Source organism: Kogia breviceps, chromosome 6 (assembly GCF_026419965.1).
Source record: "Kogia breviceps isolate mKogBre1 chromosome 6, mKogBre1 haplotype 1, whole genome shotgun sequence".
NCBI classification, from domain to species: domain Eukaryota; kingdom Metazoa; phylum Chordata; class Mammalia; order Artiodactyla; family Physeteridae; genus Kogia; species Kogia breviceps.
The window spans coordinates 35047372-35177438 of NC_081315.1; the positions used below are offsets into that span (position 1 = coordinate 35047372).

General features: G+C 37.1%; 1 protein-coding gene and 1 pseudogene across 4 annotated transcripts; one reads left to right on the forward strand and one right to left on the reverse strand.

Annotated features, from left to right (window-relative positions):
- Positions 1-18300: 18300 nt before the first annotated feature.
- Positions 18301-55068, reverse strand: YTHDC1 (YTH N6-methyladenosine RNA binding protein C1). Of its 4 annotated transcripts, none has more exons than XM_059066185.2 (17): positions 54321-55068; positions 44465-44566; positions 43773-44101; positions 43221-43653; positions 38522-38611; positions 38003-38056; positions 37349-37443; positions 35717-35825; positions 35518-35635; positions 29522-29606; positions 28315-28481; positions 25724-25806; positions 24456-24492; positions 24320-24359; positions 24150-24212; positions 22489-22623; positions 18301-19304 (listed from the first exon to the last, which is right to left on the reverse strand). In XM_059066185.2, the coding sequence occupies exons 1-17, from the start codon at positions 54346-54348 to the stop codon at positions 19080-19082; spliced, it is 2193 nt and encodes a 730-aa protein (XP_058922168.1). In that variant the 5' UTR covers positions 54349-55068; the 3' UTR covers positions 18301-19079. The 4 variants fall into 4 exon arrangements, with proteins under 4 accessions (XP_058922168.1, XP_058922167.1, XP_058922169.1 ...); XM_059066184.2 differs by having other exon boundaries at positions 24320-24383; XM_059066186.2 differs by lacking the exon at positions 38003-38056.
- A 40008-nt stretch (positions 55069-95076) lies between these two features.
- Positions 95077-95175, forward strand: LOC131759010 (U6 spliceosomal RNA; annotated as a pseudogene).
- Positions 95176-130067: the final 34892 nt, after the last annotated feature.

The following is a 130067-nucleotide window of genomic DNA, read 5'->3' on the forward strand; positions in this document are numbered from 1 at the left end:
CTGAGCCCGTGAGTCATGGCCGCTGAGCCTGCGCATCAGAGCCTGTGCTCTGCAACGGGAGAGGCCACAACAGTGAGAGGCCCGCATACCAAAAAAAAAAAAAAAAAAATGTAACAGAAAAGAGTCTCTTCAACAGGTGGTGCTGGGAAAACTGGACAGCCACATTAAAAACAATGAGATTAGACCATTCCTTTACAACATTATACAAAAATAAACTCAAACTGGTTTAAAGATTTAAATATAAGACCTGAAACTATAAAACTCCTAGAAGGGAACATAGGCAGAACACTCTTTGACATAAATCACAGCAATATTTTCTTGGATCAGTCTCCTAAGGCAAAAGAAATAAAAGCAGCAATAAACAAATGAGACCTAATTAACATAAAACCTTTTGCACAGGAAAGGAAACCATCGGCAGAACAAAAATACAATCTACAGAATGGGAGAAAATATTTGTAAATTATCTGACTAACAAGGGGTTAATATCCAAAATACACAAACAGCTCATACAATTCATTATCAAACAACACAATCAAAGAATGGGCACAAGTCTCAAATAGACATGTTTTCCAAAGAAGATGTACAGATGGCTAACAGGCATTCAAAAATATACTCAACATTGCTGACTATTAGAGAAATGCAAATCAAAACTACAGTGAGGTATCACCTCACACCTGCCAGAATAGCTAGCATCAAAAAGTCTACGAATAACAAATGTTGGAGAGGGTGTGGAGAAAAGGGAACACTTGTACATTGTTGGTGGGAATGTAAATTGGTGCAGCCACTATGGAAAACAGTATGGAGGTTCCTCAAAAAAATGAAAATATGATCCAGCAATTTCTCTCCTGGTTATATACCTGAAAAAAATAAGAACACTAATTTGAAAAGATACATGCACCCCAATGTTCATAACAGCACTATTTACAATAGCCAAGACATGGAAGCAACCTTAGTGCCCATTAACAGATGATTGGATTAAGAAGATGTGGTATATATATAAAGTACAATGGAATATAACTCAACCATAAAAAATATGAAATACTGCCATTTGCAGCAATGTGGATGGACTTTTAGAGAATATTATGTTTAGTGAAATAAATCAAAGATAAACACCATATGATATCATATATGTGGAATATAAAAAATAATACAAATGAAGGTATATGCAAAATGGAAATAGACTCATAGACACAGAAAACAATTTTGTGGTTACCAAAAGGGAGAGGGATGGGAGAAAGGACAAATTAGGGATATGGGATTAACAGATATAAACTACTATGTAGATACACAACAAGGATATACTATATAGCATAGGGAAGTATACATAATATCTTGTAATAACCTATATGGAGTATAATCTGCAAATATACTGAATCACTATGCTGTACACCTGAAACTAACACAATATTGTAAATCAGCTATACTTCAATTAAAAGATAAATAAAATTTCAAAATTAAAAAATAATTTTTAAAAAGTTCATTGATCCCATATCACCATAACAAACATCATAATAATGAAAAAGTTAGAAATAGTGCAAGAATTACCAAAATGTGACAGACATAGAGACACAAAGCGAGCCAATGCTGTCAGGAAAATGGCGTTGATTGACCAACAGGGTTGCCACAAACCTTCAATTTGTAAAAAAATAAAAAGCAATACCCGTGAAGTATAATAAAGCAAAGCACAATAAAGTGAGATATGTCTGTATCACAAAGCTGTATTTGTAGTTGAGACACAATAAATTGAAAACTGGTCTAGCAGACAATAACAGTATTTAAAATTTCTCATTTGTTAGCATCCCAAATGTTTTTGCATCCTTGGGCACTGCATCATAGTAAAATTCAGGTGAATCAGAGGCATGGCTTTCCTTTAAAATGAAGTTTGTACGAGTGGCAGTATATAGAGCTCCTGACAAAGGTGAACGAAAGAGTAGGCCTCTTTGGGTCTGCAGCCCCGCTGGTGGTCACTTCCCTGATGTGCAAATGTAATAGTAGAATAGACATACTAGCAGACTAGATTCTTGACTTAGTAATAGCTAGCTCAGTCTCGGTTACAGGGAATCCATTATGTTGGGCCTGAAGGGGAACAGAATATGCCACCCCAAAATATATCACTTTGGCATATTACTTTAAATTAAAGTTATCCTCTCCTACAGGCCCACATGTAGCATTCATCTCTGAACCCAATCTGTTCAAACAATCTGTTCAAACATTCATCAAACCAGCACTAGAGTGACCAGGTATTTGGTGCCTCCTCTATAATGAATATTAAGTCTAACAATCCAAAATATATGGAAATGTAGTATTTCATTGATTTAACTGGCAAATCTCTAATTATTAATATGATTAGCCATCTTTGTGTGTGTGTGTGTGTGTGTGTGTGTGTGTGTATTTGTGTGTGCATCCATTCCAGGCCCTTTTTTGCATATATTGCACACTTTTTCCATTGTGCTTTTTCTACTGACTCTTGTTTGGTTTAGAGAAGGTACAAAATGTCAATTTGTCATTTGCAAAAAATGGCTGAGAGTGACTGGCACAGAAACAAGATTCATGAAAGACAGATAAACTGGTAAAAATTAATCCGAAATTCAAGGTCAGAGAAGATGAACTTTAGAGCTGGGTTGATCAATCATAATGACGACATGCAGGTTGCAAGAGTCAGGATGGAATGAAATAAAAAGGGAGGCAAACATACTGAATCAGATCACAAATACTGCAATGTAGCACAGGATGGGTAAGTAAGGCCAGGAAAGCAATTAGAAACAAGAGAGCTTTAAAAGCACAGCAGATAATCAGGAGGGCTCTGATGCAATGTATTAGCAAATAACACATATTCTAATCAGTTTACTGAAAATTCATAGAGCCTTTAGGTCTAGGGGGCTCTATCAGTCAAGGTTCAGTCAGGAAAACAGAAAATTCAGTAATTCTCTCTACAGCTGATCATGTTCATTCTTCTGTTCGTCCATTCATTTCCATTTATTTCATATAATCAATGAATGTATTTCTGATTTCTAGAATTTCTAAATGGTTCTTTATATATTCAACCTTCCCACCCCAACCCATTCTTAACTGCTTTCATCTCTGAACAGTCGAAACATCCTTTTTTTAAAATAAGTTTTTATTGAATGTATAGTTGATTTACAATGTTTCGTTTCTGGTGTACAGCAAAGTGATTCAGTTATATGTATATATATATTCTTTTTCATATTATTTTCCATTATAGTTTATTATGAGATATTGAATATCATCCCCTGTGCCATACAGTAGGACCTTGTTGTTTATCTATTTTATATGTAATAGTTTGTATCTGCTAATCCCAAACTCCTGATTTATTCCTCCCCCCTCTTCCCCTTTGGTAACCATAAGTTTGTTTTCTATGTGAGTCTGTTTCTGTTTTGTAAATAAAATTGTATCACTTTTTAGATTCCACATATAAGTGATATCACATGACATTTGTTTTTGTCTGACTTACTTCACTTAGAATGATTATCTCTAGATCCATCCATGTTGCCGCAAATGGCATTATTTCATTCTTTTTATGGTTCAGTAATATTCCATTGTATAAATATACCACAACTTCTTTATCCATTTATCTGCCAATGGAAATTTATGTTGCTTCCTTGCCTTTGCTAAACAGTGCCGCTGTGACCAACATTGGGGTGCCTGTATCTTTTCGAATTAGAGTTTTTGTCTTTTCCAGATATATGCCCAGGATTGGGATTGTTGGATCATATGGTAGCTCTATTTTTGGTTTTTTAAGGAACCTCCATACTGTTTTCCATAGTGGCTGCACACCAGTTTACATTCCCACCAACAGTGTAGGAAGTTTCCCTTTTCTCCACACCCTCTCCAGCATCTATTATAGACTTTTTAATGATGGTCATTCTGACCAGTGTGAGGTGATACCTCATTATAGTTTTGATTTGCATTTCTCTAATAATTAGCAATGCTGGGAATCCTTTCATGTGCCTATTGGCCATCTGTATGTCTACTTTGGAGATATGTCTATTTAGGTCTTCTGCCCATTTTTTGATTGGGTTTTTTTTGTTATAAAGTTTTATGAGCTGTTTGTATATTTTGAAAATGAAGCCCTTGTCTATCACGTTAGTAAATATTTTCTCCCAGTTCATAGGTTGTCTTTTCATTTTGTTTATGGTTTTCTCTCCTGTGCAAAATCTTATAAGTTTGATTGGTCTCATTTATTTTTGCTTTCATTTCTATTGTCTTGGGAGACTGACCTAAGAAAACATTGCTAGGATTTATGTCATAGAATGTTTTGCCTGTAAGCATGCTTACTTCAAAATCTCAAAATGATTTTTTCCTCTATCTATAATCCTTGGGTGCAAATTATCCTATTTTGTATGGCTGGTTATTTCCTCATGTGGTTTTCATGAATTTATCTTCAACAGGTGTTTATTTCTGCAAACATTCCACATGTCCTGTATTGTAAAAGCATCCCTTCAGAATGGTTTTTTGATTGCCTCTGCTGCAGCCTAAGGGGCTGACCAGTTCCATTACAATTTTTTTTTTTTTTTTTAGCCTGAAGTCACTGCATTCTATAGGCAGAGTAAATTTTGATCCCTATTGTTAAAGTCTTTACCTTTTTAAAATTCCTCCCCAAGGCCACTGTTTTATGGCTCCTGTAAGCATGTATTCATGGGATTTCCTCTTATGCTAACAATTCGTGGATATCCTTTCTTGGTTTCATACTTCGCTGTGTATGTTGTTCTATGTTGTCTTTTCTCCAGTATGTATATGCAACTGAAGCAGAAGAAGTACAAAAGGCTTGAGTCATTTATGATCAGTTCCATACACAGAATGGAACTCTTAAATGTGTATGTTTGAGGATACGGCATTCCCTTTTAATTATTTTTTTAATTTTATTGTAGTCAGAGATGTCTCATATAAATACTTTAGAATTTGTTGAGATTTCATTTGTGACTTTGCATAAGGTCAATTTTGTAAAGTGTTTCATGTGTGTGCTCTTGAAAAGAATGGATATACTCTATATGTAACCATGGAATTCAATAGATGAATCTTGTTAATTTTGTTCCCAAAACAATCAAATTTCATACTAATTTTTGTTTGCTTGATCAATCAGTTTCCAAGGGTACATTAAAATCTCACAAATTTTTCTTACGTTTTAATTCTTAGTCAATTACTTCTATCCATAGAAATGTTTATCACATTTTATACTTTCCATCTTTCATCCTACTTGTTTGATATTAATAGTATTAAATCAATTTTCATTTAGTTAGTATTAGAGTGTGTGTGTGTATATAACAATTCTAGGTAATTTGTATTATTTATTTCATTTTAAATTTAAAAAAATGTAACTTTACAGTACAGAACCTGTAGACATCATCTTAACCAAGTGATCAAAGATAGTATCACCATTAATGAGACACATTAATATCATGTCTCCTGAAAATGATGTACTGAGAAGAGTACATCACTTCTGCAGTATTATTGCCAAAAATGCTTAATTTGAATTGAATCATAAGTAAATATCAAGCAAACCTAAACTGAGGGTCATCCTATAAAATAACTGGCTAATAATTTATCAAAAGTGTCAAAATTAAGAAAGACCAAAAAAAAAAAAAAAACCAAGGGACTATCCAAGATTAAAAGAGACTAAGGAGATATGACCAACTAAGTGCAACATATGAACCTGGACTGGATCCTGGTGCAGAAAAAGTTACTGAAAGAATAGAAAAACCTGAAGCTAGATCCTTACACTGTGGTTCCTACACCCTACCTACTCTCATTCCTCAGCCCCACCCCCAGAAACTTAGGGTCCTTTTTTTAAAGAAATTGTCCAGAGTGAAAAAAATTAACTAAAATCGACGTAACACATCAAAGTAAAGCCTTTCTCATTCTGCCGTGTATGGGCCCCTTACGTAATGTGTAGTAATACACACTCAGCATAAAAGTCAAAGCCAGGCAGTTAACAAATCTTTCACAAGTACAAAGAAATCTCAGTGATCTCTTTGATCAGTTGTCTCATTCTTTAATATGAACAAAGATCAGCAAACATTTAGGGATAGCTAATAAAATGGCAGATTAAGGCCAACATAAATACACACACACACACACACACACACACACACACACACAGTGAACAAATGAGAATTTTTTAAAAGTTTAACCTTATTTAGTAACCACAGATGTAGTCAAAAATATTTCACTCATGAAGAATAATATACTACAAAATGAAATGAGAAAAAAGGGAAAGCTCTTGTATATTTCACACCTCTTATGCCCTCATACCTTTTTAACCTATTTTGTTCACTAGTTTTTGCTGTACCAAGAAGCTTCTGCACAGTTATAATTTGATAGCACAGGTCTCTCACTTTCTACATTAGGGCTTCTTTGACACCACTGCATGGAACTGCTGAAGGAACTCACCTAACATTCACACATGCATAATCTAGCAGTATGTTGAATAGGAGCCCTCTCCCACCCTTCAGGTGGTCATTTGTGATTATATTCTACATGGCTTTTTACTGGGTCCCAGTGGGCTTAAGTTCCAGTTGCTCACAGTGATGATTAGCTTGGTAATATACTTGTACAAACTTTTCCTCCCTTCCTGTTTCACCCTTCCTTGTCCCTTACTCCTGCATCCTAGGAATTCTCAAAATAAACTATTACTTTGTGATCTTTATCTCAGGCTCTGTTTTCTGAAAATAGACTGAGACAGTTTATACAAGAACTGGCTCTAAAAAGCAGACCTGCACGATGAAACTTGGAAATTGGCTAATTCACTAATAACTGGCAACAACAATCTCACTGCTGATGACATGTGCAACAGTGATAGCTCCTAGCATTTGATAAAATCACAATTTATAAGATTCACACAACAGGGGAGCAAGAATTGGGGTGAAGTTCATGGGGAAGATAAAGTATTGACTTATGGACAGTACGGGGACAATGGTAATTATACAGTTTAGAGTGAAATGGATTTTTTAACCGTGTTAGAAACCTTGTAAAAAGTAAATGACAAGCTAAGTTTAAGTAAATATCAAATCAAAATACACTGTGAAAGTCAGAAGTTCTCCTTGGCAGTGTTTAGAAACTCTTTCTTCTGCAACAGCAGCAAAACAGGCTTAGAATTTAATTGCAAAGAGAGCAGAGATAAAACAGAGACTCAACTCACAATGTGAAGAGTTTTCCTATACCAAAGTCAGGGCCTAGATAGAAAAAGAATGGGACTCTTGAGAACTGGGGTGGGGGAGCGAGCCTGAAAATGCTCAATCCCCAGATTCTTTTGGGTTCTGCTTCTGGGGGTAGGGTAGTGAAGACAGTTCAATCAGGGGTTACAGTAAAGTTATCACTGAACTTAAAGCTATGACTATCACATTTTGGACTCCTCATATCAGTGACACAGTGGGCAAAGAAAATAGTAACTATTAGTGGGGACAACTGACCCTGATTCTAGTCAGGAGATAGGATCACAGTTCCATGATAGGGAAGGAAGGGATTTATCAGAAACTCTGGATGCAGAGGGGTACCTAAAGTTTAGAGGAATGGAACTCATTTGTTCACTGTGTTTATTCTGGTGTGTGTGTGTTTAGTTAACTAATATGTTTAGTTAACTAATTTAGTTAACTACTGATAACTCTAAGAGTGTACTTGCAGCAACCATGACCCAACAAGGGTAAGGTAGTTTGAGGATGAAAGCTCATGTCATCCCATCAGACTAGCAATTTAGAGCACCCTAACTGCTGGCCCAGAGAGGGAAACATAAGAATTTGTAGTAGAGGAGGAAGATGAAGAAAAAAGTGAAACTTTCTCTAAACAAAAAGATAGTGGTCGCAGTGCCTCAGTGGAGGAATTGAAATTAAAATGTTCAATTTTTAATTGAAATTTAAAATGTTCAATTTTTAATTGAAATTTAAAATTTCAATTTTTTTTTTTTTTTTTTTTTTTTTTGCGGTATGCGGGCCTCTCACTGTTGTGGCCTCTCCCGTTGTGGAGCACAGGCTCCGGACGCGCAGGCCCAGCGGCCATGGCTCATGGGCTCAGTTGCTCCGCGGCATGTGGGATCTTCCCGGACCAGGGCACGAACCCGTGTCTCCTGCATCGGCAGGCGGATTCTCAACCACTGCGCCACCAGGGAAGCCCTAAAATTTCAATTTTTAATTGAAATTTGGCTGGTTTGAAAAGAGGCAAAAAATTGTATGAGGGTTGGATAAATGAATTAAATACACATTTTCTAAACTTGATAAACCTAGAAACAGCTACATAGTATTTAGCGATATGATAACCATGAGAAGAAACCAAAACTTAAGTAAAGTAGGATGATGGTCAGGAGATACTTCTTTTATAATATAAACCCGTGTACACTATTTGATCTACTTAACCACATATATGAATTCTTCGGTTTTTGCTAAGCTTTTTTTTCCTTTCCCAAATGAAGTACTATCATGAAAATCAAGAACCAGACAAGAACGTTCAGTTGTTAATCTTTAACTATTCAGTACTGTACTGGAAGTCCTGGACAATTCAATAAGGAAAATATGTAAAAGTAATAAAATTTGGAACACAGGAGGAGAATTGGACATCATTTGTAGGTAATATGGTGTGTTGAGAAAAATCACACAATTGAAAAATTATCAACAGTTACGACAAGTTCTGTAAGATGGCCAAAAATAAGACTAATATTTAAAAAAAAAAGTAGACTTCCTAAGTTCAGAAAAAAAATCAAATATAAAATATTGTAGAATTTACCACAATAGCAACAGAAAGCTTAAATAAAAATAATCCTAACAAGAAATATGTAATACATATTGGAAGAAAAATATCAAGATCTATTTAAGAATATGAAAAAACTGCAAAGAACTACCGTGTACCCAGACGGGTAACCTCAGCAGTTAAATTATTCTCTCCAAATTGTTGTATGACATCAATGCATTTATTTCAAAATCCTGAAAATATTTTTAAAAGGCCCAGAAATGTTACACTGTTACTATGGAATATTAAATGCACAAAAATAAGAAAAAACTTGAAAGTGACCAATACACACTAGAGTGGATGATAGTTATTAAAACACTGTGGCCCTGCTGCAAGCAGAGAGAGATAAGTAGATCAATGAACAGTCTAGAGTCCAAAGCAGACACACATGTATGTAGAAATTCAGTGTATAATAATGGGGGCTTTGAAAATCATTCAGACATGATTACTCAATTATAAATCGTGTTGGGACAACTGGACAATGAGACCCCCCCCATGCCATATTCTCACACTCTGCAGATTGAATTAAAGATTTAAATATTTAAAAACTTCTAAATTTTAAAATACATAGAACCCTTTTCAGAAACTTGGAATGAAAACAGCATAAGCTGAAGAATCCATAAATAATTTACATATTTAACTGCATAAAAGATTTAAACTTTTATATGGAGCAAGACACCATCAACAAAATAAAAAGACAACCTATCATTAGCTGATAACACTGATAATACATATCACATTAATATTTGTATGTATATTATTAATATGTATAAAGTATAATAAAAAGGTAAACTCATATATAGAGAATAGGAAAAGGCAATTTCTAGAAAAAGAAATATAAATGTTCAACAAATTTATGAAAAGATGCTCAAATTTATAAATAATTAAGGAAATGCTAGTCAGCATAAAAATGAAATAGTGTTTTTCTCCTGTCAGACTGCAGGAATTTAAGGGTTTTATAGTTTTCAGTGCTGATAAGAGTATATAGTAAATGGGCAAGTTTCATAAACTGTTTTAAGTAAACTGTACAACTACTTGGAGAATGATTTGACAATACCTATCAAAATGTAAAATGACTAAACCATATCATTTCAAGATCCCTCCTTATCTTACAAAAAAGAGTATAAGTGTTAAGGTATATGTACGAGAATACTCAATACAGCAGTTGTAATAGCAACATTTAGGAGTTCTCTAATTGTCTAAGAGTAGGTTAATGGATAAAGACATTTTGGTACATCCATACATTAGAAAAGATGGAGCCACTGAAAAGAAAAAGGCAGTCAATATGCTCAAAGTCAGAAGTATGTTCATGATACATTGTTAAGTGGAAAAAAGCAATTTGCAGAAATATTTTCTAAAATAATTTTAAACAATGCATGCAAAGAATTACATAAATAGAAACATAGAAAAAAGTGTAGAATAAACATCAAACTGATAACATGCTATCCATGCTTCCTGGGATAATCTCCAGGGAGAGGCTGGCAGGCACTATTTTCGCCATCTTTTTTCTTTCCTCTTTTCTCGACAGGAGCCATCTTCATGCTCTCCCTCTGCCGGTGTCCCAATTTTTGTGGTTTCCATGCAGGGGACACCCCTAATCGCTTGTCTCTGAAGGCCAGAAGGGCTTACAGGGCTTGCTCCCATGGCACTGTAACAATCAGAGAGAAGTTCTTGGCAGACTACCACCCCCAGGGTGCTGCACAGACAGTAGACAGAAACACACCTCCAATCTTCCTGAGAAAGAGGCCTGTTTGTCCAGAAGCTTTGGCCTGAGGGGCAGGCTTCTGGTCTGGCACACTTCCAAAGGCATACAGAGATGCTCTCAGGGAGCTGTTAGAACTAATAAATTCAGTAAAAGTGTAGGATATCAAATTAATATACAAAAATCTGTTGCATTTCAATACTCTAACAACAAACTATCAGAATGAGAAATTAAAACAATCCATTTATAATCGCATCAAAAAGAAAATATCTAACAATAAATTTAACCAAGGTAAAAGATCTGTACACTGAACACTGTGAAACATTGATGAAAGAAATTGAAGAAGACACAAAGAAATGAGAAGATATCCCGTGATCACGGATTGGAAGAAATAATACTGTTAAAATGTCCATACTAACCATAGTGATCTACAGATTTAATGCAGTTCCTATCAAAATTCCAATGGCATTTTTCACAAAAATGTAACAAATGATCCTAAAGTTTGTATGGAACCACAGAAGACCCCCAAATAGCCAAAGCAATCTTGAGAAAAAAGAACAAAGCTGGAGGCATCACACACCCTGATTTCAAATTGTCCTACAAATCTATAGTAATCAAAACCAGTATGGTACTGGCATAAAAACATATATAGATCAATGGGACAGAATAGAGTCGAGAAATAAACAACACATATATGGTCAACTAATTTACAACAAAAGAGACAAGAATATACAATGGGAGTAGGGCAGTCTCTTCAATAAATGATGCTGGGAAAACGAGACAGCCACGTGCAAAAGAATGAAAGCGGGTGTCTTACACCATATGCAAAAGTTAACTCAAAATAGGTTAAAGACTTAAACTTAAGACCTGAAACATAAAACTCCTAGAGGAAAAAAATAGGCAGTAAGCTCCCTGACATCCGTCTTGGTGATGGTTTTTTGACTTTGATTCCAAAAGCAAAGGCAATAAAAGTAAAACAAACAAGTGAGACTACAAGCAAACTTGTTTTATTGCACTACCCTTTAATGTGCTTTACTAATACTGCATTTTTTTTTTTTAACAAATTGAAGGTTTGTGGCAACCTTGCATTGCTAGATGATGGTTACCATTGTTTAGCAATAAAGTGTTTTTTTTTGTTGTTGTTTTTTGTTTTTTTTGTGATATGCGGGCCTCTCACTGTTGTGGCCTCTCCCGTTGCGAAGCACAGGCTCCGGACACGCAGGCTCAGCGGCCATGGCTCACGGGCCCAGCCGCTCCACGGCACGCGGGATCTTCCCGGACCGGGGCACGAACCCGCGTCCCCTGCATCGGCAGGCGGGCCCCCAACCACTGCGCCACCAGGGAAGCCCAATAAAGTGTTTTTTAACTAAGGTACATACATTGTTTCTTTGGACGTATTGCTATTGCACACTTAATAGACTGTAATAAAGTGTAAACATAACTTAAATGCACCAGGAAACCAAAAAATTCATGTGACTAGTTTTACTGAGATATTTACTTTATTACAGTGGTCTGGAATTGAACCTGCAATTATCTCCATAGTATGCCTGTATATCAAACTAAAATGCCTCAGCACAGCAAAGAAAATCATTAACAAAATGAAAAGACAGCCTACCGAATGGGAGAAAATATTTGCAAATCATATATATGATAAGCTGTTAATATCCAACATATATTTTAAAAACTCATACAACTCAATAGCAAAAAAACAAAACCCAAAAAAAGTCCAATTAAAAAATGGTAGAAGATCTGAATAGCTATTTTCCAAAGAAGAGAAACAGATGGCCACCAGGTTCATGAAAATGTGCTCATGATCACTAATCATCAGGAAAATGCAAATCAAAATATCACCTCACACCTGTTAGAATGGCTATCATCAAAAAGACAAGAAATAACAAGTGTCGGTGAGGATATGAAGAAAAGGGAACCCTCCTGTACCGCTGGTGAGATTGTAAACTGGTGCAACCACTATGCAGAACAGTATGTAGGTTCCTCAAAAAACTAAAAATAGAACTACCATACAATCCAGCAATTTCACTTCTGGGTACTTACCCAAAGAAAACGAAATCACTAATTCAAGAAGATATATGCACATCCATGTTCACTGCAAATTTACAATAGCCAAGATGCAGACATAATAACCTGAGTGTCCACTGATGTCTGAATAAAGAAAGTGTGGCATACACATTATGGAATATTATTCAGCCATAAAAAAAGAATGAAATCTTGCTATTTCTGGTAACACAGATGGACCTTGAGGGCATTATGCCAAGTGAAACAAGTCAAAGACAAATACTGTACAATCTCACTTAAATATGGATGGAATCTAAAAGAAAAATTTTTAAAGTAAAAATTTTATAAAGCTCAAAAATTTTATACAGAAAATGGGTTGGTGGTTACCAAAGGTGGCGGCAGGTGGTGGTGGTGAGCAAAATGGCTGAAAGGGGTAAAAAGGTACAAACATCTCGTTACAAAATAAGCAAGTCATGGAGATGTAATTTTAACAGCATGGTGACTATAGCTAACATCATATTGCATATGCAAAAACTGCTGAGAGTAAATATTAAAAGTCCTCATCACAAGAAAAAAAATTACACGTGGTGATGGATGTTAACTAAATTTACTGTGGTGATAATTTCACAATACATAAATACCAAATCATGTTGTACACCTCCAACTAATATAATGTTACATTTCAATTATGCTTCAATTAAAGAACAAATTAAAATAAATTTAAAATTTTTAAATGTTTTAAAAAATATTTTATTTTTTTCTTTCATTCCTAATCAACATCATATCTCGACTCTTTTTGTTTTTTGAGGTACGCGGGCCTCTCACTATGTGGCCTCTCCCGTTGCGGAGAACAGGCTCCGGACACGCAGGCTCAGCGGCCATGGCTCACGGGCCCAGCCGCTCCGCAGTATGTGGGATCTTCCCAGACCGGGGCACGAACCCATGTCCCCTGCATTGGCAGGCGGACTCTCAACCACTGCGCCACCAGGGAAGCCCCATATCTCGTCTCTTTTGCCAGATTGCACCAGGAAACGTATTCCCAAACCGAGGAGAAATAAGCTCTTCCTTCCAAGACTGTGGGCTACTGAGTTAAAACAATGTGGCTCAAAGCCTGACTTTATTGCATACTAGCAATAACGTCTGAAGCGCCTACTGGAGAGAGATGATGTAAAGATTAAATGTAACATCATTAAATTTCTCCCTTCCCTTTTCTCCCTTTACCAGATTTTTACTATAAACTCCAATGTGCTCTGAGCACCTTTTCCCCACATCAGCACTTGCATCGGATGAGTTCAAGTGCAAAGCATAACGCTGTATCACTTTTTCATGAGCCGAAATGTACTTTTATCAAGATCTGTTTGTCCATATTGATCCTGAACCCTCACTCACCCTCTTCTTTACTCAGAACTATGACCTCTCCCCAATGATTTCTCCCTATTTCTGTAAATCCTTGACTGTACTTAAAAGCATCTTTTGTTCAAGGCCCAGCGAAGTAGAAAAGTTCCTCAAAGATTACAGAAATTTCTACCCTATTCTATGATGCAAGACAGAATGGGCTGTCCTATTGTTTGTTGATCTATCCTTAAACCGGTTCCCTGAAGCTGGCAAAATAGTTAAAACATTTCCACACTTCACATTCACAGAATTTAGTCCTGTGAGATGAAAAAGTTATCTATTTCAGTGACTCTCTCCGAAGAGCAGGCAAACCTTTCCCAGAAATTCTCAGAAAAACTCCCATGGCATTTCATTGGCCTAAGTATGGTAAACTGCCTAATTTTAAGCCAAGTCCTGGCAAAAGGAATGCCATGCCCTGATTCATGAGTTCCTAAAGGAATGGGATAACCCTAGCCAATCAAGTCCACTGAGGATGGGGCCAACTAATCCTGAATCACATGGGTTCTATCTAGCAGGGTGGGATACTTGAGTGATAACTGAAGAACTGTTAGGATGATAAAACAATAAATGGAGGCTATAAAAGAAATCAGTAACATTCACTATAACTATTATTTAGAATTTATTAATGAGTCAATGGATCTGTTCTCAAATTCTCTCAAGCTATATGACCTCATTGCAGTGATGAAAAACAGTGGGCTTCCCTGGTGGCGCAGTGGTTGAGAATCCGCCTGCCGATGCAGGGGACACGGGTTCGTGCCCTGGTCCGGGAAGATCCCACATGCCGCGGAGCGGCTGGGCCCGTGAGCCATGGCCGCTGAGCCTGTGCGTCCGGAGCCTGTGCTCCGCAATGGAAGAGGCCACAACAGTGAGAGGCCCGCGTACCACAAAAAAAAAAAAAAAAAAAAAAAACAGCTGCTATAGTACAGATAAAGTACGTTTCTAAAGAGGTCTGCTTACAAAGCAGTTCTTGTACAAGTTTTTCTACAACAGAATATGATTTTGAAACATGACACAAATGGAGATTTAACCTTTCCAAAATCCCAAAAGGAAGTTTATATACAGTAAATATTTTATGTGCATTTAGTTTTGAAAACAAAAATTAAAAACAAATTGAGTATTTTGAGCTTAAAATTAATCCCAATAATATTCTATCTCCATAGACTTCAGTTAAAAACTCTCAGAAGTTACAGAGGAAAAATAAGATTATCCCCATAGTAAAAGAAATACTTTTAATCTAAATAGTATGTTCCCATAAAAACCACTTACATTTCCTAATTTTGTATCAAAATTCTCATCCACTTCTGAAAACCACTACAGATGAAGTGGGTAGTAGGAATTTTTGCATTCTTATAAGCCGATTTGCCAATTGATTATTTCCAACCAAAAGTACTGAGCTCACATTCCAAAATCATTGTCCTTTGAAAACTATCTGAGGCTAACTGCAGCCTCCTGTCTTTTGCCACGTAATTTAAAAACAAAGTTCCTTTGAGTGAGTTCACTGGACGCCAAGATCTGGAACAGTTTTCTAACCTGTTATACTCTGAATATCATTTGTAGGATTGAATAGTCTTTCAGATGTCACAGACAAGTTTAGGACAGAGAAGAAACTTAAAGGGAAACACAAAGTATAAGACTTAAAAGCATGAAAAGGAGAAAAAACTTAGATGACCCATAATACAGAGGATAGAATACTATTAATTGTTTAAGTTCTAAAGATACCTATTCCTACTACAAGGAACTTGAAGTCTAAAGGTTTGGATGAATAGTGTCACATGTGCCTCAATTTTTAATATGTACATCAAATTACATTTGGAATGTTTTCTACCCAAATCAAACAAAATTTTAAAAGTTGAGATAAAATGACCCATGTGTGAACAGTCACCCTTACCTTGCGGTCAGGGAACTCTAGTATAGTCAGTGAAATGCTGGCAACAACTCATATTTCCTTATTATTATATACATCGATGCCGTAAGATCATAATTTTAGCGATATGAAAGCAGGATCTATGTCTTTCAGGTGAGTGACCAAGGCATTCTACAGCAGGATGAAAAGAGACATCCAGGAACAGAAGGAAGCTATGCCTACAATGACAAAATATTCTGAGTGAAAAATCAGACAGAGATGTTAGTTCTATGAGAGAACATGCATTTAACAGCTATCTACTTGTCCATGTCATTTGGGAACTGTCCCTCCTGATGTAATTCCAGTGGCACTGACATAATAACACCAGCTTCTCTTGCCTCCAATGCTGGCTAGTCAAAGAACACCATTTCCCTGGACACACACATTGGATCAGAGCTGGCTCCATGAAACCAGCATGGCAATTCAGGGTTCTTTTGTGGAACTGATATGGAAACTTGTTGGAAAAAAGGTCTCTCCCCTTCTGACACTGAGAACTATATGGATAATAGAAGCCTGGAGATGGTAATTGCCTTTTGGAATACTTAAGACTATGCCTGAGAATAAAGTCATCATAGAGAAAAGCAAAGCCAAAAGAGAAGTGACATACCTGAATTAAATATCCCTCCCTTGAATTTTTACTCCACCTAATAAAAACCCTGAATTTCTAAACTCTGAATAGGGACTTCCCTGGTGTCCAGTGGTTAAGATTTGGTGTTTTCACTGCGGTGGCCGGGTTCAATCCCTGGTAAGGGAACTAAGATCCCATGTTGCCAAAACAAACCAACCAACAAGAAAACAAGAAGAAAACCACGCTGAATAACTGAATTTTGACTTGAACATGCTGCTGATGTATAGATTTTTACAGTCAATATTGTAGAATACATGGCTTCTCACAATAAGGAAGGCTGTCATAAATGCCTTCAAATAGCTCATCAAAATTTCCACTTTACATTTCTATTATTTTGATTTCTTTGCATAGGAAAAAAATTATCACTCTTTCACAAGTTCCTGTCAGTTTTTTCATTCAAAAAAATCAGGAAAAAACCAGTTATTGTGAGGATTAAATCAGCTAACATTAAGGATACAGAATACGTGATAACATAGTAAGAAATCAATAAATGTTAGCTTTTTAGAATAGATTAACTGGATACTAAGCATCTTAACACCTAAAATACAAAGCACACGTTAACATGTGATTGGACACTTCTTTTAATAAGGAAGCTTGAAATATGTTTAATAGTAGAACCCAGCACCATCATTTAAAATATTATTTTTCTACTTTTTCCAAATGATGAGATGGCTTCTTCATAAACACCAAACTGGATGAAACATAGGTGGAATCTTGGTTCCATCAATTACCACCTTTATAATCTTGAGCAAATTATTAACCTCTTTGGGCCTGTCTCTGCATGTATAAAAATAGAGTGAGATGCTACATGGAGATGAAGTCAGTACATGAAAGCACAAAGTGACTTTAAATACGAAGTGCTCAACATGATGTATATTTTATTATTATGATTATTTCAGAAAGATGACTTTAATATTACCTACTTATCTCATAAAGTAACATTTTTGGTGATTCCTCTACATTTTAGAAATTCTTCAGAGTTTAAGAACTTGAAAAGAAAACCTTAGATATCAACTTGTAAAACATACTGATGAATACAAACAAAATGTCAGTGAAATGACTTACCATATATTACCAACTGGTTTAATCAAAGGCAATGCTGAAACTAGAACCCAGGTTTCCTAATACAGTTAAATGTTCTTTCGTCTCTACCACACTGCACAGATTTAAAATAAATCCTTATGCTTTATTTTTGAAATAGGTAAATATACCTACTAATTATAAGTGAATGGAAAAATATTCTAAATATCAGTGAGCATATGAAAGCAGTAAACTGATAGTTTTAAATTCAACAGTGAAGTTCCTGTGTTGAGACTAATATAAAACTGTAATCATGATCTGGTACAGAACACAATTATGACAATGTATGAAAACAAAAAAATGTGGTCAAATATTCAAATATCCCAAATATTTAAATATTCAACATAACAAAGGCCAAAACTATAGGTATAACTCAAAATAAAGTATAAAAAAAAACTCTCATAAAATGTATTTTATACAGCTTGTTACTACTGAGAGGGATTGATGATTAACTTAACTTAAAATAAGTAACTATAAGAGGGTTAAATTTTAAAAGTGTATTCTAAAAGTAAAATAGAAAATATCTAAAGTAGCTAACTTATCAAAGTTACACACAAACCAACACAAAACCTGAAAAAATGAAATCCTATAACCAGAGTAGATCCAAAAATGTTATCAGATGAATACTTAACCAAAATACTAATGAAACTCCATCGTGTACCATTAGTTCTTATATCAGAAATAGAAGCTTCTAATATAATTGACCTAGGTTAATCATTTCTGATAAAATATGCAAAAAAAGACAAATGGGGTTCCCACAATTCCTGAACACAAAGCATTCTTTTATGTCCACTAATATATAAGGAAACAAACTTGCATCCAGACAAGAAATAAATACACGACGTGTCAATCTTTACCAATTTATTTTATACAAAACAGTAGCAATGTAGAATATGGGAATTATCTTCCGCTGCCACACACGCAAGTTGTGAACATTCCAAGCCAATGTATACAGTTTGGAGGGGAAGGCTAAACAATAGCATCAACCATGCTACTGAACATAGGAATTTTTTATCTAAAAAGACTAAAAATTAGATAGCAATGTCTTCTTAATATTGCTCTCATCATTGAAGACGGAAGAAACATAAAAAGTGACTTTTTTTTAAGATTAAAAAAAAGAAGGAAAAGGAGAAACCAAGAGGCTGCTATAACACTGCCATACAGTCAAACCATCATATTTCAATATTTGCATACTTGATAGCAGCATTATTTTTACTGAACCGTGTGCACCTACATTTAGAAATACATCAAAGCAAAATATTGTGGCAGTCATCAATCAAGATCCAAAAGAAAGAAAACAAACAAAAAATAACTCTAGGATGAACATACTATATGTAGATGAACATTTATGGAGACTGAATCAATATCTACATTCTTGGACTGTTCCATTCTGCCCCAATAAAAGTCTCAACTCAAACTGTCAACTGTGTATTTTTTGGAGGATTTGAGTTTTTCCAGTTCTTATTATACTGCATGCTTGGAACAAAGAGGGTCATAATAAATCCTTCTACACCATGAACTTTAAGTAGACAGTTGAAAATAAATTTACTACTTGTAAACACACACAAAAAGAAAAATGCAAGATTCGTTTTAATCTTTAAACAATCAGTGCTTCCAAAAGCACATTATCTTCTATATCGACCTCTCTCCCCTCGGTCTCTGTCCCGATCACATAATCGCTCTCTTTCTCTTTCTCTATCACGTCCTCTATCTCGTTCTCTGTCTCTTCTGTTATCTCTAGGGCGGTCTCGCTCTCGCTCCCGATCTCTTTCACGAGGTCTACTTCTCCGACCACTGACAACAGCTTGTGTTCGACGAAGGAAATCATCCACCCTCATATCATAATCATGCTAGAAAAGGTAAGAAATGGGTAAGGTATGTCAAAAATCAAATGGAATTTATGTGTCCCTTTATTGTAGAGAAAGATCTAAAGAAATGCCCTATTCATTAATTCACACAGAATGTAATTCTAACATTGTTTAGAAAAAGGTTTTTGATGTCTAATTAGACACCTACAACAGAGGATTATTCAAATCTCATTAAAAAATCACTTCATTCAGTCAGTTTTCTATTTAACTTTGATTTCTCCATCCAATCCCTTTAGTAAGATTTATGCCAAAATAATCACCTAATGATGACCATCAACCACATGATCAATCGATACATGCTGTCAACTACACTAAATGTCATCAGTGTTTTTCTGCAGCAGGTGAGCTCTACTTATTTTTCCTCCTTTGAGTCTACAAACTAAACCAAACCAACTCTGCCCTCTAAAGGTGAAATTAAGAATTCTTCCATTCCTGATTTTTTTTACAAACTAAATCATTGTTAATGACAATTTATGGAATTTGACAGAATTTTAAGAAAATATGTACTGCAGTAAGATTGTACAGTCTATTCCACACAGAGCTAATAATACACAGAAGGTTGAGGAGGACAACAAAGGGTAAGATAAGCAACTGAGTTTCAAGGTTGTTACCATGAATATTTCTAAACTTGTCCCCTGCTCTAGATTTCTACTCTTAGTTCTCAATTCTTCTTTACTTACTGAACTTGGTCTCTTCAAAAGTCAGCTTAAATATATAGAATATAAGATTCAAAAACAATTCCACACTACCTTTCACATATAATAAATATGTGAATATTACCTAAGTATGAAACATATACAGATAAACTAACAAAAAACTACAACAGAAATAGAACTTCCAAAGCAATATTGAGAACGAAAAATGGAGCTGGAGGAATCAGGCTCCCTGACTTCAGACTATACTACAAGGCTACAGTAATCAAGACAGTATGGTACTGGCACAAAAACAGAAATATAGATCAATGGAACAGGATAGAAAGCCCAGAGATGAACCCACACACATATGGTCACCTTATCTTTGATAAAGGAGGGAAGGATATACAGTGGAGAAAAGACAGCCTCTTCAATAAGTGGTGCTGGGAAAACTGGACAGCTACCTGTAAAGGTATGAAATTAGAACACTCCCTAACACCACACACAAAAATAAACTCAAAATGGGTTAAAGACCTAAATGTAAGGCCAGACACTATCAAACTCTTAGAGGAAAACATAGGCAGAACACTCTATGACATATATCACAGCAAGATCCTTTTTGACCCATCTCCTAGAGAAATGGAAATAAAAACAAAAATAAACAAATGGGACCTAATGAAACTTAAAAGCTTTTGCACAGCAAAGGATACCATAAACAAGACCAAAAGACAACCCTCAGAATGGGAGAAAATATTTGCAAATGAAGCAACCGACAAAGGATTAATCTCCAAAATTTATAAGCAACTCAGGCAGCTCAAGAAATAAAAAACAACCCAATCCAAAAATGGGCAGAAGAACTAGATAGACATTTCTCCAAAGAAGATATACAGATTGCCAACAAACACATTAAAGAATGCTCAATATCATTAATCATTAGAGAAATGCAAATCAAAACTACAGTGAGATATCATCTCACACCGGTCAGATTGGCCATCATCAAAAACTCTAGAAACAATAAATTCTGGAGAGGGTGTGGAGAAAAGGGAACACTCTTGCACTGCTGGTGGGAATGTAAATTGATACAGCCTCTATGGAGAACAGTATGGAGGTTCCTTTAAAAACTACAAATAGAACTACGATATGACCCCACAATCCCACTACTAGGCATATACCCTGAGAAAACCATAATTCAAAAAGATTCATGTACCACAATGTTTATTGCAGCTCTATTTATGATAGCCAGGACATGGAAGCAACCTAAATGTCCATCAACAGGTGAATGGATAAAGAAGATGTGGCACATATATACAATGGAATATTACTCAGCCATAAAAATAAATGAAACTGAGTTATTTGTGATGAGGTGGATAGACCTGGAGTCTGTCATACAGAGTGAAGTAAGTCAAGAAGGAGAAAAACAAATACCGTATGCTAACACATATATATGGAATCTAAGAAAAAAAAGGTCATGAAGAGATTAGTGGTAGGATGGGAATAAAACACAGACCTACTAGAGCATGGACTTGAGGATATGGGGAGGGGGAAGGGTAAGCGGTGACGATGTGAGAGAGTGGCAGGGACATATACACACTACCAAATGTAAATTAGATAGCTAGTGCGAAGCTGCCGCATAGCACAGGGAGTTCACCTCTGTGCTTTGTGACCACCTTAGAGGGGTGGGATAGGGAGGGTGGGAGGGAGGGTGATGCAAGAGGGAAGAGATATGGGAACATATGTATATGTATAACTGATTCACTTTGTTATAAAGGAGAAACTAACACACTATTGTAAAACAGTTATACTCAAATAAAGATGTTAAAAAAAAAAAAAAAGAAATAGAACTTGCTTAAAAGTACATTTTGATAAAAGAATCTCAGAAAAACTTCTGAAAATGTGATCATTTACAAAAGGCATTTTAAAAAACACAACCCAGCTAGTCAACTAAGATTTCATCATACATAAGCTGATATTTCTTCTTCTGTGACTGAAAAAACAAATTTAAAAAACCACTACTAAATTAAAGTCTATTATAGGATTCTCAATTTGTTTAACTGAACATTAAAGATCCTAGTATGACTTTATTTTGAAGGATTAGTATCTTTATGAAGATAAGGAAATAAATGCCAGATGAAAGTATCTCAAAGATAGGCTAGGAAACTACTGCTCTGACTGGTCCTCTCAGATATGCATGCTCTTCATCATGTGGGAAGATAAAATGATGTTTATGTGGCCCAGCACAGAGTCATCGTGTGTGTGTGTGTGTGTGTGTGTGTGTGTGTGTGTGTAACATTTAATAAACTCAGCCCAACTACTATACTGAAGACCCAGAAATCTCAAACTCAAATATAGTCTGCTTAAATAATCAAAGGGACTAGCCATTTTTAATAAAAACAAGTTGTGAATTACTTCAAAAATAGCCTTCAATAAGAATATGAAACCGTCTACCACTCAACATAATCTGGTACCCCTCATATTCAAATTATCTACAGAATTCTAAGTAGTTCCCTCATACTTTTGTCTTCTCATTCACTTACTACTCGTTTATCTCTGTATCTTGCTTCATGTGGTACTGGGTGATGTCCTGAGTAGGGGGGATGAGCTTGAGGAGGTGGAGCATGGTGTTGATAGTAAGGATGGTGTGGAGGTTGTTCCATTCCAGGATAAGGAGTCTAAAAAAAGAAAACCACTTCCATAAGCATCTACCAAACATCCTTGTAAACAAACCATTCTTAGAATTCCCCTATCCAAACCACCCATCCCAAACAAATAATTTACTCTGTACAAGCCATTTACTTTGATGGCATTAGGATTCTTCAAAATACCCTCTTTATTTGCTTGTTGAAAATGTGTGTAATAAACTCTCTAATTACATATCTTCCAAAATTTAACATTTATACTTTTATACATACCATTTACATACTAATAAAAATAGCGAGCCCTCACTACATAGTGATTACTATGGACCAGGCACTGTCCTAAGCACTTTACATGGCTCATTTAATTCTCACAGCAACCCTACAGATAGGTACTATTACATAATCCTAGTTTACAAAAGGGAAACTGAGGCACCAAATGGTTAAGTAACCTGCTTAAGATCACACTGCTAGTAAAGGGGTGGAAGTTAGACACAACATCAGGCATTCTGGCTCTAGAATCAGTCATCTTAATCACTATGCACAGATGTATTCTTTAAAAAAGAAAAACCAAAAACTCAGGGGCTAATGAACTTTTAAATGCCATTATAAAATAATAGAAAATCAAAGGTACTTCTCCCCCTAATTAGTGCCAGTATAATATTATTAAATATTTTCTTTAATTTCATAGAATCTAAAGGAAAGAAATCTCATAATTCATCTATGTACAGAGTAACTAAGTGAAACAAAAGTCGGATGGAAATGCCAAATTACAGGCAGCATTTAAGATAAAAAAGGTAAGAAACAATCAGAACTACTTAAACTTCCAAGTTTTTTATTTTTTAGGGATTAATGCTTCAGCTATCCTCAATACCTTAAGATATATTCTAAGAAGAATATCCAGTTTTCTTAAAGAAAGGAAAAAAAATTAAAGTTTAGGAACAGGGTTTAATTAACCTTATTTAATATAGAGAATTTACTGAATATTAGGGTCAGGCACTATGCTACACTTAAGTTGTATTTTGTATATTTAGCTTCTTGACAATCCTCAGGTTGACATTAAATGACATTAATGACTATTCCATTAAATTTTAAACCATAAAAGGATAGACATAATGTCCAATTTATTCACCAACATATATACCCAGAGCAAGCACAGTGCCTGCAAAGAGTAAGTACTAAATATTAGTTTGATGAGCCAAAGAATGAATGGATGCTTATCGAGTTTTACAGATAAGGAAAACTGTAAGAAAAAAATATATTATGAAACTTGTCCAAGGTCAGAGTTGAGAAGGGAAGGTATTTGAACCCTGAAGAGTTTGCACTACTAGCCACTACAATAATAAATCATAATACTCATCAATTAAGCCGGTACTATTAATATAAATCAAATCATTCATTAGCCTTTAGTTTTAAAAACAGCATGCAAGTATATATCACCAAAGATACGTATTTTAAGTCTCCTAATGGGTAACTGTAATAATCATATTCCAAGTAAGCACTCAAAATGTATGGAACTGCAAATGAAGTTAAATAACTTGCAAAAACAGAATAATACAAACCATTCCTTGCCAAGGTGGTGGTGGTCCCATGTTATGAAATTCCCTCACATAATCATTGTAGGACTAAAATGAAAGATGATAATGTTAATAAATAAATAAAAAGCCCAGAAGTTACAAAATAATCAGATACAGATTTCATGTACATTAAATTTTAAAAGTGAGATGCTTACCCCATTTAAAAACACATCTCGGCGAACTCCTGAAAACCGTCTGTTGGGAATAAGATTTGTGAAACTAAATTCAGGTAATTCATAAACTAGTTCCAAGAATGTAATTCAAAACTAAGCAAGAGTGAACCCAACTTACCTATCTACTTCCTGGTATCGTGGATCCTTTAAATACCCTGTTTAAACATCAAGCATTTTAGTATATCAAATATATGTTTTTTATTATGGCATTATAATTAAACCTTCCTTACCACTCAATTCAATTCTTCCCATGAAATAATAGTGATGCTATTATTGTATTATTCCATTTTCAGATTTTCTTCTCAGATTACATGATAAAACTAAATAACTTACTGATATCACAGAATTATAAACTGCTAGAGAGATTTTCATATGATCTTCTAAATTCACACCCCAATTCTTGCTAGACAGAAATTTCTTCATGCTGCACCGTAAGGAAGGTAAGGGCAGAGGAATTATCTTGAGGACACCGTAACAGGTCTTCCTTAAAACAAATGTTTACCTCTACCTTGAGTATACACAAGCCTTGCTAAGTCAACCATAGTTTTAAAAGATGCAAATGTACAGGGAGAAAAGCAAAATTAACAAAAGTTGCAAAAATGAAGATATATACATTTTATCAATAAGTGAAAGAACCATGGAAATAAGAGAAATATTCTCCCTCCTTCTTTTCATAAGTACTCAGGAAATTTAAAAAATCTGAGCGGCCAAGTTACTGGGGAAAAATTTAATTTTACTTTCTGAAATATCCCGTTTTGGAGAAGAATGAGGCTTATCAAGCCACTTGTCACATACAGTGCTGTAATGCTAACACCAACTTCCAAACTGCTTAATTTTCATATGTGTATCACTGACTGTTTTAAATATCTTCTCTTAAATACACTTTGCCTTTTTCAATTCCAGTAAGGGAAAGACTAACTGAAAAGCTGCTTTTAGATTAAACCAAGCATTCCCCATTCCTCTCTAAAAAAATAATGTCAAAGGTATTTTTATTTAGAAAAATACAGCATAACTTCCGTTTCCATTTAAAGCTGTATACACATGAAATACTAAGTATCAAAGGGAATAAAAAGCTTAATAGAGTGTAAGATCACTGCTTTCCCTAACTACATTTAATCTTAAAAGCACAAGTGCAGTTTCCATTTGTGCAATAATGATAAATTAGTAATTTCAGGTAATTAACAGATTATGATAATGAGTCACACTAGAATAAACAACCTTAACAAAGTAGAGGAATTACTACGTGATTAATAATTTCCTAAGGTTTAAGTAGTCGCGTCCTGAAGTTTTCTCACTTTTAAAACTATAGGGTCACGACAGAAGTTTGTGTTGTTGTTGTTTTTAAAAATTTCAAGTCAAATATCTGCAGGATTATAAAATATTAACCTGGTCTCTGATGAAACTCAGGGGCATAGTCAATCCTTGGTTTCTTTCTGCTGTTATGAATATCATAATCTTCTGGTCGACGCCTACACAAATTAGACACATTAGAAATTAAACCAAAAACTGCTGGGAGAACAAACAGCAAAGCAAGTGTTTCTGACAGAAATAAGCACACAAAAAAGCTCATTACTTCCTTTAAAATAACACCCTAACTTTGGTGAGCAAATATCTTAAAATTTCTAAATTTTAATTCCTCAAAGTAATTACTATACCCCAATCCTTAGATGTATCGCTGGAATAGATATTCTCTGTAATCCTCATGCTATGACGAGACACTTGCAAAGAGTAATCTGCTCAAAATACGTAAATCACATTTCAGTAATCTAAACAAAAGTAAATGAGCTTCCCTCAAACTAATATAAATATCCAGTTTAACAATTAAAACACTTTCGCAAATAAAGTCTCCATTCAGGTAAAAGAAAGGGGAAAAAAAACTATCATTACACAACAGGTAACTCTAAAATCTACATATTTAAACGTATTAATGTCATTTTAGGCTAAGTCTAAAGAAAATTAAGAATTTCTTAAATATTTTTCTTCTGCTTTGCACAAAATTACAGTTTTCACATGATCATACAGAAAATTTGATACTTATTAAAAGTGACTTTACAGAAAAGTTTTGAAAATCTTAATACTTTGAAAAACCAATTTCTAAAGTTAATAACATTTAGGAATTATGGGTATTTTTTCCAGAGACAATGCCTTAAAATAAAACTGGCATGTAATGGGGCAGAGTTTTAACAGAGTTCATAAAACAAGTTCAATGTGTATTCTTTAGAAGGTGACAACTTTACTATCTGCAGAGGGCTGCTCTTCACTATCTTCCATAAATCTCAATGGTTTATGTAAACACATCATTAAATACACTTCATTTTACTTAGCATTTAATAAAGAGCTACACAGAAGAAAAATTAAAATCCAAGTTTTTAAGGTAATAATAAATACCTTTTTACCCTTAAGGTAAAAAACTCCATAATAACCCGGTATCACTCGTTTTCCAGCTATTTCTCTGAATATCAACTGCTTTCATTTGCAACACAAGTTCACTCAAACTACGAAGCTGCAATAAACCCAAGCCCCCCAACAGAATAAAAACAGTTGCATCTACAATAAATAAGACTAAGAAAATTAAAAGCTGGTTTAAAAAAATAAACATACCGCTTTCTTGTAGTTTGGGGAGTGCATTTACGACCGGTATAAAACATGATAGTAACAGTTCATAAAGTAGTCCAACTACTGACTTTAAGCTGTAAGCCACATACAAATATGGAGGCCCTGGCAGGCTTGAGAGAAGGTGTAGTGTTAAGTATAGTTTACAGTCCATTGCAAAACTGAGGTAAAAACTTCACTTGTATGTACTGTATTGCACTGGAAACCTCTTAGCTTAAAACTTCAAAAGACATCTTGGTGCTCAGTCCTTTTAGGCCAAAAATAAGGGGGCTCTGCCAGGTTTCCTCCTACCTACTTGACAGTGTCCTTCTTAAGCTCAAAGAAATGGGGACTCTTGTTGGATTATCTGTACCTACCACAGGATGTTTCCACCAAAAGGAAACTTAACCAAAGGTTTCATCCCATCAACCACACATCCAACAGTCTTTAGCAGAATATTTTAGATTTAGCTGTATGCAAATCTATACAGGGGAAGGTGTTGGGTAGAAGGGCATAAATCAGTCCTTTGCAAAGACTTCTCCAATTCTGTAACAAGTTAAACCCCCTTTTCCTGGAAAATGCTGTTTAGTTCATAAGTAGTGATCAATAACCATGGCGATCCTCTAAAAAACACTTTAAGTCCACAGGTACTGCCAGCATCTGGAAAAGCTGTAAACAGACACAGCAACAGCCCTTCTTTTTGGTTTGTTGCCGGGTCTCCCAGGGCCACTTGATCCCCTTTGGAAAGAACCTATTGTTTTCAGAAGCTCAGCAAGATGTGTGAATTCACTGGGTACAAGTTAGACAATATTTGACAATGGGGTTAACACATCACGATGGTAAAATCTGAAATAGTCCCAATAATGCTCCTCTTGAATATCAAAATAACTTAAAATATTTTATCCTCTAAATGAGGCGTCATCTTCTGAAAAAATATTAGTGATCCTTTATAAAAGTCTCATATCTGATAAGGCTTATCCAGAGACACACCTGAAAGAAAAGGCTTTTTAAAAAATATTAACAATTTTTGCAAATAAAGACTTCCTCCTCTTCCTCCTTTCTAGCCTGTTCTTAGCAACAAAGGCCTACCTCATTTCAATGGTATACATTGTATTATCAGATTATTATCTAATCTAAACTGGTTATCACTCTTTAGCAGATAATTTTTTCTGCATAAGGAAAGATCCCCATTTTCCTCTTGAAAAATGACTGAGACCAAGGTGACCATGTGAAATCCTCAATGAAGCCACAAACTAGTCCATGCAGCTTGATTTGAGGATTTTCTCTTTCTTCTTTACCGCAGGACAAACTTTTGACGAATCACATTCCTCCATCATGTTATTCTGATACATGTGCCTATTATCAGTCCAAAGAACGTTTCTAACCTTCCCACATCCCGGACTGGTTCTCGACGGGATGGACGTCCTCTTGACCGGGGCTGAGAATGCATTCTTCTCTTGTGACGCATTTTATGAATGACCTGATACAAGTCAATACTTTCATCAGGGGGAAATAGAAGACAAAGCTGGGTTCCACATTCAAGTTCAATTTCCTAGAATAGGAAAGTAGTAATTTACAAGATGAAAAAAAAGGAGAAACTTTCAATAGACTTGTATTTTCCTGATGTACAAGAACAAAAACAGATTGACTTGGAGGCTTCCTTCCCAAGGCTGATGATCTTATGAGATTCCAATAAATTTCCTTGAAAGGGTTTTTTAAAACCTTTTAAAAGTGTTTCACATATTTATATAAGGGGAAAAAGTTAAAAGTGTAGAATCTCCAAAGTTAACTACACAAAAAACTCTGTGACAATCACCCTCTGCAACGAAGGAATATTTCTTTGTGCAAAATACAGAAGTATCAGGATAAAGTCATCCATCTCAATACAGTGGAGGAAAAACATGTTTGTGTGTCAACCATTTTCATAATCATAAATTGCTAAATGCACTTAAATACATTATATTAACTAGAAAAACTAATCTACAGACTTTTAAAAATTAAGTTTTATTTTCAATTACCAGTATTTTCACTTATGAGCAATGAAAACCTGGTTCAAAATTACATGTAGAAACCATAAGGTTCACAGGTTTGGGTTTAAGTCACGGCACACTTTAAATTTCATTTGCAGACTTGAAAACCTGACTACACATACTTATCTCCTTTTCATAAAGCTTCCTTCTAACTCAGAAAACTTCAGCAAAGACATTAAATGGCATTTCTAAAATATATTATACAAAGTTCAGAATCTGTTAAACAGTAATAACATAATGAAAAAGCATGTAAAAATCATGTCAATTCTCTGAAAACTTTTCCTTCAATTGTATTAATGAAGTACCATATAAAGCTACCTATCTTTCAACATTAACGGAGGTCAGATTAATCAAACCATATAAAGTTACCTATCTTTCAACATTAACGGAGGTCAGATTAATCAATCAAAATCACAGTAATCACAAACTCCAAATAAGAATATTTTCCCTTAATCTTTCCCACAAATTCAATCAAAAATGGTTTTTAAATATCCTTCAATAAAGATCTCTAAAAGGGTTGATTAAATACATGTTTTTTAAAGAATCAATTAAAACAACAAACCTGTCCATCACGTCCGATCTTTACTGGCTTATGTTCATTCCAAGGATTGGTGAGATGAGCCGACTTAGTGAAGGGTAATTCACGCCTAAATACAAAGTAATATTAATTATATTACTTTGCAAAATCCTTATACTACTTTAGTAGCGAATTCCTATGTTAATCATGATTTAAATATGACTAAAATTTAAGACTGATAGAGCTCATTCTCCAGAAAGGGAGTCCCCTTCAGAGACACACTCCACATTCTCACGTGTTCTCAAAATTTTAAAAAGCTAAATAATACGCTTAAGATAATGAGCCTGAAACCAAGACAGTCTGGGGTTTAATCCAAGCTCTCTCTCAGCTTCTCTGAGCCTGAGTGTCTTCACCTTATAAACAAGGATATCACCACCTTCTTCATACTTTTTTAAGCAGTTTGCATATGAAATAACATATTAAATGTTTAGCATATTTCTTGCTTCTGTGTACTAAAAATCTTGTACTTTTTAAAAAATAAACTTATTTATTTATTTTTGGCTTCATTGGGTCTTCGTTGGTACGCGTGGGCTTTTCTCTAGTTGTGGTGAGTGGGGGCTACTGTTCGTTAACGTGAGCAGGCTTCTCATTGCGGTGGCCTCTTGTGGAGCACAGGCTCTAGGCATGCGGGCTTCAGTAGTTGTGGCGTACAGGCTTAGTTGCTCCGCGGCACATGGGATCTTCCCGGTCCAGGGCTCGAACCCATGTCCCCTGCATCGGCAGGTGGATTCTCAACCACTGCGCCACCAGGGAAGCCCCTAAAAATCTTGTATTTTTAAATAACTGATCAACAAAGAGATGAAGCTTAACCAGGCAGTTAATGCCAAATGAAAATACATGCCCCCTATCCTTGGTTCAGGGCTGCTTTCCCAGATTCAAACATCCTCCCTCCTTTCGATAAGGCAATACTCCCCACCACACATGGAATAGCTCTTGACAATACAAATGTTTTTGTTCAAGAATTCCTATATTTGCATGTATTAATTATGTCCTCCACTTACACTACAGTGCTATATCTAAATAATTTAAACAAACTCTGGCTCTAAGCTGAGCCATAGGGCAAAATGGTCTCACCAAGTTAAAAAGATACCCTGTATTTTTATAGTTCTTTATCAACCCAGCACAACACTGAACACAAACATGACACATAAGTACTTGTAAAAAAAAATAATCGAAAATTAACATCATTCAGTAAGGTTTCATCTATTTGTGCATAAAGTAATGCCAAATTAAAGAAATGCTTTAATTAAAGATCTATTATATATACATACAATACAAATGAAACTGCTCAAAGGACATACAAAGATGAATAAAGAGCTTTCATTCCTAACCTTTCTTCCACAGCTTTTATCAGAGAGTAAACAAGCACACACAATTATTTTGTAAAAAAAATGGGTACCATAAATAGAGTATAGACGTTTTGTTTTTAATGTGCACGGTTATAAGAAGAAGAACGAAATAACAATCAGAAAATGCTTCCTGGAAAAGGTGGCATATGGGATAAGCCTGAAAGAAAAGTGACTCAGGAAAAGCCATACGTGGAGAGGTAAGGCAGGGTTACATGTGAAGAAATGAAAAAGACCTGAGCAAAGACATAATGGAGAAGAAAACATACAAGCAAATAACCTGGTCCAGTGGACAAGCTATATAACCATTTATTCTAACCGTACGTGAATTTTCTTAAAGATGAATATTAAACGCCCAAATTTTACACAACTATTTTTAAACCTCATAAAATATTTCGACATTTACAGGAGAAGTATATCTAAAATTAAAGTATCAAGGTGGCATGATCTGTGGTGTATGATCTGTGGTGAATGTATGGGAGAAGTGGGCAGAGTGTGACAGAAATGCCTACTAGGTACTACTACTGGATTCCTCATCTAAAAGACATCTTACCTCACACATCTAGAGTGGTTCAAGAGTGTATATACATAAAAATATGTGTGTATGTATATATATCTACACACACACACACACACACACACACACACACACACACACACCCTTTACAGGGAAGGCAGGGGGAAAAGAGACTATCATTAAGCTAGAATAAGTCCATACCAAAAGCTTAGACTATCCAGATGCAGATCTATAGTTAAAACTTTACTTTAATAGCTTCCCAGATTTTTCCTCTCACTTGCCAGTTAAAAAAAGGTTACAGAAAGGAATAAATAACCTACAACTATGAAAGTGCAGGACGGTTACAAATTATTATTGCACAGAGTTACCACTGTTATTTAAACATTAGCAATGGAATACCCTAGGTCCAAAAAAAAAGGCATATGTTGAGCTGTTTGAGTCACTTAGGGTTAAAATTCTTTGGTGACACTGGTTCTAACTAGATTCTAGAGACTTCTGCCCACTGTTTCGACAAATTAGTTAATCCCAGACTGAAAAGCACAGAGAACTATGAGGCTTTAGGAAAAACAGGGCTTAGATTAAGACTAAGAGAAACTGCACATCTGTGGTCACCACAATTACAGAGCAGGCATCCTAAAAATCAGCTTTTGAGCAGACATATAGTGAAAAAGCCTACAGATGATTATCTTTACTGTGAGTACCCTAGGTAACATGACAGTGATTCTCTGACTTAAGAAGCTTAGAAAATGGGGCATATTTAACAAAAGAATATGAAACTGTATAGAGGCTCTTATGTACTGATAGCTGTTTGGGTCATTAAAACTAAAAGGAATAATATCAAGAAACCATGAAAGAAGAGAGAAATGGGTTATCTGGAATGGACATGAAAGGGGTGAGCTTAAGATACAATATAGTCAATAGATTTAATTCTGGTTGAATGACATTCTATAGATTTTAGCCTTATTTTGATCTAACTCCCAGAAGCAACTTAAGTCACTTTTTAATGCCTCCTTTCCTATCTGCTACCATGCACCATCTAGTTTTAAACTCCAGTGTGCCTACAGGTTTGAGGTGCATGTAAGGATTCTGCATTTTAATAATGAGATACTACTGATGCAGGTGATCCAGGGACCACACCTCAAAAAACTTAAGGCTAGTTATTATTAAATCCAAAAGGTGCTTAAATAAAACTCTAATAACTATCATATCTGAAAAGAAAATATATTAATAGCAGTTACTATTAGTGATAGCAAAGCCTTCAGGGTTTATATTTATTAAAGTTTAATCCTTTTAACACTGAAGGTCAAATGTAATTCTCATTTCACACAGAAAACTTAAGAGTTCAAGTGAGTTACTCAAAGAAATGTCAATGTCATCAGAACACATGCTCCCCTCAGAACTCAAGTATTTTAATATTACTCTTTAACGTACTTATGAGTATTTTTTTAAAAGTTCTTTTTTAATTAAGAATATTCTTTCCAGGTAAACCTAAAACTTACTTAAAAGTAATAAAAAACACTACTACCCAAAATTTTACACAAAATCTTAGCAGAATGGAATATTTGGGTTTGTACCTCTTCTGATGCTAGCTATATATATTTCAAATGAGTTAGTAAAAGAGCCAGTAAGTCAATGAAGAAGAAAATGAAGATGATAATCTGTGAATAAATTAAACTCATCTAAAATTAAGAAACAAATTTCCTTATCAATAATCTGAAAATGAAGGTTCATAAAACAAGTAACATTCAAAATAAAATTTGCTACCACCAATCTAAAACTGGGTAATTATTTTTCTCCTAAGAAAGCATCATCTCCAAATGTTTTCCAGTGGTACCAATAATGTTTCTAGTCATAAAACCATAGACTTAACAAATCTCTCCTTTGGCCTTTACAGTTATCCATCCAAAAAAATAAGTAAAAATGTCTATCTCTGCTAAGAAATAACTGGCACCTTGTCTTCCCTATAAACTGCCACCAGATTTTTAAATTTTATAATTTTGATTATGATTTAACTTTAGAAATTAAGAACTATAAATCTATATTTAAAAACCCTGGGCACAATGGAGTATGGGAATATCATCTATAATTTCACCACCCTGACAATGCATTCCAACATTATAATTATGTATCCTTTCATTTGTTGTATCTTTCCATGTTATTACATGGACAATTATTTTTGTGTATTACATTTAAGTGACAAACCGTAATTTACTTAACCAATTTCCTATGAGAGAATTTAGATTGCTTCTAATTTTTCCCTATAGAAAGTAATGACAGGGGGCTTCCCTAGTGGCGCAGTGGTTGAGAGACCACCTGCCAATGCAGGGGACATGGGTTCGAACCCTGGTCTGGGAAGATCCCACATGCCGCAGAGAAACTGAGCCCATGCGCCACAACTACTAAGCCTGTGCTCTAGATCCTGCCTGAGCCCACGTGCCACATCTACTGAAGTCTGCGCGCCTAGAGCCTGTGCTCCGCAACAAGAGGAACCACCGCAATGAGGAGCCCGCGCACCGCAACGAAGAGTAGCCCCTGCTTGCTGCAACTAGAGAAAGCCCATGAGCAGCAACGAAGACCCAACACAGCCAAAAATAAAAATAAATTTATATTTTAAAAAAAGTAATGACGGGATGAATAATGGTGATATATTTATATGTGCATATAGCTTTTTGCTACTCTATTAAACATCAACCAAATACGCTATCTCTGCTGTATCACTGCCCATTTTCATAGTTCCTCACTGTCCCACAGCAAAGGTTTATTAATTCCTTAGGCTGGCCCACATTACTACCCATCTTTGCCTTTTGTTCTCTTTACTGACTATCTGCTTTATTAAAAAGGTGGTTCCCTATCCCATCCACACACCCCACTCACATCCCCACCCCATGGTTTCTGATTTCATGTCTCTTCTTTGTGCTACTTTGCCTTCCTGAATATGAACAGCATTTTTCTTTCTTATCCAATTCTTCTATCCTCATCAAAAATCCACCTAAGCCAACTTACTGATACAAAAATATCCATATGGTCCCTTTCAGGTAATTCTTATTTAGCTAAAGTTAATTTTACAGGAAGATTTGTGCATGCCATATAAAGTTCACTTAAATAATTAGCTTTTCATAATGTTGAAATCGCTTTCTAAGCCCAAGATGGAGCCACTCCTGCCCAAGGTGCTAAGTCAGCAAACTGAAACTTAGATAACTTTCATGTCCCTGTAAATGCTCCACTTGACCAGAAATGCAATATATCCAGTCAATCAATCCCCAAATGCCAAGCCAACTCTGGGCTTCCTCATACCAAACAAGGCTGACTGTGTGGCCCCATCCAAACAGATATTTTATTTGTCTGTTTCTTATTCTTTACTATTTATCCTATAAAAGCTTTCTGCCTTCTGCCCCATTTTGCAGTTCTCGACAAGAGACTATCCATTTGCTGAAGTGTTAAGTCTCTCTATATCATCTAAATTGACTTCTTTAATCATTTTTTTAAAACAATGTACAATCGTTCAGTAAGGACAAAAAAAGTGGTAAATAACTCAGATTTCAAAGTAAGTCTACTTCTCTAACGCTTAAATCTTAACTACTGCAGTTTCAAAAGGTCACAATGCCAACTAACATGATTTGCTAACTTCCTTAAAAAACACTACTTGTTCACAATTAAATTAGTCACCTCCAAAATGTTATATTAGCCAAGTCAAAGGATGACTATTTTCCCACTCCACAGTAATAAAACGGCATGTTAAATCACTAAACATAAACATGTGCTAAATAACATAAGCAACTGTCTGATTTGTAAATTTACTGCCATAATACTAATGCAGAGAACAAATGAAATACATAAAACTCTTGACTAAATAAATCTTTGCCCTATGCATTCTATATTAGATGATAAAGGTGGTGAACAATACAATCTAAGCATATTAATGTTATTTTTACTTTTAACATTGTTAAATAAACTCTATAGATCCCAATCAGCCTAGGAATCACACCAAAAAAGGGGGGACAATAATTAGAATAATAAATTAAAACTAAATAACTGTGGAGTTTTAACATTATTCTCAACTGGTAGCCCATTCAAAACAAGAGCAACTTTAATTATCTACACTGAAGTGTGTAATTTACCTGCAAATCCAGTCAATTTTAAAGACACCTCCCAGCATTTTAGCATTCATTCCTGCTGGAAGTACCCAATGTATAGGAGATCCTCCATGGTGTGATTCTGAAGAAAGTCTTGCAAATCCTAGGGGAATAAATCACAACATAATATATAGATGCAAATATAATTAATGTTTTTATATATCCAAATTATTTTTACTCTTACCTTGAAATTTTCCACTCTCTCTCACAGAAAATATTAAGATAACACTCCTTGCAGATCTGAATGCAGCATTTAATTTCTTCTCATTTACTGGCAGTGTAGACCATACACCCTATATAAATGATGTAAAGATCAAAGATTGAAATTAATGTAAATCTTTTATGTTTCCAATTACATCTGCAGAAGACCAAGGTTACCAGTAAGCTATAATGAATAAATGTCCTATTTCATCATAGGACATTTATGAATAATGTCGTATGTCAAAATAATGGAATAATCTATTAAAAACTTGGGAAAAATACGGAGAAAATTACCAACCTTAACAAAATCATTAAAACAACTAGTAAACACATGGGGATAGGGGGCAATCAAATCATATGGGCTAGAATTTTAGATAATAAAAACAATCACCTACAATTTAAAATCAGAACCATTTACTGTGGTAAAAACATTTTGTTTGAAGGTGAATCACAATGTGTACATTTTTTTCTTTAAAAACTGTACCTAACCAAATAATTAAAAATGATCATGTTAGTAAATCCATAGGTGACGAATTTCTGTCAAGTTTCTAGCATTTCTCTCTTCTTTCTATTTAAGTTCAAATTTTCATGTATCAATAGTTTGACTGAAGAGATCTGTGTTTTATGTAGCGCTGGAACATAGTTATTATTTCCAAAGCATTTTAATCAATTCTTTGATCAGGAAAGATTAAGAGGCAGGAATGGAAATGTAAACCAGAACCTCTAATTCAGTTTAATCTGCTGATACATACTAGAACTCATTCTCACTAGGTGCTTAATTACTTCTGCCTAAATCCACTCCAACTAAAGAACAGAATAAACTTCCACTATTTAGTGTACTATTCCTTCCATCTGTAAAATTTAGTGGGTAACCCTCAACTTAAGTTAGAAATATAGGATTATTAATATTGACAGAAATACAGTTTAAAAAATGTTTAACTTTAGTTTTAACTTTCTCAAAGTCAGTAGAAACTCTCTTAAAACAAAAATACAAAAATATTAGAATAGTTGGTATAAAAAGTAGATTCATTTTTGTAACAAAAACATTTTTTAAAAAATTAACCTTACAACATCCTACAGCAACTGGGCATATCCCTTTTGTAAAGCCCAGGGTGGGGCTTTTAACTAAAACTAACTCTTCCCTTTTCTTCTAAATCCAGGTGATCTTACTTCTAAAAGTAAAAGAAACTCTCCATAAAAGAATGATTTCTTTTCAAGAAAATCTCAAGGTGTAAAACAAGCAGCAATATAAAACAAAACTGGTTTACTAAAAAAACTTTATAAAATGTATCAGTATATAATAAACTAGCAATTGAGTATAGAAACACAAAAATCCAAAGAAATACGGCTTTTGCAGTACAACGTATAATTATATATTCTTCAAATATTGAACATTTTTACTTCTAAACTCATCTTCAAAAGATTTAAAAGAAAACTCAAATTACTACTAGGTTGCTTAACCAGTCAAAAAAGCAGACCCTACTTGGCAACTGGACTATGGATCTCTAAAGCGTTAATGAAAATTACAGTATGTCATGTACTCAAGTGATACTCAAGTCCACCTTCACATTTAAATTTTCAAGATTAGGATATTTCAACAGAACTGATGTAATACCTTAGCTTTGGCAAGGGAAACATTCTCATGGTTGTTACTCTTTATGAGAAAAAATCTCGCATCCTGTAGGACGTATTTGAGTTTACTGGTTTGATCTGAAAAAAAGAAATCCAAATTGATTAAACAGAGGCCATTATCACACAGAGGGATATAAGTTGTACTAACAGAAATTAGCCCTCCAAAACCCAGCTAAACTTTTAAAATTCATAATCACCCATTCAACCTAGAAAGCTAAGCCACAACACATAATAAAGCAAAGCTAAGAAAGACACCAGCATTTTGCAAGAAGGCAAACCTAATATAGTAATGTTCTAATATATCAGATCCATATTCTTAAGCGTGAAAATGGCTATAAATTTTATCACATTAATCATTTAAAATTTGCTAATAGACCATTATACTACTAAAATATATATACCATCCACTCTGTCCAAAAACTGTTAAGATATCCTAAAATGTCTGCTACTATTCTAAAAGATACCCAGTAAGAAGTGAACATGGAGCTCTGTGTAAGGCTAAATTATTTTTTTCCCCTTAATGTAATATATCAGAACATTACTACATTAAAACCAACTATTAATGGAGAACCAATAAGGCAAAATAATGACTTTTAAGGAAGCATGCAATGAAAACAATTTCAAATTTAAATGATACCTTTTCGGACAGCACGAACGGAAGATGATAATTTCTCATGCTTCTTTTCTGAACCTGTATTTAGCCAAAGTACATTTGTTCAGATTGAGCTTTAATAGAGATAAGACAAAATTTCTACAGTCTTGTCACATAAAGTTCTCATTCAAGACAAATTATTCTTCCTGGCGCACCCACACACACAAAAAAAATACTTCTCAATGTGTACGAGTGTTTTGCTTTTTGGGTTGTTTGGATGTTTTTAAAAATATTTGAACAGTTTCTCACTCAGAAAACTAGTCACTGAATCATCATCTTCCAAGAAAAAAAAAAGTGAAATTCCACTTAAGCAGTAACAGAACAGGATTAAAATAATAAGAAAAAGCTTAGTTTCCTCTAGATTTATTACACTGAACATGCCAGAAATCAATACTAATGAATATTAACAAGTTCACGCTAAACTACAGCCTCCACAAACTTTTTACAGCAGATTACATTAGAATCAGTCAGATATGATCACAAATAAAAGTAAAATGAGAATACCTGCATATGACTCTGATGCAGAGCTTCCACTTCTATCAAAAACAATAGGAGATATGCCTCTAGCTCTCTTCCTTTCCTTCTTTTTCTCATCTAAAAAAGAATTCAGACAAGATTTTTAAAAACATTGCAATACAGGTACAGTTAATCAAATAAGAATGTTATCATCATGCGTCTGGATTTTGCATAGTCCCTAAGTATTATTCACTACTAATCCTTCCTGACCCCCTCAATTTCCTAAGATGTTCCAATTCGTTCCAATTCAGACACTGTTCAAAAACTAAGGACATTTTGTTATTTCTCCCACCAATTTTAATCAAATAAAAATACACAGCTATAATTAAAAATTACTTATCCTATATATAAAAGATCTTTAAGTTTTCAAAGGGAAAAAAATTCTGCAAAGCAAACACAACTTTTCTTTCAATTAAACTTACAGTGCTCCCTTCTATGAACCAAGTACCATTGTTTTAAGTCCTCTTTTTAAAAAGTATACTATCATTCTTCATCACAATTCCAACTGATTCTATCTTAGATGTCTGATGAACCCCAGAACCCAAAGCTTTTCAAATGTTTGTTTTTTTTAAATTACACTATAGTAAATTAGCGACTCCCTTCTGGTTGCCACTGCTTGCTTTTGTATCTTCAATTCCATTCTTCCTGACCACTTCATTCCTGAATTACTGCTTATTTTCAAATTCAATTTAAAATTTATCTCTAAAATCTCAGCAATAGTCTATTTCTATTAAAAAGCTGGGAATCTTCAGTAGACAGAAGAGGTTTGCATTACCTATAAGAACCATTTCAGGATTAATTTGGACGTATATAAATGAGGGCCTAAAATGGAATTAAACTCTCCTGTCTCTGTTGGTATTTTAATTACACCACTATAAGCACCTTTTCTTTTCAGCTAGAAGGAATATGATGGGAAAAATGCATATACTTATTTTTATAAAAGTTAACAGAATGTTGAGAAATAATAATCAATGATCTTTCATACAAACTCCTATTTTAAAAGCTTTAAATTATTTCCCTTAATCCTCATAACAAACTCATGAGATACATAATACCCATTATTCTCATTTACAGAAAAGGAAACCTCAACTTAGTGGTGTGGTTAGGCAACTTGGCTAGGGTCCCAGTTACTGAGTGGCAGAACCTAGTTTCTAACTTGAAAGTACAAGCCATGAGGAAGAGAATAGAATAGATATTTTACTTCTATTCTTGAAAGAGGATTCTAGGTTTAAACTAGCTTAAAGATAGAAAACTCCAAGGACAAAAGTTCCTTTTCTTTTAGTTTAAGCATTTTTCCCTTTGTAATTTACTACTAATTCCTTCTCCAAACAGATGTTAACAAGAAGCTTGTAAATGATGCTGATTTTCCTAACTTAAGGCAAAAAGGAAAGGCAAAGCAGTACATACTGGCACAACTACAAAGCCAGGCCCATTTAAAGCTAGCAACTTGGGAACATAATGAAATTTATATAACTAGCTATAGAGAAAAGCATTTATTTACAGGTTTGTTGGCTTTGAATGTTAACCTGACCTTTAAGTTTTAAAATCCTCTCCCTCAGGGTAACCTATAAGACTTCAAGAGAATAGACTGAAGCCTTTTAGTATAAAATGACTGAGAATCTCGCCCAAACAGATGAGAAACAGGAGTTTTTGTCATATCCCAAAACTCTTTCTCATCTATGTCTGTTTTGTTCACTGACTACACGTTCTTATATAGTGTTTGGCACACAGAAGGAACTGAATTCATTGAATCAATGAGTATGACATGTACATGAAAGAGATTAGAAAAAGAAAACTGTTTAAAAAATTTTTTAATTATTTCTTTCAAAAATTTTAGCATGTTTCTTTTATTCTTTTCCTCTTTGAACAGTTAGGAATCTAAGCATTATAAATTGATCACAAAGGTAATATATCTCTTGCTGCTGTTTAAAAATAATACTTTATGGTTCTAAGTACTAAAAGAATCTCTCACCAAGACGATGCAGGGACTTCCCCGGTGGCGGCGTGGTTAATAATCCACCTGCCAGTGCAGGGGACACGGGTTCGAACCCTGGTCTGGGAAGATCCCACATGCCGCGGAGCAACTAAGCTCATGCACCACAACTGCTGAGCCTGCGCTCTAGATTCCGTGCGCCACAACTACCGAGCCCACTCGCCTAGAGCCCGTGCCCCACAAAAGGAGAAGCCACCACAACGGGAAGCCTGTGCACCGCAACAAAGAGCAGTCCCTACTCGCAGCAACTAGAGAAAGCCCGCGCGCAGCAATGAAGACCCAACGCAGCCAAAAATAAATAATTTATTTTTTTAAAAAAAATGATGCAGGAAATATAATAGAAGCAGAAGTAAGATCTCACCCAACAATTTTTATGTAATGTTAAATATAGCATTACCATGAAAAATCTCCAAGGATTTTTTATCTTTTTTTATATAAATAACTTTCACTGCTCTGAAGTTTATGATCTCCTCTCCCGACTATTATTCTCAGGTCAAAAAAACAATTGAAAGTCATCTAACAAATAAACCTTTAACAACCACCAAGTGTGTCACTTTTATAAGGAAATTACTGAAATTTTGAGAAAAAATAAGGTAAAATAAACTGGAATCTAGAAAATTCATGACACAAAAACTAAACTGTGTGGGGCTTCCCTGGTGGTGCAGTGATTGAGAGTCCACCTGCCGATGCAGGGGACACGGGTTCGTGCCCCGGTCCGGGGAAGATCCCCCATGCCGCGGAGCAGCTGGGCCCATGAGCCATGGCCACTGAGCCTGCGTGTCCGGAGTCTGTGCTCCGCAACAGGAGAGGCCACAACAGTGAGAGGCCCACATAACCACAATAAAATAAAATAAAATAAACCACTAAACTGTGATCCCTTGTATTTAAAAATCTTTAAGAACATTTTTTACCTCTGGTGGAGTTCCAGATCCACCATTTTTCTCTCACACATTATAAAGAGAAACCACTCCAAAATAAAAATAATAATGTCCTGCATACTAAATAGTCTTTAAAAAATGTTCCACATAAGAGCTCTTCCAAAGAAAAGCCACAAATTTTCCTTTAATATGGAAAGTAAGAGTTCCAGGCAGGTATCTCTTTTATAACAGTAAGTCTCTTAACAGTTTTAATATCCAGGTTTTATAAAACTATTGGCTACCATTCAATCTGAAATGTCTAACCCACAAAAAACAAAGTATGAATCAGTATCTTGCTAAGTATCAGCATCTAGGAACTTATTAAAAATACACATTATTTCAGGCCCTATGTATTTATATAAGTCTCCCTCGTTTGACTTAAACAGTATAAACATTCAAGTCTAAGAAATATCGTTCTTAACATGGACACCAAAAAGAAGATTCCCATAATAAAATGTTCCCTACTTTTACAGGTTTCACACATTCTCCACAATAAATGAACATTCATTCATATTGCCAATGCAATTTTTGTTCTCTATCCATTATCATGAATTATAAAACGTATATCCCATCAGTCTGCAAAAAATATGATGGGATAGTAGAACTAAACATTCCACAAGTTGTTTTTTTTTATATCAAACCCAACTACTCATCTATTCAGTTTAACTCTTTAGCACCCTTCAAAACCTGTCTAAACTCCCAAACCTAGAACTCTAGTGAGCAAAAGGCTAGAAGCACTTCAGCTGCCAATTAGAAAATACCTGGTCATTTGCTCTTATCATTTACACTATATCAAAAATATGATTTACTAACAATGTACTACACTAAAATGATAAAATTCTATAATAATGACATTTAATTATCATATATATCAAAAGAATAGAATTTTTCTTGTATTCCAATATTTAGTACATTTGGCCTATGTAGGAGACCTGGCTGCATCTTTACATAAGACAGCCATGAGAGTATAATCATAACAGAGTGACCAGCTGTCTCTTAAGTACCCTGGCCTCTCATTGCTCTACCCTCTGAATTTCCCCCCAAAAGAGGGCTCCCTCAGCCTAATGACTGCAACTATCTACCATTCTCATATTTAAGTCTCATGGGTCAGATAAAGTGGCAGGGCATGTAGTATTGAAGGAATGACCCAAGATGCCTCTTACTCAGTCTCTCCACAATAATTTTATACTCCTATTTTCCATCTGGTACCTAAATTACACCCAGCCCTCTGGAGACCCTGCCCCAGTCAGTCAACCCACAGGTACAAAACTGAAAGAAAAGTTTGTGCTCCCAAGAGAAAAAGAAAGTTATTTTGGTTTCTGTTGCCACATGATGGAAACCTAGAGGCATTTAACATGAAAATATTTTAATACCTAGCAGACAGGTGCCATATGAATATACTTCAAGTACATCAGTGTTCAAATAAGCTGTTGTTGACTAGTATGGAAATCTAATAATTTATAACATTAAAACCTCAAATACATTTCCTTATAAAGAAACAATCAGACTAGTGTATTTATAATACAATCAATTTGTAGCTGGGAAATGCCTTTACTAACATATGTAAATCTTATTCAGGTGCATTTATAATACTCAAAAGCACACTATAAAACAAACAAAAAAAATCACAGGACAGTCTTACTAACATCCCCCCCATTGCCTCAAAAATTTTATAATTCAATTTAAACATGTTCAAGAAAAAAAAACAAGCAGGTCAATTTAAAAAAAAAAAAAAAAAAAAAAAAAAAGACAAACCTTTACATATAAAAATTAGTACCTGATCCATCTGTTCCTGAACCAGATCTGACAGACCCATCCGTGAAGGAAACAGATTCAGAATCAGAGTCGCTAGCCTCACTTCGGGTGTCATAATCATTTCCCTCTTCCTTCTGGTCTCTCTCATCCTGTTCATATTCTTCTTCCTCCTCCTCCTCCTCTTCCTCCTCCTCCTCCTCTTCCTCTTCTTCTTCCTCCTCTTCCTCCTCTCCATCATCATCCACCTCTTCATCTTCCTCTGCATCTTCCTCTACTTCTTCATCTTCCTCCACATCTTCCACCCCTTCCTCCTCATTCTCAGTGTTGTTGCCTTGCTCATCAGAAGAACCACTGCTGCCAGTCTCATGGTCAGAGCCATATTCTTCAGAGTTCACTTCCTCCTTAGAAGACTGGCTGGATCTGCTTGCACGTCTATCCACTTCAAGCCCAATTCTCTGATGTTTAAAGAAAAAGGGAATCAGCAGTCATATAACAGACAAGGTCAGAGTGAATAAATAGTTCTAGCCTCAAAAAGAACTGCTTTCTGTATTATATCTGCAATAATATTTACTACCTCAGAACCATCTGGTGTAGGGGATTTGACCCTCCTTTCAGGATCCCTTTTCCGCAGACATGTTTTCTCAGGTTGACTCTTATAAGGTTCTCTGGAGGCACTACTTGACAAACGAATCTTCCGATCAGCTTCTAGACGTTTGTTTCTTTCAGATCTTTGATATTCCTCATTTTTATACTCGGTGACTGACTTTCCTTTTGTGCTAACCATTCTTTTGTTATTGCTAACTGATGAGCTCAGTGGCTTAGAAATCAATTGTCTTGAATGAACAGAAGGCTTTTGTCGCTTTGTGTCAGTAGATTCCATTCGGTCACTTTTTCTTTTTGAACCTTAAAAATACAATGAAAAAAATATATATAAGAATTTGGGTATTACACTTATTTCACCGAAGTTTAACAGTAAATATATCAGAGAAAAGAAACCTCATTTCTTTAAATGTCTTCTGAAATACCTTTACTCCAAAGTTAATCATAAAAAAACACAGCTTTCAAACACTGGAATAAATACATGAGACATTTCACACATTTGGAAAAAATATATTACTCTCTTTCATATGGAATTGGGTACCACTGCTTCTTATGATTGTGCTTTTGGTGGTAAGTGCCTCAAGGAACAAGTACAAAAGCAAAGACTCTTTCTTAAGAAATTGATCTCTACTTTGCTATTTTAACAAAAATAGAAATCTTACATACCCTTTTTCTCATTTTTATCTTGTTCACTCTCTGGATTATAGAGTTCATCATCCTGTTCTGGTACTTCAGTCAAAATATCATCTAGAACATTAAGTTCTCCATCTGGAAGCAAAAGATTAAAAGGTAACAGGGAAAAATCATTAACATTAAGCATTTATTTTTGAGTACTTACTGTGTTGAGGCTACGGAAGTATGAGAACATAACCTTCAAGGAGCTTTTATTTCAGGATCAAGACACAAGAATAATTCCTATAAAATGATATAAAGTAAAGGATATGATGCACAGCTCTGGTCTACAAAGCTAGGCGTATATATCCCATAGGGTATGAAAGGATATACTGGGGTACAGAAAGAAAAATTGAGACCTTCTGCATTTGTAGCTCATCCTTTAATGTCTAATTTTTGTAACTGCTTTAGAATATGCACAATAAAAATATGTGTATAATTTTAAAATAAACATACATTTATCAAAGATTGTGTACTCCGGGCAGAATACTTATTACCATTTTACAGTCAAGAAATTTGGCAGATTCCAGCTTAACCAAGTAATCAAGGTTAACATCACCAGCAGTGGGGTCAAATCAACAACAGGGACCCCCTGGAATGATGCACTATGAATAGAAAAATTCTGTGATATTCCTATGCAAAACCTAAACCTATACATGAGTAAACAAACATCCAACCAACCCAAATTTAGAGGCATCCAAAAATGTCACAGTTCATTCATGAAATACAAACACTAAGGAAATACTTCAGATTAAAGGAGACTAAAAGATACAATAACTGACACAGCACATGATCTGAGACAACTGAAAAACTAGTGAAATCTAAACAAGGTCTGTAGATTACAAGTATCAATGTCAATTTCCTGATTTTGATAGTACTACAGTTAAGTAAAAGAGAATTCTACTTTTTAGGAAATACATACTTAACTATTTAGGGGCAAAGAAGCATCATGTCTACAACTGACAAAAGAGGGAGAAAGAATGAATTAGAAAGACAAATGTGGTAAAAATGTTAACATTTGTGGAACGTGGCTCAAAAGCAAAAGAATTCTTTGTACTATCCTTACAGCTATCCTGTTTGTCTGAAATAATGTCCAAGTAAGTTAAAAGAAGAAAATTACTGATGGGGTACACAGTCAAAAACATTTGAGGATGCTGGCATGGACTATAAAAGTATAACTTGTTCAGACAAGGAAACTATTGACTGTAACTGATACAGTCAATGATAGTGAAAATTTAGAGCTCAGTTTTATCACACCATCACCTTCCCTACCCCCAACCCTGTCCAACTAGACAAAATAAGTCTTAGAAAGACATGCAACTATGTATTTACTACTTTAAACTGATTTTTTTTTTTTCAAATAAGGCACTAAGGCACTAAAGGTCAATGTTTTGAACACTAAATATCCTGGCATCAAAAACTATGTTTCCAAATCTAAGGTGCCATAAAGAGAGGTATAAAATCATAAAAACTGATGAGATAGGACAATTGTATCATGGCTCCAGCCAAAAAGCAAAGCCCACTAAAAGTATAGCAAGGATTATTAACCTGAGGTCTATGAACAGGTTAGATGGAGTTCAAATATCCCCAAAGAGGGACAGAAATCAGTGACTCAAGAGAACTAAAACAGATAATGTAGGCATAATAAGAAGGAAAGCAAGGTTACATAGGATATGGAAAAGGTAACAATGCATCTTCCTCTGTGCTTGGAGTCACTGCTGCTACTTAATAACAGACACATACACACTACTATATATAAAACAGATAACTAACAAGGACCTACTGTATAGCACAGGGAACTCTACTCCACACTCTGTAATGGCCTATATGGGAAAAGAATCTAAAAAAGAGTGGATATATGTATTTGTATAACAGATTCACTTTGCTGTATACCTGAAATTAACACAACATTGTAAATCAATTATGCCCCAATAAAAATTTTAAAAAGAAACATTGAAAATTACCTATGCTTGGAATAGCATCGTAACTGATTTCTTTGAGTGTTAAGAATGCTTTTCTGTACTTTACCATTTTTCTAAAATGAATATACACTATACAGACTGTTATCATTTTTGTTTACTTATTTTTTTAAATGGTAATGAAAATTAAGATATGCCAACCAAAAAGGCTTCTCTCATCCTCTGGGTTCATGTTTTCACTGAGGAAATCCCCTCAAGACCTGAATGGTGGCAAACACAATTTTTGGATGCTATATTGTAAATAAAAATAAAAACATACAATTTGATTTTTAAAAACCCAAGTTTTTCAGATATTCAATGATTCTTAGGTCAAAGCTCTCTAGTCAGTAAAAAGTGGGTCCAACAGATCTTGAAAAATAAGGTATCTGTAGAAGCAAAAGAAAAAAAATAGAACTATGACAGCAAAATAGGCAATTAAGTAATAAACACAGTGCTAGACAAAACTCTTCATGAAATCACTAGTTCTTGATTAGAAATATCCACTTCAAAAGCCTGAACATTCACATGAACTTTTATAAATGCTAAATCTAGACATGCTAAACACAGAATGAAATAACTGTGCAGGTTAATTAATCAATTTAAATTTCAGACATGCCTAAATCATGGTTTCCCTATAAAAAGGGTATTACTGTCTTAAAAAGCTTTAACAAATAATTTTATTAGTCAAATTCAAAGATTGGTTGCAGTTTTAGAAAGCACCTACAAAATTTTAAAATATTAATCAATACTTGCTTTTCTAACATTTTATCACTTTCACACATATCATACTTGACACACACAAGGTATGTTTTAGATCCAATACTCTGCAGTTAAAGAAATAGAAGCTCAGAAATTCAGGTTGAGCAAATTCACTCGCTTAGAGTTCAGGCTTTCTAAATGTATGGTTAAATTAGATGGGGGACATTAAAAGCATCTTTTTTAACATCTTTATTGAGGTATAATTGCTTTACATTTTGTGTTAGTTGCTACTGTATAACAAAGTGAATAAGCTATACATATACATATATCCCCATATCCCCTCCCTCTTGGGTCTCCCTCCCACCCTTCTAGGTGGTCACAAAGCAGGAGCTGATCTCCCTGTGCTATACAGCTGCCTCCCACTAGCTATCTATTTTACATTTGGTAGTGTATATAATATGTCAATGCCACTCTCTTTGTCTCAGCTTACCCCTTTCCCCTCCCCATATCCTCAAGTACATTCTCTATGTCTGCATCTTTATTCCTGTCTTGCCCCTAGGTTCATCAGAACCTTTTTGCTTTAGATTCCATATATATATTAACATACAGTATTTGTTTTTCTCTTTCTGACTCACTTCACTCTGTATGACAGACTCTAGGTCCATCCACCTCACTACAAATAACTCAATTTGATTTCTTTTTATGGCTGAGTAATATTCCATTGTATATACGTGCCACATCTTCTTTATCCATTTATCTGTCGATGGACACTGAGGTTGCTTCCATGTCCTGGCTATTATAAAATAAGCATCTTTAAACAAATATAAGAAAACGAAACTACAAAGTATCACTGAAAGGTCATGTGCACTAGTAGATAAATTCCAAATTAGTGCACCAGAAAGCTCCATATTACCAACATTATAGCACCTTAAATTTACTTTAAGATCAACCATAACATCCTCACTTGATGGTCTACAAATTTTTATCCATATTATAGTCTATGACATCAAAAACCTAACTGTGGTTTTATCACAATATTAGCCAACTAATAAGACCTGCAGGACAAATTCAGCCCATGGTCTGTTTTTGACTGGCAAGATATGAATGGTTTCTGCATTTTTAAGGTTGTGTTTTTAAAAAAAGGAAAGAATGTATGACGAAGACCTTATGTGGCCCACAAAGCCTAAAATATTATTTTCTATCTGACCCCCTGATATAAAAGATCACATTTTAATTTACTTCTCTCCACCACTGAAATCGCTTATATATTTGCTGAAATAAGATACATAGGAGCAAGAGATTTCTATTCGTAAGCAAGAAAATCCAGGTCATCATTTAAGAGCTAGGTATCTTTAGGAAAGTCCCAGTCTGATCTCCAGTTTCTTCACCTCTGAAAAGAGGCATTTAGAATAAAAAGATCAGTGTTTGGGGAAGGGAAGGGGGTGGACGGGGCAGTTATTTGATGCTCCTGAACCTTTTGTTAATGACTAGGGTACATGATACACAAAATCTGGTCCAGCACATAAAATAAAATCCTCTTTTCTCAATAAGACAAATACATAAATGTTCCTTCTATCTACTGCTGTAAGTTTAACATGCTACCCCAAAAACCTGACTTAAAACAATACAGCAATTTACTATTATTGCTTATGGTTCTGAGGCTCAACTAGGGTCTCTCACGTGGCTGCAGTTAAGGGTTAGCTAGAATCATCTGAAGGCCTTGGCTGGGAAGACTCAAAACAGCTGGGGTTCCTAGGGCACTCCTTTCTATGGTCACTCTCCCCCATGACAGCTTCAGCATAGGCCGACCTCTTTCATGGTGGTTTACAGCTTTCATGGTGGTTTAGAGCTTTCATGGTGGTTTAGGCAGAAGCTCAGGAACACTGCCACAGTATTTTATTCAAAGACAATCACAAAAGTCTACTCAGGTTCAAAGAGAGGAGCCATGGACTCTACCTATTGTTGGTTGAAATGTTAAATACTTGATAGATGTTTTCAAAACTACCACCACCTGCTTAGTTTTTGCTTAAACTTAAGGATTTTAATTATAAATGTAAGGAGTACTCTTAAAAACCAAACTCTGGTTTAAAAAGGTGAGAGTTCATAGTATTGGGTTATAAAGCTAACAAGCTGATTCCTCTGACCACTTCATTCACTGGCTAGAGAGAGGAGTTTGTATATATTTTAATTCATGTTTTCAATTTAAAATGAATTAGTTATAAAGAAAGATTATTTTAGTAGTCTCAGAAGCTACTACTGTTAAAGACTAATCTATCACTGGTATATCCTTTTTAGAAAGAAATAACTATGTCTTCAAGAGATAAAGTAACATCCACCGGTTCTCTAGGGTGACCCTCTTTAAACTACTTTAATGTTTTAAATCACTCACTTTATCCTGAAATTTAGCATTATTATTCTGTATAGTGATATGTACATACACAATTTCTTCACAGTAGTTTGACAGCAGCACCTTAAGAATATTAGCAATAAAATGAACAAAAGTTAGCAAATGCCAGGTTAAGAATTCTATATAAAAAATAACTCAAATGCAGTATTTCTACAGTTAAAGCACTTCATTTTTTTGAGAAGTCTCTATAAAGAACTATAGTCATTTTTAAAAAAATCCTTTTAAAACCCTGAAAATTGTGTTTTACATGCCACAACAAAATGAATTTTTCCAAATATGTCAGTGCAACAAATTAACTCAAATGAAACACAAATAAACAGTATTTCCATTTACAGCTAAAGTTCAAATCCATTCAAAGTTATACACTAACAGCCTGTTGGATGAATCTAGCTCTTGGATGTTTTGTTTTTGAAAGCGCCAAGGATTTAATATAAAAATCCAGACCCTACATTTTTTTAAAAAGACTATTTGATTACTAGGGGCCCAGACTCCCATCTGAAAAAAACCAGATGGAGCAGTCCTGATAGTCTTCTGTTAAGACACAGAGAAGGTAACCTATGTCAAAGTTTTGCATAAGACAATCTGGGTTTATGCCCCATACATCAGTGTATTTACTAATATTGCCTGAACATATACCATGCTTACTCCTTTATTCTCTATAACCTAACACTCACCATTACCTACTGTACTAAGTACTTTATCTGCCTGACCCTAGAATGCATATAAACCCACAACTACTGAACAACACTGATGTTAAATAACTGCAAAAAAATTTAAGGTTCAAGACACTGAGGCACAGGGACACCAAACTTCAGTTTTAGTATATATGATACTCTGTGGAAGAGTAGGAATGCTAAAGGGGACAAGCCTACTCAACTCCAGTGGATTAACTGCCTTGACAGAATGCAAGTGCCATGTCGGATCTTACAAAGTTTCAAGGATTCCCAAATTCATATTTTTATTTGAAATTGTCTGACTTTTAAATGCTGCCTCAACTAAAAACAAAACAAAGCAGGCGGCTGCTAGCTTGATTCCTCTATGGAAATGCAATAATCTGTGAATGTTTTGCATTCACAATATATGATGTTTTTATACGGACTTCATTATCATCACTTGTTAAGCAAGCATAATCTTAGTTATCATCACAAACTATCAATATTATTAACAAACTGAGTTTTGGGAAAGAGGTACAGATCCATGGGTATAGGAAGCAAAACAAGGAAATAAAAAATATCCCAAATGAAGCCCAGAGAATTAAAATACTGTGACTTAAATCTCACAGTTCTGAATCCAAATTTAATGCTCTTTCCACTCTACCAGAATTACACCTCAACCTTGAAATTCCTGGCCCAGCAAGGCCACAAATCTTAACTCCAGGGATATCAGTGTAGAAAATTAACCTTTATCTGAGATGCAGTTCATTTTTTTGACCCTGGAAGCTTCTGGGTCAGGAGATAAAAAGTACTATTTATTTCAGGATCCAGCATCAGACTAAGACCTGAAATATTTAAAGGAAAAAAAAAACAAAACAAAACTGGGTACTTAAATATGCTACCTATTTTGTTTTCCAATACAGGGCACCATAATACATTACAGTTTTTATTTTAATTCACTTAATATAGTTTTAGTCCGGTTTGGCAATATAGCAAGATTTCCTGGAGCCTCCCCTTCTGTTGTGTTTTACATTAGACCAGTCTCTCAGTTACTTCAAGATCGTCATTCTTCAAGAAGTGTAGAGACTTGGATTTCCTTATCCCATCCAAATTTCCTGTCTTCCAAAATGCATACAACTGAAGTCTAAGGAGGGCATTTGTAATTTTTTGTCCTACTTCTATTACGGGTTAAAACTAATATATCGAATATCAAATACATACTCTATGCTTTACAAAGCCCTAACTAAAGTGGACCAAGTCAATCTAACCCTAAGTACTTACTATATTGAGGGCTACAGTGTGTATATGCATATATGTGTGTATATATATAACGATGCATACATATTTATATGTATTTGCCTGCATGAGTGTGTGTACGTGTATAATTTAAACTGGTAAACTCTTAACTTTGGACATCAATAGAAAACATCACAGAACTAGTCATAACTAGTCAGTCATTAATGAAGTCCAACCTTGAGCTAATGATTTACAATCTTCTAAATCATTTATTCGAGGCACTGAGACATAATTACTGTACACCAGGAACCTGGTAAACAAGACCGACATACTCCTGGCCTTCATGGAGCTTCCAGTCTGGTAATGCAAAAAACATGTTACTTTCGAAAGTAGTACCTCATTATCCACATTTTAGACACATCAAACTTGTATAACTGTTCTTCAGAGAAAACTTTTTAAGAGCTCAAGAAATAAAATATAAACCAGGTGTTTATAATAGAAAACACAGAAAAATGGCAATTAACACTAGTTAATACCACCAATATTCCAACATCTCCCACATCCACTTTTTGGACAATCACCACAGGAATCAGGAAGCTGGCAAATTCTCCAGTTATAGGCTTCACTTTCTAGGTATGGGTATTACAGAAGCATTTATAGAAGGTTATGTCTGCTTATTACACAGCTAATGTGCAAAGCCCAATAATCCAAGGACTTTATGACTGCAAGTTTTGTAACTGCTCTGTGATTTATAACAAATTTCTGCAACTTAAACTCATTTCTTATCAAGATCTTATACCACTTACAGAATCTTTCAAGAAAGGACCTAAGGTTTGTGACATGTGTAAGATCTGTGACAGGGCTTACCTTTATAATTTCCTAGTGTTTCATATAACATAACTGATGACAATAAGTACTTAGCTTCCCATTTTTCCTTGTTCAACATGAAAAGAAAGAGTCAAGCATTAATTCTAATTCTGGCTATTATTCTAGCTGTTTGACAAAGATCAAGAAAGTGAGACACCCTAGGCCTCAGTTTCCATACATGCAAAGTGGGTTATTCTAGAAATCTGCTCATTCCAGAATTAAATAAGCAATTCCAATAGATATGTATCTGCTAGCTTTCCCAGTAAACTAGAGACAATCTTAAACTATAAGTACTTACATCATAAATTCTGAAATGAAGTTGAATTATGAAAATCAATTTTTTAAAAACTACACAAATGTGAGGCCTTTCAGAAGCTGAACAATTTAGCTGGACAATTTATCCGAAGTATTGCTAATAGGTGGCATTACTACTTCCCAATAGTTACAAAATTTATGCATTTCGACGTTTTCATCACTAAATCCATTTCTAAAACAAAATTTTTAAAACATCATCTACTTTTTTCCCTCCGTGTACAATACTGTGTCTACTCCATAACTGACTTACAACTATGTTCATCTTAACAGACACTGAACTCTTGAGAAGTACTGAGCTTTTACTCATTTTTTATCTAGTTCATCTCACCCACCTCAACCACCACCCACTCCCATACACACAGATCATAGATTACACTCTGAAACAATCAAATGTTGACTGAATTAATTCTTCCTGATTAAAATTATCTACTTAATACTACTTTACTACTAATTAAAAGCAGTTTCTTTTATTCACTAACACCATGCAATCCTATGATCACATTCCTTCGGGACTTCTCAAAAGGAAGGGAGAAGATTTTTAGGATTCGTTTAAGGAAAAAAAATTAAACTACTAAACCCTAATCACCGAGCTGCTTTGAGATAGGAGCCATATCTTAAACATATTCCCACCCACTCCGTTTCCCAAGCTTGTCCCTATTACTGAGCAGTTCGCTGATTCATGAAGACTACTTTTAAGGAGAAAAATTGGAAGTCACAAGTCTAATGGAACTTGACACTACAGCCCACTTAACAAATCCCCCCTCCCCCAAATCAATTAGCCACACAAAAGAGTAGATCCGTAAAATACAGGACAGCAGCTGGCCAGATTTTTACCAACTATAACCTTTCCAAATCTATCATGGTAATCCTAGGGTTGTAAAAAACCTTAACGCACCATCCAATCTAGACCATTCTCCAGACTTGTACCGATTCAGGATCTACATTAACAATTCCAGGGCTTGGAAGGTCAGTATTTAAAAAGACATGACATTTCATTCTGGCAACACCAGCTCTTCCCATATTTCAAAGTAACAGTAGCCCTCCGACTCTCTACAAATTATATCCATTTGTTCCTGGTTGTACCCTCTAGGAACTACGCACAACGTGTCTATCACAATAGTGGCCAGGATTTTTCCTGCCTGGCCTAAATCACATAATCATCTTTTCAAACATCACGTTTTCCAAAATAAGTATCTGAGGAACCAAAAAGGCCATTCTTGCCACTTTGCCTATTTAACAGAACAGCCAGAAGTTACTCGTAGACATTTCGCGAGATTATCTATCTATACCACTTCTTAAATATGCTTACTTAGTAGATTACCAGCTTTAAGGGCATTAAGGGTTTTCGAAATTCAGCCTAACAGAAAAGGCTGTTCTGAAGATACGCATTACATCCGCATACCACTACCAGGAAATAAACCTAAGGGCCTGCAACTCAGAACAGGCCTTCTCTCAGCCGCGCCCAGGACAGATAAACGTTAAGTGAAGAAGGAAATTAGAATCAAAGAAAAATCCCAGGCTAGATGAAGTGTTAGGTCATATGCAGACCGGGGACGAAAGTGCAGGCCTGGTCTTTTCCAATGAGTCCAAGCGTTTCCATGGGGAGACCGGCTCCGCGCGGAGCAAGCTAACCTCCCCTACCCACAACGACGACCACGGCTCCGTCGACCCACTCCCGAACCCCGCCTCCGCCCATCACCTTTCTCCGCACTAACCTTTCTCCTCTCGGCTGTCGGCCGCCATTGCTCCCCTCTTGTTTCCGCTGCTGCCGCCGCAGCCGCCGCCGCCGCCGCAGCCGCTTCGACGCGACTCGCGCGGGCGCCGCAGCCGCGGCAGCAGAAGCACAGGCGCGTCCGTCAGTCCGTCCGCTGGGCTTGCGCGCTTCGCACGTTAGCCTCTACCACTCACCCTTCCCGACTCACCCCTTCTCCCCACTTCTTCCCTTTCTCCCTTTTCCTCTTCCCTCCTTTCACTCCTGCCTCCCCCACCCTAAGCCCAGCGTTCCCGTTGGGGCTTAGGGACGGGAGGCGGTAACGGGTAGGAAAGGGAAACAGATGGCGACAGCGGGCGGCGCTAAAATGGAGCCTGCTTCCTGCGTGAAACAATCCCCCTCCCAAAATGCCCTGCGCTGTTTACGCTTCGTTCCTCCCTGGGAACGTCACAGTACGGAGAGGGGCGGGGTGGCAGGTCAGGCAAGAACGTGACGTAACGTCAGCACGTCGCCCCGCCCCCCGCAGCCCGGAAGTCCCTGGTATGAGTTTTATTTCTATTGATAAAAGTCTCCCTTGGGCTTCCCTGGTGGCCCCTTGGGCTTCCCTGGTGGCGCAGTGGTTGAGAGTCCGCCTGCCGATGCAGGGGACACAGTTTCGTGGAAGATCCCACATGCCGCGGAGCGGCTAGGCCCGTGAGCCATGGCCGCTGAGCCTGCGCGTCCGGAGCCTGTGCTCCGCAACGGAAGAGGCCACAACAGTGAGAGGCCCGCGTACCGCAAAAAAAAAAAGTCTCTCAAGTTTACGGGGAGGCTGCTGCGCTGGGTATTCCCAGGCGGCTCAGGTTTCTCACCTGAAGCGCCTATTAACGGAGCTTCCAGCCTCAAGTCAAAGATGCTTTCTGTCGCTCCGCGGAACACCTGATTCAGTTCTGGGAGACTTATTTAGGACAAGTCTGGGCCAGTCCTTTTGCAGCCACCACTTTCTACTCTAGGTGCCGGATGTACTTTCTACTCTAGGTGCCAGATGTGCTACAGACTTACCCAAAGGCAGCACAGGACACAACCAAGCTCACTTGTCACAAAAGCCTACTAGTTTCGTTTTTAACTGGCGAAGGGAATTATATTGTATTTTAAAATAGCTTTGTAATTCACATAAATTTGATTGAAACATTTATCGAGGTCCTGGGGTACACAGTTGATTTAAACAGACTATTGAGAAATTACAGAAGTGACGAAAAATTATTTTACATGATATGGTAAGATCTGCGAGGAAACTTGCTTAAAGTTCATTGTCCAACGAATGAAAATGTAATTTTGCTTCACTGCTCCATAACTGAGTTTACAAGGGAAAAAAAAATTTGAAGAACAAAAAAAGTAACAGTGTTATAGACATAAAAACAAACTACAAACTTATGGCAAGTTTAGAGAAGGACAGATCTTTGGTGTCTTTGTCTTTGATTGCCCTTTTAACATAGAGACCAAACTGAAGGCAGTGGGAAGATTTTAAGTAGTGGGAAAACACGAATAGAGATTCGTTTGGAGCCATCTGGAGGGCTTGAAGGGGGAAGAGAGAAGGAAATCAATTCAGTAAATATAAAACCCAGCTTTGTATCAGATGCTTAGGAATCAAGAGTGAATAGGACAGTATTTCTGCCTTTCAGGAATTTTCAGTATGTATAAGTAAGAGAAAAGTTAACAGGAAGTTACTGTGTAAAAATAATAACTAAAAAATGTGTGTTCTTACTGTGTGGCAGGAACTGTTCTGAGCACTTGACCTGCACGATCTGATTTCATCTTCCGAAAACACTATTAGATTAGTATATTACTAGCTCTATTTTACATAAAAAGAAAGTGAAGTAATATGAAATTAAAGTGCCCGAAGTTATGAGTAGTAGTAAGTAACATGGCTCAAATTCAGGCAATTTGGATCCAGCCACCACCTAACACTGCCTTATGTGGAGTAAGCTCAGAATGTTATTGGAACTTCTAGGGACATGTCACTCAGACTGCTGGAGGGTACAGAATAGAGTAAAGGAAAGCTTTCTGGAGAAGGGAAAATAAAGCCTAGTTGAGATCTAAAAGCCTCCTAACCTAGGTAAAGAGGAGAAAAGACAAGGGTGGTGGGCAGAAAAATGGTTTTCATGTTAAAAAAAAAAGGTTCTAGGTGGCAAAATTGCCCATGGTTCAATTCAGGTTGATATTCAATGGTTATGTAAGAAGACGCTGAATCAAGAAAAGCATTATATATGTTCTACTCATTTATTATTTCAGTCAACTAGTATTTATTAAATTCCTATCCTGCCCCGAATGTTGTAACAGGCTCCAGAGTTAAAAAATATACATGGTATAGAATCTGGTTTCTCTCTTCAGAGTTCAAGTTTAGGTTCTAGTGAGGGAGACAAAGCAAAAGTGAACAAATTAAAAGTCATGAGGAATTCTATGAAAGAAACAAGAGGCTAATATGGCAAAGGGGGGGATGGGTGGAGGCGTTTTATATAGAAAAACTAGTAAAGTCCTCTCTGAGGAGGTGAAGTTGAGACTGATACCCAGTAAAAGGTGGAGATAAGGGTCTTCCATGCAGAGGACAGCACACACAAAGGCTCTGAGGGAGAAAGAGGCCTTGGTGTGGTCAAGGGTCTAAGGAGAACACCAGTGAGCTGCCACCCAGATAATGAGTGAGAGAGCAAGTGGCTGAGATAATGTTTGAAGGACAGGCCACACCTTAAGAGTAAGGGCCTAATCAGGACCCAACCCTAAACAAAAGCAGTATAAGGTCTACAGAGAAACAGAATTTCAAAGGTGAGCCCACTGGAGTGTGAGGAAGGAAAACACCTTTGGCTTTCCACAGATCCACACCTGTAAAATGTGAAAATAAGCCAACACAAGTTCAAGATGATCAGCACTCCTCAAAGGAAGACAACAAAATCTAAAATCTCTGAAACATATTTTTCACAATATTTAATATCACATCAGGCTAGGGCCAGGTTATGTAGGACAGGTTGCAAACTGGTGCCTGCTGACCTAAGGCTTTCCTTGAACCATCAGTGTTTATGTGCTTTTTTTTTTTTTTTTTTTTTTTTTGCGGTATGCGGGCCTCTCACTGCTGTGGCCCCTCCCGTTGCGGAGCACAGGCTCCGGACGCGCAGGCCCAGCGGCCATGGCTCACGGGCCTAGTCGCTCCGCGGCATGTGGGATCCTCCCGGACCAGGGAACGAACCCGTGTCTCCTGCATCGGCAGGCGGACTCCCAACCACTGCGCCACCAGGGAAGCCCTGTTTATGTGCTTTTATTGAAGCTTAATGACTTTAATCAGGGCAAGCACTTTCCAACAAGATTTCCTCCACCATCCCTCTCAATTGCCCTACCTTGACCAATATCACTGATTGAAGTATGTATCAATGAAGTGTGTGGATTCAGAAAAAAAAAAAAAATTGATAGTTGTGTTCTGTCGCCCCTGGGAAGGTTATGGAGAGTGAAGAGTAAAGGAGACTCAGTCCAGACTCTTAGAGAGTGTCAATGAAGAGAATATGCAATATGAACCTAGAACATCTTATATTAGAAAGTAGTAATCAGAGAATGCCAGAGACCTATCAAACTATGGAGCATTTTGAGCAGCTGTAAAGACAAAATTGCATTAGACTGAAACATATCAAATATGTTTAAATCCTTGAATTCATAATAGTTCCAAAAAATTCATCATTCCCCTTTGGGTGATGCTAGGGAACCAGTTCATTATTTTGAAAACTGATAAAGAGAAATCATCATTTATCCTGTCTTTCCAATTAGAACTGTATCTCAGGGTTACCAAACAAATAGTTGATGAAGGGAAGCTTCTTTTTAGGGAAGTGTTCCAGCTACTATGTGGCCAGGGCAAAGCAATGATAGAAGTAGGACATCACCATTTTATAACCATTAATGAATTAAACAGATCAAGACAATGGTTATTAATGGCTGCTAATTTGTATAACAGAAAGACGATCAGATGTTATGTGCCTCCTGATGGAAGTACCTAATTCTGTCTATGAAGCAGTCTTGCCAAAAAACTAAACCTGGATCTCATCAAGACTTTTGTCAGTGGTTCTCTAGCGGGTGGTGGTGGGGGAGGGGGTGATTCTGCCCCCAGGGGACATTTGGCAGTATTTGGAGAGCTATGTGGTTGCCACAAGGGATGGTTTTAAACATCCTGTAAGGCACAGGAAAGCCTCCCACTTTAACAAAAAACTATCTGACCCAAATGCCAACAGTGCTTGTGCTGAGAAATCGTGCTCTGGGACACAGACAAAGCACAGGTGACTGTGTTAAGCTATCCCCCACAAATACTATTAGCAAAATCCAGACAGTAGGAAACTGTACAGGACAAACAAGCAGATGTCTTCAAAAATAAATTGCAATGAAGGAGGAAAGAAATAGGAGTAAGTAATCTATACACTAAAATAAACTTACAAGAAGTATAAAAAATGTAAACCAATCGTAGTACGTGGATGTTATGTGTTGAATTGTGTTCCCCCTAATAATATGTTGAAGATATAACCTGCAGTACCTCAGATTGCAGCCTTATTTGGATATAGGCTTGTTTCATATGTAACTAATTAAGATACGGGTATACTGGAGTAGAGTGGGCCTTTAATCCAGTGACTGGTGTCCTTATAAGAGAGGAAAAGAGACACAGAGACAGAAGTACACACGGAAAATTTGGCCATGTGACAAATGGAGGCAGAGGTTGGAGTGACGCAGCTAAAGAATCCCAAGGGTTACAGGCAAAAACCAGAAGCTGAGAAGCAAATAAAGACTCTCCCCTGCATATTTCTGAGGGACTATGGCCCTAGTGACATTTTGATTTCAGACTTCTAGCCTCCAGAACTGTGAGACAATAAATTTCTGTTGTTTTAAGCCACCCAGTTTCTGGTACTTTGTTACAGCAGCCCAGGAAACTAATGCCATGGATCTTATTTAGATCCTGATTTGAAAACGTGAATACACTTGCATACACACACACACACACACACACACACACACACACACAGAGTCATACACATATACATATCAGCAAACAATATTGAGTGAATGATTTTGAAAGAATTGCTATTAATATTTTTAGTTTAATAAGTTATGTTTAAAAATGGTTCTCATAATTTCATGATATATACTAAAATATCTGTAGATGAAATGACATGTTATCTGAGATTTATTTCAAAATAAACTTGTATAGGGCAAGGGGATTTGGGTTGCATCATACAAGTCAGCTCATGAGTTGCAGATATGTATACATTCGTAGAAAAACATACTCTCCTCTCTACCTTTTTAAAAAAATATTTTAGATTTTCTTTAATAATTTTAAAGAAAGGCAGAGCAAGAGAAACCAACCAAGAAAGTTAAGGCAATATCAAAATGCCATTTTCCCTAATCCGTATTTATTCTATCAGAACTAAGAAGTAACTGAAAGTAATCTTTAATGTAATTAGAATTCTATATTTAAATATTTGCTATTAAAATAAGGTTATGTGATCAATGACAATAAGGACCTACTGTATGGCACAGGGAACTCTGCTCAATACTCTGTGATAACCTACATGGGGAAAGAATTTTAAAAAGAATAGATACATGTATGTGTATAGCTGAGTATTTTGCTTTACACCTGAAACTAACACAACATTGTTAATCAACTATACAATATAAAATAAAAATTTTTTAAATCAAAAAAAATTTTTTTAAATAAGTTTATGTGAGAACACAGGTACAATGGTTTAAAAAATGCAGTTTTCATTTCAGTCATGTTAATAAAAAGGAAAATAGGGGTTATAAAAGACTGAACTCTAGATTTGTTAAACATTAAAGTAAACTATTATGTACTTATTAAAAGCACAGATTTTGCAGTCATAATAAGCTGGTACAAATTCTGGCTCTGCCATTCACTAGCATGCAATCTAGGAGAAATTAACCTCTAATCTTTAGTGTCTTTATGAACGAAAACTTAGAAATCATTTTCAGAGTTGCTATAATGTTTAAAATGGTTAGAAAAGGGCAGTTAAATGTTCAATAAGCTGGAACTACTGTTATTTTGATCATTTCTGTAGTTCAGGGATGATGGATTGTTTTATCAATTGTTGTTGGTGAACTTAATCGGAAAATGTAGCACCAAATGACTATAAATAGATTTTTGGCTTAGCTATCTATGTATGCATATGATTTCCTGAGTAAAGATCAGTACACTAAAAACATACAGCCAAAACTTCTCTTTAGATCTCAGGGATCATCAAAATATTATTTTAAAAATACAATACAGCTTCTAAAGGGGGAAGTTCCTTTTAAACTGATGGTAATGAATTGTGAATTGAAATTAACAGAATTTAGATAGCAGTAAAGTGCCCAGAGCTATACATATGGAGAGAAGAACCATGATAGGATAGATTACCAGATTTCAGTTACTATTGGGTTGATATCAGAACAGAGATACTAGGGGACAAGCAAAGCTAGAGGAGGAGGAGTGGGAGGGAACTTTGGAGATCTAGCCCTTCTGGGGTAGAAATCTCATTCATACCTCCTAATACCCCAGGTATGCCCCTGAGACACCAGAAAGGCCACACCATAAGAATAAGGACTTTAGCCAAAGTAAAGTCTAATCATGACCTACTCAGACAAAGACTAAAACCAAGGCCCCGGAAGACCCACAGGGGAAACAAAATATGGAAGTTGCATCTTGCATATTAGAAAGGATTTTAAAACTTGGATTGTTTCTATAAAGCATAAACATAAAATCTACACAAGTTCAAGGTGATTAGCCTTCCTATGACTGCAGCCTTAATCTGACCTCAACTTCATGAGCCAGAACTGCCCAGCTGAGTGATTCTGAAATACCTGACCCACAGAAATGGCAAAAGATAATAAAGGTTATTTTTAAGCCACTAAACTTGGGAGTGCGCTGTTTCATGGCACTAGATAAGTAATACACAATGTCATATATAAAAATCAATTATATTTCTAAATATAGCAACAAACAATTGGAAAATGAAATTTAAAAACATTTACAATAGCATTAAAAACATAAAATACTTAGCAAGACTGAAAACTATAAAACAGTGTTGACAGAAATTAAAGAAGACCTAAATAAATGAAAAAATACTCATCATGCATTGAAGGACTCAATACTGACGTCAATTCTCCCTAAACTGATCTATAGATTCAAAGCAATCTCATTCAAAATCCCAATGGATTTTCTCAAAAGAAATTGACAAGGTGAATTTAAATTTGTAGGGAAATGAAAAGGACCTAGAATAGTCAAAACAATTTTGGAAAACAACAATATTGGAGCATAACCATTACCTGATTTCAAGACTTATCATAAAGCCATAGTAATCAAGACAGTGTGGTACTTATTAAAGTAAGACAGATAGATCAATAAATCAATAAAGTCTGATATAATCATACCTAGGCATGGAATACAGAATTAAATGTAGAGATAATTTGTTATATTCAAATACAGTTACATAATACAGCATTAAAAATGAACAAGAGCTAAATGTACCAACATGGTTAGATTTCAAAAACATAATGTTAAGTGAAAAAAGAATTTTCAGGTTGCTATGGTAATATTGTTTAAATGTTAAAAACACACACACAAAAATACTATGTATTATTTTATAGAAATATATGTATGAAAAATACAAAATTATATAGACCAGAAGTAATCTTCAAAACAGTGTTTATTTCTAGGAAGGGAGGAAGGAATAGAACTCAGAAGGGGTACAACGAGGATTAAATGCTCATCAGATATGCTTTATTTATTTAAAGACAAGAAAGACCTGAAATACATGGCAAAGCAATAACATTAGTGAGCACATGAGGATTACATTACTGTCATCAGTGTCTGAAATATTTCATTTAAAAAAATTACACATGAGAATTTCAGGCAAATTTTTAAATGGAACTTGTTGCATTATGCAATTGTGTTTAAAATAGTTGCTCAAAGCTGTAGAGAAACTGAGCCTCCTTTGTCTCTTGGCCTTCTCCACTAGAGTCCTTGTTTCTGCTCATTCTAGCTTGATGCAGACTTGACATTTCCTATTCCTAACCAAGTGTGTGTAGGTGAGAGGAGAGCACAAGATAGGACTCGTACCCTTTACTGAAATGGTTATCTGGATCTCCAGATGCATAAAGCCTAGCTTTCCTTCACAGCCCAGCCCCTCTTCTATTTACTGCCTGCCTGAGTGCCTCTGTAAGCTGCTATGTGAGCTAATGTGCTAGGACCTGATTTGCTGCTCCTGACACTATATTTTCCCATCTTCACCCATGCCTCATAAGGATGAGGTGTTTTTATAAAATAGCACATCAAGAAGTTTAACATAATAACGGAATACATTATTAAGAGAGCTACAAACTTTCAGCTTTAAGATAACTAAATTCTAGGATCTAAGGTACACATGGTGACTATATTTAACAGTACTGTATTGTATACATGCTTGCCATTGCTTAGAGAGTAGATCTTAAGTGTTCTCACTACACCAAAGGAAAAAAAAAGGTAATTATAACTATGTGAAGTGACGGATGTGTATTAACTTGATTGTGGAAATCATTTCACAAAGTACTTGTTCTTTGTACATGTACAAATACAAATACTTTGTATTTCTAAAGTACGTTTTAGATCTTAAACATATACAATTTTTATTTGTCAATGATACCTCAATAGAGCTGGGAAAAAATAAAGTAGAAAAAAAAAAAAGGAGAGGAGTTGTTTGTACTGTAGCTGCTCCACTCTGAAAAAAACATTCGTGAAGGACCTAGGCCTTTTAGGGGCAAGTGGGTCTCTCTGGGCTGACAGGAGAAAAAGAAGCCAAAGTACTCAAAATCCTGAGGAGAGCAAAAGGCTAGAAAAGAGACTTTGAAGGAAAGCCTTAGAGAAGGGAACTTCCTGAACCCACTTAAAATAGGTTTATAAAGACTTAAAGATACCCCGATAGGAATCATTTAAAATATTTAAATATGTGTTCTGCACCACCTTCTGGAATCTGACTGAATTCATGTTTGGCTCCTAGTAAGGACTTGGTCCTTTCTGGTATTGGACTTGCCTGAAGCTCTTCCAGAACTTCCCAAACATGAGGAAAGTTTACATTAAATATACCACAGTAAACATTGCTGAACTATTGAGTATAATGCAGCAGAGTCCTTGATATAGCACTGAACTGCTGCCTGAACAATTTAGTATATTAAGTAGTCAAAATAACTAGCACATTGACTGAGAACTTGTTTCACATATCTTATCCCATTTCAACTTCACAGCCAGCTTCTGAGTTAGATTCAATAAACATTTATCCTAACAGCAATTATATTTTTAATTTTAAAAATAGGCCTGTTTAAATATTACAGGGTATTTTTAAATTTGGAAATGTATTAATCTTTTGATTTGAAACCAGGTACCTGAAACTGTTCTTCTACACTAAGATGTTAATATCAAGTTTTCACTTAGTTTTTACCTGTAGCACAGTAGGCAGCCTTGCATTCTTTAACAGAAATTCTACTGGCTTAAGCCTTTTAATAGGAAATAAATTTTCAAAATATAAGTACTTCCATAAAATAGAATTTTGCTCAGCTTTTTAAAAAAGTATCTAATCCTGGGATATTTAAAGAATTCTGGAATTTCAAAGTGGTTCTGCTTACTTTTGAACAACATTGAGAGCTGATATTTACTGAGTACTGACTATATGGAGTCTGCTCTGAACTCTGCCTGTGTTTTACTTCTTTTAATCCATCTAACACCCCCATGAGACCTTATTGTTATATTTATTTTACTGAGTAGGTAAATTTAAGGTAAACACTTAAGCTTTCAGGGTTTTCCTTCTTTTCCTCTTCTCTTTTCTTGGTAGCATCTTGGCACAGGGGTGTGCTGGATCTCTCTGGCTGCCCTGATCCATTTTTCATACACTCTATCCTGCTCTGTACCTTAGAAAGCTGATCCATAGAGACTGGCCAGTTGGCTCCCTTCCTTGGTTTTGTTTGAGTGCAGTCAACGGAAAGCACAAACAGAAGACCTGAGAGTAGAGTAAGAGCTGAAGCGTTTACTTTCGTGACTACCTCCATGCAGGGTTACCAGAGGTTGGCTCTGTCCTTCTATCCATGGCCCCAGTTCCTAGCAGTCAACACTATCTGTACAGTTATCCTAACTGGGCTCTAGTAATTCCAACCTTCATTTGCTCATCCTGGCTTAGGGTAGTACTCTGGACTGAATTGTGTCTCCCCAGGACCCTTATGTTGAAGCCCAAACTCCCAATGTGACTGTATTTGGAGATAGATCCTGTAGAACCCAGGGACAGCCCCTGAATACCAAGACAGAGTTATTCCAGTGTCACTATTAGTCTTCTCCTCTTTGGGGGGGGGACTGTAATGGGAATCCAGGCTGACAGACCTGGAGCAAGTTGAGGAGGATTCTGGGAGTTCTATAAAATCAGTAGCAAGTGCTGTGAAAGGCACAAGCCAAAAAGGTAAAGGGAACCTGAGGCACTGAATACCTCTCTGACCTGCTTAGGGCTAGCCCAGTGAAGAAGAAAAACTTAGAAACTCATGTTACAGAGTTAAATCTGTCAAGCAGGAAGGACCCAGGGTTTGAAACCAGCTCAGTCCTTCAGGTCTGAGAAGTCCAAGGAATGCACCTGATGGTGCTCTACTTTCTGGTTCTTTAAAGAACACTGTTTTTGTTCCCTTCTCCCTGTTTGAATGGGTAAAAACTTAGTTCTCTTCAGCAGCTGGAAGACATTCCTCCTATGCTTTTCCCTTCTTGGCCCAAGAAAGTACCCACAAAACAGTAGCACCTGGTTTCTCAGGTGCTGAGGACAGTCAGATCACTGCTTGGACTCTGCTTTGAGTAGGGGTGGTAAATATCCTGCCTGAGTGGCTTTCCCTTTCCTTCTGCCCTTCTGTTCCCATGGTGAACTGCTCTGGTTATCACAGAGTTTCACTGAACCCAGCTGTAGCTGCCTGGCCATCTGGATGCTGTCTGCTGCATAGCCATATGATACACTGGAGGGTGGAGCCTGTTCACCTCCCCTGCTCTATAGGATATTGTGGAAATCAGGGAAGAGAAGGTGGTGAGCGGACCCTTATCTCTCTCTCCACTCCCTCTCTTCTATAATACATTACCCATCTGTGTCTCTTCTGCTCAAAAGGAGAGGAAGCAGCATTAACGGATGGAGGAGACTATGTGTTACTTATCCAGTTCTGAATAAATATTTGTTACTCCTAAAAAAAAGGGGGAAAAGGATATATGGTGTTGGGAAAACTGGATATCCACATATAAAAGAATGAAACTGGATCCCTATCTCACATAATACACAAAAATCAACTCAAAATAGATTGAAGTCTTGAACATAAGAGCTGAACCACAAAGCTCCTAGCAGAAAACATAGGGGTAAGCTTCTTGACATTGGTCTTGGCAATGATTTTTTGGATTTGGCAACTAAAGCAAAAATAAACAAATGGGACTACATCAAACAGCAAAGGAGGGCTTCCCTGGTGGTGCAGTGGCTAAGAATCCACCTGCCAATGCAGGGGACACGGGTTCGAGCCGTGGTCCGGGAAGATCTCACATGCCACAGAGCAACTAAGCCCTTGAGCCACGACTACTGAGCCTGTTTGCCACAACTACCGAGGCTGCGCACCTAGAGCACGTGCTCCACAACGAGAGGCCACCGCAATGAGAAGCCTGTGCACCACAATGAAGAGTAGGCCCCGCTCTCTGCCCGTGCACAGCAACGAAGACCCAATGCAGCCAAAAATAAATAAAATAAATAAAATTTTAAAAAAACAACAACAATAGCAAAGGAAACCATCAACAAATGAAAAGGTTACCTATGGAATGAGAGAATCATATTTCTGATAAGGCTTAATATTCAAAATATATTTTACAAAAACTCACAAAAGTCAATAGCAAAAAAACTCAAATGATTCAATTAAAAATAAAGGAAATGAATAGACATTTTTCCAAAAGAGGATGTACAAAGGGCCAATAGGTACATAAAAAATACTCAACATCATTAATCATCAAGGGAAAGCAAGTCAAAACCACAATAAGACACCTCAAATCTGTTAGAGTAACCATTATCAAAAAGACAAGAAATAGCATGTGTTAGAGAGGATGCGGAGAAAAGGGAACCCTGGTGCACTGTTGGTGGAAATGTAAATTGGTGCAATCATTATGGAAAAGAAAAGAGTCGGGAGGGGCCTAAAAATTAAAAACAGAACTACCATATAATCCAGCAATTCTACTTCTGGGTATTTATCCAAAGGAAACACTATCTTAAAAAGATATCTGCACCCCCATGTTCATTGCAGCATTATTTACAATAGCCAAAACACGGAAACAACTGAAGCGTCCATCAATGGGTGAATGGATAAAGAAAATGTGGTATAAAAAAAGAAGGAAATTTTGCCATTGGCAACAATATGTAGGGACCTTGAGAGCATTATGCTAAGTGAAATAAGTCAGACAGAGAAAGACATATATGATAAGATCTCACTTATATGTGGAATCTAAAAAAACAAAACCCCAAACCCAGAACCAAAACCAAAACCAAAGAAACTGAGGTCATGGATATGAGGTAGGGAGGGGGGTATGGAGTGGGCAAAATGGGTGAAGGGGGTCAAAAAGTACAAACTTCCAGTTAGAAAAAGAGTAAGTCATGGGGATGTAATGTACAGCATAGTGACTATTATTAATAATACTGTACTATATATTTGAAAGTTGCTAAGAAAGCTAAGTTTAAAAGTTTTCATGACAAGAAAAATAATTTGTAACAATATGTGGTGATAGATGTTAACTTAATGTGACAATCGTTTGACAATACGTACATACATCAAATCATAACATTGTACACCTAATACTAATACAATGTTATATATCAATTATGTCTCAATTAAAAAACAACAACAAAACAATAGTGAAGTCGGCAGAAGTGGAGAGAAACAGGAAGAGAAGCCAGAGGCCATGAATTTTCAAAAACCATAGGGTCAAGAGCAGAAGACTACAGTATGCTGTTAGTGGCATAAAGGGCAAAAATGAATCAAAGCTAACTCACTGTAATGATGGACTGATTGCAGGAGAAGGAAATAAGAAATTCCCACTTCTGAGATGTATTTGTTAGCATTGTTATTAGATCAGTATAACTTGTGAAACAATTAGAGCTATTTTTGTATCCTAAATTATCTTCCAGTTGTTTATTTTTTGTGGCACTTGTCTAAAAGGCTGTGAATTGGGAAAATGGCTACTCCCTACAAGAAGTCCAACATACTTCCCAAATGTAATGTTTTCTTTCTACTTTCCCTTAATATAACTTAATTTTAATCAATGTTCTATAAGTGTGTACACCTTGTATAAAGGAAAACTATGTATTTATTTGTATATTTCCTTTTTTTTTTTTTTGAGATATCATCCAGCCTGCTTCAGGTAACAACTCCCTGCTCTATAGTCCCATGACACTTGCTGTTCTCACTGTGGTTACTTGTGAACATGGCTATCCAAACTGCTATGTAGCTATCCAAACTCACAGTCATCTCTTAGCAGTAACTTATCCTTAAAACTGCCATCCTATTTTTTGAACCAACTATACTTCAATTTTAAAAATAATTTTAAAAATTGTAGAAGAAGCAACTGTATTGTTACTGTGTTATAGCTAGTTTAAAGGAACCTATCTTCTAGTACAGTAGAAGTAATAGATAGTAGAGAAAAGGGTATTTTGACTCCTTTAATTGATAGTGTGAGTTGATAGATATTTAACAACCAGCCATCCAGAAGGAAAAACCGTCTTTGTAGTGTTTGACAATTTCTATGGTATAAGTACTTCCATATTATCATGACCTATTTCAAGCTACCAATATGACACCATATCACTGAACAAAGTTGAGAAGTGTGCAGTAACACACAATTATATAGTATTTTCACCACACAGATGCAATAGATGTAAATGTAAATAACCTCAAGAACATAGATAATATTGGATTGGCTCAAGATGGTGGAGTAGAAGTACATGCACCCACTCCCTCTTGTGAGAGCACTGGAATCACTACTAACTGCTGAACAATCAATGACAGGAAGACACTGGAACTCACCAAAAAAAAAAAAAAAATACCCTACATCCAAAGACAAAGGAGAAGCCGCATTGAGACGGTATGAGGGGCACAATCACAATAAAATCAAATCCCATAACCACTGGGTGGGTTACTCACAAACTGGAGAAAAATTATACCACAGAAGTCCACCCACTGTACTGAAGGTTCTGAGCCCCAGATCAGGCTTCCTAACCCAGGGGTCCAGCAATGGGAGGAGGAAATCCCAGAGAATCAGACTTTGAAGGCTAGTGGGATTTGATTGCAGGACTTCGACAGGAATGTGGGAAATAGAGACTCCACTCTTAGAGGGCACACACAAAGAAGTGTGCTCATGAGGACCCCGAGGGAAGGAGCAGTGACTCCATAGGAGACTAAGCCAGACCTACCTGCTAGTGTTGGAGGAGCTCCTGCAGAGGTGATGGTTGGCTGTGGCTCACTACAGGGAAAAGGACACTGGCAGCAGAAATTCTGGGAAGTACTCCTTCGTGTGGGCCCTCCTGGCATCTGCCATTAGCCCCACCAAAGGCCCGGTAGGCTCCAGGGCTGGGTCAACTCAGGCCAAACAACCAACAGGGAGGGAACTCAAGTACACCCATCAGGAGACAAGTGGATTAAAGTTTTACTGAGCTCTGCCAACCAGACCAACACCCAGCTCTACCCACCACCAGTCCCTCCCATCAAGAAGCTTGCACAAGCCTTTTAGATAGCCTCATCCACCAGAGGGCAGACAGCAGAAGCAAGAAGAACTACAATCCTGCAGCCTGTGGAATGAAAACCACATTCACAGAAAGAAAAACAAAATGAAAAGGCAGAGGACTATATACCAGATGAAGGAACAAGATAAAACACCAAAAAAACAACTAAATGAAGTGGAGATAGGCAACCTTCCAGAAAAGGAATTCAGAATAATGATAGTGAAGATGATGCAGGACCTCCAAAAAAGAATGGAGGCAAAAATAGAGAAGATGAAAGAAATGTTCAACAAAGACCTAGAATAATTAAAGAACAAACAGAGATGAACAATACAATAACTGAAATGAAAAATACACTACAAGGAGTCAACAGCAGAATGAGGCAGAAGAATGGATAAGTGACCTGGAGGACAGAATGGTGGAATTCACTGCCATGGAAGGGAATAAAGAAAAAAGAATGAAAAGAAATGAAGACAGACTAAGAGACCTCTGGGACAACATTAAACTCACCAACATTTGTATTATAGAGGTCCCAGAAGGAGAAGAGAGAGAGAAAGGACCTGAGAAAATATTTGAAGAGATTACAGTCAAAAACTTCCCTAACATGGGAAAGGAAATAGCCACCCAAGTCCAGGAAGCACAGAGTGTTCCAGGCAGGATAAACCCAAGGAGAAACATGCCAAGACACATAGTAATCAAATTGACAAAATTATAGACAAAGAAAAATTATTATAAGCAACAAGGGAAAAACAACAAATAATATACAAGGGAACTCCCATAAAGTTAACAGCTGATTTCTCAGCAGAAACTCTACAACCCAGAAGGGAGTGGCAAGATATACTTAAAGTGACTAAAGGGAAGAACCTACAACCAAGGATACTATACCCGACAAGGATCTCATTTAGTTTCGACAGAGAAATCAAAAGTTTTACAGACAAACAAAAGCTGAGAGAATTCAGCACCACCAAAACCAGCTCTACAACAAATGCTAAAGGAACTTCTCTAAGGGGAAAACACAAGAGAAGAAAAGGACCTACAAAAACAACCCAAAACAAGAAAATGGTAATAGGAACATATATATCAATAATTACCTTAAACGTAAATGGATTAAAGGCTCCAACCAAAAGACACAGGCTGGCTGAATGGATACAAAAAAAGACCCATATATATGCTATCTATAAGAGACCCACATCAGACCTAGAGACACATACAGACTGAAAGTTAGGGGATGGAAAAAGATATTGCATGCAAATGGAAATCAAAAGAAAGTAGAGTAGCAATACTCATATCAAATAAAATAGACTTTAAAATAAAGAATATTACAAGAGATAAGGAAGGACACTACATAATGATCAAGGGATTATTCCAAGGAGAAGATATAACAATTACAAATATGTATGCACCCAACATAGGAGCACCTCAATACATAAGGCTACTGCTAACAGCTATAAAAGAATAAATCGACAGTGACACAATAATAGTGGGGGACTTTAACACCTCACTAACACCAATGGACAGATCATACAAAATGAAAATTAATAAGGAAATGCAAGCATTAAATGACACAATAGACCAGATAGATTTAATTGATATTTTAGGACATTCCATCTGAAAACAGCAGATTACACTTTCTTCTCAAGTGCACATGGATCATTCTTCAGGATAGATCACATCATGGGTCACAAATTAAGCCTTGGTAAATTTAAGAAAATTGAAATCATATCAAGCATCTTTTCTGACAATAACGCTATGAGATTAGAAATAAATTACAGGCAAAAAAAAGTAAAAAACGCAAACACATGGAGGCTAAACAATACATTACTAAATAACCAAGAGATCACTGTAGAAATCAAAGAGGAAATCAGGGCTTCCCTGGTGGCACAGTGGTTGAGAGTCCGCCTGCTGATGCAGGGGACACGGGCTTGTGCACCGGTCTGGGAAGTTCCTACATGCCGCGGAGCAGCTAGGTCCATGAGCCATGGCTGCTGAGCCTGCGTGCCTGGAGCCTGTGCTCCGCAATGGGAGAGGCCACAATAGTGAGAGGCCCACATACCACAAAAAAAAAAAAAAAAAAAAAGAGGAAATCAAAAAATACCTAGAAACAAATGACAACAAAAACAAGATGATCCAAAACCTATGGGATGCAGCAGAAGCAGTTTTAAGAGGGAAGTTTATAGCAACACAATCCTACCTCAAGCAACAAGAAAAACCTCAAATAAATTATCTAACCTTACACGTAAAGGAACTAGAGAAAAAAGAACAAACAAAACCCAAAGTTAGTAAAAAGAAAGAAATCATAAAGATCAGAGCATAAATAAATGAAATTGAAAGAAAGAAAACAATAGCAAAGATCAATAAAACTAAAAGCTGGTTCTCTGAGAAGATAAACAAAATTGATAAACCATTAGCCAGACTCATCAAGAAAAAGAGGGAGAAGACTCAAATCAATAAAATTAGAAATGAAAAAGGAGAAGTCAAAATGGACACCACAGAAATACAAAACATCAGGCTTCCCTGGTGGCGCGGTGGTTGAGAGTCTGCCTGCCGATGCAGGGGACGCGGGTTTGTGACCCGGTCCGGGAAGATCCCACATGCAGCGGAGCAGCTGGGCCTGTGAGCCATGGCCGCTGAGCCTGCGCATCTGGAGCCTGTGCTCCTCAACGGGAGAGGCCACAAAAGTGAGAGGCCCGCGTGCCGCAAAAAAAAAAAAAAAAAAAAAGAAATACAAAGCATCCTAAGAGACTACTACAAGCAACTCTATGCCAATAAAATGGACAACTTGGAAGAAATGGACAAATTCTTAGAAAGGTATAAACTTCCAAGGTTGAACCAGGAAGAAATAGAAAATATGAACAGACCAATAACAAGTAATGAAATTCAAACTGTGATCAAAAATCTTCCAAAAAACAAAAGTCCAGGACCAGATGGCTTCACAGGCGAATTCAATCAAACATTTAGAGAAGAGCCAACACCCATCCTTCTCAAACTCTTCCAAAAAATTGCAGTAGAAGGAACATTCCCAAACTCATTCTATGAGGCCACCATCACCCTGATACCAAAACCAGACAAAGATACTACAAAAAAAGAAAACTACAGACCAATATCACTGATGAATATAGATGCAAAAATCCTCAATAAAATACTAGCAAACAGAATCCAATAACACATTAAAAGGATCATACACCATGATCAAGTGGGATTTATCCCAGGGATGCAAGGTTTCTTCAATATATGCAAATCAATCAATGTGATACACCATAATAACAAACTGAAGAATAAAAACCATATGATCATCTCAATAGATGTAGGAAAAGCTTCTGACAAAATTCAACACCCATCTATGACAAAAACTCTCCAGAAAGTGGGCATAGATGGAAGCTACCTCAACATAAGAAAGGCCATATATGACAAACCAACAGCATACATCATTCTCAATGCAGAGAAACTGAAAGCATTTCCTCTAAGATCAGGAACAAGACAAAGATGTCCACTCTCACCACTATTATTCAACACAGTTTTGGAAGTCCTAGCCATGGCAAACAGAGAAGAAAAAGAAATAAAAGGGATCCAAACTGGAAAAGAAGAAGTAAAACTGTCACTGTTTGAAGATGACATGATACTATACATAGAGAATCCTAAAGATCCCACCAGAAAACTCCTAGAGCTAATCAATAAATTTGGTAAAGTTGTAGGATACAAAATTACTACTGCACAGAAAACTCTTGCATTCCTATACACTAACAATAAAATATCAGAAAGAGAAATTAAGGAATCACTCCCATTCACCATTGCAACAAAAAGAATAAAATATCTAGGAATAAACCTACCTAAGGAAGTAAAAAACCTGTATGCAGAAAACTATAAGACACTGATGAAAAAAATCAAAGATGACACAAACCGATGGAGTGATATAACATGTTCTTGGATTAGAAGAATCAGTGTTGTGAAAATGACTATTCTACCCAAAGCAATCTACAGTTTCAATGCAATCCCTATCAATTTTCCAATGGCATTTTTTACAGAACTAGAACAAAAAAATCTTAAAATTTATGTGGAGACACAAAAGATCCTGAATAGCCAAAGCAGTCTTCAGGGAAAAAAATGGAACCAGAGGAAGTAGACTCCCTGACTTCAGAGTATACTACAAAGCTACAGTAATCAAGACAATATGGTACTGGCACAAAAACAGAAATATAGATCAATGGAACAGAATAGAAAGCCGAGAGATAAACCCACACACCTATGGTCAGCTAATTTATGACAAAGAAGGCAAGGATATACAATGGACAAAAGACAGTCTCGTCAATAAATGGTGCTGGGAAAACTGGAAAGCTACATGTAAAAGAATGAAATTAGAACACTCCCTAACACCATACACAAAAATAAACTCAGAACAGATTAAAGACCTAAATGTAATACCGGACACTATAAAACTCTTAGAGGAAAACATAGGAAGAACACTTTTTGATATAAATCACAGCAAGATCTTTTTTGACCCACCTCCTAGAGTAATGGAAATAAAAACAAAAATAAACAAATGGGACCGAATGAAACTTAAAAGCTTTTGCACAGCAAAGGAAACTATAAGCAAGATGAAAAGACAACCATCTGAATAGGAGAGAATATTTGCAGATGAATCAACGGACAAAGGATTAATCTCCAAAATATATAAACAGCTCATGCAGCTCAATATCAAAAACACAAACAACCCAATCAAAAAATGGGCAAAAGATCTAAATAGACATTTCTCCAAAGAAGACATGCAGATGGCCAAGAAGCACATGATAAGCTGCTCAACATCACTAATTATTAGAGGAGAGCAAATCAAACCTACAATGAGGTATCACCTCACACCAATATGAATAGGCATTATCAGAAAATCTACAAACAACAAATGCTGGAGAGGGTGTGGAGAAAAGGGAACCCTCTTGCACTTTTGGTGGGAATGTAAATTGATACAGTCACTATGGAGAACAGTATGGAGGTCCCTTAAAAAACTAAAAATAGAAGTACCATATGACCCAGCAATCCCACTACTGGGCATATACTCAGAGAAAACCATAATTCTAAAAGACACATGCACCCCAATGTTCATTGCAGCACTATTTATAATAGCCAGGTCATGGAAGCAACCTAAGTGCCCATTGACAGACGAATGCATAAAGATTTGGTACACATATACAATGGAATATTACTCAGCCATAAAAGGGAACGAAATTGGGTCATTTGTTGAGACGTGGATGGATCTAGAGACTGTCATACAGAGTGAAGTAAGTCAGAAAGAGAAAAACAAATATCGTATATTAACGCATATATGTGGAACCTAGAAAAATGGTACAGATGAACTTGTTTGCAGGGCAGAAATTGAGACACAGATGTAGAGAACAAACATATGGACACCAAGGGGGAAAAGCCGGGGGCAGGGTGTGGTGGTGGTGGTGGGATGATTGGGAGATTGTCATTGACATATATACACTAATATGTATAAAACAGATAAACTAATAAGAACCTGCTGTTGGGACTTCCCTGGTGGCACAGTGGTTAAGAATCCATCTTCCAAAACAGGGTTCTCGGGTTCAATCCCTGATCCAGAAAGATCCCACATGCCACGGAGCAACTAAGCCTGTGTGCCACAACTACTGAAACCCGTGCGCAGAGCCTGTGCTCTGCAACAAAGAGTATCCCCAGCTCACCACAGCTAGAGGAAGCCCAAGCACAGCAACAATGACCCAACGCAGTCAAAAATAAAATAAATAAATAAATAAATAAATTTATTTTAAAAAGAACCTGCTGCATAAATAAATTAAATTAATTTTTGAAAAAGAACATAAATATTAAATTTTAGTTGAAAGAATTAGAAAGTAGTGAGTTTTGAAATTTATTACTTTTTTTAATATAGCTTACTTAACTACAGTTTCATATAATCTAATTTTTAATAATCCCTGTGTTTAACAGTTTGCAAAATTTCTAAAATTCTCACAATTGACTCTCATAAGTCATTATGAGCCACTGCCAGCAAACCACTGCCCTCAGATACACTGCTCCCAGTGGCCAGATCTGTACATCATTGTCTTTCCTGGCCGCAGCTAATGAGAGTAATGCAGAATTTAGATGTGAATTTAGACCGAGAATCACTTTCTATGTGTGACTGAAGCTATAACTAACATGTGAATATTTGAGCTAATCACGTTTCGACCATAATGTGGACTGAGTAGCAGATAAGATTGATCTTCCAGTAAAGAAGAAGAAATGCAAAGGGAAAGCAAAGGAAAACACCAATCATGTTTTTCTTACAGCATTCTATTGTCAATAGTTTTCAGCTGCAATTTTTTCTGAGACTTGGCTGTATTTTATCCCTGGATTTGGACAGATAACCTTACATTCTATGAAATTAATTAATCAAGGAGGCCATTGTACTGAGATGGCTCTAATGCCACGTCCGCTGATGTAAGCAAACCAAAACCTAAGCCTGTAAATGCCTCAAGGCTATGAAGTCAAACCACTAAGGACAACCCATCACAAATAGCCAACTAGGCTTGAAGCTATACCCAGTCAAATATATTCCTTTTTTTGCTTCTACACTTTCTTATATAACGTCTTTCCCCGACTCTTGTCAGCAGAGTGCTCCTAACCACTTCCAGTCTGAATCCATTTTTGCTCAAATAAACTAAAAAATTTTAATATGCCTCAGTTTATCTTTTGACACTGGTGACAATGCAAAATGGTACAGCCATTAGAAGGCAGTTTGGCTATTTCTTATAAATTAGACATACTCTTACTACAGGATTCACCAATCATCCTTTTTGGTTTTTACCCAAAGGAGCTGAGAATTTACGCCCACAGAAAAACCTGCACATGGATGTTTATAGTAGCTTTATTCATAATTGCCAAAGTTTGAAAGCAACCAAGATATTCCTCAGTAAGTAAATGAATAAATAAACTGTGGTGCATCCAGACAATGGACTATTGATCAGCATTACAAAGAGATGAGGAATTAAGCATGAAAAGATGCAGAGGAATCTTAAATGCATCTTAGTAAGTAAAAGAAGCTAATCCGAAAAGGCTACATACTGTGTGACCCCAAATATATTCAGGAAGAGAAAACTGTGGAGACAGTAAAAAGATCAGTGGTTGTCATAGGTTGAAAGTGGGGAAAGGATGAATAGGTGGATCACAGAGGATTTTTAGGGCAGTGAAACTACTCTGTATGAAACTGTAATGATGGATACATGTCATTATACATTCGTCCAAACCCAAAGAATGTACAACACCAAAGGTTTATCTAAGATAAACTGTGGACTTTGGGTTATTATGATGCGTCAATATAGGTTCATCAATTATAACAAATGTACCACTCTAGTGGGGAATGCTGATAATGGGAAAGCCTCTGCACATGTGTGGGCAAGGTTTATATGAGAAATCTCTATATCTTCCTCTCAATTTTGCTATGAACCTAATATTACTCTAAAAAAATAAATAAAGTCTTAATATCATTAGAACACTTTTTTTTTTTTTTTTCGGTACGCGGGCCTCTCACCATTGTGGCTTCTCCCGTTGCAGAGCACAGGGTCCTGACGCGCAGGCTCAGCGGCCATGACTCATGGGACCAGCCGCTCCGAGGCATGTGGGATCTTCCCGGACTGGGGCACGAACCCGTGTCCCCTGCATCGGCAGGCGGATTCTTAACCACTGCGCCACTGGGGAAGTCCCATTAGGACACTTTTTACTTGGATAAGTTTGGACTTAAATTGTTCCAGACTTTCTGAAACAGCTTTCAGGTCAAATTTCCAGGAACATTTTAGAAATTCTGTGGGCTAAGTGGAACACAGATGTGCAGCCACAACTTTTGTGAATGTGTGACTAGGATGTCAACACAAGCTGTGCTCCTATACATCAGTGCTTCCATCTAAACTGACTCATTTGACCAGAACAACAAGTTCACATGCCAGTGCAAGGAGAGAAAGGTATAATAAAAAGAGGAAAAGAATGAAAGGCATTTAAAAGTTGAATAGTTAAAATTACACTTAGTTAATCATTGCATTTGTTTTTCAAGGGCTACAATCTTTTGGAGAAAGAAAAACAAGGCAGAAAACAGACTGAATGTTGGAATTAATATGTGCAGGATTTCTATAAAGAATCTCGTCTATCTTCCTTATCTCCATCTTAAGCCTTAATTTTATCCAAAACTTAAGTAGACGAACCTACTTCCTCACCTTCCTCCCCTTCTTGCCTCCTTGGGTTTTTTCCCACAAGTATTTGTTGTACATCTATTACATGGTAGATACTGCCCAAGACACTGTTTTTTGTGCCAAAATAAGGAGTCTGCACTTGACCCTCTTGATCTGGAGTTCTCAAAGTATACTGTGCATAAGATTCATAAGGAAAATTTATTGGAAATGTTGATTCCTGGTCTTGAACCCAGAAATCAGATTCAGGGGTTTGTTATAAGGCTGGGAACCTGCTAATTTTTTTAAAAAATAAATTTATTTATTTTTGGCTGCATTGGGTCTTTTGTTGATGCGCCTGGGCTTTCTCTAGATACAGCAAGCAGTGGCTACTCTTCGGTGCGATGCACGGGCTTCTTATTGCGGTGACTTCTCTTGTTGCAGAGCAAGAGAACGGGCTCTAGGCACACGGGCTCAGTAGTTGTGGCGCATGGGCTTAGTTGCTCCGTGGCATGTGGGATCTTCCCCAGACCAGGGCTCAAACCTGTGTCCCCTGCATTGGCAGGTGGATTCTTAACCACTGCGCCACCAGGGAAGTCCCAAACCTGCTATTTTAATAGGCATCTTGAGTGACTGGAGGGAATAACATGATTGGATCGTTTTAATAACTCTACCAAGTTCTCTATGCATCTAGTAATTTGATTTGCGACAAGCCTGACTCTGCAAGTTTTTGTCTCTCTTTAAGAACTCTGGAATCAGGCTCTCTGTTCTAATCCAGACTCTGCCACTTAGAAGCTATTGATCAAATTAACCTCCTTCTGCTCTGCATCCTAATCTGAGGGTATGTGGGAATCAGAATAGCTGCCTCAAAGAGTTACCTTGCAGATTTAGCAAGTAAAGTATGTATGCCACCTGGTATACAGCAGTAAGCACTTAAAAAATGGAAGTCTTTATCGTTGTTGTTATTGATAGTAGTTTTACCACAGCTTTATTTTTTAAGAGGAAAGAATAGTAGGACATACAGTTTTTGCCCCAGTAATTAGTTGGGCTCCTGGGGCATGACTAGACAGATGACTGCTTCAAAAGAGAAAATGGTTCTGACTGATTCTATTATCTAGAAATAAGGCAGAGATTATTGTGTTAGCAAGGATTTTATTTTACACTTTCCACGTATTTACTTATTAAATCCCTGGATAGTATTTTCTACCATTATTGCTGCTCTGAAATTTTCTTCTCATTGTTTAATTTAAAAGAACTAAAATTATACCTAGCCCCGAGAAGGAAATATCATCTGCTCTTGACACACACCTAAAAGATGTCATCAACAGAGATAAGGAATATAAAAGAATCAGGATTGTAAAGAAGTTCAGTTTGGGTCAATTTCTTCACCACTTACATACACCTAGGGTTTTATATTCTTAAATGCTAAATTTAATTGCATACATTATCTTACTGATTCTTCATAATCACCCTATGAGGACAGTACATATGCAGAACATATGGGTGTGTCCTCAGGTTTACAAAAGTGTTTGCAAGTGAAAATATGGTGATTTAGAAGTCTTGCAGAATGGAAGTAGAAAAAATCATTTAAAATTAAAATGGACTCTTCTGCTTTTATGTCTGTTAAAAGATAAACTGAGGCATAGTAAACATTTTAATAGTTTATTTCAGCAAAAATCAAATCAGCCAGTACCAATCCAGAAGTAGTTAGGAGAGCTCCATCCACACGAGCTGGGGGAAAGACAGTGAAAGCTGAGTGCAAAGTAAGGAAATAACTGATTGGCTATAGCTTAAGGCCTAATTGGCTGTTTGTGACTGACTTTCCTTAGGTTTTGATTTGGTAACCTTGGCATTTACTGGGTTAGGTTTTGCTTTGCTTACGTAGACTGACACGCATTTAGAGCCACCTCAGTGTAATGGCCTCCTTGTTTAATTAATTTAACACAACTAAGGGAACAAGCAGAAAACCACTAGATTAAGTGTTCAGAAAAATGTCAAACCTACCCTCCCACCTTCCCCCTCTTTACCAAGAATTAGCTGAGGAATAGAAACACAGAAGAGTGCAGGATTTCTACCATTTATGTGGGTTTGAGCCAAATTTAAACAATACAGAATAGACTACTTTAGTTGATAACTGGATTACACCTAAAAACAAATGCCTTTGAGGGAAACTGGGTAGTGTAGCAACAGAATCGTGGCTTACCTGAAGAGCAGAAGGGAAATCTTTTTTTTTTTTAATCTCAAAATCTGAAGCTAAATTTTTAAAATTTTATTTTATTTATTTTTTTATACAGTAGGTTCTTATTAGTTATCTATTTTATACATATTAGTGTATAAGGGAAATCTTTTTAAGTGCTGTGTTAAAACATCTCAAATTTTCCCTACAACCAGGTTGAACTACTCACATGTGTTCAGTTGTTAGTTCTTAAAGATATAGAGGCTCTTTCAGAAAACAGTTTTTGGCGTAAATGATTAAATTATAAATCAGTGAAAAAATGAGCCTGTAAAAATAAAGTTACAGAATTTATTCCTATATCATTAAATATTAATTTTGACCATGTGATTTTTAAATTGATGTGTCGTATTCCATCGTATGAATGAGCTACTGGCTACGGTTCAGTTGCACACCATTGTATCTAGCTCCAGCAGGAAAGAATTTATTACCCTGTATTAGATGGCTTAAACTCCTTGTAATGGCAGGCGCTAAGGAGCTTCCGGGAACGACTTGCACTCGCCAAAATCACAACGCCAACCCTCACTCCCGAAGCAGCACTGCCACTAGGAAGTCATCAAACCAAGAGGTTTCGGCGAACAGAACAATACTGGTTCCGCCTGGGTTCACAGCATCAAAACCCGCCTCTGCTGCGGCCCCGTGTCCACGGATCTCTTGTCCCTGTGTGGTGGAACCCACTCTCAACCCTAACAGCTAGGGCATCTGGGAAATGTAGTTTTTACTTTCCAACCTCAAAGGCACAGAAAGAATACTAGAAGCCGACTGGAATGCAAGTAGAACATTGTTATAATTTACTTAACCATTCGTTAGATTTTAGATTTTTAGGTTCTTACATATTTTTCTCTATGATAAATAAATAAAATAAATTCCTGAAAGTGGAACCTCAGTCAAACAGTATGAATACTTTTCAAGTTTTTAATAATTATTGCAAAATTCCCCTCTTGAAAACTTATACCAGTTTATATTCTTTCTGGCCATCCTGTTCCATATTGTCAATCATGATTAATGCATTTGCTCATTCTTTTAAAAAAGAAAATGACACATCATTTAAAAACTTCTAATTTCTTTTGCTAGTAAATTTGAACAGTTTAATTCTCACTGTAGGTGAAGTACCATCAAGTCCTTAGACTATGTATTTCTCAGCAATGCATTCATACATTATCTCAAATGATGGTAATCATCCATATATAATTACTATTAGTTAAATAAATAACTTTAAGATCTAGTGACCCCATACTACAGCCCTGTGTTGGTAGGTAAACCATCCTCTTTAAGGTCTTTCAAGTAAACACCAAGGAAACTTTCTTCTTTTACTGTCTCCAAAATTAAATTAATTAAAAAATGAATTAAACTTAATTAAAGCCTGTAGACCATAACTTAGAAGTAAGATTATGTAACTTGATTATGATGCCATCACTTTAATTTAGGTGCAAATACTAGACTTGAATCGTAAGCATCTGAATATCTATGGGTATAAGTTTATGAGATTTGTGGGTTACATGTGCACGGGTCCAGGCTCTGAATTTCTTGCCACTCACAGTAAGAGCCATGGAAGGAAAGCTGCTCTGTAAGGAAGAGCTCTTTAGCTCAGGGAGGTCTGAAAGGTCCAAACATAGAGCTGTCATTGCATCTGCTTGAATCCACTGACAGAATCACTAGGCCTCCCTGATTTAATGCAGCTCCATGAATTCCCAGGGAAACCCTGGGTTGTCAGGACAATAGTTCCCACATCATTTTCTTCTAGTAGGCATCATGTGAAGCATCTACTCTGAAATGGTAAGAGATTGATTGATTGATTGGTTGATTTTTTAATATTCTTGAGGTTAAATATCATCTCTTTTCTTCCCAAAATAAGCATAGGGAGATTTAGGGAAGGCCTTAATGAATAAAGGCTTGTTTTATTCATATTTAGTGATTTAGAGGAGAAAGAAGTTGTTCTAAATTCACCTTTGAGACTAGAATATTGATTTTTTACCAGATTAAGACCCCATACATATGCATTATACTTAAACAGCTATCTTTAAAAGCTGAGTTTACCACAAGACCATAAACTGTCATTACTCTCCATCTAGTGGCAAGATAAGTTACTTGAAAGCAAGAAAAATTCTGACACTCGAGTACTAGAGCCAAATATTTAAAAATAGAACAGTAAGTATTATAGCATGGAATAAACCTCACCCCTGTTCTGTTACATTTTGATATAAATAAAAACTCTATGTAGGGGCTTCCCTAGTGGTGCAGTGGTTAAGAATCCGCCTGCCAATGCAGGGGAAATGGGTTCCAGCCCTGGTCCGGGAAGATCCCACATGCTGTGGAGCAACTAAGCCCATGCACCACAACTACTGAGCCTGCGCTCTAGAACCCTCGAGCCACAACTACTGAAGTCCACGCACCTAGATCCCGTGCTCCACAACAGAGAAGCCACCGCAGTGAGAAGCAAGCGCACTGCAAGGAAGAGTAGCCCCTACTTGTTGCAACTAGAGAAAGCCCACGTACAGCAACGAAGACGCAGTGCAGCCACAAAATAAATAAATAAATTAATTAAATAGATTTTTTAAAAAAAGAAATCTCCCATAAAGCTTAAAAGAAAGTAAGTGCAACCATTCCAGAGAGCAATCTGCAAGTACTTGGTACATTAACTCTACTTATACTCTCTATAGGATGTAGCAATTATATCCTAGGTCTTCTGCACATGTCCCTAAGAATAATTTTTACAGCACTGTGTGTGATAATAAGAATGGAAGAAGCCTATATGCCCATCAGGAGAGAAATGAGAAGTAAAGTGAGAGATAGACACATAATAAAGTTATATGCAGTAATCAGAATTAATGTAGACACATAATAAAGTTATATGCAGTAATCAGAATTAATGTTCTAGATTAATATATAGCTAGGTGGATCTTAAAATATTTTGGCAAGTACAAACAAAAGAAACAATATGAGATTTATAAAAGAATATCTTTCAAGGAGATTAAACACACATACTCAGAAAACAACCCTATACTTATTTCTAAGGATACACATGTATCTAAATAAACATGGAAGAGCATATATTTTAATATATGTATTTATACACAAGGGTGGAAGAGAGATGAGGATGGTGGATACATGGAAAAAATAGTGAAATGAAAGGAGGAAAAATAAGAGAAATTGGACAGATGCTGATAATGTACAGTGAAATGGGAGAGAGTGATTAATTCAGCTTTGTGCACTTGATCATATAAAAGTAATAATACATAGTAGAACCTGGAGTATGGGGTCTGGGGTAATTTGAGAGCATATGAAAGTCAGTGCTATCTGAGCATGAGCATGTTGAATTCTCAGGCTTCTGATGATTCCCTTCTCTTATATTATTTCTGGGGTAAGGAAAAGATAATAAATATCATAGCAGTTATACTTTAATTCTGGTTTGGCAAATGATAATAATGAGATAAGCTATAAAACTCTTAATGGATGCATCTATGTATACTAGCAAACATAAATGTAGAAAATATATTTAAAAAGAAGATGATGTACCATGATCATCAAAAACTTCACCTTTCCATGTGACAAATATGGTGATTTTTTTCATAGTGGGAATTCTTTTGCAATTATCTCATTAACTGGTATAATGTGAGGCTTAAATTGCATTCTCAGATTTTAATGTTATCATTAGAAATTACTTCAATTGAAGCTACCACTTTATCTTTCTTTAGTTATCATTCATGACCTCGAATGAGGAATATCTTTGGAACTCAGTGCCTCTAAAAATTATTTGTCTTGCACTTACCCTCTGCTCTATATTCTATTTATTGTCTTGCTTCCTTTGAAAAATCACAAAAGGAAAAGAAGGCAGTGGAGTATACAGCACAGCCTGTTAGAGGAAATAGCTGAAATAATAGTTTCTTAACTGTTGAATGTGAATATTAAGAGGATATTATGCCTCCATGTAGAACATTTCATTATATTCAGTGTGTTTTAACATCACTGACTGCTCCTTAGTTGATGGTGTAGGGAAGGTTTGTCATGTGGAAAAATGCCAACTTTACATCTCAGGGAATCTTTAGAATGTCCTTGCTTGCTGATTAAAATGCTTCAAAAAGTTTAAAAAGAAGAGTGTGTGTGTTTGTTTTTTGTGGTGAGGAATGATAGACATTACCATTTAAGAAAGAAAAAGCTTATTATATCACTCAGAGTTGATGATTACAATTCAGCTGTCATCTGTTTTTTTCATCTAACTAGTGAAGGTTAGGTTACTTATTTCTTTGACTAGGTGAATCGAGAAGGCATAGGTTCAGAAATATTACCTAAGGAAACTGGTAATTGTGGTAAACTGATTTATAGTCACTCTGTAAATGGGTGGTGATGTGGCTTTCCTCTTTATTTTCATCATAATTATGCTTTTTTTCTGGTTATTCCATGTGAATGTTTATACATATTGCATTTCAAAATGATTTTGTAGTTGCAAAAATGACTTTTGAAATCTAGAGACAGATGAACAAGCTAACCCTTTGGGATCTGACTGTGTTGGAACTATAAGGTCCCGTTTATTTTTCTTAGCATTTGTCTTCTGGTTGCTGATTATTGTTACCGTTCCTCACGATTTGCTCCCCAAAGAAGTAGGATCTGTGAGACCTGGTTCCTCCGCTTCTGATTTTGATCCATCCCTACAAAACAGGCTAAGTCACAAACTCCCTGGTTCATTGCCACAATAAGCAGGGTAACTGAGAATGACCTATAGAACTTTCTTTCAGAAGATCAATCATTCATCTCACTGAATGTTAATTACCAATTTAACCCTGGAGACGGACATTTCCTTTGTTATTCTCTGTAGGAAGATATATTCTTCAGAGATCCACAGTTCTTTCATATCATAATGTAGAAAAGGTGATGTATTCTTTTATGAAACATCTGAAATTCCAGTCTCTATTTAATGGAAAATGAATAACATTAGTCTTTATTTCATTTACCCTTTTTTCTAAAATTGTTCAACATGGCTCTATATGAAAACAGGTGATCCTTCTGCTAGATCAGGAACCAGAGCTTCAGTAGTTAAAGAGAAATCGTAGAAACTCATCCACATGTACTGTATTTTTGTAACTTTGGAGTTGCTATCTGCTGATATTCATCAAAAGCTATTGGTTAAAAATGATACTGTGCATATGAAGTCAGATATCTAGGCTCCTATATCTTTGAATAGAGTCAGGTAAAATTCTTTTATAGCTTTTTAGAGGCAAGAACTATTTCATTGACTTCTTTCCCTGGAACCCGGAAATTACCGGGCATAGCTCAGTAAGTGTCTGAAGTAAATGTTGTCTTTTGTTGTTCTTTTTGCCCAGAGTACAAACTCTCTTTGTATATTTGGGGAATTCTCCACCATAGGCATCTTTGACAGAAGCCCCCGAGGCCATATGCTCTGTTTCCCAACTTCCTTTTCAGCTAGGGCTCAAACATGAGGAACATGACCAGGGCTCAACCAGTCTGCTGAACCACTCGACTTTGCATCGGGAGCTAGTGGAGAATCTACTCTGATAGTGGTAGCAGTATGTAAGCAACAACCTGTGGCAGGGTACCAGTGAAAGTAGAACCGGTCTGGCATATGGTGTCTGGTTGCCAAAAGTGAGTGGCTGTCCAAGTGAGGGGGGGGGCGGGGGGGGGGGAGTGGAGCTGGAGCCAGGGCTGCTTGAAGAGCAAGGGGCTGGGAGACCCAGCACCTGCCTGCCTCTCAGCTCGGTGCCCTGCCCGCAGGTGGTGCAGCATCCGCAGAGCTACAGTCCCTGCCAGAGGAGCTGCAAAGGCAGTATGACCTGCGGGTGCAGGAGGACCTAGAAGAGGCTTAGGTGGTGCCTTTAGGACCTGGAAGAGGCCCTGAATGAGTGAGCCTCTGCCACCATCCACCACCGCCCCAGGGGGACTACAGGCTCCTAGAGCACTCTGGCATTTCTGGGTCTCAGGATTCCCCATGCATGAAATGGGCTATGGTTATCAGCACTCCTACCCTGAGGCCCTCTGACCCTCCTTGGTTTCGATATTAGGGGCCCCACTCCCCTCAGGGTCCAGGAGCTCCCCACTGCCCCCGCTTGCTGAGGCCCCAGAGCCCTCTGACCCCTCTCTGCCCCTCTCGCCTCCAGGCCCTGATCTGTCCATTTGCAGTCGAGGAGGATAACGCACAAGGAGGAGCCTTCCAGAGGTTGAGAACATTGGATAATAGAGTTCTCCCCAGGAAACATAATCGGAGCCTAATCCAGAATTGTCCCATGGCCTCATGGGCCATGTCTGCCCAATGGGATTTCAAAATTGGTTCAAACCAGTGACTGCTGTTTCTTATTCTCCTTTGAAATGGAGTATTTATTGTGGTTATCTCATCCCTACTCCACCATTGTAATTAGATATGTGTTTGGGTGAAGATCACTTACTTGTCTCTTTGGTTCATTGGTCTCCAGAGCCTAGGGCCTCACATCTTAATTAGATGAGAAGGACTACATGTCAACTGGAGAGCCTGGATTTTGAGTTGATACAGTTAGTGATTAAAGGTTTTGGGTTAGTGATGGGGCTGAAGGTGTTTCCTGGGTGGGAGGATGAATAAAAGGGATAATGAGTGGCCAGAAAGGAGGACTGTGGCAGAGACTGACTAGATGCTCTCTAATCTTTTTTTTTTTTTTTTTTTTTTTTTGCGGTACGCGGGCCTCTCACTGTTGTGGCCTTTCCCGTTGCGGAGCACAGGCTCCGGACGCGCCGGCTCAGTGGCCATGGCTCACGGGCCCAGCTGCTCCGCGGCATGTGGGATCTTCCCGGACCAGGGCTCGAACCCGAGTCCTCTGCATCGGCAGGCGGATTCTCAACCACTGCGCCACCAGGGAAGCCCAATGCTCTCTAATCTTATTCCCTCCTCTTGGGAATATGGGAATGCTATAGTTCAAAGTGCCTCTTGCAGTTAGATCAGCTAGACTGAAGCCATAGGACTTGTGAAATGTGAATCAAAACGGATTCACTTACGTCAAGGGGTTTTAAAATGGAGCTGGTAGGCCATTAAGGAGGTGGACCTTGCACAGGTCCTCACTGGGTGGAGCCATGAACTTTTGAACTAGGCCAAACCACAAATATTCCAAGGACTCAGCAAGAATACTTGCAACTTGTCACAGTAACAGACTTTCCCTTCTCCCTAAGGATAGCCTGAGAACTCAGTCATGTTTAGCCAAGACTAGCTTCTAACTCCAATTAAAATTGTTTGTAATGCAAACCTCCGTTCTTTGCCTTTAAAAGCTCCTGACTTGGGCTTCCCTGGTGGCGCAGTGGTTGAGAATCCGCCTGCCGATGCGGGGGACGCGGGTTCGTGCCCCGGTCCGGGAAGATCCCACATGGCGCAGAGCGGCTGGGCCCGTGAGCCATGGCCGCTGAGCCTGCGCGTCCGGAGCCTGTGCTCCGCAATGGGAGAGGCCACAACAGTGGGAGGCCCGTGTACCACAAAAAAAAAAAAAAAAAAAGCTCCTGACTTTTACTCCCTGGCGGACACTGCTTGAATTGAGTCTGTGTATCTGTGTGCTGGGAATTGTAATCCTTTGATCCCAAATAAACACTTTTTGCTTGATTATTGTTTCCTAGTTTTATTTAGGTTGACAGACTGGTAAAGAGACTGTGGACAGAAGCCATTTGTGCCACTTCCAGACTTGGCTCCTTAAATGTCCTTCATAATTTTCTATGCACTCTCTTCATTGCCCCAAGACTGTAAGTGAAGAATTCTGAGAATGGAGCTTCCCTGAATTAACATTTGGAAGATAGCTGCTGAAGAGAGCTGCTAGACCAACTTTGGATTGTGGCTTTGTCAAATCAAGATTTTGATATGGCAAATACAGTAACTGTCACATTCAAAGATACAATACAGAAGAAATTATGTAAGCACAAGTCTGAATTTTATCTGTTGGAATGTTAGAAAAGAAAGGGGATCTTATTACAGGAAATTCTTGGATTCTTTGGAATATAGCAGAGTATATTCTAAGCATAGATAGGATCATTAGTAAAGAAGTAAATACGTGGACAAAGAATGTTACCTGCCATTCCGGTAAAACAATGCATGTTGCCTTCCATCAAGCCATAAGCCACTGCAGTTGCCCCCAACGATGCACACTGAGGGGAATTCAGGATGGAGAAAAACAGGATACTGGCCCTACATAGTTAAGATGCATATCAAAGGAATAATTTCAATAAGCCCAGACTCTTTCATCTTTGCATATATGGAAAAGAACTAAAATCATTAACTTGAGGTGGGTTTTTTTGGTAATTAGCAGTAATCTTTTGATGTTTGACTACATATTTTTTTCCAGCAAAAACTCCTATATATCCTGACTCTTCCCTTACCTCTTTGGAGCAGTTTCCTCAGAGCTATCTGAGTGGCTGCCTTCCCATGCTATAGTCCTCAGTAATGTCCCCAAATAAAACATAACTCTCAAATTTAAGGTTGTACATTTTTTTTCAATTAACAGAATAGAAACATGGAAAAAGGTTATTAGCTCTTCAAAACAGAATAAAAGCCAGTAACAAGCAAGGGAAAGATAAGAAGTGGTCTTAGATGGGATGGGATGAGAGGAGATGAGGAGTCACATAAGTGACTTAAAAAATTTTTGTGGATGTTAAGGTACTTTTAGTGAGCCCTATGGATGGGAATTATGTGTTTGCCTTACCCAAGGGTACAGCTTCGGTGCCCAGGAGGATAAAAGGCTCAGAACTGCCCATCTAAAACATGAATGGTTAAGAACTCCAAGGAAAAAGTTTATAAGTGCATAAGATGATGGAAATATGGTCTTAAGAGAAGTGAATTATTGGAGAGTTTGTTAAGGAGAAAGAAGCATCGAATTTTTGAAAAGGAGTCAGATTTGCTGACTTTTTAATCCTTAACAGTTTCTGAAATAAATTCCATTTATATTTTAAATTTTACAGCACTTGCTACCCTTCTCTTTTAAATTTACCCTATTCATAAGGAGATAAATTCATTTCTTTATCTATGTTTATTTATCATTCCTAGTGTGCAGAGCATTCAAAGTACACTGAATGCTCTGAGTGTAAAAAGAATAAAGATTCTAGTCTGTAAGGAGTTTGCAATTCATTTCAACAAAATCTATTAAGCTCAGCAGTGAGGATATAAGGATGAGAAAGTTATAATACCTACCCTCAAGGAATGAACAGTCAGTTCTTAAGGAGGACTATTATTCTTTCCCCAATTCCATTTTGTGGGTGTTTTCCCCACACCATCCAGCAATTTTCTGTCACCAGCTGGGTGTCCCATGATTCAATTCAATGCTGACACTATCTATCCAGAGATAGCATCAGATTTAACAGTTCAGTCCAACAAGACTGACCTTCACTTCCTATGCCAATTGCAAGTCCAGGTTGTCCCCTGTGCTTCTGACCTACTGGCTATAAATCAGAGGTTTCCATGCCCACCCCCCTTGGGTTTGACTGATTTGCTAGAGCAGCTCACAGAACTCAGGAAATGAATTTACTCACTAGATTGCCAGTTTGTTACAAAGGATATTTTTAAAAATATGTAGTAACAGTCAGAAGAAGAGATACATAGGGCAGGGTCCTAAACAAAGTAGCTTCTGTCCTCATGGAGTTTGGGACCTGGCACAGACGATGAGGAAGTGTTTTGGTTCAGCAACATGGAAGCTCTCGGAACCCTTTCCTTTTCATTACAGCAGGCTTGAATGATTAAATCACTGGCCTAGGATGATTGAACTCTATCTCCAGGCCCTCTCCTCTCCTTGGAGGTCAGGAGGTGGGATTAAAGGATCCAAACTTCTAATCATGTGGTTGGTTCCCCTGGCAACCAGACCCCACCCTTAGGTGATCTAGGGGCTTCCCCAAAGTCACTCATTAATGTAACAAAAGACACTTTTATGGCTCTAGTCACTTAGGAAATTCCTAGGGTTTTAAGAGCTCTGTACCAGAAACGGAGATGAAGACCAACTATATATTTCTTATTATAAATCATAATATCACAATTACCTACAATGTAAAGAGACTGTTATAATCCAGTGAAATAGTTAGCATAGTGGTTAAGAGCATAGACTTTTCATCCAAATTGCCTGGGCTCCAAATCAGTTGTTTCATTTACTGGGTGCATGACCTTTGAAGAGTTACTTAACATTTATTTTAACATTTATTTGCTCAATAGGGAAAATAATAGAACCTTCCTCATAGAGTTATAATAGGTTCTTTTTTTTTTTTTTTTGTGGTATGCGGGCCTCTCACTGTTGTGGCCTCTCCCATTGCGGAGCACAGGCTCCGGACGCGCAGGCTCAGCGGCCATGGCCCACGGGCCCAGCCGCTCCGCGGCACGTGGGATCTTCCCGGACCTGGGCACGAACCCGTGTTCCCTGCATCGGCAGGCGGATTCTCAACCACTGCGCCACCAGGGAAGCCCTATAATAGGTTCTTTTATCTAAAGAACCTAGAACAATGTCTAGCACATAGTAAACACTATATGTATTAACTATGATTATAACAGAAGAATTGATGCCAAGCAGGGCCCTGTGCAGCTCCTGGGCACAGAGGCCTTTTTGGCCCCCTTTTCTCGTAGGCAAGACTCCAGCCTCCGTGACCTTTCCTGAGTTCCAAAGGGCAGATTGGAACAGTTGCTAATTAAGGGAAGAGCAGGCATGAAACCACCTGAGGCAAGATTAAAGGAACCTGAGAAGCTCATCAAGATTAGAAAACCTGACCACTGGAGACCCTGCACACCCCCTAATCTTGCTAGCAACCCCACCCTTTTGAAACTTTGTGGAAGAAGAAAAGACTGTTACTCCCTTGATCCTTATCACATACCTCTGACCACGAGTCCTGACTCTGTAACCTCTTCCTATTCCTCAGTGTAGTGGGCACAGTTCTTGAATTGTTAGTTGTGTTCCCTCTTTTCCTGGTAAAGAAATAAAGCCACTCTTTCTTTCTCCTCCATAACTCTGTCTCCTATTTCTGTTCGGCATCGGTGCACAGAAAGGCAAGATTTGGCAACAGAATCTGTTACCGAACCTTAAGTTTGTGTGCCCAATGCACAGGGAGGCCAAACAAATGGAAACATTGGAGTTTGGAGCAGAGAAAGGTTTATTGCAGGGCCAAGCAAAAAGAACAGGTGGCTCATGCTCAAAACACCCAAACGATTTTCGGGGAAGAGATTTTATAGGCAAAATCTGGGGGGAGGGCTGCAGAGTATGTGACTTTCTTCTGGTTGGTTGGTGGTGAGGTAAAAGGGCAGTGTTCTAGGAATCTCAGTCTTGAGCCTTCTGGTTCCAACTGGTCTGGCGTCTCAGCATGCAGTTACCATCCTCCAGCTGCGGGGTGGGGGGGCGCTTAGTTCCAGTAGAAGAACTCAAAGGTATATTGTTATGTATACTCCTTGAGGAGGAACTAGGATTCTGCTTTCTTGCTGCACCATTGTTTCTTGACTGCTTTTCCTTTGTTTCTGCATTCCCTTACTTCCCTGACTTGCAGCTGTTTGAATCTGCCCTTTGGAATTCAGGGAAGGTCTAGGAGACTGAAGCCTTTTTCCTACAAACTAGAAAAGGAAAGGCTTTTGTACCCAGGATGACTCCACAAGGTCCTGCTTGGTTTCAAAACTATAATGTACTATGGGGGCAAGGAGAAGGAAAAGGCTAATTTAGTCTCAGGATGGAGAAGAATCTCAAAAGAGGTGGACTTTGCAGACCAAGGAGGAGATATGTGTATCAAATCATATTTGAGAAACTTTACAGACGTGTCAGTTTTTAGAGCATATAATCTTTAGCATGAACTCATCATTCAGAGCATGACTTCCTCCCAGATGAGTATATTTATGCTTGTTGGGGTCTTAAATGAATAGCTAGATCTGACTTGAAGCAGCTGTATTATATCCAGCTTAATGCTTACAACTCAGTTTATAATCCCCCCCTTTTTAGATCACACTTATAATTATTATACAGTTTAAGTCCTTATTCAGAAAAAAGAAGAGGATTGACTCACACTTTAGACATTTTCTCTCCATGTTACTAGTTTTAAAACTTGCTCAACTTAGTAATAACAACCAGTGTTTCCTCACCTGAGGGTTTCATGGTGGCTTCCTCAAACTGAAACTGAGCAGGACCCTGTGGGACCCTCCCAGGTACAAAAGCCTTGTTGTGTTATTGTCCCCACCTCCCCTACCCCCCATTTCTTATTTGCAGGAAAAAGGCTTCAGCGTCCTAGAACTTCCTGAGCTCCAAAGGGCAGATTCAAACAGTTTGTGATTAGGGAAATGAGAGAACACAGAAACAAAGGAAAAGCAGTCAAGTAACAATAGTGCAGCAGGAAAGCAGAACCCTAGTTCCCCCCTCAAGGAATGCACATAACAATACATTTGAGTTCTTCTAGAACTAAGGCCCCCCATCCAGGTGGAGGATGGTAACTACATGCTGAGACTCCAGACCAATTTGAAGCAGAAGGCTCATGATTGAGGCACCAACCAACCAGAAGAAAGTCACACACCCTGCAGCCCTCCCCCCAAATTCTGCCTACAGAAACTCTTCCCTGAAACCCATAGGAGAGTTCAGGTCTTTTGAGCACCAGCCACCTGTTCCCCTTGCATGGTCCTTTCTCTGCTCCATATTCTGACGCTTGGGTTTATTTGGCCTCACTGTGCATCAGGCATATGAACTTACCTTTGGCAACAAAAATGAGTCAACAGCATTAGCTCCAATGGCAGGAAAAAAGATGTCTAAATCACACAACAACGTTCAATTGACTAGTTGAGCTGAAAGAATATGAAAGATCAAACAACTTCTAAGAGGCCTTTTTCCAGATAAGAATGAAAGGATTTATTAATCCACTGAAAAATGACTGCCTTTTCTCTATAAAAAAGATTCTTTGCTCTTTGAAAATGAGAAACTGTTAAATTCTCAATTTCATTCCCAGGGATTTTCATAATTTCAGACTTTATTGTGAGTGAGTGTGTGCAGCATTTGGAAGGCTACAAGCAAAGGGAAGAAAGCTGCAGAAAAACACCAGCTTTTGGCATTTGCCCCAGGGCTTTGCAACCAAAGCACCACCGCTTCTTTTTGGGGTGACTACACCCTCACTTCTCCAGGCACTGTGGTGTCTCCTGTATATATAAGAGCATTTGTCTCTCTGACAAAGTTTCATTGTCAGGGACTTTCTAGGTAGGGATCTCTGAGTCAAAATTCTGAATTATATTTATCTACCTACCCTTATAGTATAATTACTCTCTTGGGGCTTTTAAAAAAATAACTACATACATCAGCAGTTTCACAACCACCTAAGTGAGTGGTAAGATTAGTAGGCAAACTCTTAGAGAAATTATGCAGGTGACAACAGTTATTAACATACACACTGTTAAAATGTTTGCATGTTGTCATGATGGCACCGAGGGACAAAGTTTGAAGATTTCATCAACATGATGTGATTGCCTTGGCAGTTCAGAACAAAACTAAAGGAATTTATAAGGGTTGTTGCCTTAGCTGAATGATGCCTACTTTGGGGTTTTCCCTCATAAAGAACATTGTGCAGTATTTTGGGTGGACATTAAAGAATTTTTCCTTTAAGAACCACAACTAAAATTACATTCTGATAGCTGCTTTATTATGTCTATATGATAATTAGTCATCAACATTTTTTTTCTCTATTAATTTTGAGGCAGGAGATACATGGGCTCCGGCTAGGCATTTAAAACTGGCCTCCTGCTTACATTTCTTGGGGCGAGAAAAAGATGGGCTTCAGGCTGGACACTTAAAACTAGCCTCCTGTTTGCATTTCCTGAGACAGGAGACAGGTGGGCTCCACGTTAGATATTTACAACCAGCCTCCTGTTTACACTTGGAAATAGCAGTAACAACAGAAACAGGGTAAATAGCCAGGCTTTGCCTTCTGAGGACACTTTAAGATAACAGTCATGGCAGGAACAGAGAGGGGCTAAACCTCGTTTGAGTAAAGGATCAAGAGGTCATATATTTCCCGTCCTTGGGGCAAGGGAGACACACTGCCCATGCACAGAAATGCTCCTTGGGGGTCAAAAAGGAAGGGGCACCATCCCATAATATGTGATGCCAAGGGCCCCCCCATAGGTCTCTGGGCTGGAGTCCATCTTGGAAAAAGTGGCACACCCATGTTGGGAAGGGTCCTAGGGCAGGTCAGGTGTGGAAAAAGAAACCAGATAATGGACCAAAGGTAAACAAAGACCTGAAAGAACTGCCCTGTATAAATGACTTAACTGCCTCTTTACTGTGTTCCTCCTCATTAGGGAGGATGCCCACACTCTGTCTCTCTGGGTGTGCATCTCTGCTTTGCTTCTGTCTTGGCTAAACGAACTGTTTCTCTCTGTGCTCTCACACTTGTTGTTGTACTGGGTCTCTAATAATAAACTTTGTACCTATTTTTTACAGTTTTTGCATCCTCGAGAAATACATTTTTCATGGGGGGCAAGAGCCAGGGAAAATTTGCTTCTAGCCTCTGCCCCTGCTGGTCTAGCGGTTAGGATTCCTGGTTTTCATCCAGGCCACACAGGTTCAATTCCTGGGCAGGGAACTAAGATCTTGCTTCACGCCACCGCTCACTGCTGCCTCTCTGAGATCAATTTCACTTTGGTCAAATATTTCCCAGAATGAAATCAGAGGACAGGAATTTCCTGCATATGAGTAAATTCATTTTTTATGAAACAATACACATCATAGACTATTAGAATTGAGAAAGACCATAGAAATATTGATTTTACTAATGAATAAACAATTTGGTCCAGGAGATGAAGTGATTTGCACATTGTGGTGGTGTAGGGCCTGCAAATTTCCTTAAGTTATTTCTGGGCCTTTTACCTTAATTTCTAACTCAAATTAACATTATATAAGTGATCAGACAGTTCATGGAACAGTACTTGATACTACGAATAAATTGGGCTTGCTATCTCTGTTTCAAATGCTTTCTAGTTGCCTACCTTTCTGGCCGAATGGAGGATAGGACTTGGTCTAGCAGCTCACTTTAGTAGAAGTGGTGAATTTGCCTAAGTCTGAACTATAGCTTACCCAGATGGGCCCAGAACATCCTTCTACACTGGTAAGATAATACTTCTGCCTTTGCTGATTCATCATTTTTAATAGAGTACTTAAGCCTTTTTATTGTGCTGGTCTCCTAAATTCCATCTTCTTATGCTCCCAGCACTCAGGCTAAAAAAATAAACAATTTCATCACCAAAGTCTTTTAAGAAATAAAATAATTATTACTTTTTTCTTATTCTATATACTTATTGTAAACATTTGAAAAATTACATTAAAATAGAAAGAAGAAAATCAGTTGATATGGGATAATCATATTTTTTGGACGAAAAGTAAATTTAGTGTTTGTTCTTAACATCTAGATAGTAAATAAATGCTCATTACAGAAACTTCAGATAATACTGATAATCAAAATAAGTTAAAAATTTAGAACTCATGTAAAGATAGCCACTATTATATTCTTGTTTGTGTTTTGTTTTGTTTTTCTGTGTGTGTGTTAATTTGGGACTTGCTGATTTTTCAGATCTAAATAATATCAAAATAATCATTTAAAAAATACAAACACCCCAAATAAAAATCTGAGCAAGCCTAGTGCTTGTTTCCACAGCAAATATACTAAAATTGGAACCATATGGAGATTAGCATAGCCTATACCAAGGATGACACTTAAATTTGTAAAGTGTTCTTTGTTTTTCAGTTATGCAAGATAAATATTACACCTCAATAAAGGTGGGGAAAAAAAGTCCTAGCTTACATTTTTTCATAACAAGGCTGGCCTTTAATGAATTGTGACAGTGAAATAATCCTTTTTGACATGGTGCCATTGCTATAGCTATAAACATAGGTGTCATAGAAGATGTTGGCTGCGGAGTTTCCCGAGCTGCTGAGCACACACTCATCAGCTTTGTTTACGTGGGTGAGGTGCTTTTCTCTGTGCTCCACACCCTTGCCTCCTTGCAAGATGCATCTGAAGGCAGAATGCTGTCTTCCTCTTGACCTATATTTCTACTCTTGAATTGCAATAGAGTTGGGTCACCAGGAATTTTGTCTTCTTCCTTGCCATCTGAGATTTAAATAAGAAGGAACCTCTCCTTGGGATTATGAGGATGTTAACAAAGGCCTCCAGATGGAAAGCATTTGGCCTTGACATCATGTAGAAAAGAGAGGAGTAGGTGGAGAGACAATAATTCTAGAATTGAGGAGTTTTAAAAAGAGGAGGAGGCTTCCCTGGTGGCACAGTGGTTGAGAGTCCGCCTGCCGATGCAGGGGACACAGGTTCGTGTCCCGGTCCGGGAAGATCCCACATGCTGCGGAGCGGCTGGGCCTGTGAGCCATGGCCGCTGGGCCTGCGCGTCCGGAGCCTGTGCTCCGCAACGGGAGAGGCCACAACAGTGAGAGGCCCGCGTACCGCAAAAAAAAAAAAAAAAAAAAAAAAAAAAGAGTAGGAAGGATTTCCTCTCCACCTTCTATTATTCAACCAACAACAACCAACAACCTATGAACATATGCACGGTTTTTAGAATGAGGAACTTAATACCAGAAATGCAAAACTATAGGCCAGCTATGAGCTCCAAGGTTTAGGGAATCTATTTGCTAACCCTCTTTGCCTAAATATCATTTATAGAAGTAAGGGGAAAGTATTTCCTTTTAAGAAAAGCAACCCTGGCAAGATAACAACTTTTCTATAGGAATCGGTCAATTCTATTTTTCTGTTTCTGATTGTCTCTGATTCTTTCTTTTTTTAATTTTTAAATTTTATTTTATTTTATTTATTTTTTTATACAGCAGGTTCCGATTCTTAAACAACATCTTTTTTTAAAACTCTCCAATGGTAGTCTGGTTTAAGCAGGTTTCACTGTCTCCATTGAAAATGAAGTATTGCTTAAGTGGAAAATCATGCCTTGTTTGGAGTACTTAAATGGTTTTAAGCTAAGGCTTTCCAACCCTCTACTAACCCCACCCCCGTGAGAGATATTAATATAGAAAAGTCTGCCAGTCTGGTTTGCAATATTTATAGAAACTCCAACTGAGTGCTTGTTTACAAGGAAAGACATCTGCTTATTTTTTGTATTTGCATTTTCTATGCTACCTTTTAGCATAAGATCTTATATATATCATTTTTCAGTAATAAAACAATAAATACTTATTGAACTAAGAAGTCTAATCAAGGGAAAACTTAATTTTGAGAGTTAGAGGCAGAAAAAAAATGTTACAAATCTTACTGATTATTTCATCCTTAGTCTGAACATTGGCCATAATTTAGTTGAAATATATGCATTTATATAACCAGTATTTTAAAATGTTATAGAAAGATCCCCCAAATGTCTCAGCTTTCTCTTCTAGGAAGACTGTATACAAGCATTATAGAAAGTATATATTCCTTTTCACCTTGTAATATTTATCCTTCTGCAATGTGAGGGGAAAACTTTTAGATAGTAGGCTGATCTAAGAAAAGTGATTTATTCTTTTGGCAAATATTTCTAATGCATAATTTACTTTGACATACCTCTCTGGATACAAGTCTCTGTTGTGTGATGTAAATGAATATTTTCAAAGCACTTTTCAGAAGAAATAGCAAAATATATGTACCCATAGCACTTTTCTTAAGGCAAACTCTCTAGTTGCATACATGCTGTGCTAGGCAAGTTTCCTATAATGGCACATGCCACATGTCAGGATTTTTGCCAAGGTCAGTTTCTACATATCATTCTGCATTTGTCATGCCTAATGTGAGCTTGTGTATACACAGGTGGATGTGTCAGGACCATTTGGCAATTAATCCATTAAAAACATTGCTATACTGCTTTTCAAAAAAAAGGGAGGCAAGGCATAAATTATTAATGCATATCCCTTTCCAGAGGAAATAAAAGAGATATCTTAAATTATTTTAAAATCCAGGTAAGGATGTAAATTGACAAATAAATAGTGGAGAACAGATGAGAGAGTTTTCAGATAAGGAAGATTTGAATTCCTTATTTCTTTTCTTTGGACAAGATTTATTAACTATTTGTCTGGTTCCTCGCTGTGGTTGATTTGAGAGCAGAGTACATCTTGCCTTTGACTATTAATGCTTTCCAGTCATCCTACTCCTTTTTTAGTAGATTGAAAGTATCCTGGGATGGTTTTTTGGCTCATCTATTTCTTGGTTGTCATCACCCTCATTTAATTTTACCTGTTGTTATTACCTCGTAATGCCTGTGCCTCAGGCAGCAACCCTCACTTCAGCTGCCAAGGTCAGCAGACTACAGTTTGCCAAAGAGGGTGGCTCTTCTAGGCCCATACACCAAGTGTATCTAAGGGCCCAGCTGGGCTCTGGTGATAACTGATAACTTCAAATTTATCTTGTTTCTTCAGTTTTTCCAGTATATATATATATTTTTGCATACTCTCTAAAGTTATACATGATAATTGGAAAAATTTGAGAAGATAAAAACAAAACAAGAAAACTAGAATGTATATCAATTAGTTAAAAAAAAAACAGACTGTAAAGAAAATGAAAACAGAAAGGAATCATTTCAAAATTCCATTGGATTAGTGTTTTTTTCTCCTCGTCCTCTTCCTCTTTCTTTTTCTCACTTCCTCCTCCTCCTTATATTTCTTCTTTTCCTTCCTTTAAGTAATTTCTAAGATATCCAAGGGCAATGCTATGCAGTTACAAAATATTCTACTCCTGACTAAGAAGAATATACATTCTCTCTCTCTCTCTCTCTCCCTCTCTCTCTGTCTCTGTCTCTGTCTCTCTGTCTGTCTCTCTCTCAATAGATAGATCTGTATATCCACATGGTAGCATGCAAGTTTTTAAGATACATGTATAACATATTTTAGATTGAATTCCAGCACAGACCATAGTGTTAGGTTCCTGCATTAGGAATACTTGTAGGAATAAATATTTGTTGCATGAATAAATGAATGAACCAATAGCTTACTGTGTGCCAGGTTCAGTGTCATTATTTTAATGGATAATCTCATTGAGTTCCAACAGTGAAAAGGATGGGAAATGTAGCCTGTTAAAGAGACACTTGTTGACCTCATGGTGAGACCCAGCTCATAGATTCTACAGACCAAGGAGAGACTGTGAGACCTGAATCCCAACCAGTGCCTACTGTATGGTAGTAGGCATAAGCTTGGATTTTGTAGAATAGGACTGATCAAAAATTCTCAATTTAATTCTGCATTCTATATACTTAATGTTTGAGATCTGTTACATTGTATTGGTGGTACAAATGCTTGTCCAATATTTCAGATATGCCCTATGAGTGCCAGGAAAGGAGTGAAGGTAGTGAATATTTCATTTGTCAATATTCCAAGAAACTATTGATTTAGGGAAATTTGTGAAAGAGCTCATAGTGTCCAGTCTTACAGTAGACGAATGAAGTACATATCTCTGAGTATAGCTAAAGTTCAAGTCCCTCAGTTAAATCAGCAATGCTTTCAGAGATAAGTAAAATTTCTCCCTTCATTAATTGACATTTATGTGCCTATTAAATATGGTTATGCATTGCACATTCTTTGAACTTTTTAACCATCAAATTAAAACTTAATGTGATCCAATTAAAGAATAAAATGTAACCCTATCTCTTCAGTATATAGGGACATTAGGGGATGACAAAGAAACAATGTTATGTTATATCCTTATTATAGGACACATAGAACAAAGATGGAAGACTGCAGACAATGTTATCATTTGCATTGTTTCACCATCATAATATGCTGTGACTGTGTTTTGACTTCCTGATACTGTGTGCCTACTTCTTTGGAAAACATAGTCCTAGCACTGTCGAAGTCAATGAATGTCGAGCCACTACTGTAGGTATTCTTTCTCTCAGAACTTTAGATAAATTTAAAATTCTTTTGTGTTCCCAATATCTGATCATCTTTTGGTTTCCCTTTCCCCTGCCATTGTATTGGAAAATAATCCTTCCTGAAGTGAGTAATACAAGGAAGATGATACAGAAATATCCCATAAACAATAAAGTGTGTGAGGAGGACAGTCAATACTAGCAGATTAACTTGGAATAAACACATCAGTGGATTGAGCTAAAATTGGGAAACCACAATTTGGTATTAATGATGGCAACCAGGAGCAAATGACTGAATTACAAAGCAGGAAAGATTAGACAGAGAAAGGAATGGAATACAAATGATGGCAGTCAGTGAGAAGGTGGCCAGGGTAAAATGAATTATGAACAGGAAAGAAATATTTTAAGATTGACACCATAGATCTTGAACTACAGCCAGAAATATATTGACATCTGTGAACACTGTGGGTCTAGGGCTAAGAATAAAGGCATAGATGGTCTGGCAGACCCACTCTGATTTCTAGCTCTGGGATTGTTTTAGTTCCACTCAATGCCCCATCCTCCTTAAAGTCCTTTGCATCCTACTATCTTTCCCCGCTAAAAGCCCATAGTTTCTAGGACACTGCCTTCCAGAAACTGGGGTCTTGCCTTCAGAGTTAAGGTTCCCACTGGTAAGAGCTCACTGAGGTAGTCACATTGCTGCCTGGATCTCTGCATATGGCCTACTGACAGACTGCCTACCTGCCATGCCTTGGCCATCTTCTGTTACATTTTTCTCACCTGGGATTTGATTGTTTTCTTGCCACCATTCTTTCCAGGTAGTATGTTCTACTTTGCTTCTCTGAGCAGACCCTTGTGTAATGCTGGCTCTGCTCCTACTTGCCTTTTGTTGGAGCTGGTGCTGGACCTGTGTTTTGGACTATCCCAATGGTAAACAAACCGTGGTCCTCATTCATTCATTCATTCATCAGACATCACTTATCCTCCTACTATGTGTTCAGCATTGTGCTAGGTACTTGAGATATAATGACCGAAATAACCATGGATGAACACAGCAACTTTCACATACTACTGATGGGAATGTAAATTGATAAACTACATTGGGGAGCAATTTGACACTATTTTGTAAAGTTGCACATGGACACTTTCTATAGCCAGCTATTTCCTCTCTCTGTTTACACTTACAAAAGCACTTGTTTCTCTGCATATGCTGCACTTTCATTTACAATATACTTATAGATTACACAAAATTTATAATCAGTAGACATTTTGTATAGGTACTTTTCATAATTATAAAATGAATTAAAACCTAGTCACATCAATAGAATGAATTTGTTAAAAATAACCCAACACACAGAAGCCTTGTTATCCTTTGCTTGTTCTTTTCTGACACGTTGTAGTCTGTACGACATTGCACAGCTTGAGTTCACAATGACTCTTTAGTGACTTTCCATCAGAACTAAAATACTACTTCTCCTTGGATAATGATGCTCAGCTGGAGCTTCACCTCTTGTGTTTAAGCAGTTCCTTCCAAATAGAAGGTACTCACCCCACTTCCACATTACATCCAATCCAGATAGTTCACCTCCTGTTAAAATTCTCAGTCTTGAACTGCAGGGCAGCAGATCCTTCCAAATGCAAATACAAACATACAGACTTGTACATTGTCAATTTTTTAACATACAGAATTCTCTTCTTTATTGGCTGCGCCATGCAGCATGCAGGCTCTTCCCAGATGAGGGATCAGATCCATGCCCCCGGAATTGGGAGCATGGAGTCCTAACCACTGGACTGCCAGGGAAGTCCCAGAATTCTCTTCTATACAGTTCTACTACACATGTGTGCAAAATATTCATACAGATTAAACATTCACGCAACAGAGGAAAGTATAAGTTTTAAGATGTGTTCTCTGTGAGAAGGTGTGACCCATATCTGAATCGGTGATGCCCTGTAGCCATTAATTTTGTTACTATTTTTATTTTTTTCCTTATATACTGACTCCAAAGGAAAACTGCTTGATTTCTGTTCTTTTTAAAGCCAAAGCCTGGCAACATGCCTTCTCAAGAAGTTAAGACTGGGACTTCCCTGGTGGTGCAGTGGTTAAGAATCCGCCTGCCAATGGAGGGGACATGGGTTTGAGCCCTGGTCTGGGAAGATCCCACATGCCACAGAGCAACTAAGCCCGTGTGCCACAACTACTGAGCCTGCACTCTAGAGCCCGCGAGCCACAACTACTGAGCCCGTGTGCCACAACCACTGAAGCCCGTGCGCCTAGAGGCCGTGCTCTGCAGCAAGAGAAGCCACCGCAATGAGAAGCCTGCGTACCGCAACTAGAGAAAGCCCGCGTGCAGCAACAAAAACCCAACCTAACAATAAATAAATAAATAAATAAATATTTAAAAAAAAAAAAAAAAAAAAGACGTTAAGACTGAGTGAAAAACAAGTGAGAAAATGGTTGTAGGTAAATGTGAAGGGGTGACTGTGAGATGACCTCCCCTCTCCTTCCCCAACTTGTGCAGCTTCATCAGCTTGTCACTACAAACTGAGGTTACCTTTTCTTTTTGTGTCTGGATGATTACGGGAAAAGACTGTCTATCCACTTGCCACATATTAGCACCCACTTATCTACCACACTGTTTGGAGAGTGTCCAGGATCCTGCTTTGCATGTGACCAGGAGCTTTGCTGCAGTCTGGTCCTCCTCTGCAGCCTTCCCATCCTGCTGGCCAAGGGGATGTTTGTTACCTTTGCTGCTAGTGAAGTTGATCAGACTGCCACTCTGCCTCTAACTGCCCAGCTCCTAGAAGGGGACACTGTTCTTGTAATTCTCCATAAGATGGTTGAGACCCTGCTAGGACCTCTGCAAGGCTTGGGTGGCATAGCAGTTGTGAACTCAAATGTCAACAGAGGTCTGGCTGGTAATGGAAAGGTGTGAAGGCTGTGTGGTGTAAGAAGAGTGGCCATGACATTTGGCTGCAATATCAGGAATAATATGGGCGAGAATGTTGGTGAACTGGCTAGTACACGCCTGATTTAAAGGGAGAAGCTGCTGTTTAGAGCCAACTGATTGTTGACTGGTGGGAACAAAGACTTAGTTTTGCCAGATCTGATTTTGCAAGAAAAGTCTGAAAGTCATATTTTTAAATGAAACTTTATTTTTCAACACTGGTACCTGATTCTTTTTTTTGTTTTTTTAAATGACACTGCCATGGCCAAATCAAACTTTTTTATGGGTTCCAATGGGACTGTGGGCCACTAGTTTATAATCATTTACTAACAGCTGCCATCATAAGTAGCTACTCTTAGAACCCAAAGCCCAACTATACTTCCAAGTCCCTGCATTGCAACCATCAGACTTCCACGTGGCATGTGTCAACACACACACATATATACACAAACAGTGCCTGTGAGTGAGAATTCCGTTCTTAACATAGGATAATCTGCATCCTTTACACTAATGGGGTCTGGTTCCACCAACTACTCGAAACAGTCATGGTGTTTGCTGAACTCCATCTCAAATAATACTTTATGTGAAAGGGCTGCATTATAGTTCAGATGTCAGTGCACAAAATTCAATACAGTTTGCTTCCTTTGCTTTCCTTTGCCTTCAAGGTGAGGCAAAGGAAAGTTGCAACTGCACATATAATATGATTTCATTACCCGCCTGAGTGGGAACAAATTCATTAAAAAAAAAAAATTATTTATTTATTTGGCTATGCCGGGTCTTAGTTGTGGCACACAGGATCTTCACCGTGGCTTGCGGGATCTTTTAGTCGCAGTGTGTGGAATCTTTAGTTGCAGCATGCGAACGCGATCGAACCCAGGCCCCCTGAACTGGGAGCACAGTCTTAGCCACTGAACCACCAGGGAAGTCCCCAGGAACAAATTCTTAAACAAAAATTATAAACACAACTTCTAAGACCAAAATAATAATATTCTGGTAGAGGATAGGCTGAATCTAGATTTAAGAGAAACTATCTTCAGCTCTGTGGAAGCGGTCTTGCTAGTAAACCAAATTTATATTTTTATACAATTTAATATTTATATTTATATACACTTAAGCCCAGTGTCAGACCACTGATGGGGGCTGCTTCCCCACATTCAGGACTCTCCTCAAGAATAATGGAAAGCTACTTGTGTACAAGTGTAAAAGGGCCCACCCAGTTTCCACATCAGAATGTGGAAAAGCTGCATGCCACTTTCTAATTGGAAGTTTCTCCTGCTTCAAAATTTAAAGTTCACTCTTCATTAGATAGTTCCAGAACCTTGATTGAAGGCAAAACAAAAGTAGAGAAAGAACAAGTCAGCCACAGAAGCAGAAACAAGTAGAGTCCCAAAGTTGACCTCCCATAGTAAAAAACCGCATAATGCTAAGGAGAAGGTAAGAGGCCACCTCTAGTTTTCGGATAAGCCAGCTATAGACATCCATTGTAGGGAAGAAACATTGGGTACATTGGAACTACATAACTAATGTCTTTTGCTCTGATTTCATGCTCACTAGAGAATATTCTGATACTTTGGTTTTCCCAGTAGATTTGCCTCCCAGAAGAGAATGTGCTAGTCAGGCCAAACTGAAAAATATGTCTCACTTAACTAGATTGACAATATTTCTCATTGTAAATTAACAAACAAGTGTTCTGGTTAAATAGTTTAGTTACACAACTATATTATATAACTATATGTATAAATATATTGGGAGTGTTTTATGTATGTTACATACTCAAATATTTGATTATTTTATTTTATTTTTTTTGGTGCTAGGCGGGCCTCTCACTGTTGTGGCCTCTCCCGTTGCGGAGCACAGGCTCCGGACGCGCAGGCTCAGTGGCCATGGCTCACGGGCCCAGCTGCTCCGCGGCATGTGGGATCTTCCCGGACTGGGGCACGAACCCGTGTCCCCTGCATCGGCAGGCGGATTCTCAACCACTGCACCACCAGGGAAGCCCCGATAATTTGATTTTAAATAGGCATTCACAGATGGCAACATGGGTAAATTAAAATATCATCTTGTGTATTTATTTTAAACTTTTCTTTATTTATGGACTTGAAAAATGAAATTTTATTTCTATTTCTCAAATTATTTTTCAAGGATAAATAAATTCACATTTCTCTTAACAGTAGAATTTTCACTGCTGTTAAGAGGGAGGAATCAGAGAAAATTCACATTTATTGACAGCCTAGTATTGTCTGGCTCCTTAAATATATTATGTCATTAAACATATAATGTCATTTATTCTGCATAATAACCCTGGTGTAAAAAAGGTATTCTTCTCATTTTATACAAACAGGTTTAGGCATGTTTAGTAAAACTTGCCCTGGGTCACACAACTAATAAATTGCAAGGTTAACATTTAAATTTAAAGAAATTAAGGATCCCTTTATTTCTTCTGATTTATTATTGACACATTATAGCCTAAAACTCTAAAAGAACATATAATCTCATGTGTTTTACTAAAAGTTTCAATCTGTCCTAACCAAGGTTTAAGTGGTATTTGAATGAGCCAGATTGGGAGAGGCGGAGACTCAAGTCTGGCAGACATGTGAGGTTGCAGGTTGGGCTTTACAGACAGGAGATTCAGGCCAGAGACATTAGCCTTCATGTAAAGTTAAAACTTAGATCATTGTTTGTAAGTTGGTGGGGAGGCACAGGGGAATGGGTAAAAATCAGCATATGAGCCAAAAGAACAAACTGAGTGTAGCTCCCAAAGAATCAATTTAGTTGCAAAGGAACAAATATATACAAACATACGTAGTAGGCAATTGGCAGGAGCCTTAACAGTATGATCAGCTATATATTATATCTGAAATATATAAACTTATTTACATATTTAATGTTAAACTGAACTCATACAGAATTGGAAAACAAGACCATCAAGTTCTCAATTACTGTTTTCTCTGAAAATGGCTTTGTTTACCTGTTAATTGGACCAGGTATAGAATTTCAGGTTCAAAGTTTTTTTCACTCAGTGTTTTGTTCTGTTGTGTCATTGCAAGCAGTATGCTGATGAAATCTGTTTTTATTATCCTGTAAGGAATCTGTCTTTTCTCTCTAGTAGCCTCAAGACTTTCCTCTTTAACTTGATATATAAGATTGCATCATCTAGTCTTTGTGTTTCTAATTTTGTGTGGCACTCGGGGCCCTTTTGAAGTCTCCTGTCTCTGCAAAGTTTTGGAGAATGCTAGGTTGTTACCTCTTGAAATATTTCTTCTACCACATTATCTCTAAATCTGCTGAAGGGTGTTATGCCTGGTGGTTACAACCAGAAAGACTTGATGAAGGTCTTCTGGGTTAGGAGTGCTCTTCATTCCCCTTAGTGTCACCAGCCCTCTAGCATGCTGCCCTATTTCTCTGCAATAAGTGTCCATATTCATCTCTCCTGAAGGGAGGTAGATACTATTTGTCTTACAGGAGCAGGAGGAGAGAGATATGCTAGGGTTGACTTGCCTGGCTCCTCCCTTTGTGGTACTCCAACTAATCATCCTGCCAGTTGCACCTGGGTCTAGCTCCTTTTCCTAGATTTCATCTCAGGCATGGAATGCTTGTGTTGTTGGTCTTACCTCCTAGGTTAGAACTTTCCCAAGAGAATCCTGGACTGTGACCTTTCTGTTGTCTGCTTGTATTTTTGAAAGGTCAATTATTATTTCTGTAATTCTTTTTGTTTGTTTGTTTTTTACTATGGCTATTTTATTTATTTTTAAAATATATTTTTCCTTAATTTCTATGAATTTCGTGTAAAAGGGGAGATCATATCAAATGTTTACCATTTTGAAACTGGAAGTCTGCCCTCTACATTTTTTTTTAATTATTACATTTGTTTGTACTTAATAATATGGTCAAATAATTACCCATGGAATTATCTCAAAAAATAAACTTTAAAAAACTAATTAGATTTTTCCTTTGTATTCCATATTTATTCCTTATAAACTTACCTCAGTACTCATTCTCCAGATCTATTTTCCCCCAAACATACACATACACATCATACACTTATCATAATCATATACATTTATTACAGGTAGATCTAACTATAGTTTGAGGACATAACTCTTCACTAAAGGATGATGGAGAAGCAATGAAGGCAAATCTGGTGGGTATGGTTGATAGCATTAAAACAATTGACTTTTAACCTATGGTTAGTCATGACTATGGAACAAAGATGGGTGAAACATTCATTCAGATTTTAAGTTATTTATTTATAGCTTGATAATATTTTTCCTTTTAATTTTTCCTAATGCCTAAATATTAGGGTTTAGGGGAAGAAATCATTTTCTTCAGTCAAAATAACATTCCCAAAAAGCAAAGTTTTTCTTGTTTTCAAAAATATCATTTTTAAAGTTATTAATAGACTAGATCTATTATTAAAACATTTCTTTTTAACTGTAGGTATTTGGCATGGAGAGCTTAGCTGTCTTCAACCCTGTTGATTTTTTCCTTCATTTGTGCAATTTTATTTCTAAGTTTTCTCCAGTTCTTATATATCAAAAGCAAATGAGAAATAGACTATGTATGTGCATGTATTCTGAGTTTTTATTAACTGACTGAAAGAGGCTTTTATTTTATTTATTATTATTTTTATTTTATTTTATTTTATTTTTTCTGTATGCGGGCCTCTCACTGTTGTGGCCTCTCCCTTTGCGGAGCGCAGGCTCCAGATGTGCAGGCTCAGCGGCCATGGCTCACGGGCCCAGCCGCTCCGTGGTATGTGGGATCTTCCCAGACCGGGGCACGAACCTGTGTCCCCTGCATCGGCAGATGGATTCTCAACCACTGCGCCACCAGGGAAGCCCGAGGCTTTTATTTTAGAAAATAAATAGTGTTTGTATTGTATCTATCCTCATAGCTATTATTCTACATCCAAGTAAGTACTTTGTTACAGCTCTTATCTTTTACCTCTCAAAGTAATGAAAATGAAAACATTTATCATTTGACAACTGTCTCAAATCCTTAAGTATACCATACCCTAGATAAAATGTCTACTACTGGTAAGAAGAATGAGCTTTTCATGGGTATGATATCAAGAACTGACAAACAATATGGAATAATGGAGAACACACAAAGAGAGTTCACAGAAAAAGTTCTTAGGGATTTGTATTTCTTGTGCTTTGAATATTTTGATAACTAGCCTAAAGGAAAGGATCTCAAATCTCAGACCGGTTTATGGAAGGGACCACTCACTGTCATTATGGCTCCATGAGTATTCATGGAAAGTCCTGTTTGGTGGGACTTAAGCCTTTTTCTTACATACAAGACCAAGTTCAGTCATGCTTCTCTTTTACTTAGACCTCTTACTTCGATCCTCCATGGTTCTCAGGAATGCTGCCCTGCTGCATCCTCAGCCATTCCTTTCACTAATTTCTCATTTGTTCCCTATCCTCATCCCTGATATAGTAGTTCTGATTTTTTGACACATTGTTCAAACCTCCTACTTTTGTCCTCAGCATACTCCCAAAACAACCTCTGCCTCACAGACCTTCTGTCTTGAAAGTCACTGCTAATGTCCCCTTAGCCTGATCCAGCAATCTCTTTCTGATTCCCTTTATGGACTCAGATCTGTAGCCAGACGGTCTGTGTCCTAATCCAACTACACTATTTACCAACCGGGAGACTTGTGGTACATTATTTATCTTCTCTAGGCTTCTGTTTCTTTATCTGTAAAATCGGGCTAATACCTGTGAGTGTTAAGTGAGCTAAACATATAAAGAACTTAGTATAGTGCTCAGCACACTATGGAAAGTTCTCAGTAATTGGTAACCATTACTGCTGTGGTTGTAAATTTTTCTCATTCATTTGTTCAGTAATATTTATTGAATTCCTACTACATGCTAGGCACTGGAGCTATAGAGAAAGGTGTCTAGTCCCTGTGTTAAAGAAGTTCATAGTCTAGTTAGGAAAATATACAGGGAAAGAGAAAATAATAATGATGTGAGATGAGAAATACATACAATAAACCACCAAAATTGACATTGGACCTAGATTTACTGATATGGAAAGAAATCCATAAAATATTAAGTAAAAAATAGATAAAAACCCATTTTTATTACATATTCTATTATTTTTCCTCTAAGCAATGCTGAGCACCTGAAATGCTTCAAGTACATGGTAGGTACTGGGAATACAGAGGTGAGTAAGACAGACATACATATGGAGTTTGTAAATTTGGTGGTGGGGAAACTGATACTGAACACGTAATTCCAAGTAGGATGCCTGCTATGAAGTAGATGTAAGAAATGTTATATCAGCTTTTCCAGAGCTAAAGTAGATTAGAAAATCACTTCTCTGAAAATGTAACGTTTAAACTGAGATTTGAATGATAAATACAAGGTACTTCCATGAAGCTCTGGAGTAAAAGTGTTCACAGCAGAGCAAATAGAATGACAAACTCTAAGGTGGACAGAGCATGGTATGTGTAAAGAGGTGAGAACTCCAATGTGGCATGAGGAGGAAGAGGTGGGGAGAGTGGCATATAGTAAATATGGAAAGGTAAGTAGCGACCAGATTTTTCCTGGCTTTACAGGTTATAGTAAGGGTATAAAATCTTTTCCTAAAGGCAATATGAAATTTTAAAAGACTATTAAGGAGAGGAAAGGTTTGAATAATCTATAGTTTAAAAAAGATCATTGCCCACATTGTGGAAAGTAAGAAGGGGCACAAACACACATAGGGAGGAGGATATATAGCAAAATGTGTTCACTTGTGGGCACAAAGTGAATATGTGGGATAGTAACAGATTTGACTAATTTGATTCCTTTAAACTTGTTTTCTTTATTTCTCTGAAATTTTCACAATGGATCAGTATCATTTTTTTAATAATAAAAATCAATAAAACATATATTAAAAATGCTAATACAATATAATAGGTGCTATAGCTAAGGAAAGTACAGATTAGGAAGAACATCTAATCTAGACTAATGGAGAACACCTACCTAGAAAGGGTGAAAAATGAATTAACTGCTGAGGGATGAATAGTTCAGCCAGACTAAGAAAGGGAAAAGAGATCTTCTTAATCAAAAGCAGAGCATTTATAAAGATATGTTGATTAAAGGGAAAGTAGATTAGAGTGCAAAGGATGCCATGACCAATGATGTGGCTGAAGAGGCAGGCAGGGGAAAGGCATTAGATATTATGCTAATACATTTAAAATTTATTCTTCAAACGGTAAATAGTAATTGAAGAAATTTTAGCAAGAGAGTGACATGGTGAGATTGGCATTTGAGAATGATCATCCTAGCAAGAAGTGGGATAATGTACTACATGAGAACAAGATCAGATACAGAAAGACAGATTCGGAGTTTGACTCATGTATTCAATAATAATAGTACCAAATGCCTTGTAGGTAATAACTATTAGATCAGGCATTGGAGAAACAGTGGTAAACAAGGGAGCTCCAAGGTGCAGAATGGCTCATCAAGAATGTTTCCTCTACTTCCAAGAAAGCAAGTTAATGACATTTTATAGTACATGCTCTTAACAAAAGATCATTTTTCCCCCTTTCTTCTTTGAAAATAAGATATTTTATTATAGGTACTCTGTCTTTGGTGTGTTTTTATTTGCCCTTCTGAATCCACTGTCCATCCTTCACCCCTCTCTACCTTATTCTTATTCTTCTCTATGCCTTATTCTTTCTACCTTTGTCCTGGGAGGCAGACCTGTTTGGACAACATTTATAGATTCTTACATCTTCTGACTTCCATTTAGTTTCAGCCAGTAGGGAAGCATAGCAGTAGATCAGGGACATGGGAAAGGATGAGGTAAGGGTACTTATTTCCTGGCTCCCTCCCTGCAAGTTTGCCCTCTGTGTCCCTCAACTGAAGGTCACTGCTCATCTCAAGCCAAATCACTCTATGTGACTTTTTCTCTCCGTTGACTTCTGGCCTAGGAGCTACAGCTTAGCTGCTATAAAACCTCGGGTTCCTGCATTATACCTTATAATTCCCACATATCCACACTTTAGAAAATATTCCCTTTATAAACAATCCTCCCTGAAAATAATCTATTTAGTTATGCCATCTATTTCTTCTTGGGACCCTGATTGAGACAAGAGTGAGTTCACTGTCTAATCCATGACTGATATTTTGAAAGTTCACAGTAGAGTCTGACTCAGCTGTACTGAAGGATGTCATACAGAAAGCTTGGACTTGAAGAACACTGAGCTCAAAACATTGTATGAGGGAAGGTCTAAAAGACATGACTTTATGTAATTTCCCATTGGGCAGGAGGTAGGTGTTTTTGGTGGCACATGAGTTATGCTTGGTGAAGACATTTTTAGAGCTATAAGCATGTCTCTGGATATGTGCTAAGCAATGGAAGAATAGATTGTAGTGAATATCCACTATGGTTCTATTTTATGCCAATAATTTTTCTTTTAATCTTATATTCATAAAATAATCTGGATTAGGACACTTGCTAATTCAGCAAGACTTTTATTAGAACAAAAGAGTATGATTGGACATAAATTTACCTGTCTGGGGACTTCCCTGGTGGCACAGTGGTTGACAATCCACCTGACAATGCAGGGGACAGGGGTTCAAGCCCTGGTCTGGGAAGATCCCACATGCCACAGAGCAACTAAGCCCGTGTGTCACAACTACTGAACCTGCACTCTAGAGCCCACAAGCCACAACTTGTAGTTGTGGCTTATAGTACCCATGCACTGCAACTACTGAAGCCTGCATGCCTAGAGCCCATGCTCCACAACAAGAGAAGCCACTGCAATGAGAAGCCCGTGCACCGCAATGAAGAGTAGCCCCAGCTCGCTGCAACTACAGCGCCCACGTGCAGCAATGAAGACCCAACACAGACATAAATAAATAAATAAATTTATAAAAAATAAAAAAAATACCTGTCTGTGCATGAAATCCAAAATGATATTAGTAATTGAGATTTTGACAACACTCACCTTAAATTAAGGCAAGTAACCGGGGAAGTAGCACAGATGCATTCAAATTTAGTAGACACCAATATTTGCAATATTTATGGTTTAATCATGTTCTTTTTTATCATGTTATGGTATTTGATATGACTATTGAAGTGACTATTCGTATTTGAACTATTGCCCCTTTTCACATTTTCTTCACCCATACTAAGAGTCCTTAATAATGAATAAGAATGTTAGGGTTAAAAGAGAAATTATTGTCTAGTCTCTTTAGATAATCCTAATCTCATAATACAATATCTTTTTGAAAAGATTGCATCCAGTCAAAGAATAATTGGCTAACATGACATATCAAGCTTAAAAAACTCTAAATGGGACCTTCTCAATACCTGTCTTTCCCTACAATAAGCAGAGTTTCTTAAGAGGTCACTATTTTCTGACCCTTCTGAATGATGCATGAGTATACCAGGAAGACAGTCATAACAAATCTCTTGACACTGAGCCCTACCTTTTCCTGCAGCTCAGTGAGAAGGAACTTTGCATAGCATCCTATATGAGGCGGCAAAATTGTTCTAGTATTGGGTTATAGTAACCTTTTCCCTGATTAAGAGTGGAAAAGAAGACAGTACCATGTAAAACTTCCCATAGATTCATAAGAAAGAACTGCTAACTTGGTGTCAAATCTTGAACTTAGATAAAATGATTTTGAACATTGTTGCTATCTTATTATAGTGGTCATTCAATGGAGGGGTAGTCCTGCCTTCAGAAAGGGTACTAATGTTTAGATCATGTCCTTAATGGATTCATTGATAAAGAACTTCATGCATTTGATAGTAGTACAAGAAGATTGCAATTAAACTTTGGAGATGTTGGAAGGGTATAAGTGCACAATAGAATACTGTATCGGTATTCAAAATGATGCTGTAGAAATGAATTTGTTGACCTGGGCAGATGTTCATGATATATATACTTAAGTAGACAAAAAGACTAAACTGAATGTGTGAGTTAGGATAGTTTTGGCAGCAAGTAACAGAACATCCAACTCAAAATGAATTTAAAATGATGTATTTATTATTATAATTATTAGATGTGTTAATCCAATTGATCTAGTCCAGAGATAGGGCAGGCTTACGGTTGGTTGATTCAGTAACCTAACAATGTTATCAAGGAAACTACCATAGGCAGAGTTTGTTTCTCTTTGCTCTATCACTCAAAATATCTGCTTTATCCTCCAGCTAGTTCCCCAAATAATTGTAAGATGGATTCCAGGTGCCATTTAGTATAACTACTTGATTCTTCATTAACACTCAGATGGAGAAGAGAATGGCTATCACTTGCTGTAAAGACTGAAGAGGAACCTTTTTAGAAGTCTCTAGCAACCACCTCCTCATTTATCATTGGCTGGAGTTGCATCATATTCAGATTTCTAAGCTCATAGTTGGCAAAGGGAATGTGACTCTCTTTAGACTAGTCAGGCTCACTCACTGAGGTAATATCAATTTCCCAAACCAGAGTATTGCCATTCAATGGAGTATAGGTGAAATGCATTTGCAGAGTCAAATACAGTTTTAAAAATATCTATCTATCTAATGTCTATCTTTGAATAGAATAGAAAATTAATCCCACAGTATGATAGCATTGGGCAATGCAATTACATTTCTTTTACATTTTTTTCCTTTTCCTTACCTGCATGTAATAGTCTTCTATAACTAAGTATGCATTGTTGTTGTCTCTTTAACCTTTTAGTACGGAAAATTTCAAGTCAATCCAAAAATAAATGAAATAGTATAATGAACCCTCAGGTATCCATCACCTAGCTTCAACAATTATCAACTTGTGACAAATCTTGTTTTATGCATTGTTTTTGTAATAAGAAAAAAGTTGATTTTAGTAAAAAAGATGTTAAGATCTAGTCACATACTTATTTTCTCTAATCCACAGAATTCACCTTTATGCAAATCAGTAAGATTAAGCTAAGGATAGCCCAATATTGTTCTTACCAGATACTTGAGATACTTCTCAAATTGTGTCCAATGTATTTCGTTGAAAGTTTGGTTTTGCTCAGCTTCTTAGCCTGCCTATGCTTCTCAGAAATTTGTGCTGCAGTATCCCCAACATCAAGAGGAAAAGCACATGACTCTAGGAACTTGGTATCAAAATAAAGTGGCTCACTTGAAAGCATACAGTTCTTTTGAAATTTCATTTTTACTTTCAAAATCCGTGAAAATGTGCATTTTAGTCTATGTTTAATAGAAATAGAATGTTCTAAATTACTCACGGTTTAATAAATTTGACACTGTAGGGAGATGGTCCATGTTGGTCTTATGGTTTCCTGTCTTCCGAGGCACCCTGACAAATACCCCTGTGAACACAAGGTCTCCAGTTTGAGAGGCACAGCCTTTTGAGAGGCGCAGGCTTTTTTTGCATTTCAGACCCTGATTCTTCCCTTTCACTTTGTTTCCTTGACTTTGAAATCCCATTCTTTTTAAGGACTTCGGAATTCAGTGTTATTGCTTTTCTTCACTGTAGACCTCCTCAGTTAGTGTACCCTACCCTAGGGACTAATCCTTAGTTGTCAGCCCTACTGACTCATCTTGGCCAGGTCTGGCGCAGGAAGATCTTGGACCCACAAAAACACAAGGCTGAAGATATGTGTCCGTTTAACAGATCTTTATTGAGTGCCAACTACGTGTCTGACACTTAGCTAGGCCTTGGGAATAGTGTAGTTAAAAGAAAAGACACAGTTCACTGTCATTAGGGACACAGGAATATACAGACAATTATAAAATGGGCTGAGAAGTGCACATAACATGAAGTATAGCATCCTATGAAGCTCAGAGCAGGGCTCCTTAAGGGGCTCAGGAATGTCTTCCAAGAATGTGATGCAGTATAACGAAAGGGGAGACAAGAAAGGAGTGGCTTGGTGGTAATTTTCTATATCTGAATGAAAACTTAACTCTGGTTCAACCACACAGAATGGTTTCTTAGAAGTAAAGGGATAGTCAAAAGTGGCATTCAGTATGGGAAATTGTTTCCAGGGTTGCTTATTACACTGATCCAGCAAGAAGGGACTAGCACAAAGACTTTGATTACTTAAGGGGAGAAATTAGAAAAAACAATTGTACTCCTTTCAGACTGAACTTTTTTTGTCAACACCTTACAAGTGTATTGTGGTGTATTTTATTCAAGTCTCAGTACTATTTACTCGTGCTGTTTCTTCTCCCGGAATGAATTTTCTTTGTATCTTGGTGAAATCTTAATCATTGGCGAGTCTTTGGCCTTCTACAAAATCTCTGCCAGGCAGAATCAGTTGCTCCTTTCTCTCTTTCCCCTTAACCCTTTGTTTCATACCACAGGTGGAGCTTCCATCCCTATCTGCCTCTCCTCCTACGCCTTCCTGCTTGCAAAAAGCAATGAATCATTCTACCTTCTAACCTCAGAACTGTATAGTATTTAAATATAATAAATGTTTTAAAGAGATATGTGTACTAAACGGATTAAAATTTAGTTTAATTTTCATTGTCAACTGATTATTTTGATTACTCTATCATTAAGACTATACTCTCTCGTATTCAAAAATTTTGTTTATTTTTTCTTTCTTGTTTCTCAACAAAAGAATGAGGTAGTGGTGGTGACGTTGACATTTGTTCTGAAATCACCTTGATTAGGTGAATAGGATGTGAGACTGATTTCCCACTGAGTAATTCAGAAACAAACACACCCAAGCAATGGTGAACTCCTCTAAGGTGGAGATAGAGGGATAGGCCTTGTCCACACAGTTAATCAGGGCTGAGGAATGGAGTCGAATGAGGAAACTAATGAAGAAAGGCCTGTGCCTACCCTTTCCATGCTCTTCTACAGATGTATAGTCCTGCACCTCAAGTTACTTAAGCAAAAGACTGTCCTACATTTGGACATTTTCTTTTCCACTGTTAACCCTCCTTTCTCTTCCATTTCAGGTATATATCAGACACAAAGATGCTGTAGAGTGACTCTTGACTGGATGTTCCTCCTTAAATCTTTTTTAGACCATGAAAAACTGGCATAGCAGTTCTGACAGCCTGTTCAGGTGTTCTTTATTTTCTTTTAACTTTTTTTATTTTTTCGGTACGCGGGCCTCTCACTGTTGGGGCCTCTCACTGTTGTGCCCTCTCCCGTTGCGGAGCACAGGCTCCGGACGCGCAGGCTCAGCGGCCATGGCTCACAGGCCCAGCTGCTCAGCGGCATGTGGGATCTTCCCAGACAGGGGCACGAACCCGTGTCCCCTGAATCGGCAGGCGGACTCTCAACCTCTGCGCCACCAGGGAAGCCCCAGATGTTCTATTTTTAATAATTTGTATCTCATACTTCCACATATTCCACACAGAGGGCAGATCTCATTATCACTTGTGTATTTTGTTATGATTTTATTAGGCCCAGAGACACTAATAGGTAGGAAAACATATTACTGTAATAAATTAGGATTTGGGATGGTGACAGGAAGTTGTGGCTTTCAGAGACCAAAATAGCCTTGTTTGTGATCTTAGAGGAAAACCAAGAGTTGTTCACTTAAGGGCCAGTTTTTTTTTTTTTTTTTGCGGTATACGGGCCTCTCACTGCTGTGGCCTCTCCCGTTGTGGAGCACAGGCTCCGGACGCGCAGGCCCAGCGGCCATGGCTCACGGGCTCAGTTGCTCCGCGGCATGTGGGATCTTCCCGGACCAGGGCACGAACCCGTGTCTCCTGCATCGGCAGGCGGATTCTCAACCACTGCGCCACCAGGGAAGCCCTTAGGGCCAGTTTTAAACAAGCAGAACATCGTATTTTACAACAATATTTCTGGTAATTTTGCAAATGCTTTTGAGTGATCCTGCTGTACTAGGCACTGTGCTAGATGCTTTGCAGAATAAAAGATGAATAAAACAAAGTTATTTCCTTAACAGAGACTGCAGTATCAGTTAACCTTTCCCTTCACTGTAATCAAAATCATTTGTAACTTCCAAACAGGGACATATGTGCCAAACACAACCTGCTAGAACTTATTTAAATAGTTATTCTAGGTTCCACAGTTCAAGTTCAATTAATTTAGCATCACTTAACCTCATTTAATTTGGACACGTCTAGTATTATAAATATCTTCTATACTATCATCCATCAAATTATTAATATTGTTAAATATCTACTCCTATCTCTTTTTTAGAATGAGGCTTACATAAAACTATAGGTAAATTTTAAAAAGAAACCAACTAAGACTTTGTATCTTTGGATGTTGAATAGTGAACTCCTTCTCTAAGGCAATTTAGATAATTTACATATATATGTATATGTATATATATATTCTCCTTATGATTAACTTCATAGATTCAAAAATGGCAATACTTTTGGTCTTGAATTTAATGACTTATCAAACATAATTTCAAGCTGGAAAACTACCAATCTAGAAGGTAAAAGTGCACTATTAAATTATGGTAGTTAACTCAGCCTATAAACTAGAACTAGACCATTTGGCTCAAATCCAAGATTAGACACCAGTGTGTCACCTAGGTTAAGTTACATAAGTCCTGTCAACACAACCAAAAATAAACAAGTGGGACTACATCAAGCTAAAAAGCTTTGCACAACAGAAGAAACAATCAACAGACTTAAAAGGAGTGAGAGAAAATATTTTCAAACCATTTATCTGATACAGGGTTAACCTTCAAAATACATAAGGAACTCCTACAACTCAAAAGCAAAAATACTAGTAACCTGTTATAAAAATGGGCTAAGTATTTGAATACACATTTCTCTAAAGACACACAAATGGCCAACAGATATACAAGAAAAAACATCACTCATCATCAGGGAAAAGCAAATCAAAACCACAATGAGATATTACCTCACACCTGCCTGGATGGCTATTACAAGAGAAAAAGACATTGGTTAGAATGTGAGGAAATTGGAACTCTGTGCACTGTTGTGAGAATGCAAAATGTTACAGCTGCTATGGAAAAAAGTATGAGGTTCCTCAAAACAATTAAAAATAAAACTACCACATGGCCCAGCAATCCCGTTTCTGGGTATTTATTCAAAAGAATTAAAATCAGGGTCCCAAAGAGATATCAGCACTCTCATATTCATTGCAGCACTATTCACAGTAACCAAGACATGGAAACAACCTAAGTGTCCACAGTCAAATGAATAGGCAAAGAAAAAGTGGTATATAAATACAACTGAATACTATTCACCCTTAAAAAAGAAGGAAATTCTGAAATGTGTGACAGCATGGGTGAACCTTAAGGACATGATGCTAAGTGAAATAATTCAATCACAGAAAGACAAATACTTTATTATTCCAATTATATGAGGAATCTAAAATAGTCAAAATCATAGAATCAAAGAGAATAGTGCTTTCCAGGGGCTGGGGGATATAAGAAGTTACTAATCAATGAGCATAAAGTTTCAGTTAAACAGATGAATAGTCTCTAGAAATGTGCCGTACAATATTGTACCTATAGTCAACAATAATGTATTATACATTTAAAAATTTATTAAGAGGTAAGATCTCACATTAAGTGTTCTTATCATAATAAAATACAATTTCAAAAAATACATAAATCTTTGTATCTCAGTACCCTTGTCTGCAAAATGGAGATGGTAATAATGCCTATTTTATAGGGTTGTTGTGAAGATTAAATCAATGAGTGTGTGAAGTCCTTAGAAGAGGCTATGGCACAGGTAAACACTCCATAAGTGTTACCTGTTACTATTTTTACTTGAATGTGGGGGCCTGCTCCCTAATTATACCAGTAGTCTCCCACTGTGATACAAAGACATTGGGTACAAAAAAAATCCTCAATAAATAATTCATTTAACAAGATTTTTTTTTAACATCTTTATTGGAGTATAATTGCTTTACAGTTTGTGTTAGTTTCTGCTGTATAACAAAGTGAATCAGCTATATGCATACATATATCCCCATATCCCCTCCCTCTTGCATCTCCCTCCCTCCCACCCTCCTTATCCCACCCCTCTGGGTGGACACAAAGCACCAAGCTGATCTCCCTGTGCTATGCAGCTGCTTCCCACTAGCTACCTATTTTACATTTGGTAGTGTATATATGTCAACGCCACTCTCTCACTTCGTCCCAGAATACCCTTCCACTCACCCCCCCGCCATCTCCTAAAGTCCATTCTCTACGTCTGTGTGTTTATTCCTGCCCCTAGGTTCATCAGAACCTTTTTTTTTTAGATTCCATATATGTGTGTTAGCATACAGTAGTTGTTTTTCTTTCTGATTTACTTTAGTCTGTATGACAGACTCTAGGTCCATCCACCTCACTACAAATAACTCAATTTCGTTTCTTTTTATGGCTAAGTAATATTCCATTGTATGTATATGTCACATCTTATTTTTTTTTAAACATCTTGCTTAGAGTATAATTGCTTTACAATGGTAGGTCAGTTTCTGCTTTATAACAAAGTGAATCAGTTATACATATACATATTTCCCCATATGTCTTCCCTCTTTCATCTCCCTCCCATCCTCCCTATCCCACCCCTCTAGGTGGTCACAAAGCACCGAGCTGATCTCCCTGTGATATGCAGCTGCTTCCCACTAGCTATCTATTTTATGTTTGGTAGTGTGTATATGTCTATGCCACTCTCTCACTTTGTCCCAGCTTACCCTTCCACCTCCCTGTATCCTCAAGTACATTCTCTAGCAGGTCTGCATCCTTATTCCTGTCTTGCCCCTAAGATCTTCTGACCATTTTTTTTTTTTTTTAGATTCCATATATATGTGTTACCATATGGTATTTGTTTTTCTTTTTCTGACTTACTTCACTCTGTATGACAGTCTCTAGGTCCATCCACCTCACTACAAATAACTCAGTTTCGTTCCTTTTTATGGCTGAGTGATATTCCATTGTATATATGTGCCACAACTTCTTTATCCATTCTTCTGTTGATGGACACTTAGGTGGCTTCCATGTCCTGGCTAGTGGAAATAGAGCTGCAATGAATATTGTGGTACAAATAACTCAATTGCATTTCTTTTTATGGCTGAGTAATATTCCATTGTATATATGTGCCACATCTTCTTTATCCATTCATCTGATGATGGACACTTAGGTTGCTTCCATGTCCTGGCTATTGTAAATAGAGCTGCAATGAACATTTTGGTACATGGCTCTTTTTGAATTATGTTTTTCTCAGGGTATATGCCCAGTAGTGGGATTGCTGGATCGTATGGCAGTTCTATTTTTAGTTTTTTAAGGAGCCTCCATATTGTTCTCCATAGTGGTTGTATCAATTTACATTCCCACCAACAGTGCAAGAGTGTTCCTTTTTCTCCACTCTCTTCAGCATTTATTGTTTGTAGATTTTTTAAATGATGGCCATTCTGATCAGTGTGAGGTGATACCTCATTGTAGTTTTGATTTGCATTTCTCTAATGATAAGTGATGTTGAGCATTTTTTCATGTGTTTGTTGGCAATCTGTATATCTTGTTTGGAGAAATGTCTATTTAGGTATTCTGACCATTTTTGGATTGGGTTGTTTGTTTTTCTGATATTGAGCTGCATGAACTACTTGTATATTTTGGAGATTAATCCTTTGTCAGTTGCTTCATTTGCAAATATTTTCTCCCATTCCGAGGGTTGTCTTTTCATCTTTTTTATGGTTTCCTTTCTTGTGCAAAAGCTTTTAAGTTTTATTAGCTCCCATTTGTCTCTAGGAGGTGGGTCAAAAAGGATCTTGCTGTTATTTATGTCATATAGTGTTTTGCCTATGCTTTCCTCTGAGTTTTATAGTGTCTGGCCTTACATTTAGGTCTTTGATCCATTTTGAGTTTATTTCTGTGTATGATGTTAGGTAGTGTTCTAATTTCATTCTTTTACATGTAGCTGTTCAATTTTCCCAGCACCACTTATTGAAGAGTCTGTCTTTTCTCCATTGTATACTCTTGCCTCCTTTATCAAAGATAAGGTGACCATATGTGTGTGGGTTTATCTCTGGGCTTTCTATCCTGTTCCATTGATCTATATTTCTGTTTTTGTGCCAGTACCATACTTTCTTGCTTACTGTAGCTTTGTAGTATAGTCTGAAGTCTGGGAGCCTGATTCCTCTAGCTCTGTTTTTCTTTTTCAGGATTGCTTTGGCTATTCGGGGTCTTTTGTGTTTCCATACAAATTCTGAAATTTTTTGTTCTAGTTCTGTGAAAAACGCCATTGGTAGCTTGATAGGGATTGCATTGAATCTGTAGACTGCTTTGGGTAGTATAGTCATTTTCACAATGTTGATTCTTCCAATCCAAGAACATGGTATATCTCTCTATCTGTTTGTATCATCTTTAATTTCCTTCATCAATGTATTAAAGTTTTCTGCATACAGATCTTTTGTCTCCTTAGGTAGGTTCAGTCCTAGGTATTTTATTCTTTTTGTTGCAATGGTAAATGGGAATGTTTCCTTAATTCTCTTTCAGATTTTTCATCATTAGTGTATAGGAATGCAAGAGATTTCTGTGCATTAATTTTTTATGCTGCTACTCTACCAAATACATTGATTAGCTCTAGTAGTTTTCTGGTAGCATCTTTAGGATTCTCTATGTACAGTATCATGTCATCTGCAAACAGTGACAGTTTTACTTCTTCTTTTCCAATTTGGATTCCTTTTATTTCTTTTTCTTCTCTGATCGCTGTGGCTAAACTTCCAAAACTATGTTGAATAATAGTGGTGAGAGTGGGCAACCTTGTCTTGTTCCTGATCTTAGAGGAAATGGTTTCAGTTTTTCACCATTGAGAATGATGTTGGCTGTGGGTTTGTTATATATGGCCTTTATTATGTTGAGTTAGTTTCTCTCTGTGACCATTTTCTAGAGAGTTTTTATCATAAATGGGTGTTGAATTTTGTCAAAACCTTTCTCTGCATCTATTGAGTTTATCAGATGGTTTTTATCCTTCAATTTTTTAATATGGTGTATCACATTGATTGATTTGCATATACTGAAGAATCCTTGCATTCCTGAGATAAACCCCACTTGATCATGGTGTATGATCCTTTTAATATGCTGCTGGATTCTGTTTGCTAGTATTTTGTTGAGGATTTGAGCATCTATGTTCATCAGAGATATTGGCCTGTAGTTTTCTTTTTTTGTGACATCTTTGTCTGGTTTTGGTATCAGGGTGATGGTGGCCTCATAGAATGAGTTTTGGAGTGTTCCTCCCTCTGCTATATTTTGGAAGAGTTTGAGAAGGATAGGTGTTAGCTCTTCTCTAAGTGTTTGATAGAATTCACCTGTGAAGCCATCTGATCCTGGGCTTTTGTTTATTTGAAGATTTTAAATCACAGTTTCAATTCAGTGCTTGTGATTGCTCTGTTTATATTTTCTATTTCTTCCTAGTTCAGTCTCGGAAGTTGTGGTTTTCTACAAATTTGTCCATTTCTTCCAGGCTGTCCATTTTATTGGTTTATAGTTGCTTGTAGTAATTTCTCATTATCCTTTGTATTTCTGCAGTGTAAGTTGTTACTTCTCCTTTTTCATTTCTAATTCTGTTGATTTGAGTCTTCTCTCATTTTTCCATAAGCTAAAATTAGTCTGGCTAATTTTGTTTATCTTCTCAAAGAACCAGCTTTTAGTTTTATTAATCTTTGCTATTATTTCTTTCATTGCTTTTTCATTTATTTCTGATCTGATCTCTATGATTTCTTTCCTTCTGCTAACTTTGGGGATTTTTTTGTTCTTCTTTATCTAATTGCTTTAGATGTAAAGTTAGGTTGTTTATTTGAGATTTTTCTTGTTTCTTGAGGTATGATTGTATTGCTATAAACGTCCCTCTTAGAACTGCCTTTGCTGCATTCCACAGGTTTTGGATCATCATGTTTTTGCTGTCATTTGTTTTTAGGTTGTCATTTGTTTTTTTATTTCCTCTTTGATTTCTTCAGGGATCTGTTGGTTATTTAATAGCCTGTTGTTTAGCCTCCATGTTTTTTATTTCTTACAGTTTTTTTCCTGTAATTGATACCTAGTCTCATAGCATTGTTGTCAGAAAAGACACTTGATATGATTTGAATTTTCTTAAATTTGCCAAGGCTTGATCTGTGACCCAAGATATGTTTTATCCTGGAGAATGTTCCATGAACACTTGAGAAGAAAGTGTATTTTGTTCTTTTTGGATGGAATGTCCTATAAATATCAATTAAGTCCATCTTGTTTAATGTGTCATTTAAAGCTTGTGTTTTCTTTTCTATTTTCATTTTGGATGATCTGTCCATTGGTGAAAGTGGGGTGCTAACGTCCCCTACTATTATTGTGTTACTGTCAATTTCCCCTTTTATGGCTGTTAGCATTTGCCTTATGTATTGAGGTGCTGCTATGTTGGGTGCATAAATATTTACAATTGTTATATCTTCTTCTTAGATTGATCCCTTGATCATTATGTAGTGTCCTTTCTGTCTCTTGTAATAGACTTTATTTTAAAGTCTATTTTATGTGATATGAGAATTGCTACTCCAGCTTTCTTCTGATTTCCATTTGCATGGAATATATTTTTCCATCCCCTCACTTTCAGTCTGTATATGTCCCTAGGTCTGAAGTGGGTCTCTTGTAGACAGCATATGTACGCTCTTGTTTTTGTATCCGTTCAGCCAGTCTATGTCTTTTGGTTGGAGCATTTAATTATTCACATGTATGTTCCTATTACCATTTTCTTAATTGTTTTGAGCTTGTTATTGTAGGTCTTTTCCTTCTCTTGTGTTTCCTGCCTAGAGAAGTTCCTTTAGCATTTGCTGTAAAGCTGGTTTGGTGGTGCTGAATTCTCTTAGCTTTTGCTTATCTGTAAAGGTTTTAATTTCTCCATCAAATCTGAATGAGATCCTTGTTGGGTAGAGTAATCTTGGTTGTAGCTTTTTCTTTTTCATCACTTTAAATATGCCCTGCCCCTCCCTTCTGGTTTGCAGAGTTTCTGCTGAAAGATCAGCTGTTAACCTTATGGGGATTCCCTTGTGTGTTATTTGTTGCATTTCCCTTGTTGCTTTCAATATTTTTTTCTTTGTATTTAATTTTGATAGTTTGGTTAATATGTGTCTCGGCATGTTTCTCTTTGGGTTTATTCTGTATGGTACTCTCTGTGCTTCCTGGACTTGATTGACTATTTCCTTTCCCATGTTAGGGAAGTTTTCAACTATAATATCTTCTCAGACCCTTTCTTTTTCTCTTCTTCCTCTGGTACCCCTATAATTCGAATGTTGGTGCATTTAATGTTGTACCAGAGGTCTCTGAGCCTGTCTTCAATTCTTTTCTTTCTTTTTTCTTTTTTTTTTTGCTCCCTGGCAGTTATTGCCACCATTTTATCCTCCAGCTCACTTATCTGTTCTTGTGCCTCAGTTATTCTGTTATTGATTCCTTCTAGAATATTTTTATTTTCAGCAATTGTGTTGTTCATCACTGTTTGTTTGCTCTTTAGTTCTTCTAGATCCTTGTTAAATGTTTCTTGTATTTTTCTGAGATTTTGGATCATCTTTACTATCATTAATCTGAATTCTTTTTCAGGTAGTTTGCCTATTTTGTCTTCATTTATTTGGTCTTATAGGTTTTTATCTTGCTCCTTCATCTGTAACAAATTTTTTATTCCTTTCATTTTTTTTTTTTTTTAATGGGTGGTGCTGTATTCCTGTCTTACTGGTTGTTTGGCCTGAGACGTCCACCACTGGAGTTTGTAGGCAGTTGGATAGAGCTAGGTCTTGGTGTTGAGATGAGGACCTCCAGGAGGTCCAATTGATATTTCCTGGGATCTGAGGTTCTCTGTTAGTCCAGCAGTTTGGACTCAGAGATCCCACCACAGGAGCTCAAGCCTCACCTCCAGCCTGGGAACCAAGATCCTGCAAGCCGGTCACTGGAGGTTCCTCCAATTCCCTTAGGTGTCTGTGGTCCCCTACCAGTGCCTGGTAGGTGCCCTAGTTGTCCAAATAGTATTTGAGTGCTTATGTTTCATAAGCACCTACAGGTGCTCTGTAGGTCCTAGGGATAGAGTCAAAGAGAAGAAGATAAAGATTTCCGCTTAAGGGCTTTCATTCTAATGAAGAAAATTGACAATAAAAAAGAAACAAATACATATATAAATTATTTTAACAATTAATAAGTACTTTGAAGAAAAGGCAGGCTAATGGGATGAAAAGTGATGGGGGATATTAATGGGACAGACTGTTTCAGATGGAATGGTCAGCACTCTTTTGAGGAGATGCTATTTGAGCATAGATATGAGTAAAGTGAGAGAGTAAGTGCTAGGAAAATCAATGAGAAGAAAATTCTAGAAAGTGGAAACAGCAAGTATAAAGGCCATGAGGCAGATCTGAATTCAGGGGTTCAAGAGCAAACAGAAGGCCCATGTGGTGGTAAAGTGAAATGACATCTATATTTGGAAATGAGGTAGGAGTAGCCAAATAATTTTGGATTAATAATAGATATATTCAATGAATCAATAAAAATGATGGAAAATTTTGATAAAAAATATCTCAAGAAGTATAAAATCTTATAGAAATTAGGGGACATACTAGACATATTTGCAAACAAGGTTTTAGCTTGCTGAGTAGGACTTTTTCTGTTGCTTATCATTGAAAAGAAGAGCTAAGTGATACCCTTCGTATGAAAACCTCCAAAGAGATGCCAAAAATTGGGGTCAGTCACTGCCCTCCACCAAGGGTAGGCACACTGTAAGGTAAAATAACCTGCTCTTCTAACAAGAACCAGCACTCAACTCCTCATATGTATAAGGAGAAAACTAGGGAGAAGAGTGGTAAGAGCCAGCAACTCCTGAAGATCACAGACCTCAGAGGAAAAGGTTTCTCCTCTTCCCAAGGGAAGAAGAGAGATTATTCTCTTCTCTTCCTGAAGCCAAATGATGGCAGCCCATTGGGAGAATCATGTGTAAAGAATGTTTGTGTGTGTCTGCAAGAAGCAAGAGAGGTCCACCTGGAGCTGCTATGGCAGAGCCCTGTTGTGAAAGTCTTCTTGGGGAAGTTAAGCATTTGCCATCTGATATTTAAGCACCACCTGTGAACCAAAGACAGCTGCTCACTTCTAGTCTTCAGATTTTTGAAGAGGAGGAGCTCACTGCATTAGCTCACATTAACAGGGAAGTAAGGGACTATGGTCTGGAGTTTGTTCCTCAGAGGGAATACATAGCCTCCTCTATCCCATTTTGGTGTTCTGTGGCTCTTGGAGGGTTAAGAAGAGGCTGTCAGTGGTTACCTTGACTATATTTGAAGCAGCATAGAGGAAGGGAAAGGGGCAGGATAGCTGCTCAATGAGGTGAGGGAGTTAGGAGCAGAACCAGTGTCAAAGCCCAAAGTGGACATGGTTACTTTTCCCTGAGAGATTCCTCAGTGATTGGGAGGCTAGGATAAAGCTGAACACCACCCAAAGAAAACCAAGCACATCATTAGCAAAGAACTCTCAATAACAGAATCTATTAGCAGTAGACAAAACTGGATTGAACCAGAGAAAGACCTGGGACGCTTTCCCACACCAACACATAGCTGATTATGTAAAATTTCTACTACCCTATCTCCCCTGTCTGACCCCAAGTTAGAAGAAATAAGCAGTGAGGAGGAGGAGCCAGACCTCCTTCAAACTTCTCTACTCCAAGCAGTCAGCATCATAGTTTATGGTTGCATTAAGGGGAAAAGGAGGTTATCGTATTTATATCAGATTCACTATTGAAGTTTTACACTAGACAAAGGTTTAAAATTAGACTATAATTAATAGAAAATGATAGTATGTACCAAGATTTCTTTAAGGAATATGAAAAGGAGATTTGGCACATCATGGATAGAAGCTTTTATTGGAATAAAGATTAACCTATTTTGCATTTATGCATCTATTGAGATACATTATACAATTCATCAATCTATGAGACATAATAATACAAACTACACAGGAGCTAATAAGGAGTCAAAGTGCACTAATCTAAAATAATAATCTCATGGGGTTTTATGTTATTTAGAAGTAAAGTTTCCTCCAGCTCCTCAGTTTTGATAAAGTATCGATATTGTCAATTGCCTCTTTGGTGTAACAAAGTAAATTAATCTTCCCTCAATCAGCAATGCATAATCCTAACTCTCCAGGCCTTTGTCAAGGATATGAACTCAGAATCTCCTTTTCTGTTCTTATAAAGGTCTTCTGAGAGAAGTAATATTTAGGAATATTCATCTAAGGAACAAAGTATCCCTAGTTAAGGTAATTCAAGTTCTACCTTTGGATCAAGTTAGACCAAAAAGTTTTTTCTTTTCTATAATGAGAATCGTCTAAGTTTCTGTTGTTATCCTTACTTCCAGGAAGTTCAAAGCCAAATTGCCAGCTCTATCAAAGCAAGTATAAAGAATATAGAGAGATAGCATATTTGCATTTGTAGTTTTTCTTGAATTTGATCCTTATTTTATCTATATATTTATACATCTTGGGGTGTCTATTTGTAAAGAGGTAGAGTTTAGATAAATAAATTTAATTCATATCTCAGGAAGAGTCTGTTCAGAAGGCTGAAAGGTGATCCCTCAACATGAAATTGATAAATCTTAAAAATGTTTTTTAAAGACTAATTAAAAAATAATGTTTTAAAATTAAAATGGGTCAAAAAATGTTATCCTCATTCACTCACTAGTTTAACAACATTAACTAGTCTATACTGTATATCCCAATACATTAAACAATAAAAAGATTGTTTTAGCATTGTTATTGTCTGTTAATTGTAAAAACCATATCTCTGGTTTTTGTTATATGTATCACTATGTATTGTAAACCTTAGCAGATCCTCATGTCAATGGCCAGGAAAACTATCCCTAGCATCATGGAGACAGTTATAGCAGGTGCAAAACATCTTATAGAGGACTTTGTTTTTCATTTTATAAAACTTTGATTAAAAATTTGTTTTTTTCTGTGTACACTGGAATGCTTTATTCCCTATGCATTTTACAGAGTTACAATCTCTCATTTTAAATATTACCCCAAAAGTAATTTCAGAAAAAAAAAAAATAAGGTTTTGTGAAACTAAACTTGACTTTTAAAAAATCATGTGGACAAACAACTCTCAAACAAAACTGGATTAATAATATTTCTTGCCTGTTTAACTACATGACAGATTTCTTGTCCCAGTACCCTTTCTCAAAAAAAACATCATGTGGAAACTAAGCTAGAGAAAAGATTCTTCCCTAAGGCAGTTAAGGGAAAGGGAAGGGCCAGAAATTTCTTTGGCAAACAATTCTATCTATAGCCATTTGTGTGTAACTGTTTTGCTTCAAGTACAGTACACTCTTTGGAGAGAAGGCGAGATGTTGTTCAGAGTGGGACTGGTACTCTCCAACCAGCTGAAGTGCAGCAAGTCATCTACAGCCTCTTCCCCATGCTTGCGGCTGCATCCTGGAATCAACTCTGCCAACCCTATGAGTGCAATACCAGGTTAAAAGCCAATGCTAGTTTGGCTGTGATGGTCTCTTCCACTGCAAAACAATGGATAAAGTGGAACTGAGAAACAACCACTACATGATGACACTCAATAAAAAAGTTTTAGGGGAGATAAAAAAAGGATTTCAGAGACAGGGACAGAAAGGCTGGTGAAAAACAAATCATATTTTTGCTAAGAAATTTAGATAAAGGAGAGTGACAGAATGGTGACAGCTTGTTCTTCAGAGGAGCTCTTCATGATCTCTTTTTGCTGAAATAGAGGCCAAAGGTTATTATATTAAAAAAACTAGGTGCATATGTACCTTCAAAACAATACATGATAGGAGGAAATGGATCCACAAATGACAATATAGCTATGTTTACTCTGATAACTAGCTCATTCACTAGTTTAACATTGGTCTGTTTGTCACGTACAACCCAATAAACTGGCCAATGAAAGGATCGCTTTAGCATTACAGAGACATAATCTAGGTATAACATTGAGGGTTTCCATAAATTAATCAGATTACTATCCTTAAGCATCCACGCATTGCATTGATCTTATCAGGCATAAAAGAACTTGGTTCAAGCCAGGGGACTTGAACCATCCATGACTAGCCACACTGACACTATACCTCTTTAGCATACTCATCCTTGTGGCCATCAGATGCTTCATTGCTATGACATTGCTAAATATGTAAAGAACTATGGAATAGTTTGTTGGCTGGTAAAAATGCCTGTGGTCTAGTTGCTATTTTACTATTTATGCAATGTTACATATCTACTGTGGGTTTCTAAGAGACTCGAATCCACAAGTATATATTCCTCCTGACTCTGCTTCCACATGGCACAGAAGGACACAGGGAAGACAGATTGTCCTATCTCAGACACAGAGAGGTAGATAACTCTGAATACATTTTCTTCACACCATAGTTTAGGGCAAAGGATTGCAGAATAAAATTTATGATTTCAGAAAAACAGTATAAAGAAAATAAATATTTGAATGAAAGACAAATTTTTGCTCTAAGATCCTTTTTTTTCCCCTCTTAGAGATCAATTAATTTAAAACTGATTGGCTTTGTTTTTGTATCCCATAACTCTAAGAATGACTTTTTTTTCTTTTTAAAAATTTTTAATTTAATTTATTTTTTTATACAGCAGGTTATTAGTCATCAATTTTATACACATCAGTGAATACATGTCAATCCCAATCGCCCAATTCAGCACACCACCATCCCCACCCCCCAATGGCTTTCCCCCCTTGGTGTCCATACATTTGTTCTCTACATCTGTGTCTCAACCTCTGCCCTGCAAACCGGTTCATCTGTACCATTTTTCTAGGTTCCACATACATGCGTTAATATACGAGATTTGTTTTTCTCTTTCTGACTTACTTCACTCTGTATGACAGTCTCTAGATCCATTCACGTCTCAACATATGACTCAATTTCATTCCTTTTTATGACTGAGTAATATTTCATTGTGTATATGTACCACATCTTCTTTATACATTTGTCTGTTGATGGGCATTTAGGTTGCTTCCATGAGCTGGCTATTGTAAATAGTGCTGAAATGAGCATTGGGGTGCATGTGTCTTTTTGAATTATGGTTTTCTCTTGGTATATGTACAGTAGTGGGATTGCTGGATCATATGGTAATTCTATTTTTAGTTTTTAAGGAACCTCCATACTGTTCTCCATAGTGGCTGTATTAATTTACATTTCCACCAACAGTGCAAGAGGGTTCCCTTTTCTCCACACCCTCTCCAACATTTGTTGTTTGTACATTTTCTGATGATGCCCATTCTAACTGGTGTGAGGAGATACCTCATTGCAGTTTTGATTTGCATTTCTCTAATAATTAGTGATGTTGAGCAGCTTTTCATGTGCTTCTTGGTCATCTGTATGTCTTCTTTGGAGAAATGTCTATTTAGGTCTTCTGCCCATTTTTGGATTGGGTTGTTTGTTTCTTTAATATTGAGCTCCATGAGCTGATAATATATTTTGGAGATTAATCCTTTGTCCATTGATTCATTTGCAAATATTTTCTCCCATTCTGAGGGTTGTCTTTTCGTCTTGTTTATGGTTTCCTTTGCTGTGCAGAAAGCTTTGACGTTTCATTAGGTCCCATTTGTTTATTTTTGTTTTTATTTCCATTACTCTAGGAGGTGGATCAAAAAAGATCTTGCTGTGATTTATGTCAGAGTGTTCTTCCTATGTTTTCCTCTAAGAGTTTTATAGTGTCTGGTCTTACATTTAGGTCTTTAATCCATTTTGAGTTTATTTTTGTGTATGGTGTTAGGGAGTGTTCTAATTTCTAAGAATGAATATTAAAGAAATACCTTGACTGCATGAAAGGCTCCATTCAGTGGATAATTTTGTATAATGTTTCATTCCTCCCTCTTTCCCTGTTATTCTTCAAATTACTATTAAAAGGTAAGTAATATCATGAAATTTGATGACACACACTGTTCATGCTCTTTGTGTAGGGTGAATGAAGGCCTTTTATTTAGGAAGGAAATCG

What these genes read in the sequence shown, in the direction of transcription:
- YTHDC1 (XM_059066184.2), bottom strand. Translation starts at nt 54,348, where the DNA reads ATGGCGGCCGACAGCCGAGAGGAGAAAG. An exon ending in CCAGTCCGGGATGTGGGAAG is followed by an intron (nt 25,807 to 28,314) that starts GTTAGAAACGTT and finishes TAATTTGTGTAG; the next exon opens with GCGTCGACCAGAAGATTATG. An exon ending in CGATACCAGGAAGTAGATAG is followed by an intron (nt 24,384 to 24,455) that starts GTAAGTTGGGTT and finishes ACCTGAATTTAG; the next exon opens with TTTCACAAATCTTATTCCCA.